The sequence below is a fragment of the Bidens hawaiensis genome, unplaced genomic scaffold (assembly GCF_021521415.1).
Source record: "Bidens hawaiensis isolate Kalapana, Puna unplaced genomic scaffold, B.hawaiensis_p1.1 tig00001842_1, whole genome shotgun sequence".
NCBI lineage: Eukaryota > Viridiplantae > Streptophyta > Magnoliopsida > Asterales > Asteraceae > Bidens > Bidens hawaiensis.
In genome coordinates, this window is record NW_027491102.1 from 2044168 (window position 1) to 2188346 (window position 144179).

Genomic DNA, 144179 nt, shown 5'->3' on the forward strand with positions numbered 1-144179 from the left:
AAAGATCATATGGACCACAGTCTGATGTGGATCTACCAAGAGAGCTTTACTACGACTCAGTTACTGATTCTTTGAAAGTCATAATGGAAAGTAGGCAGTTACGGGAGATTGTTGTAAGAAGTGATTTCAGAGAATACAAAGAAGAACAACTAAGAAGAATGGAGTCACTTCACTTATATGATTTCAGGGACAGAGACAGATCAGCAGGAAGACAAATGAATGACTTATCTAAGTATCTGCAAGAACAGGCGGCTGATGGCTTCAAATTTTTAAAAGAAAAGAGAAGTTGGAGACTGATCCAACTTCACAAGTCAAAGAGGTCAGAAAAACTGAAGAAAATTGACAGGGCTGAGCTGAACTTCCAGATGAGAGTCCGAGATCAAAATCCTCTGTCCAACATGGAGACTTGTATAAGCTTGGGAAGAAGGATGAGAAGGCCGAATTACACAGTGCAGAAAAATGGTGTCATTACAGAAGTTGAATACAGAGAAGACACTGGCCACTATGTGCTGAGGAATTCAGATGGGAAGGCCTTGGCAACAATCAAGAAGGATGCAGATCTGACATGCCTACATAATGATGATCTTACTGATATAAGAGACTTGGTGATACAAGAAGGACACATTCACTACCAAGTTCTCAATATATTCAGAGAAAGGGCAGCATCTGTGATCCAGCTGAGAAGACAAGCAGCCTACAATGAGAGGAAAAGACAAATGAGATAGAATAGGCTTTGCTTTGTAATGTCTTCGGACAAACCATTGATTATGTAATTTTTTACTTATGTAATTCAATTACGAAATTTGATGTGTATTTTGCTAAGTGTAAGTAACCATAGAGTGTTTTGGGTCAGCTGAGGTGTTCCAATCTAGGGGGAGATTGTTGGGTCAAGAGTTTGACCCAAATGAGGAGATTTGACCTAAATGAAGAATATTGAAGATTGGAATCTTCTCAACCTCCTCAGAAACTGCTAAGTATTGAACCCGGGTACACCTTGGACCATCGAGTAAGCTTTTACTTAGCCGAGTACGAGATTTTGCCTTCCGGACACGGTTTACTTCAAATAATCTTCTTAAGTGGATATCCGAGCAAGGTATACTTTTTGGTGATTTCCGAGTAAGGTTCATCTATTTGGCATATCCGAGTAAGGTTCACTTTGTCAAGCAGGGTTGTTCTTCAAGACCAAGTATTTTACTCTTCCGAGTAAGGTATGGTCAACCAAGTCCAAGAAGCCAAGTAATTGGAAGACCGGGCAAGGTATTATTTAATAATTATGGTCCGAGTATACTTGATGAGTTGATGGAATATCTCTAAGTTATATAGAGTAAGGTTCTGCTCGAGTAAGGTATGTACTCCCGAGTACGCCTTATCAATAAGTTATTCAACTAACAAAGAGCCGAACAGGATCATAGAAGAACAAGGTTGCTCGTGAGGATTTGTCGAGCAAAGTTTGATAAGTCTAAGAAGATTGAAGTCTACTCGGTGAATATTTTACTTGGTAAAATATTCTCTAAGTAAAGTCTACCCGGAAACTGATTCCGAGTACACTTCTATGTTTACCAAGTCTGAAGGAAGGCCGAGTACACTGCGTACTCGGAGACTGAAGTTTAATGAAAAGCTTACCCGGAAGACTTGTTTTACACTTAGTATATTTTTGAATATGTAAATTGAGTATGTACTATCGGATAGGGTTTCTAGAAGGAATGATAGCCTGTCTTAGGTTGGCAGGCCTATAAATAGAATAATTAGGGCACGCCGCCAAAAAAGGGAACAGAGAAGATACGAGAGACAGAGTGGATAAGACCGACACATTAATAAGAGAATATTTTTGGGTGCGACGTCTGTCCGAGGATTCCTCCTAAACCCTAATCGATTATCCTTTTGTATGATTAACGTTATATAAATGGAAATCTTTTGAGTGAATCCTTCGTGTGTCTTCGTATATTGAATATTCATTGCAACCGTATGTTTGTTATTGATTCCGCCTTTAACAAACGGTCATCTTTCTAAATATAGTAACCCGTCATTAACTCTCTTGTCAACACGATTAATTTTGTGTGAGTTATGACATGATTGATTAAGATCCGATTCGAAACGACCATCATATCTTGGGACCTGACATTCCCAACAAAAGCCACATAACCCCCTTGAATATTTCTTACATTTGATAAGAGGTTGAGATTTCCAGTAATATGACAAGAACATCCACTATCCATAATCCAGATTTCACCAGAAATGGTCTTGGATGTATCCTACATACAAAAGAAAATGATTAGTTCAAAAAGGTAGCCCAGGCCTCAGTCTTAGGCACCTTTTGGTTTTCTTGAGAAATTTTAAACTTAGCAGAATTCAACTGTTGTTCAGCCACTTGTGAATAAGTTACCGGCTTCTTAGACTTTCGTCTTAAGTAAGCTGCTTGAACCAAATTTGAATTTTCATTCTTGCATAACAGTGCAGTTGGAATAAACTTTGGTTATACTTGACCATGTGTCTCATTTACATGAATAACCTTTCGAGGATTCACATTTGAGAACATTATGTGAGCTTCATCATCATACGATACCGGACGTTTCATAATCTCTTTTATCAAAGGAACTGATTTTGATTGTTCCTTCACAAAAGGATGAAGATTTTGAAATTTCTGTTGTCCATAATTCCTCACAACGTGACCTTGTTGACCGCAAAGAAAGCAACTTCGCATGTCCACACGATCGCTTTGAGGTTTAGCAGTAGCATATGATAAAGAGGGTTGATAACTCACATTTTTGGTAAAACTTTTAGCTAACTCATCAGATGACATTGATTTCTTCTTTAGATAAAAATTCAAATTACAACTATTAGAAATACTTTGCAAAGTATCCGTACCCATTGATTTTACAAATGAAGTGTAACGATTCCGGCAAATTCAGGTATACCCTAGCCGGAATATACTATTTACGTGTTATTCAATACTGAATATAGGAATTATAATGTGCTTATACGAGTATATAAGATTCACAGTACGAATTATACTCGAATATATAGCTAGTCATATCGAAATTACGATTAATCGATGAACGGTTATTGAAACCCGAACGAATCGGGGATTACATTATAGACGAAATATATAATGTTTAGTGATGTTACGAAGTATTAAAGCTTCGGGATAAGTGGATTAAGGCACAGAAAAAGGATTTCGATTTAAAAGTACGTCGGTACGTTAAACGAAACCTTTAATACCAAGCCGAGCAAGAGACGATCGATCAAGCCGAAAAAGATGCGTAATAACTAATAATATGACGTTTTAAGCAAATAAATGTCATGGTTTAAGTTTTTAAATCGGTTTTATATAAATTTTATTTTTAAGCCGAAAAACAACCGTTTTGGCCTCGTTTAAGCCGAATTAAACATTTAACCGAGAAACGAACTGAACCAGATTATCCAAAACATTATCCGGATATCCGATATCCAAATGAGTGGCCAAGAATGAAGAGGTGGGTCCCACCCCACCCCCTCACTACCTCCTGTCGCAACACACACCCCCCAAACACACTTCATTTTCTTTTTTTCACAACACAATCCCACAAACCATGAATTCTCTCAAGCTCTTGAACCAAAACCCGAGTTTTCAAGCAAGAACACAAGGTAAAAACCGAGTTGTAATCGTGTTTATCTTCCTTTCTTAGGTTTTCTTTCTAGAAAATGAGGTTTCAAATGAAAAATGGGTGAAAACCCAAGATGAAACCGATTCTTGCATGTTCAAGTGATGTATACGGGTTATACAAAGGATCTTGGTCCAAGAAATGAGTTAAACGATTCAAAAACGAATTTTTACGGTTAAATCTTTGTTTTCAGTATCATAACCGTAACCATGAAATAAATGGCTTGATCGTGAGTGTAACTTGCTTGGTATTGTGGTATGTTGTTTGTAGGCTCTGTATTTAGTGGTAGATAAGGCGGAAAGATGAGTTTATAGCTTGTAGTGGCGGAAAACGAAAGGTATATTCGGTTTTTGTCGGTGTATGTGTTTTTGGACAGATTGTTGGTCGTTTAGAGTTAGGTCACGAAATTTTACAGAGGTGTTAAAAACATGGAAATATGAGTTCTGTGAAGTTTTGGTAATTTTTGGATGAAGGATGAATATTTGGTGAATTTAATGCTCGGTTTTGGCCAAAAATGGTGAAAAATAGTTAAATATCATGAAAATTTCTGGAAAATTGTGGATGAAGTCACACACAAAATTTGAGGTCCGTTGGAGAAGTCTAAGTAGGCTTTTCTGTTAAACGAGTTCTAGGGATTTCTAGCTCGGTTTTAGTAAAAATGGCATTTAAAAGAAGATTTTGGTTTTGGAAAAATTACAGGGGACTATGTGGATGGCAGGGGACATCCAGGAGAAATTTGGGATTTTTCTAAGATCGTTTGGTATTTACGACATATTTAGTGTTTAAATGGGTTTAAAAATAGATAAGTAAATTTTAAATATAAGAATTAATTCTGGAAATATTTTTATAAAATTCCCCACTGTTAAGAAGTGATTTGTGCAAAATTTCAAGATCCGAGAGTAAACAGATAATTATTTGTGCTAATTATCAAACTTTTAAAGTAAAACGCGTAAACCGGTGAAGTTCGCTTAAGAGAGCTGACTGGTGTACAAAAACCCTAAAAATGAACTATTTTCATATAAATGAGCTAAACAAGTAAAAATAAATCATCCGAAAATAATTCGGATGATTTGAGTAATTTTAATTTATTTTAACAGTTTCCGGTACGCCAAAGACGGAAACGGGTCCCGCGGCCAATCGGGACGTCTAAACCGAGCTATAATTTCACATCTTTAATTAAATTATCCGTCAACCACTATTCTCGGGTCGTGTGTGACCAAACTCATTTTTGAAACATAAAAACGGATAACAGTGCTAGGCACGCAAAACGAGAAAAACGACTAATAGTAGTTGTGACCTTGGAACTCTAAACGACATCACAATCTGAGTCCGGAGAAGTGTTTCTGGGTTAACCTTGCCCCCAGAACGGGTACAGTGCTGGGTTGACAGTGTCACCAGGTGTACCGATTGATAAGATTAAAGATTATATAAACATTAATTGCATAATAATGATCGTAGGGATCATATTACAGATTGGACGAGTTAACTGATATTGATTTTTGTTACCTACTTGCATGTGCTAAGGTGAGTTTTCACGAGCCCCTTTTACTGAACTGTTTTAAATATTTTCCCGGGGCGGAAAGCATGTTTTTATCAAAGTGTTTAAGTACATGCTGATCGCATGGAAATGAACGTATTTATATAATGTTTATTGTACGGGAATCGTACGGTAATGAATTAAGATGGTAATTGTCTGAGTTGCTAACAGTGTAAGGCCCGAAACAGTGTTCTGGGGTAACCGAGTTCCCAGAGGTTATTAAATGTGTTTCTGGGGTAACAGAGTTCCCAGAGGTTATTAAATGTGTTTCTGGGGTAACAGAGTTCCCAGAGGTTATTGGAAGTATTCTGGGGTAACAGAGTTCCCAGAGGTTATTAAATGTGTTTCTGGGGTAACAGAGTTCCCAGAGGTTATTGGAAGTATTCTGGGGTAACAGAGTTCCCGGAGGTTAATCGATATGTTTTGGGATTAACAGAGTTCTCACTTGTGGGCTCAGCATAATTACATCGATAATAATATTATTTTATGATAATGATTTATCATGGTTTACTCGAATTGTGAAACTCACCAACTATTCGTAGTTGACCCGTTTTCTCACATGCTTTTCAGGTACAACTAAGATAAAGCGATTGATTACGTGCTAAGTGCTTGATGTGTGTAAGATTTGCGTGCTGGACGTTAGGATACATTATAGCAGATAGAATTATGAACCGTATTGTATGATGTGTGTATCACCTGGATGGTAATGAAAGATGAGATAATGTAATTTTGAAGTATATTAATGCATTCGGTTTTCTTTATAAACAATGTGGTTGATATCAGAGGTGTCTGTCGCATCCCGTTTACGTTTCCGCTGCGGTTACGGGGTGTTACAGAACTTGGTATCAGAGCCATTGGTTATAAAGAATTAGGATGTCTTTTAAAGATACCTAAAATATAAACAGTAGCTCAAGTATTATAGGATCTGAATATCAACTAATAATTTATTGTGACGAGGTCTGGATGAACTTGGATGGACAAGTTAGTTATTATGGTCCGGAACATAATAACAGACTTGTCCGCACGAGGGAATTCAGGGGAAGTCACGGGGTACATTAATAGGTAAAAATGGCAACATATGTGTACAGTATATAATATTATTTATATGTGCTAATGGGTATATATATATATATATATATATATATATATACGTGTGCATATCTTGTGGGTTCAAGTATTGGGAAATAAGACCCGGATAAGGAACCGGGGGATGTGATAATAAAAAGTACCGAGGATGCTGAAATTTCTAGAGCATCGGTTGGTGATAAGTCGGACTTATCGGGTTATAGTTATGATGGTACCAAGTCAAATCTCCCGTTTGACATTAACCAGAAATGTCTAGTAACCGTCACTCCCAACCAAAGATTGATAAATCCCATACCCTACCAACACCGGTACCGCCTATCTTAATAACTTCCTATGTTATCCTTACATCCGTTAGATGTTTACACCCATGTATGCTCGAATAGGATGATTACCTATACACAAAGAAGTGTTGGAATCATTATAGCATAGTTGGTTGTTCGTTCGTAGGTGGTATACTGTGTATGCCGGATATACGAATAAACACGGATATTATAACTCCGTGGTATGTAATCGTTTGGTGCTCACGGTGAGCATGTATCGGTTATGCTGACATGCAGAAGGATATTGAAATCAAGCATGTTAAACATTGATCTTTGTTGAGAAAGACCTATATGTCAGAGGGTGACAAGAGTTATGAACCATAAGTAGACGTTAACCGACGTCAGGTTAAGTTCATATGTTTTTATATTTGTGGGACATATATATTAGATACTGATATGTGTAATATATATGATAATATTTGGTGTGTATGTGTACCTGCTGTTATGATTGAACTGGTAACGAGTTATATGGTGAGATTAGTATTGATTACTGCGTACGGGATGAGTACGGCAGAATGACATAAAAAGAGTAACTCCAATGATGGAGATTGATATGATTCAATTGATTGCTCAAGGATAGCAGATGATGATACCGAATGTAGTATCACAGATCACTGCTAGTGTTGATGCAAATGTGAATGCAGAATTATAGATCGAGCAATCACATGATTATGAATATTTCAATTCTTAGTGGTATTACTAAGAGTGATAATGTCCCACCGAATGCTATTGTGACTACAAGTATTAGTTATAACCTAAACATGAATAATAGTCGTAATGAATTAGATCCGGTATGAAGGATATGTTGTTGTTTGTGGTAAGGAAATCATTAATAGTTACTGATGGTAAAGGGAGGAATAGATTAGCGAGTGGATAGAAAAGATCGAAATGATTAAGGATATTGGTAAGAGTCTAAAACAATGTGTAGTGAAATATGCTACAGATATGTTGGTAGATTATGTTGTGTCGTGATGGAACACGATGGTACAAAATTATAGTTAGAAAATTTTTACTCAGATGATATGGTCAGAATTTAAAATTCCCTTGCTAGAGCACTTTTATTCGAGTAATTGAGTTCAGAGTTGGAAACTGAGCTATGGAAGATAGAAATGTTGTGTACTGATCACTTAGAACACGCTAATCGTTTGAAGGAATTGTCATGTCTGTAACATGGCTAATTACTCCTGAAACAAAGCAAAGTGAGTGCTAGATTGGGGACTAACTCCATCGATAAGGAGTATAGTCAACCCTGTAAAATATATACAACCTTTGGAAGGGTTGTGGCACAAGCCAGCATTGATATATTTGACTTTATGGGAAGCGGAATGGAAGGACGTTAGGTGAGACGTCGAGTGTTAAAGAAGGAAAATGATAAAGGTATAGTGCAAGATAGACTTGTGAATAAGTAGGTATGTCCTACAACCCAGAATTATACTAAGACTAGTTCTGGTGTGAAACCATGAACCGCATAAAGGGTCCTTCCCTGAATGTGGAAAATATATGGTTATCGGCAGGAAGAAGAATGTCGAGTGATAGTGGGCCACAGGTGTAGCAAGGATGGACGTAATGCCCCAATTGTAGAACCAATTGAAGCCATGTGAACCGGCAACCCCCAACCCATTCCTGTACGACCACTCCGAACCCAACAACTTCAATAACAATCCACCCAAAGAAATCAAATTATACCAAACAGTTGTATTTGCTATGAATGTGGCAGTACAGAACGTTTCAAGAGAAATTGCCCAAAGTTGAACCAAGGTGTAGTTGGAAGACGAACCTCATGACAAGCATCAACCTCTGATCAAGCAAGGAGCCATGCTTTTGTGAGTAATACGAATAAAGCACGTCATGATCCAAAGGTGGTATTAAGTATGTTGTAGTTTCAAATCAATAGGCACCAGTGATATTTTTACGGTCATCGATAGTAGTTAATTCCCGTTAATCTCCTACCCTTTGGAAAGATACCGATTAGTGAAACTATAGAACCCTATACTGTAGAATCGCTAACGGTAAATCCCTAATGATTAACTAAATTGTTCGGAATGGTCCTATTATTCTGAACGATTAACCCTTCCTTATTGACCTACGACCAGTGAAGTAAAGAAGTGTTGACGTAATAGTTTGCATGGATTGACTAACTCAACATGAAGCTGAAATCAAATATGAAAAGAAGATGATTAGAAGATCTCCTTCGGACGATGAAGCGATTTGATACGGAGAAAAGTGTACGGTATTATGTTACCACTCTAATCTCATCTTGAGATGTTATAATATTTACGACAAGAAGACGTGGTGTATTTAACAAACGCGATTGCCAAAGTAATTAAAAGAAAACATATAAAAGATATCCCTATGGTACGCGAATTTCCACAAGTTTTTCCTAGAAGAACTTCCTGGATTACCGCCAACCCGACAGGTCGAATTCAGAATCGATTTAATGTCTCAAGCTGGCCCTGTTGCTAAAGCATCTTATCGACTTGCACCAACTGAAATGCAAGAATTATTGGATAAGGTTTTATATGACCTAGTTAGTCACCATGGGGTGCACCAGTTTTAATTGGGAAATGAAGGACGGAAGTGTTAGGATATGTGTGATTAGGGAGAATTGAATAAAGTGACGATCAAGAATAGGTATTCACTTCTTCGAAGTAGATGATCTGTTTAACCAACTGCAAAGGGCGATTTATCTTTAGAAAATTGATCTTAGATATAGTTATCACCAAATGAAAAATCCAAGTGGAAGACGTTGCAACGACAGCGTTCGGACTCGTTACGGCCATTATGAATTCTTAGTTATGCCTTTCATGCTAACAAATGCGCCGGCAACATTCATGGAACTCATGAACCGAGTCTGTAAACTTTATTTTGACAAATTTGTCATAAAAGTTCATTGATGATATCTTGATATATTCGCAACGTGAAGAAGAGCACGAACGACGGATAAGGAAAATTGTGGAAGTATTAAAGCAAGAGGAGTTGTACGCGAAATTTTTGAAATGTGATTTTGAATAAAGAATGCATAATCCCTTGGTCATGTTGTAAAGCAACAAGGATTTCACATAGAACCAAATAAGATAGAAACCATTAAAATTGTGCCAAGCGCCGATTTTAAGTCTCCCCGATGGAGACGATGGTTTTGTCGCGCATTGTGACGCATCGCGTAGAGAGTTAGGATGCGTGTTGATGCAGAATAATAAGGTTATAGCCTATGCTTCCCGCCAGTTAAAAGTACACGAGTAAGATTACACTACTCACGACGTAGAACTGGGAGCGGTTATCTTCGCACTTAAAATCTGGAGACATTATCTCTACGGTACGAAGTGCACCATCTTCACCGATCATAAAAGTTTGCAGCACATATTCGATCGGAAAGAACTGAATATGAGGCAACGAAGATGGGTCGAGTTGTTAAGCGTTTACGACTGTAACATCCGTTATCACCCCGGCAAGGCTAACGTCGTAGCCGATGCTTTGAGTAGGAAAGGTCGGGTTAAGCCACTGCGAGTGCGAGCGCTAGGGATGATAGTCCAGCCGAACCCTCGAACCTGATTCGAGTCGCTCAACGTGAGGCGTTGAAAGAGGAACAATTGGATAAGAAGGAATTTTACGGCAACGAGAAGAATTTCGAACAGCGCGTGGACGAAATTCTATATTTCAAAGATCGGGTTTGGATCCCGACCCTCCATGACCTTCGTGAATTAATCATGGACGAAGCGCATAAATCGAAATAATCCATACATCCGGGATCGGATTTGACTATTGATGATACGGATATATGGAAGGATTTTTATTAATGGCCGAGTTTGGAGAAAGATTTGGTTACGTGTGTTGGTGAATATTGAGTTATGCCAGAGATAAGGCTGCACACTGAAAACCCTAGGGAACGCCACAACGACAGAAAAATTCACCAATGATAGTGGGAATAAATTACAATGAATTCTTGCCCAAATTCCTGATGGTGAAATGGTATCTCGTCGTGGAGTACCATTTTCAACGATCTCAGATCAAAATAGTCATCCTACTTCCATTATTGGAAGGCGGGGAAGGAAGCATCGAGAGCTTGAAGCTATCTATGGGTGAAGTAATTATCACCAATTTGTAAATTGAAAATGGGCGTCAATCAAGCCATAAGATTTGAATTGATTCTGGAAACAACCAATCGGATTTATAATATTTAAGACAAGTTGAAAGCAGCGCGTGATTGGCAAAGGAGTTATGCCAACGTTCAAAGGAAACCATTGTCGCCGGAGAGAGGTGACAAGGTATTTTAAGGCGTCACCTTAGAGAGGTGATATGAGTTTGGCAAAACCGAAAATAGCTTCTTAATAATTTGGACCCCATGAGAACTATCTCCATGGTTGATCATTTAGTTTATCGATTAAAGTATTCTAGTGGCTAAGTACTATACATGATGTTTTGCCATGTATACGGATTGAAAAGTGCCGAAGCGATGAGGCAACGAAAGTACTAGTAATAGAAGTACTCATAGAAGACATGTTTGATAACATAACTAATTCCGTAAAGATAATAGACGGGAAAACAAAACAGTTTGGACACACCAAGCGTTATTAATTAAGATTAAGTGGAAATTCACAGCGAGGACCAGATTATACTTGGTAACGCGAGAGTGAATTCTTGAGGAAATACCCCCACCTATTTCCACAAAAGGAAGTAGTTGATGCGTAAAATTTCGAGGACGAAATTTTTGTAACGGGGGGAGAATGTAACGATTCCGGCAAATTCAGGTATACCCTAGCCGGAATATACTATTTACGTGTTATTCAATACTGAATATAGGAATTATAATGTGCTTATACGAGTATATAAGATTCACAGTACGAATTATACTCGAATATACAGCTAGTCATATCGAAATTACAATTAATCGATGAACGGTTATTGAAACCCGAACGAATCGGGGATTACATTATAGACGAAATATATAATGTTTAGTGATATTACGAGTATTAAAGCTTCGGGATAAGTGGATTAAGGCACAGAAAAAGGATTTCGATTTAAAAGTACGTCGGTACGTTAAACGAAACCTTTAATACCAAGCCGAGCAAGAGACGATCGATCAAGCCGAAAAAGATGCGTAATAACTAATAATATGACGTTTTAAGCAAATAAATGTCATGGTTTAAGTTTTTAAATCGGTTTTATATAAATTTTATTTTTAAGCCGAAAAACAACCGTTTTGGCCTCGTTTAAGCCGAATTAAACATTTAACCGAGAAACGAACTGAACCAGATTATCCAAAACATTATCCGGATATCCGATATCCAAATGAGTGGCCAAGAATGAAGAGGTGGGTCCCACCCCACCCCCTCACTACCTCCGGTCGCAACACACACCCCCCAAACACACTTCATTTTCTTTTTTTCACAACACAATCCCACAAACCATGAATTCTCTCAAGCTCTTGAACCAAAACCCGAGTTTTCAAGCAAGAACACAAGGTAAAAACAGAGTTGTAATCGTGTTTATCTTCCTTTCTTAGGTTTTCTTTCTAGAAAATGAGGTTTCAAATGAAAAATGGGTGAAAACCCGAGATGAAACCGATTCTTGCATGTTCAAGTGATGTATACGGGTTATACAAAGGATCTTGGTCCAAGAAATGAGTTAAACGATTCAAAAACGAATTTTTACGGTTAAATCTTTGTTTTCAGTATCATAACCGTAACCATGAAAGAAATGGCTTGATCGTGAGTGTAACTTGCTTGGTATTGTGGTATGTTGTTTGTAGGCTCTGTATTTAGTGGTAGATAAGGCGGAAAGATGAGTTTGTAGCTTGTAGTGGCGGAAAACGAAAGGTATATTCGGTTTTTGTCGGTGTATGTGTTTTTGGACAGATTGTTGGTCGTTTAGAGTTAGGAAACGAAATTTTACAGAGCTGTTAAACACATGGAAATATGAGTTCTGTGAAATTTTGGTAATTTTTGGATGAAGGATGAATATTTGGTGAATTTAATGCTCGGTTTTGGCCAAAAATGGTGAAAAATAGTTAAATATCATGAAAAATTCTGGAAAATTGTGAATAAGCTTTTCATATCATTTATAAGTCACACACAAAATTTGAGGTCCGTTGGAGAAGTCTAAGTAGGCTTTTCGGTTAAACGAGTTCTAGGGATTTCTAGCTCGGTTTTAGTAAAAATGGCATTTAAAAGAAGATTTTGGTTTTGGAAAAATTACAGGGGACTATGTGGATGGCAGGGGACATCCAGGAGAAATTTGGGATTTTTCTAAGATCGTTTGGTATTTACGACATATTTAGTGTTTAAATGGGTTTAAAAATAGATAAGTAAATTTTAAATATAAGAATTAATTCTGGAAATATTTTTATAAAATTCCCCACTGTTAAAAAGTGATTTGTGCAAAATTTCAAGATCCGAGAGTAAACGGATAATTATTTGTGCTAATTATCAAACTTTTAAAGTAAAACGCGTAAACCGGTGAAGTTCGCTTAAGCGAGCTGACTGGTGTACAAAAACCCTAAAAATGAACTATTTTCATATAAATGAGCTAAACAAGTAAAAATAAATCATCCGAAAATAATTCAGATGATTAGAGTAATTTTAATTTATTTTAACAGTTTCCGGTACGCCAAAGACGGAAACGGGTCCCGCGGCCAATCGGGACATCTAAACCGAGCTATAATTTCACATCTTTAATTAAATTATCCGTCAACCACTATTCTCGGGTCGTGTGCGACCAAACTCATTTTTGAAACATAAAAACGGATAACAGTGCTAGGCACGCAAAACGAGAAAAACGACTAATAGTAGTTGTGACCTTGGAACTCTAAACGACATCACAATCTGAGTCCGGAGAAGTGTTTCTGGGTTAACCTTGCCCCCAGAACGGGTACAGTGCTGGGTTGACAGTGTCCCCAGGTGTACCGATTGATAAGATTAAAGATTATATAAACATTAATTGTATAATAATGATCGTAGGGATCATATTACAGATTGGACGAGTTAACTGATATTGATTTTTGTTACCTACTTGCATGTGCTAAGGTGAGTTTTCACGAGCCCCTTTTACTGAACTGTTTTAAATATTTTCCCGGGGCGGAAAGCATGTTTTTATCAAAGTGTTTAAGTACATGCTGATCGCATGGAAATGAACGTATTTATATAATGTTTATTGTACGGGAATCGTACGGTAATGAATTAAGATGGTAATTGTCTGAGTTGCTAACAGTGTAAGGCCCGAAACAGTGTTCTGGGGTAACCGAGTTCCCAGAGGTTATTAAATGTGTTTCTGGGGTAACAGAGTTCCCAGAGGTTATTAAATGTGTTTCTGGGGTAACAGAGTTCCCAGAGGTTATTGGAAGTATTCTGGGGTAACAGAGTTCCCAGAGGTTATTAAATGTGTTTCTGGGGTAACAGAGTTCCCAGAGGTTATTGGAAGTATTCTGGGGTAACAGAGTTCCCGGAGGTTAATCGATATGTTTTGGGATTAACAGAGTTCTCACTTGTGGGCTCAGCATAATTACATCGATAATAATATTATTTTATGATAATGATTTATCATGGTTTACTCGAATTGTGAAACTCACCAACTATTCGTAGTTGACCCGTTTTCTCACATGTTTTTCAGGTACAACTAAGATAAAGTGATTGATTACGTGCTAAGTGCTTGATGTGTGTAAGGTTTGCGTGCTGGACGTTAGGATACATTATAGCAGATAGAATTATGAACCGTATTGTATGATGTGTGTAACACCTAGACGGTAATGAAAGCTGAGATAATGTAATTTTGAAGTATATTAATGCATTCGGTTTTCTTTATAAACAATGTGGTTGATATCAGAGGTGTCTGTCGCATCCCGTTTACGTTTCCGCTGCGGTTACGGGGTGTTACATGAAGTTTCTTAGCTTGTTTTAAAACTTGTTTTGCTGTAATCAACGAATCAGATGTCATTGATGTTTTAGCTTGAGCATACCGACTTTCAAGTTCTTGAATCTTAGAAGTTTCATTGTGAAAAACACTTTCAATCAGTTCCGGTTTAATGATACTAATTGGAATGTCTTTCTCAGTAAACATCGTGTCAATTCCTTTAAACTTGAACACACGACCTGTTGTCGGTTTTGAAACAGTAGGATTGATAAAGCGCATCAAATCCTCATTTAAAAACATTAGGTTTTTCTGGTTTCTTCACCTTAACCGGTTTAACCTTAACATGAGAATTTTGTTTCACCTGAGGTGTGTGCGAACCATACACAGCCTCCTCAAATTCATGAGGTTCGCACAGTATGTGATTAGAACTTGGGATGTTCTTGTTTTTGTGTATAGTTTCAGGTTCGAACACATCTTCAATGATGACTTTGTCTAAATTTTCAACAAAGATGTTGTTGCTTTGAACATGAGGTTTTTGAATTGTAGATTGGGCTTTAATAGTATCAGGTTTTACTAGGCTTGCCTTTTCAGAAATCACAGATTCTTTAACAATCACATCCTCTTCCTTTTTAGCAAAAGGATTTGGTTTGTAATCATTGTGAAAAGTTGGAGGAATTTCAACAAAACCTATTCCTTTCTTTGATTCTTTTTGCTTACTTGAAACTTCAATTATCTCATTTAGTAAAAATGAAGAGTTTCTGAATTTTCCCAATTTGTTCTTTAACTCCAAAACCTCATTTTCAAGCTCGGTTATTTTGGTTCTATGTTTCAAGATTTCTTGAAACTTTTGATCATTGATCGTCATTTTAACCGATAACTCAACCTTAAGATCATGATTCCTTATAGTTAAAGCTTCAATTTTCTCTCTTGAATTCATTTGAGAAGTTAAGTATTGTCTATAAGTATCCTTTAATGAAACTGTCTTTTTTAACAAATTATCATTTTGAAGTTTTAAGGAATCTATCTTAGGCTTGTTGAGTTCACAATCAGCACATGAAACATTAACAGAGAGTTTAGAATTAAAAGCACTAACCTCATTTCGTTTTGCCATGCAAGCCAAAGAGGTTGAGTCACTGATTTTAGACATGCATGCAAAAGTGGTTGGAAGCTTTACACTTGAATCATCAGAATCAGACTCAGTATCAGCATCAGAAGATAGCTCGCTTCCACTAGCATCTTAAAAATTCTCGGTAAATCCAAACATTTCCAGATTTGCTTGCTTGTTGTTACACAACAATCTTTGAGACCAATTATCTCCATCCAGGTTAGATAACAATGCCTGACTTCTAGAAGACGGTGGTTTTGTACCAGAAGATTTTACCGCATCACTCCCACTTTTACCAGATGAATTCTGATCTTGCTTTCTAGGACCAGTGTACTCTTTCTTTGGCTTATCACATTCCTTTGCAAAATGCCCAAACTCTTGACAATTGTTTCACTTGACCTTTAACTTATCAAACCCCAATTTATTGCTCAATGAAGGAAGATCTTTACCCATTCTCTACATAAACTTCTTCACTTTCTTGACTATTATAGCCATGTTCCACTTTAAGTCCATAAGTTCTAGATCATCGGGATCAATTTGATCATAGTCTTCATAGGTTAAATCACTTGTTGCAATCTAGCTACTAACTAAATTCTCGTATGAAGACATAAAGGCAGACAATAATGCAAAATTTTGTTCAGCCTCCTTTATGTTTACATTTGTTTGAGACAAGAATTGATTTGTGGGTGATGAGTTTCCAGATCCTCCAGATGAACCAGAAACACCAGAAGATCCAATATTTCCAACTGTGTAGAAACATGCTCGTGGATCACTATACACTGTCGTTGCATTCTCACTTGCATTCTGTGTGAGAAATGTTGTGATAGGAGAAATGGTTGAACTCAATGGCATACTTCCACCATACAAAGAAGGATCTTGACTATCCTTTGAAGATTTTTGACATTTAAGATCGTATTCTCGTGCCTCGATCTTTTGCATAAATTTCGATGCTGTCAAATCTTCATTGTTGAAAATTATTTTCTTTCAGAACCATCAAGAAAGTAGAGTAGGAACTCGGTAGTGCACTTTTAATGGTATCAATTTTATCAATCTCTGAAGTTTCCAATCTCATCTTATCCATTTCAGCTATCAAATGATTAAACCTTGTTATCATTTCTTCAACAGTTTCACCCTTAAGCAGATAAAAGTTTCTGAATTGAAACTTGAGCATAACCTTTTTGCTTTCAGCGGTGTTTCCCATACTTCTCATACGAATATATTGAAATAAAGAAGCACAAATTTTTATACTCCCTACTTGGTGAAAGATGTTTTCAGGTAAAGCCATAGTAAGAGTTGAATAAGCCTTTGTCTCGATTTCCAAAGCTTTCTTTTCTTCAACCGAGTATTGTGAGATAGCTTTAGCTGTAAAACCAATAGTCTCATCCCCAATCATTGGAACAGTATAAACCTCATCCAAACAGTACGAACAATCAGGGTGAACTGACCCTAGATGAACACGGAAACGAGGTTCCCATTTAGCAAAATCGCTAAATTTCATTAGCCTTGGACATTTCGAATGTGAACCGATCTCGGTGTCAAGTTGTAACATTTGTTGCATCAACATGTGTTGAGAAGCTAATGTATACATACTCGCCATGTTTGATAAATTTTAAACTCTAAGGACTAGAGTTGAAAATTAAGATTAACGAATGGGAAACAGTAATGGTAACGAACTATGAACAGTAATTAGCGAATCACAATTTAACGAAATAAAGTGTGATCAAGTAACGAATCAGAAATAGTTTAAACGAATCAGATGATTAACGAATTAGACGGTCAACAAATCAGTCAATCAACGAATAAGCTAAACGAATCAGATGGTCAACGAATCAGAAGGTCAACAAATCAGTCAAACTAACGAATTGGTTAAACAAATTGTTTAGCGAATTAGAAAGTTTTCTGTAACGAATCACTAAGAGAGACTTAGCGAATCATATAACGAACCAACTATAGTTGATTAACGAATCAACTAATAACGAATCAGGTTGTTACAACGGTTTGTAACAAACTTTGACACAGAATGCCACGTGGCACAGGTTGTTATAAAACAGTTTTCGAGGTATGACACATGTCACACGAATCAGTAGACACGAATCAGAACTTGTAACGAATTGATTAACGAATCAATCAATTTCCATAACGAATAAGCTTAAAAATTTACAAATCAACCAACGAATTGATGAACAGTGTATAACGAATTGGTCAGATATTGATGAATCTTCAAATTCGTTTGAAGATCTTCAAATCTTCAAACGTGATTTCCAGAAATTTGGAAATCGTATGAACACAAACCCAGAACCAAATCAGTAATACTTAACCACTACTCAACCAAATCGCACACTTAAACCATCAAATTACTCGTAATCATATCGCGAATCCATTCGCATCATCCAGTAAAGCAATTAACACTTAACTCGTAACCGATTTGACCAAAACCAAACCCCTGTTTATGGCCAAAACAGATCCAAACCAATTTCGATCCAAACTCAATCCAAACTTCAATTCCAATCAACCACAGCTCACAATTACCTTATTCAATCCAAATCTAATCCAATCCTTCCATAATCAAACCAAATCAACCTTAATTCGATTCAAAGTCAAACCGAACATAAAATTAACACAAAATAACAATTAAACGTTTATTATAACGAATTGACTATCAAATTGAAGAGCAAAAGAGCACCGAAAGCTCTGATACCACTTGTTTGAACCTCAGTTAACCTTTACTAGCACAGATCTCATATCTGAGTTGTATATAATTAACTTCTAATATGGATCTAGTTCGTAATTGCCATTGATATATAGTTAATACGTTATCTATCTATATGTATTAGTTGTATGTATGTGTATAATGTTAATATGAAGATTGAGAGAGAGTTGGACAGAGGTTCATTAATTAATTCTCAAAACTTATATTAATCTGTGAACAGTGTTTACTATAAATAGACGATGGACTTAGTTCGTTAATATCCCCTAACGAACTAACGTCCAATTCTTTACATACATTAAAAGGAAATAACTTAACGAATCACCCCTTGATTCGTTAAACATCCATAACAAATCAGGAGGGATATAACTTATATCTAGTTCGCTAAACTTCCTTAGCGAACTAGACATTACATTTAACGAATTACAAGATAAAATAATTGTTTATTGCATTAAACAAAACGACAAATACGGTTAACGATAAATACAAAGACTCGAGACGCAAAACCATGCACTAAAACTACCCAAATAAATTATTATTTCAAGGCTTAGTCCCTGGTCAGGGGTATAGCCTGACTTTGATCAAATTAAAAGGTAATAAGTAAACAAGATTTCATTATGATTAAGAAATACAAATTATATAAACAAAGGTTATAGCTAAAATATAGTTTCTTCACGGTAAAGAAACATAAGGATTCACATACATGAGGACATATTTAAAATATTATTTCTTCATGATTAAGAAAGATAAGTTTTTATCTACAAAGGGTATAGTCAAAATAGTGTTTCTTTATAATTAAGAAACATAATATTTTATATATCAAAGTTCTAGACAAATGACGTTTCTTCTTGAAGAAGAAACATATCACAGACATTTCTTCTTGAAGAAGAAACATAGCACATGATTGGCAAATAAAGAGAATGAATTCATATTAAAAAAAATTTATTTAAACAAAAGATCAATCAAGGTTTAAAGCTATCAAAAGCCAGACTAAAGGTCTGTAGCCAGATTAAGAGACGATTTGGATATTTATATAAACCTATTTAATTATAGGTTAATCAATCATTCATTCATATAGGTTTTCAAAAGAGATCACCACATCATTCAAAACAGAAAATTACAGGTGAATACGTTAAACCTTTTTTAGTCAACAAAAACTGGTTGTTTATGTTAAACAAAGATAGTCAAATTTTTTTGAGATTATGTGACCTCTAACAAAAAGATTTAAGGGATTACGTGATCCCTAATTTACAAGATATAAAATAAAAGCAACTCAGACCAAGTACACATGTGTCTGGATCCAAACATAATTTGTCTACTCTTTCAATCATAGCTACGTGGCCGCAGACTAGAGAACATAATAAAAGTTCTCCAATGGGCATCAGTTCCCGGAGAACCGTAATTGTGTATGTATGGCAGTGGCAAATCCTAGAAATAAGAGACGTTTTTGCTGAGATTTTTCAAGAAAACTATCTTGTCAGTCAAAGAAAGATTTATAAAATGTTTTTAGAGTCAACGATTCACCAGTATATCGCTGACATATTTTTCCCAATATTACAGAAAATAAAGTTAGCACAGGTAGCAAGCAATTATAGCCACTCATGGAGTTAGATGCTCACAAGGTAGAGATAACCCAGTTTTTAGTTATTAAAATATTGCAAATAATATTTAAACAAGGTTTATAAAGTAAACACTTGGATATTTATTATCCGAGAAGTTTTTCAAATAAATAGATTATTTTATTATTATAAATAAAGAGTTTACAAATAAATTAATGTTTCGAAATGTATATTAATATTTTATTATAAATAAAGACTTCCGCTAATTAATCACAACTCTGATGTATTTACAAAGCAGGTACCAACTATTGGTCATACACCTAGGCCCTAAGTCGGGGTGTGACAGGTTGGTATCAGAAGCATCGATCTTAGCGAATTAGGTATTTAATTATACCTAGGCTTTGATCGGAAATAAGTGTATGGTAATCATTAGTATCCATGTGAGGATATGAAAGATGATTATAATTATTACGGATAAGATGTAAAAAAGTACGAATAAGATAGAAAAATACCCTCCTATCCCTAAAATAACCTCGTACAGATGTTCGATCATCAATCTAGCCAAAGATCATTTCAGCTTCAACCTGGTAATGGAAAACGATACAATGAAACAAGTTTACTCCCAATTCCTATATCTAGCGATGAAAATTTATACCAAACAACAATGGAGGAAGATTCAGATTCGTTTGATTCTGACATCTCGCTAGCTCAGATTATTCCAATTCAGAACATGTATGGAGCTGAACCAAGTAGATCCAAGAAACCATTGATGTCAAAAGTAAAAGAAATAATGACTTATCTAGAAGAAAATCCTCATGGACATGAATATTATAATCATCCTACAATACAAGATCCTCACTTTGCTCACACTGAAGGTGAACGTCTGAACGTGGAATACAAAGAAATGTATGACATTGAAGATGATTCAACTTATTATGAAATCAATGTCACTAAAATAGCTGAAGAAATGCTCAAGGAAGAAATGGATACTGAGGAAAAGCAAAAAGAAAAGAAGAAAGGAGAAAGCATCAAGAAGGACAACAAGATTAATAAATTGATTGTACGATGGAAGATATAAGAATCTTAGTAGCTGTAAACAATGCAATTGTAATAAATGTCGTGCAAGTCTTATAACAACATAAATAAAAGATATATTTAAATTTCCTTGAAATTATTAATGTTTCTTTTAAAAGAATTATGTCAAGAAAAGATTGCACGAACTCTCAGAGTAATTCTTTCAGTACATTTGGAAGTGAGAGAATACTAACTAGGAAATTGAGGAAAGGTCCAAGTGGACAAAATTTAAAAAGATGATTAACTCCAAGTCAACGGCACATAGTGCATCTAGCAAGGACAAAATAAAATAGACCTAGAAAGAGAATTATAGAAATTATCGTGGTCCATGTTGTACACAAGGTATGTACTAACCATTTCAAGAATATACAACAAGGAAGTATTAATGTAGCTCAAGAACCTCATCAACTGTCATGAAGACATTTGGAAAATGATATCGTCGAATTATCATACGATTATTCCAAACATCAATTCTCAAAACAAAGAATAGAAGACTGAATTACGCCATGTACGAGACGAACAACCTTAAGAAAGATTATAAAGAAATCCCCTCGAAATGCGTCAAACTTAAATAAACATTTTATAAGACAAATAAAATCTTTTGTACTTATATCAATTGTTCAATGTCACACATCTATTGCAAACATTCAATCATTAGTAACTAAATAAGAAATTCTTTTCGTATTATAATCTATTCTGTTTACAGAATGTCGAACCCAAACAATCAAGAAAATAATAACAAAGCTTCAACTCAAAGCAGCAACAAGGATATGAAAAAACCTGCACAGGAGATTCCTGAGCATTATCTTATCCAAATTCAATAAATGATTCATAACGCAATAACTCCTCTCAACAATTCAATGAAGAGGGAAACACATAAAAGTAAATCTCAACATTCAAACAATACTGTTAGAACTCATCCATACCGAAATCCTTCTCATCATGAAGAAAGTGTTCATAGCTCCAACGCTGAGAGAAAATTCAATCGCAAATTCAAGAAACAATTAGTAATCCAAGGCTGTAGTTTCAAGAACTTCAAAGCCTATGTACCAAAAGAATTCTATGGCGATAAAGGTGTCGTGTCAACTTTATGATAGATTAAAGAAATCGAGTCTACTGTAATCATCAATCAATGTATTGAGATTAAAAAGATTCAGTACTCCTCTCAATTCTTTAAAGGCGAAGCTTTGAATGGTGGAATACCCTAATCATGTCAAAGGGTAGAGAAATTAAGTACTAATTGAAGAGGGAAGCATTCAAAAAACTTGTGCTATAAAAGTTCTGTCCCATGCATGAAACCAATCTCATTCAAACTAAGTTTTTGAACCACAAGGTGGAAGGCAGTAATCTCAAGGAATACAATACTAAGTTTCATGATTAGTGTAGATTGGTACCACACGTGGTAACTCTCCAATCCAATAAAGTAACCCGATATATCTGGTGTTTACCTCGGGAAATTAGAGACATGGTAAGATCTCATTTGCCTCAAACCAATATTTCAGCCATGGAACTGGCCGGTTATCTTATGAATGGTCTTATCAGAAATCAAGAAGATGATAAGAATGGCAAAGGAAAGAAAGAAGAAAACGAAGAAAAACAAGGAAAATGAGAAAGGGTCATTTAAATTCACAAGACCAATCTATCAGAGCTGTGGCAGCAGACATCAAGGAAAGTGTTTAAGACCAACCAAAAATATTCTGTTAGTAACATGTACTTTCTGCAAGAAGCTCGGTCATTCGGAAGAAAATTGCAAGAGAAAAACAGTTATATGTTTCAGTTGTGGAGAAAACGGACACTTCAGCTCAGAATGTCCGCAAAGGAAAAGCAACGCAAGTAAAAGCGACGCTAAGAAAGGAAAATCAAAAATAAATATGTTAAACGCACAAGGAGCATCCGACAATCAAGAATAGAAGTAGACAAGAGTATGCCAAACGACTGTTCAAGATCCAAAGGCATTATAAATAACTAATAGTTTAGTTAGCTCTTGTAAACTGATTGTAATCTCATTTTAAACTTAAAATTTTGTAATCAAATCAAAGTATTTAAAATCCCCAATGTATATAAAGAAAGATATTAGCATACAGATTGTGTCTTACACAATAATGCTTATATGCAAACGAAAAGAGAGAGTTAAATTTCGAAAATTTACGAAATACAAGGAACTATGTTATTTAATCATCATCTATAGAAAGATGAAATAAAAAGAGTAAATTAAACTAAGACATAAGAATATGTCTACTCCAAGAAAATAAATTATACGAACTTTGAAAGTTCAAAGGTTTAATTGATGGAAATAAACAGAAAATGAATCCGTCGAGATCATAAAGTAAAGGATATCAAGTATGAATATCTTGAAAGGTATCAAGATAAGTAAGTTAAAAGGATTCAATAGACTGAATCCAAGAAGCAATCTAGTTAACATCATTAATGTTTAGAATACAAAAGTTAAGGTAAATAGTTAAACACAACTGGCCACTGTGCTTAACAATTTACGATTACTTATGATATTCTAAACTATTGACTGAATACATCATCCAAAGATGTTAGTTAACAAAAAAAAATCAGAAATTGCAAGTACTCAAACAGTTCGAGCTAAGGTTAAGAATTAGATTAAGTTAGAATCAAAAAGCAAGGAATAACTCACAACAAATCTCGAGGACGAGATTCATTCCAAGGTGGGGAGGATGTAACATCCCCAAATTTTCGATCCAAATTTGACAACTTAAGAAAGTTGAAGGATCAATAATAATCTTAAAACAAGTAATAGGGAAATTAAAATAAGAAATAAAATCATTCCATGTATGAAAAAATAAAAAAATTTCATAAGGAGGATGATTCCATAGAAAGAAAATGGATAAGGAAAACCCATCCCACATGGAAAGTGGGAAGAAAGTGGAAGCATTCCACTTGGATATAAATAAGGAATATAAAATCTATCCCACATGGAAAGTGAGAAACATTTGGAAGCTCTTTCTAAAAAGATAAATTTCCATTGTAATATTCTTTTATGCTTACCATACACCAAATGGTCCTAGCAGAGGGTGCGGAGCACCCGACACGCACGGACACGGGCTCGGGCTCGGACGAGAACGATGGTGAAAACGAAAGAGAAGGGCCTTGGGCGCAATGTGGCGCTTGAGAGCCGCCTTAGTATTTTTAGACAATGAGAGTTTAACCAAGACGTGACAAGTAACCAAAGGCAAGGGACCAAATGAAAAATCAAATCCAAGAACCCATCGTGATACGCGATGAGTCCACGAACAAGGCCATCGCAATATGCGATGGTCCGTTATGACTCAAAGAAACATGTCGCATCCGGGTGACACGTGGCAGACGCCAGGGCTGAGGCCACGTGTCTTTCTCCTGCCATCGCGATATGCAACGGCTTAAGGGAAGGGTCCATTGCGTATCCCGATGGGACCCAATTTCAGCAATAAATAGAAGGGGAGACGACTCATTCCCATTCACACAAAAAATTTCTCTCTCTAAGATATTTCTCTCTCTACCTCATTTTGTGTGCCAACCCTCGTAACCCGTACCAAGTACCCGACGTTTCCTCGAAGTGCATGCCACCTAAAAGTAACCCAACATTCTGCCTCGAAGTACGTGCATGACCCGGCGACCCCTGAACATCGTCTCGATTTGCGTGGTGCCAAGAAAAGTAGATCAAGAATACCCCGATATTCGTGCAAGTACTGATGTACTGCCGAAAGTCTAGGTAATTATTAAGTTAAGAAAGGTAGGGTTTCTGCCCAAATAAAATATTATTTCAAGGCTTAGACCCTAGTAGGGGGTATAGCCTAGACGTTGATCAAATTAAAAGGTAATAATTAAATAAGATTTCTTTATGATTAAGAAATACAAATTATATAAACAAATGTGATAGCTAAAATATAGTTTCTTCATGGTAAAGAAACATAAGGATTCACATACATGATGATATAGTTAAAATATTATTTTTTTATGATTAAGAAAGATAAGTTTTTATCTACAAAGGGTATAGTCAGAAATAGTGTTTCTTTATAATTAAGAAACATAAGATTTTATATATCAAAGTTCTAGAAAAATAACGTTTCTTCTTGAAGAAGAAACATATAACAGACATTTCTTTTTGAAAAATAAACATTTATTAATAAATTAATAAAGATAACATAATAAAATAACGTAGTTAAAAATATTACCAATAATATTAAAAATAATATAATAAAATAACATATATTAATAATAATAATAAAATAATGTATTATAAAATATTACCGATAATATTAAAAATAATATAATGAAATAATATATATTAAAAATAATATAAAATTTAATATATATTAATAATAATATAACAAAATAATATATATATATATATATATATATATATTATTATATATATATATATATATATAATATTCCAAAAAGTACTTGCATGGGGGTGTCACCAATTTTATCTTGGCCGTCAACGAGCTTCACGGCGTTATATATTTCCTAAATAATACATTTGTTACTGGGAAACCGTTCCTTTATGGCTGCCTTAATTTGAGTAGGCCTTATACCCTGCCTGTGTAATGTCGCAGCCATATCATCTTCGTCGTCGGTCAGTTTCCTTAGAGCCGAGTGCCCCTCCTCAATGACAATGGGACCGTGGTTGTGCGTCTCGTTGACAGCCTCTAGCTTCCAACAATCACATGCTGCGTTGTGCCTCCTGACGAGTTTAAATGAGCAACCCCTTTTAATACTCCCGGTATACCTCACTTTGGCCTAGAGGTTTGGTTCCCCTCCGAGATTGCATGCAAGATCAACACTTTTGTTCCTTGATCGTTGGATGACGATAACACAACCATGATCCCAATCCACCAGCTAATTACGAGAATTAAAATACTGAAATCAAGCAACGTAAAGTAAAATTTAGTATCATGTTCAAAAAGAATAATAATAAGTTTAAAAAAACTTATTGGGTCATACATTATCCGTTACATCGGAAAATGCCGTGTCGTGTATGTAAAGATCATCATCATCATTATCATCATCATCGCCTCCTTCGCCATCAGCCTCTTGAATAACATCCTCGACGTTATTCGTTACTAGCCGTGACAGGTACAGTTGCTCTTCAAAAGGCAACTGGTACGAATTTTGGGGTTCCGTAATACGGACCATCTACATGTAACGGGTACGAAGACTAACCATAAAGCTGTTGTTCCGGTCTGATTTCGTATGTACTCGGCGATGTCCTATTTTCCTCCTGCCACGAAGGGTGACTACCACCATATATGATATACCCCTGATAAATATAACGGCAACGCATTATATTTAAAAAATAACTAGCGACTATAATTGTATTTATAAATATACAAACAAACCTGGTCAGGATTTGGTAAGTTGGACTACTCGATATATGCATAGCCCGACTCATGGCTCAAGTCTAGAAGTTCATTGAAATTTGGTCTCCTCGACTGCTCCGGCTGATCGTTACATGCATAGCCCGATTGCTCATCGTTCAAGTCACCAAACAAATGATCATACCATGAAATTTTCTTTGTATGTTTTGTGAATGCTCTAGTGATAAAATATGTGATATATAGAGAGAAAAAAAGAAGAGACAGAAGCCTTAAAATTCACGTATTGAAACAATGCGCAGCGGATGTCCCTATCAATGGTGGATAGGGTACGAGGTTCGGCTGATTTGATAGTCCTAGGTTGTCGCGTACCTTATCTGCCACGGATAGCCCTATCCGTGACTGATAGGGTACAATACAGCATACGACAAAAGCACCCTATCCGAGGCATATAGCCCTCTCCGCCGCAGATAGGGTGGATGTTTCTATCCCTTGGGCATCTCTAGAAGGACCCTTAATTAACTGTTTAATGTGAGTGTTATTTCACCTATTTATTAACCTTTAATTGTGAAGAGATAGGGCCTCAAATGCATTCGCAAAACCATCAATTGGTCTTGGATTCCACCCACGGGTCTAAATCTACTTGCTTATAAAAAGTTGTAGATGTACTCACGGGACCAAACAAACCATCAATTAATCTTGATCCCTACCCATGGGTCAAATTCTACCAGTTTACCAAAGCTCCAGATCCACCCGTGAGTCCATGTAAACCACAAAAAAAGGTCCGCAGACGCTCCAACAAACATATCCTTGACATTTTATAAATAAGCCCACATGCACCACCTACGAGCAAAATATATGTCACCCGTCGAGGGGACAACCAACATATGACGGCCAGTCCTTAGACCAACCCCAGTTCAAGATTCCTTGGGAGACCACAATGATACGATGAGCCAATCGTAGGACGCCAACATCGTACCCTCATGTGATAGTCGTTACTATCTACCATTTATCCCGTCGAATCGAAAAACTTGTGCGTGCTTCCCCATAGGAATAAAAGGTTCCATTGATAGTGATAGCTTGGCAAATCCTTCTAACCCATTTCGGATATAAATACCTCACTTGGACCAACGGTTTAAGGATCCTCATTCTTTGAGTCTTACAATTTATCTTTAAGAGCTAGTATTAACTGAAAATTCCTAAAACATCGGTTTGAATCTCAGAAAAAACTTAACGAAGTTAAGTATTGTTTTTAACGAAGTTCCATTGAGACAAAAATAGTTGAAAAAATTGGACCGTTGATAATGATTTTTGAAGATCAAATTATTATCGGTAATACACAAAAGTTGGGATTATTTATTTCTAATTTGTCTTATATATGTTGATTGACAAAATATGAGGTTACAAACAGCATTAAGTTTTGCTTTGGTTTGTTTTTGAATTACTTTTGTCTTGTAAGTGGTCTCTCTTTTGATTTTAGTAAACTTGATCTTTCAAAAAAAATGAAAATAGTATTAGCTTTGGATTTTTCATGAATCAAATTATATATTCTATAGGAAGGATGGAACAAGAAAAGGACCACCCTAACATGGGACAAGAAACGGGTTTATTTGGTTATGTTTTATTTTAGTTATTTGAATTATGATAGATTTAGGAACGATTTGTCTTAAAGAGAAAATTTAGTACTTGTCTTGAAGAGCAAGTTTCGTAGATTTATAAATAGGGGTCTAGATTATTGTTTATTGTGTGTCAAGATATATATTTCTTTGTATGTTCGTGAAGTTCTTTTGATTATATGAAAAGAGTCGAGGGTTGTCACCCCAAATATCTCGTGTTCATTTGTTTGCACTACATGAAAAATGACCTTCGATCACATGAAAAAAGTGTGGCCGTAGGCCTTTAGCTACACACGTCTGGTTCAGGTCATGTATGACCAAAGGTCACGACATCGTAGGTATCATATGGCCACACACAGGTTTTAGTTGCCTTTTGTGGTTATAAGTGTGGCTAAAGGGTACCAGCATTTGTTGCTGGTCATCAAGAAGCCTCTCCAATAAGTGTGGCTAAACGATAAAAAATGGTCACATGACTATTTACTAGGTGTGACCATTGCACGTATAGAGCCACATGAATTCATGTTTCAGCCACATGAACTTTATAATAATGTGCCCCATAGGGTTGTGGTAAGCGAGCATTGTGACCTATACTGTGTGGCTATAGCAAATCAATGGCCACTTGCATTTATTAATAGTATGGCTAATTATATCAAATACACACTAGTTGTTACATTAAATATGGATAAAAATGTTTACTAGCAACTCAAACACTCTTTTGTAAATTATAGTGTGGCTATTGTCTTACCGTTTGTAACACATAATGCTTTTCGTATTTAAAGTGTGGCAATTGTCAAACTTTTCGTCACACATAGTGATGTATTGTGTGGCTAATCATATCATAAAGACACTGGAGGTTATTGTCAATGTGGCTAAAAATGTGAACTTGCTACTCAAACAGTCATTTGTAGTTTGTGGTGTGGCCATTGTCTTACCGTTTGTCACATATAATGCTTTTGAAATATAAAGTGTGGATATTATCAAACTTTTGGTCACACATAGTGATTTTTCCAATGACGTTTGATCTCATTCCGCCACACAAACAAAAACCAAGTGATGAAAGTGTGGCCAATGGCTAGTGATGGACATACGAAAATATGTAGAGTGTGGTTATTTTATGCCATTTGTTCACACTTAGTGATTTTTTATATGACGTTTTATATGATTCCATCACACACACAAAAAACGAAGCAAGCATGGTGTGGGTAATGGTTATTTATAGCCACGCGAATTTTTGTGTTTTCGGTGTGGCTATGTCACACTTTTAACCACACATAATTTGTTATCTCCATCAACTTTGCTATCGTTCCGTCACACAACAATGTTTGTGTTGTGGTTAATGGTCATTAATATACTCAAATTTTTGTATTTTGAAGTGTGGCTATTATTTACTTATGGCCACACCTATTTAATGTGTTTCTATGTGGCCAATACTGTGTAATTAGGAAATATATAATTAGCTTCATTTTTTGTGCAATAATATAAAACAACTGTAAACAAGCATGGCCAAACAAAATAAGAAACAAATTATGTTAACCATAATATTCACTTAAGCAAATCTATACATATTTTTTTAAGATATATGCAAAATAAGCTATACATATATATATACACACACACAAAATAACTACTACCTATATACTAGCTAAGGCGTCGGTTTTCTTGGCACTGCTCCTTGTATTATGTTTGTTCACCATGTCTATCGTTGTGTACTTTAACTTTGACTTCTTGCCAACTATGTCTGGTATTTTTGAGGATGGGAGTGGTGGTAGCTGGAACAACAGAATATGAAAAACAAATATGTATAATTAAATATATGCTCTATTGTGATATTTGTTAGGGGTGTTCACGGTTCGGTTTTCGCGGTTTTTGAGTCAAACCATGAACCAAACCGTTGGTAATGGTTTTTATTTTTGTTAACCAAAACCGAAATGTATGACTCTTAAACTGAAACAAACTAAACCGTTAGTAACGGTTTGGTTTCATGGTTTGGGTAAATATAAATAAATTAATATGCGGTTGATTTTTGTTGTAAACCGTATACCAAACCGTTCACTATGGTTTGAATCTTTTGAAACCGACCGACCGATAGTTATGAAAACAACCAACCATGAAACCAAACCAATGACCGGTTTGAACGGTTTCAAACCGAACCGTGAACACCCTTAATATTTGTACTTGAATATAAATAAAATGGAACAAACCTCCTGGTCACATGAGATTAGGTATTCTAGCCAAGCAACAAAAGTACCAATTGCGTCACCAACAGTCATAATTTCACCTGACTCACACGGAATAATAGCATGTTCCTTTATGGCTTCATCAATACTAAATTTATAGCAACCCTTCGGGATTGATTTTCCATGAAGCTGTTGTGGGACTGGTGACCAATGAATTCTACAATGTGCAACCTTGTTACACTTGTCATTCAGACACAAACCACACTCATACACCTATAAACAAGCATGGGAAATTAAGATGGCTTATTTGAATCAATATATAAGTACATACCCATGGATGGTGGGAAATTAACAATGTTTCGCGTAGTACATACCTTTATTTCAGAAGGTGGGGAAGCTTCATTCGTAAATACATCACCTTTTCATTTACGACTTTTCCGTTTTACCTAAAAACCATTCACTAAATCAGCTTATGGATAGAAATCAATAAACAATTAAATGGAAAACTCAAAACAAAAAATATGAAATTGTCAAATACTGTTGGTTTTTTGGAGCCGTTACTATCCGGAGTGTGGTGTAGTTGTGTTGCTTTTTGGTCAACGTTGTTCTCTACAGGCTTCATTGGTAATATAAAAGAAATTGGAATTGTTAGACTTATTAGGTTATAAAATATGAAAACTGAAATTGCTAAATACTTACTGATGTCGTGATCTAAGGATCGACTACCATTTGGACAACATTTTTGTCCACGGACTTGGCTTGCAATTCGGTAATTGAAAATGAGCACACTACCATTGGAAACGAATTATAAAAAGTATCGAAATTGTCAAATAGTTACTGATGTCGCGCTCTGGGGAGTGACTACCGTTTGGAAAACAATTTTATCCATAGACTTGGCCTACAATTAACTTACGCAAATTCAGCACACTCACATGGAAAGTTAATTATTAAAAAAATGAATCGAACTGTCAAATGCTTACCTAAGGAGAGGATTCTTGTTGCACAGCCTCACCTGAGGTAAGGATGTTTCCCATAGAACTGTCCTGCAAATCAATTTATTAGGTTATGAAAAATGAAAAGTCACATGGAAAGTTGTAATTAACAAAGAAAAACTGTCAGATACTTACTGGTGCTGGCATTTTATTTTGCCCCATAGCACTGGTACTTTGGTTAGACACAACCTGAATGTGAACAACATTTACCTACGAATTATGACAACGAACAGTGCCAATTATGTATGCTGAATGCATTAATTAATATTCTTATATGTAACATACGTCACTTACTTGACTTGCCGACAACATTCCTTCGAGATGTCTAAACCTGACCTCAAATGCTAACTGGTCCTTATCACGGCTTGCTAGCATAACATTCGTGGATTCAAGTAGAGCTGTCAACTTGTTCACCAGTTCATCTCTATGCGCCGCCTCATACTCAAGTTGGAAAACTGTTCCTTAAACAGTCCTTTTACCCAACTCACACCCCAATATTTACCTGCTGTCAGTCCGTACCCAATCCCTTTTAAAACCCCACCTTTCTTGGCCAGGTGCTAAGGTGACGGCATATGTGCACGGTTCAAGTGTGAGGGCTCCGGAGGCTATTTGTTGTTCATGCTGAACTTGCAAGAAAACAAATGCCAAACTGCCAATTCCTTACAAGCATAAACGTCAGTTTCATGAACTGCTGATGAAGCTGTTAACTAGCAGTTCTTAAAAAACAGCAGTTCTGTGCATTTCTTTGATGTTAGTGAAATGATATTAGTACTTTTTTAACTAAATAAACCAATCATACCCAGTAAAAAATATCTCGTCCAATAGCCCTAGTACTTGATAAATTACTGTAAGTAAATAAACATCTGCTGGTTTGGTAGTACTGTTGCTGACCATCCTAACCAGTAGTTGTATCCACATCAAGTGTTGAGACAAGTTAGACAGACTCTAGTTTGTTTGACGCCGCTTAAAGGGAGTGTGTGGGGCAATTAATTGACTTTAACTTGATTTAAAAATTTTAATACTAAAACATACTAATTTGGTTGCAACGTCTTCGACAACAGCATTCTTGTATGCACTATTTTTGTCCTCCTTTGCTTTCATCCATATTAATGCATGGTCGGGCGTCTCATCTGGTGCAAGTTCCTTGTTTATGACCTAGAGAATGAGGTGATTACCAGTTTCTCTCGAAGGTAGGAATAACCCCCTCGTCCCATGTGATGATCAAAAACATTGTTTGCTCGAGCTCCCTTTGTTGAAGTCGAGCGTTTCTTCAACCACACATTATAATTATTTCATTATACTAAAAAAAACATAAACCTTATATAGTCGATCAATCTACTCTTGCAGAGTAGAGGATTTATACCTGAAACTGCTCTGATTGTGTGTACTCAACAAGCGATCCCAGTCTTCTTGCTTGATCATCATCATGTGTCCCCTGGGTATCGCCTTCAGCTTCAGAGGTTTACCAATGTTCGGCATAATGTATTTGGCATACATTTTTCTTTGGAAATTCCTAAGAAGGCGTCCGAGCCGATTCATCACAGAAGGCCTTTGACACACCTCAATCTCAAAATATTTATGCATAATATAATACAGTATATGTAAATTAGTTCTACAGACAGTGGTCCAGCCCATGAAATATAAATTACTTCTCAAAATATTTCTGCATAGATGTTTGGAAAACCACTTTTACCAAACATAAATGACTTTTAGATGTCAAAAATCCTTTTAAAAACATAAAATGACCAGAAATGGATCATCAAACAACATAAAATGCACAAATAAAAATAAATAATAACCGTTATTTGTTCCCACAACTTATCTCTAAGATCCTTTGTGACCTTCCTTCAACTTAAATGTCTCAAGACAACCATTTCCCTTACAACATCTCCCAAAAAACTTGGAAACTTTGATCTATTTTGGTCAGTGAACCTACCCATATTATCAAACTCCACTACTAGTTTGACACCACTAGAGTTTTCATAATCAGTACGTAGCTTAGCTAACCTCGTCAACCCCCTTGTAGGGTTTTTCTTATTATCCAAACTGTTGATGGGTTCGATAGCCTCCAAACTGTTGATGGGTTCGATAGCTTCCGTCGCTATATCTTCGTCTCCTTGAGCAGCGTCGTCGTTGGGTTCCTCGCTGGAGTAGCCTCCAGTGTCGTCTGATTGAGCATCCTCATCAGAGTATAAATCATGTTCTTCATCGATAATTAGTTCATCAATAAGCTTCATCTTCGATTGTTTCTTCTGTGCAAGGATTTGATTTGTGGAGTGGAAAAATTTTTGATAATTTGATGTGTAATTTGATTTTGGTGTTAATCCGAAAATTAATTCTACCGCCAAATATTTTGGAGTTTTTGAATAATTTGGACTAATTTGAAGTAATTTGGAGCTTTTGCCTCCCTTTTTATATCCTCAAATATAAGTTATAAAAACACAATATAACCAATGGACTTGTTATAAAAACTTTATAGTAAATCTTAACTAGAAATAAATAAAAATATAACATGAACCACATTGTTAACCCTAGAAAAAACAATACCTAAATTTAACATATATATATAATGTTATACACAAAGTTACATAAAAACGTTACATAATATAGCTTGTAACACACGACCATGGATTAAAATGTCCTATAGCACCCATGGACCATAAGATCTGTAAGCTAGGTTTATAGATGACGAGATCGCACTATTTGTCAGTTTATTGGATGTGACCTATGGGTGACATGTTTTATATATGGTATATACTACACGACTAAGGCATTATCGTATTGGTCATCCCGATATCTATGGGCTATAATAATCCTCATCATCATCATCTTAATTATCGGAATCATCATCATCGTCGTTGTTATTATCATCTTTTAGGTTATCATCATCACCATACGTGTTATGTTGATGATGAACATTGTAAAGTTATCATCATTATCATGTGTTATAGTGGTTATCATCATCATCATAATAATCGATCACCGTCGCCACGAAATGGCATCATCATCAGTCGTCCGGGTAATCTGCGTGGTCATTGTATAGGCTATTGTAGTCGGCGTCGATCATACGGGTAACATATATCTCGTTATCAGTGTCATCATCATCGTCATCAGAATCATCAACACCAACATATATATGGCCTATTGCCATGTACGAGATCTAGTCAGCATTGTATGGGTTATCTCGTAAACAAAACACCCAATATTTGCTATCACTGTCGGCACCATCTTATGAATTGTTGTCGTCATCAAACGACATCATCAGTGGTACGGGTTACTATCAGTATAATCATCGTATACGTTATCGTGGTCGTCGTTGATCATACGAGTTTTCATATCCATATATTCATGTGGGTATCTTTATATTAGCATCGTCGTCATTAGAATTGGGCCAATAATCATGGTCATCATACAGGATAGCATCGTCATCGTCTCATGGTTTACATATACTCAATCATACTAAACACCACCCACTGCCCACATTCGCCACAACCACTGGCACCAAACACCACCACCTCCAGCACCAACCACAACGACCTCTAGCACCAACCCCTACCACACACCACCACCAACATAACCATTAACACCTACCACCCACACCCACCACCATCATGACCTGCAAAACCCATCACCATCACCAACATAAGCATTAACACCACCCACCACCACCACCACAACCGCCTCTGCAACCACCACCTACCACACCTCCGCCACAACCACCCACCACCACCCACTACCCGCTACCACCACCCACCACCACGAACCACCACACCTCCGCCACCGTACACCACCATCATGACCCCCTAAACCCACCACCACCCACTAATATATATATATACTCCCTCGGTTTAGTAAAAATTAAAAACTCTTTTTTCATCCCCATAAACACTAAAATAAAACACTTAAAAAATCACTTGTAGAAGCAATCGATCTCAACATCCAGTAACAGAAGCAATCAATATCAGGTTTATTGTTTTTGTGGTCAATAAGCCATTTTAAGAGCATAAAGGACCGTCAAAAATCCAGGTCGGAGGTTCTACAATTGTTCATCTCAGGTTAGTGAAATTGGAAATAAAGTTTGAATTATCCCGTCTTTATGTTGATTGTTGACCCTAAACTCTATATTTTTTAATTTGGGGCAAAATATGTGATTTATTTATATGGTCTGATTGTTGTTCGTCCACAAGATCTGACGTGTGCAAAATGCTTACAGACATAATTCCTATCTTGATAAGGGCAAATAACTCATTAGAGGATCAACTTGCAATGAGTGTAGCTTCACGGATTGAATAAGAAAAAAAAAGTGAAGAATTTGTATTTTTTTTGCTTCTTGTTGTTTTTAGGGCTTTTAGTTAGTTTTGTAATCTGAGTAAAAAGCTAAGAATCTGTATTTTTTTGTGCTTGTTGTTTTTGGGCCTTTTAATTAGTTTTGTAATCAGAGAAAAGTTAACAAACTGTATTTACATCGATTTTGTTACTTAATTTTAGGGCTTTGATGTAGCTGCAAAAAGGCTAATATAAAAATTTAATAAAAATATGTTCCTGAGTTTCGAACCCGCGACAATTGCAATCTATGTTTAATCACAAGCGCCTCAACCTTTTGAGCTACACCCTGAGAACATAATAGAACCTCTTCTAATAACTTTAGGGCTATGATGTAGCTGCAAAAAGGTTAATATAAAAATTTAATACAAATATGTTCCTGAGTTTCGAGCCTGCGACCATTGCAATCTATGTTTAATCACAAGCGCCTCAACCATTTAAGCTACACCTTGAGAACATAATAGAACCTCTTCTAATAATTTTAGGGCTTTGATGTGGCTGCAAAAAGGTTAATATAAAAATTTAATAAAAATATGCTCCTGAGTTTCGAACCCGCGACCATTGTAGTCTATGTTTAATCACAAGCGCCTCAACCATTTGAGCTATACCCTGAGAACATAATAGAACCACTTCTAATATTTTTATAATCAACCGTTATGAGAACATAATTAAACCTCTTCTAATATTTTTTTAAATGTCACAATCTCACAAAACCCTAGATAATCTCCTGTCGGCTACTTAATCCTACCAAAAAGCTTCATTAATCTCAGGTTGGAAGATGGATAAGTCTTGGATGTTAGTAGGCGACAGGTGCAGTAAAGCATATAAAGATGGTGTTAAGGCATTTCTAGATTATGCATTTCGTAATTGCAAGGAAACATCACCACCAATTTCTATTTCATGCCCATGTGTTCGGTGTGTGAACCACGTATCTCTTAGTGTAGACGATGTAGAACATGACTTGTACAGGTTTGGAATTGATAAGAATTACACTACTTGGATAAAAAATGGAGAACACGGCACCAACATTCCAACTAGTGTTAATAATACTGGGTTTGCTTGCACCAACATTCCAACTAATGATAGTAATACTTGGTTTGTTGACACCAACAATCCAACTAATGTGACTGATAATAATATTGGGTTTGTTGACAACAACATTCCAACAGATACCTGTGAAACTGTAGAAATGGTAAATGCTACAAAAGACAACTTCAAAGACGACAAGAAGCATCAACAGTTGCTACAACTACTTGTTAACGCTGAGAAGCCCCTGTATAAAGGATATCCTGACTTCACCAAGTTGTCTGCATTAGTACAACTACTCAACTTGAAGAGCAAGCATGAGGTATCTCATAAGTTCTTTGATGAAATTCTTAAATTGTTGAAACATATGCTACCTGCAGACAACCAAATGATAAATAATATGTATGAGGGCAAAAGGATGATGAAGGCAATGGGCTCAGGATACGAAAAGATACATGTGTCTATCAATGATTACATTGTTTACTATAAGGATTACAAGGATTTGGAAGCATGTCCAGTTTGTAACAAGTCAAGGGGGAAGGTGGATGAGAACACCAACAAAACCTACATAAACACGCCCGCTAAGAAATTGTGGTACTTTCCCATTATTCCACGATTCAAACGCATCTTTCTATCAAAGACCACGACAGAGAATTTAGCATGGCACGCCACGAGTACCAATAAACCCGGTGTTTTACACCACCCATCAGATTCACCAGCATGGAAAGCCATAGATGACAGGTACTCCGACACCATCGGAAGCGATCCAAGAAATCTTCGTCTAGGGATTTGCACTGTTGGAGTTAACGTACATAGAGGCAACAGAAACCACCGTGTGTGGCCTGTTTTAGTAGTTATTTATAGCCTTCCACCTTCGATGTGTATGAAAAAAAGTTCACCATGCTTTCCTTATTAATATCCAAAGTGCCAGGAAACAATGTTGATATGTTTTTACAGCCTTTAATTGACGATCTAGCATCTTTATTTTATATCGATGAGCCAACATATGATGCATATAAACAATAAATGTTTACAGTATGTGCAGTTATGTTATGGATGATTAATGATTACCTTGCTCTTGGTACACTATGTGGTTGCCCTTACAGTGGATTTAGAGGTTGTTTAGTGTGTCGGGGTGACACTTAAGTGTTTTTGACTTTATCACGCAAAGAAGCAGAGTTATGCTGCCCACATAAGGTATCTATCACATGACCATCCTTTCAGAAAACAAACAAAGGCGTTCAACGGAAAAGAAGAGATGAGAACCGCTAAAGAGCCTATGACAGGGGAAAAGATATACGACGAGGTCAAAAACATTAAGAATGAATGGGGAAGGGATCAGAATCTCTAAATGGGAGTAAAAGAAAAAGGGATAACACAACGCCGCAACCATATTGGAAGAAGTTCAACATATGCTACCAACGACTCAGCTATTGGATGCATTTACATGTCCAACATTGTATAGACTTGATGCATGTTGAAAAGAATGTGGCAGAGAGTATTTTCGGGACGTTGCTGAACATTCCCGATAGGAAAAAAGACGGGTTGGCAGCAAGAAAATGATTTGGAGTTCTTAGGGATTAAAAAGGAGTTGCAACCGAAAGCAAAATGCAACAATATAGAACTGCCTGCAAAATGCTTCACATTATCAGCAAAAGAAAAAGACTTGTTTCTTGAAACATTGTATAAACTGAAGGCTCCACTAGGGTATTGTTCTAACTTCTCTAGTTTGGTAAATCTTAAAGAAAGGAATCTACAAGGCCTTAAATCACATTATTATCACATGCTTATGCAACAGTTTCTGCCCCTAGTAATACGGTCCATCATGCCAGATTCAATGACAAATGCTATCATCAGGCTTTTTTTTTCAAGAATTTGTAGCAAAAAAATCATTGTAGAAGAGCTTGATAAGATGCAGGAAGAGCAAATAGTTGCACTGTGCCTGCTGGAGAAGTACTTTCCTCCGTCATTTTTTGATTTCATGGTTAACTTAACCGTGCACCTTGTCAGAGAGATAAAATTTTGTGGGCCATCATGCTTTCGTTGGATGTATCCCTTTGAAAGGTGTATGAAGGTTATCAAAGGGCATGTGCGAAACAAAACTTATCTAGAAGGGTGTATTGCTGAGGAGAACATTACGGAAGAAACAATCGAGTTTCACAGAGAATACCAAAAAAGCATCAAGAGTACTATTGGTATTTCACATGATAAGCATGATGACAATGGGGAGAAAATTCCTATCACAAGCGCTAAATTAGTTGAAGTTTCTCCTGATCTCTTCAAGAGCACATTTCTATGTGCTGCAGAATACGCCCGAAATAGCGCCGTATGTAGAGTAAGTATTACTAACATATATACTCTAAATTAAATATATATATATATATATACTAACAATATATTATACTCCTACTTGCAGACAGCACAAGACCTCTTTGAAAAACCAAATACCTGGTAAACGACAAGCATTGCTGGAGAAGGAGCATACCTAAAAGTTTGGTAACTGGTTATGCGACAAGGTAGATCAATTTATTAAGTCTTTTATAATTTTTAAAAATATTTTATAGTTTCTACAATGTAGGTGAATCTAATCCTTGTAATGAAATCAGGTTGAAAGAGAGCTAGCGGTCTCCCCATGTTCTATATCGGAAACCGTAAAGTAGATTGCACACGGAGCACACCACAACGTATACAAATACGACGTATACGACATCAACAATTTTGAATTTCATACAAAATCTCATGATGGTAGAGTTTACCAGAACAACGGGTTGGTGTAGAGGCGGATGTCATGCACATAAAAAAACACATAGTGACCTATGGACAAAACTTTTATTTTTGGGTTTTGCAAGAGATATGGTTCCTAGATTATCATACTAAAACAATTCCGGTCATCATGTGCCGATGGGTTGACCGTAAACATGTCAAACATGATATTCTTGGTTACACGTCGGTCGACCTAAACAAATTTGGCCACAAGGATGAACCGTTCATATTGGCCTCGCAAGCACGCCAGGTTTTTTATGTTCAAGATCAGCTAGATAGAAAAAAGCATGTTTTCCTTATGACTCGACCAAATAATTATAGACATTTGTATGACGAGGTCGATGAGGTATTTAGTACGGTTACTTTCCCTCATGAGGATAATATATTGCCACGTATACAACTAAATCAAATGCTTCGTAATGAGTCCCCGGATGATTACTGAAGGCCCGAGGAACAGCCTACAACTATTCGTAATAGCGATTGAACCCCACATATAGAACTGCTGATTCAAAACCAGTAGTTATGTCTATTGTTACAGAACTGCTGGTAAGGTCGTTGATCATCAGAGAGCACCTGCAAAGAACTGTTGGTTACAATAACTGAGGGTTCCAGAAGACAAATTATGGCGATGGACATCGATGTCGGGGTTGTCGACCAACATTTTAATCTCAAACCCAGCAGTTGTATACATTGATACAGTAGTTTCTTCGCCTAGTTAGATGACAATAATGTTTAAATTTAATTGTGATACTTGATATCACCAGTTTTTACTTTGTACTTATTAATTCAAAGTAAAGAAATATTGGTTGTTTTTAATACTATTACTACTTATACAGACCAGTTTGTTGAATTCATTTCATCTTTTGGCTATTTTGGTCAATTGATGTCAAGTTCAAAAAAAATGCAGGTCTATTTTAAGGGTGCAAACGAGCTGAGCCAAGCCCAAGCTGGACCATGCTCGAACTCGGCTCGTTTAACTAATACGGAGCTTGAGCTCGAGCTCGACTCGTTTTGTTCTTTATTAATAAAGCTCGAGCTCGGCTAGTATTTCAAGCTTGGCTCGGCTGGTTTGATATTTATTAATTAATTTCTTATATATTTATAATTATATTTGTATATTTATTTTCATAATAAATTTATATATAAAATAATATATGTTATTTAGTTATTGTTTCCATAAAATTATATATATATATACATATATATATATATATATATATATATATATATATTCATAAACGAGCTTTCATTTAGGCTCGAACTCAGCTTAAACTCGTTTAAATTCGGCTCGATCGAGCTTTTTCACGAGTCGATTTCGAGTAGCTCGCGAGCAGCTCAGCTCGTTTGCACCCCTAGTCTATTTCATTTGGTTAAGTTCAAACAAACATTAACTAGCTAAATACACACATTCAAACATCAAGTGTAATGCTGAAACCAAATAAGTAACAAATGTAAAATACAACATCATCAACACAGTTAATAGAATAACTAAAATATATTAATTATATTTATAGTTAATAAATATTTACATTAAATTATAAAAAAACTAATTACAAATTACTAGCTAAGTCCTACCATTAGATTTCACATCTGAATCTATCATCTGATCATTCTTTTCTGGAGTAAGAAAGGGCATGACCCTCTCCCACATGCCGTCTGAGGTGTAGCTGGAGTCCTTTAGCCTTTGTAGGTGAAGGTTCACCTCAGTACGAAATGTCCCATAAGCGGACACAGCCCTTGAAGTCCTCTATTTCGTTTAGCCCAATCCTTGCAACCTCGATGCCCCAGGCTTCCATCACAATGCTGAAATAGTCAGCAGTGGTGTACCCAAGAAAGCTAACCATTCGGTCAAGTTGTTGGTACCTAAAGGTTAGAGGGTTGACATAGTCCACATACCTCACCCTTTGATTCTTCCGGACGCCGGAATCAAAGTGGAAAATGATGGGGAAGAAGGTGGGGTCGTAGTAGATGGGTGCAGCCTCACCCTTTTTTCGTACAATCCAATTTGTAGGCGCCATTTTTAGAAATCGGAAACTGTGAGGAAGATGGTGAACAAGGCGATGGGGTCGACTGTGATTTGCTGTAATATTGGAGGCAATGTGGGGGAAATCGGAAACCGTGAGTGGTATTTAAACACTATCGGAAACCGGTACATCTCCCAGACAATTTGAAATTGGCAGCACAAAGAAACTGGAAAGACAATGATTACTTGGCCACTAGTCAATTCACCATGTGCCATTAATTACGTTTGGACACACTTAAAAATATTTAACTATAACCATTTATCACTTATAGCCACACATATAAGTGTATCCGTGACAATAAAAAACATAGGAAAAATAAAACTAAACTACTCTTTGGTCACACAACCTCGTATAAGTGGCCATATGTTTTAAGGTTTTAGCCACATTACTAATAAATACAATGGTTATTCATCATATTTCCCCACATTATTAAAAATGTGGCTAAAAATGTGACATTAGGTCACACAACGTAATATAAGTGGCCATATCTTTTACCTTTAAGACACATCTCTTATCAATAAAATAGTCGTTCGTCACATTTGGCCACACTATTAAAACATTTGGCTAGTTAAATGTCACAATTTTCCCTTAGAGTGTGGCTAATACATGTGTTTTTGGTCACATGTATCAAAGATCAAACAAACTATGACTTTAGGTCACATTTCGCCACACATTTTTATAATGTGGCTAGCTTATGTCACAGTTTTTTTTCAAAGTGTGGCGAAAAGTACCTGAGTCGGTATAAAATGGTCAAATGAAGAAAAACATGTGTGGTTAAAACTAGTCTTGAAGGTTTTCAAAAGCGGTCAAAGACCTTTTAGCCACACACTTAAGCCAAAGTGTGGCAAATCTCCCGAAGCACATGTGTGACTAAAAGTCGTTTTTCACGTATTCTTGATCTAATTGCTAGATCTGTCTAGGCTAACAATTGGTATCAAATCTTAAATTTGTTGATCGCACAGACTTGCACTAGGCAAAGGTTTGGTTATCCCATTCGAAGATTAAAGTCCGTTAAAAGTTTGGTTTGTTGGCGGTTGTACTCTGACGGGAAGCCGGAAAATGGTTTAAAGCCTAGTCCTATCTGATAACTCTTTTTTGGAAGAAAATAGTTCGAAAAGGTGTGTACATGGAATTTTGCAAACCTTGAAAAGTCAACAATTATTATTTTCTTGGTTTAGTGCTTTTAGAAACTTACGAAAAAGAACAATTATTATTTGTTTTGTTTCTTGGGCTAATAAGTTTGGTTGTGGAGGAAAAAGACAAACAAAGTAAATTTTGGAGAACGGTTTTAATTTTTCGAATTTGATCATTGGGTCATGGGAAGTGATAAAGAAGGGAACCCAGGAACAATGAAACAGTCAATAGGTGGTTTTGTTTTTCAAACACCGAAGTTAGCTTCAACCAATTACACGTCATGGTCGGGTATAGTGAAAATTATTGTGGGTGCGAACAGTTTGCATGATGCGATTGATAAGAAAAAAAGGAAGGACTTGAAGAAAGTAAGAAGTTTATGGCCTTATGTGTTATCTTCCAAACCCTACCTGAAGATGGGTTGCTTCAGATGGCCAAGTATCATAACCGAAAGGGTGTTTGGGAAGCGCTAAGAGTTCACTATCTTGGTGCAGAAAGAACTCAAAAATCTTGTGTTCAAATGTTAAGAGCCGAGTTAGATGGTTTGAAGACGGGGGAGAAAGAAAAATATTTATGTTCAAATGTTAAGAACCGAGTTAGATGGATTGAATATGGTGGAGATAAAAAGTCTTGAAGAATATGCAGCAAAGTTGAGTGGAGTACAGTTAAAGTACAAGAGCTTAGGAGCAGTACTTGAAGGAGAAGTTTTGGTAAGTAAATTTTGAACTCTATGCTGGATAAATATTTACCTATTGTTTCTTAGATGGAGTTACTCACAGACATCGAATCAATGGCACTTGAAGATGTAGTTGGACGTTTAAAGGCATATGAAGAAAGAAACAAGTTCAAGAATGTGAATGGAAGTTCATTCCAAAGTCAGCTGATGTTCACTCAAACTGAAAAAGAAACTTGAAACTACTGCGGACGTGGCAGAGACTGTGGAAGATACAACGGATGAGGAAGTGGGAATCCAAGATGGAATAGTGGACGCGAAAATGATGAACGGGGTAGATACCGGAAAAAGAACCAAGGAGAATGGCAAGATAGAAGGAAGTATGTAACGTGCTACAACTGTGATAAGCTTGGGCATTACTTGAACGAATGTAAAGAACCGAGCAAAGGGAATGAAGAAGTGAATTTGACGTAGAAATAAGATGATATATGTCCTTCTTTGTTCATAGCAGTTTGTTTAATAAAGAAAGTAAGTTTGAATGAAAAAAAGGTTAACCGTAGTGTGTTTGATAAGGATGAAAAGAATAAAGGAACGCGGTACTTAGACAATGGTGCAAGTTATCATATGTTTGGAACGAAAGAGTTTTTTAATACCTTGGATGAACGAGTTTCAGGTCAAGTGAATTTTGGTTATGGATCCGAGATCAAAATCAAAGGTAAATGTAATGTGACTGTGGAAATTAAGAATGGTGAAAAGAAAATGTTTGTAATGTTTTCTATATGCCTAAGTTGAAGACCAATATTATTAGCGTGGGCCAGTTGGATGAAGAAGGATGTAAGATTTAAATAGCGAATGGGATATTGAAGCTATATGATCAGAAAGAGAGATTGTTGATGAAGGTTCAGAGAAATATGAATAAGACGTACAACATCAAGCTTCAGGCATGTTGTAATCCTAACAACTTTGAATATGAAAAAAGTGAAAGTCATGATGTGAAACCGATTATCAAAGGGAACGAAATTCGGTTGGGAACGAGTCCAAATGATTTTTTTGGAGTTCAAGAAAGTATTGGTCAAGAAAGAATTGATGAGAAGAATCGAGCTGAGAAAGAAAATGGCAATATTGCTTCAAAGTTAAGTACTGAAGGAACGAATACCAAGTTTGAAGAATCGGTGAAGCAAGTATGATATAGTCAGTTGAAAAGAACAAACAAAAGCATGAAAAAGAACAATTAAAGATTAAGGGAGTGAATGAACGTTAATATTGAAATATTATTGAAGTTAAGGGTTTATTTTGTTATTTAATTATAATTGGTTTAGGAAAGGTTTTTCATGGAGAGAAAGTTTAGTACTTGTCTTTGAGAGCATGTTTAGTAAATCTATAAATAGGGGTCTAGATTATTGCTCATTGTGAGTCAAGAATTATCTTTCTTTGTATTTTCGTGAAGTTCGTTTGATTATACGAATGGATTTGATGGTTTTCACCCCAAATATCTCGTGTTCGTTTGTTTGATCTAATTGCTTGATCCGTCTGGGCCAACATTTAGTGTCTTGATCCTCGCTTGAAAACTCTCGTTTGAAGTTGGTTGGGTTTATAAACATCTAAGCTGAGCCAGAGCTAAGTTAAACTTTGCTTGTTGGCTCACATCTTTGACCCAAAACCCAAATTTCAATTTAAATAAATTCTAACCCAAAACTAATAGCATTTCACTACACCCCAATATTATTTTTCTTTTTGTACGATTATTATGCTTGAAAAAAGGTGCAAAATGAAAAAAAACTGTGAGAACCGAGCCCCGGTGCAGAAGCGTGAATAATATTGTCAATACCAATCAACGGTGTGGAGCTCGGGTCTAGGGTTAGGATCGAATCTAACTCGTATTCACTCATGAATGATGATATCAGTTGGACGGATGAGGTGTATTGGGAGAGAGCCTGATTTGATTAACAATCAACAATAAAGTAGGATGAACAACTGTAATCAAAACACAAACAAGATAGAAAAGGTAGTATGAAATATTAGCCGAATGATTCTCATTAAGATGAAACACTCATACATACATTCATACATACAATCAATTAAGAAATATCTCAGCCACCACCAGGAAAGCTCATCCTAGAGGCAGAGACTCTCTCAAAGGGATAAAACCCTAAATCTCACACATACACAATACAGTCACTCATACTAGACAAATGAATAAAAAACATCTATTTATACTAGCCTAGCATGACTTGGTCTTCAAGCCATCCACCCTTGGTTGAGACCAAATAATATATTTTTCACCCAAAGATTAATTCGATGCGTCGGTCTAAAATATAAGTCCCAACAATCTCCCCCTTAGACCGATGCCATCGAATTTCTTCCATGATCACCTCATAACTCGTTGTCTTTCATTGAAATTCTCCCCCTCGCGTTAAGCTTCTCCCATTGTTCATTTCGAATCATCACTCTTATACCACTTTTGGATATAGTTGTATGGGCATATGAACGAGGCTTTGAACTTCAAAAGATCAACTTCAAGTAACAAGGTTATCACAAAAAGAAATAAACTCATTGTGATCATCAAATAATCTTCCATTCTTCAAATCTGTTTCTTCCCCTGTAAATCATCTTCAAACCATTCCCTGAATTAAGATAGAATTCAAGTTAACCATAACCCGTTCTTGACTGTTCAAGTGACCATTTCATAGGAGGTTAAACTCTACTGATCATCCTTTCAACATTGTTGCTTGATATGACTCTATCTTCTCATCCGTACTAGGAAATCTATAAACTGACAAACGATGAAACGTTTTTGAAAAACCTTGGATTATTGATCTTGATAAACTTTTCCTTAACTTGAGTCATTTACTTGATTTGAAGCTAGCCATTTGCAATGAAATTCAAAGATTTTTACTCCCCAATTTCGTTGCAACTGTCTTTAATAAATGTGTCTTCAAATCAAGTGTGGGTGAAACAATCTTGATCATCCTCATTAAGATTGTAAAAATCTCAAATAAACATATTCAAAAGTTGGTTGACACTAAAAGTGATTAAATCCTTAAGCTTGGTCAACGCTTGTTCTTGTAAAGCTTTTGATGAAGTCGTGAAATTGGTGAGGTTTGAATTCCATAAGCTTGTTGATGATTGGAGAAAAATTACCAAAATACCCATGGTATATATCTTCCGTAGAGAACAGCTTGGTCAAACGGTCAACGGTACCAAAAATCTCAAAAATTTCTTCAAAACTTTGAAATATTTCACAAACTCTGTTTCCTAACACAAAATGTGCTTGGGAGCACTTTTCCTAGCACAAAGTATACTCCGAGTACATTCCTAACACAAAGCATACTCGGAAGAACTTTCCCAGTACAAAGTGTACCCGAAAAGCAAAAACACTTGTGATTTGATTTTTTTTTTTAGCACAAAGTGTACCCGGAAGCAAAGTGTACTCGGAAAGCAAAACACTTGTGATTTTTCAATTTTTCACCGAGCACAGAGTGTGCTCGGGAGCAAAAGTGTGCTCAGAGGTACAAGTGTGCTCGGGAATACTTAGTGCTTTTTCATTTTCCACCAAGCATGCTCGGGAGCAAAAGTGTGCTCGGGAGCTAGGGTGTGCTCGAGAGTACTTGTGATTTTTCATTTTCTCACTTAACACCAAGCATGCTCGGGAGCAAAAGTGTGCTCGGGAGCAAGGGTGTGCTCGACACAAACTTGAGTTTTCTCTTCACAAGCATAATTGTTCAAGAAAAAATAAAATATGCTCGAAAAAGAGTCTACTCGAATAAAATAACAAAGTGTGCTCGAGACTTAAAGAAGATAGTTTTCTTGAGAACAAAGGATATGCTCTGGGTTTCACAAAGTGTGCTAGAATTTGATGTGCTCGATATAAGATGTGCTCGAAATAACCTGTGCTCGAGCCAAACAAAGATGTGCTTGGGCAAAACACCTCCTGTGCTCGAAGCAACACTTAGTCATTTTTCCATACTCGAGTCCAATCTTAATTTTTTATTTTTTATTTTATTTTTCATAGTGTGCTCGAGACACCAAAACTTCATTTCTGCATCATCAGTCACTGATTTGCCCTTGCAGAACCTGCTCGAATATTCACTTTGCATCTGCTGCAGCAAACAATGATGAAATTGCCTTTAGTACATGTTCATTCTTGACTTGTACATTCTCCTTATCAGTTTGTACCATCAGCAATATTTTTCAACAAACATCTACTGTTTGTGCAACACGAGCACACAAAACCCTAATTTTTCAAATCCAAAAATCAAATTTCGTAATCTGAAATTAATCCCTATAGCCCTATCCAAGTCATCTCGAAATCAAAGAAACCTATCTTCATATCATAATCAACCTTTTCAGATCTAGAAATAATCAGATGAACAGTGTTGCCCCAAAACGAGCCAAATAACACTGTTACATCAGATCTGGACCGTTCTGACCAAATAACATGAAATTGATGTTGGATCTCCAAACGAGTCATCAACCCAAACATCAATTCATATACTTTTCTCCGAATCATCAAATAATTTCAAAACCCCCAAAAATAATTTCAACGAACTTCATCGTTTAACGTCCATGGTGGATTCAAGAGCGAAATGAATCTGTTCAGCGGTTAGTCTGAACGATTCGGTAACCCAGGCTCTGATACCAATTGTGAGAACCGAGCCCCGGTGCGGAAGAGTGAATAATATTGTCAATACCAATCAACGGTGTGGAGCTCGGGTCTAGGGTTAGGATCGAATCTAACTCGTATTCACTCTTGAATGATGATATCAGTTGGACGGATGGGGTGTACTGGGAGAGAGCCTGATTTGATTAACAATCAACAATAAAGTAGGATGAACAATTGTAATCAAAACACAAACAAGATAGAAAATGTAGTATGAAATATTAGCCGAATGATTCCCATTAAGATGAAACACTCATACATACATTCATACATACAATCAATTAAGAAATATTTCAGCCGCCACCCAGAGAGCTCATCCTAGAGGCAGAGACTCTCTCAAAGGGATAAAACCCTAAATCTCACACATACACAATACAGTCACTCATACTAGACAAATGAATAAAAAACATCTATTTATACTAGCCTAGCATGACTTGGTCTTCAAGCCATCCACCCTTGGTTGAGACCAAATAATATATTTTTCACCCAAAGATTAATTCGATGCGTCGGTCTAAAATATAAGTCCCAACAAAAACGAAAAGAGCTGGATCGATCATTTAACTCACTGTCAATTCACATTTCTAGTTTTCCATCGTTCCGAACCTATTAAGCACCTATTTCTTCGTTTTGTGGCTTCTTCTCTGTTGGCGTCGCTGCTTTGCTCTTTATTTTCAGCGAGCTTCATCGTTCGTGGTGTTTCCTTGAGGTATGTGTATTTATCTGTGTAATGCACATTGATCTTCATGGAATATGTGGTTGGCTGCAACTTAACATTTGGCTTACAATTGATTATGAATTTGCATAGAACTAATTTTGTGTTTTTCTTAAACTGAGTATTTGGATGTAGAGGCATTGAAGTTTATTCTTGCAAATCTTGAGGGTCTTCCTAACATCTATAATGTGAACATGGAGAGCAAGTGATCTTGTATTGGGATTTCTCTAATTTTTTTATATATTTCTATTTTATTTTGTGGCAATGAAAACAAACATGAGGTGGCAAGAATCCACCATTGTGGTGTATACACACATACTATATATACATATACATATATGTATATAAGGTTTGTTTTGTGAAAAAAGTAAGGGTTTTAAAGAAAAGTTTGGAATCTGATGTGACGATGATGTGTCACTTTGTATGAGTTTGTTGTTGTGGACTTGTGGATGATTTAAGGACTGAAAACTATGGAGCCCCTATACTGTAACTTTCTCGAATTCACAAGTAGGTACCAATTACAGTTTAATTACGATTAAGAGAGCTATATTACTACAAACGTAATCAGAATTTAGAAATAAGACTATTTTTGTGATATTTTATGTGCTTTGACATGTTCAACCTGTTACCATTAGAACCAAGAATGTATTTAGTCATTCGATCGTTGGCACCAAAGCTTGATGCAAGTTGAACCGTTTTACACACATATGCAGGCTGAGAGCATTCCCAATCAGTTCTCCAAATTTATGTGAGTGTATTCTCTACTTTTTAGAGTATGGTTTTGAGTGGCTGTGAGTAGAGAAGAGAGAAAAATTTACCGTTCATGGTTAAATTGGAGAAACATTGTTCACACTTCACACTCTAATGTTTCTTAATATTTTTTAAAAGTGGTTGTGACTGAGTGGAGGAAAAAGAAAATATAATGATAAATGTATAAAAAATATTATTTAATTGAAAATGAGATATAGCATGTAGTGATTCTTAGTGTAATTTTAGAGATGGAAAATAGATTGGGAATTCTCTAACCGAAGCGAAAAACCTGACAAAACAAGAAACATCACCACCAAATAACATTCTCTTTGTACAATGGCTGACACATGATACAACGGAGGATATTCTGGAGCTTTTATTCAAACAATTTTCAACTTTCAACGAAGTCAAAATGATCCATTGAAAATTGGCTATCGCTTTTGTCAAATTTGATGATGAAAAACAATTAATAGTGCAATGCAATCCCTTAAAGGGTTTAAGATCATCTGTCAAACTGTTATTCCAAAAGAGAAAATAGTCTCATGTTGACCTGCAAGTAACAATTAGTAGGTTCTTGGGGCCGTTTGTAAATTAGATGTTAATTCTTGGTTTTGGATTTGCAATGCAATAAAAAAACTAAGATGCATCTAATCACTAGATGAGAATGGTAAAGCATAATATTTTATTTTAAACACACGTTAACCTAAAAAAATAGATTACATGCAGCCAACTTCTATGACTAACACAATTTCTAAGCATCCCCTGCTAATTTCAGCATAACCAAAAGGGTGTTTTATTCCTTCAAAATGGAAATACATTTAGCCTTATAGGTTTTGATACTTCTCAAAATAAATAGTGCAACATCTTGTATAATAAAAATTTTAACATCGTTTCCATTACTTACCCTGGTAATTCAAAGCATCATGAATGACGACTCTGATCTCATCCATTTCGACGACAACTGATTCAGACTAGGACTCCATCTATGGTGGGATCTCTTCAAAATCTCCGTAATTAGTAGATCTATCACCTCTTTAACCTTCATTCTTGAACATGGATCCTTCTACTTCATACCTTCTCGATCCGTTAACGTTTTCACTACATATTCAAACTCCTGTTGGGAAAAGGATGGCCAGAGTGGATAAATAATCTCCACCGTCATATATGTCGTTCCCCACACGCAATCGGAGATAGTGCTAGCTTTTGAAACACTCGCCTCTTGACCTGGATCACCACCATGAATGACGACTCCGGCCTTATTGAGTTCAAGTGATGAAGGTGCTCGTATTCAACCCTGATAATCAAAATAAAAAGGAAATTCATGTTACTTGTAAGAGAAGAAAACAAAATACCTATTTAATTATGATATTATTTTACCTAAAAAATTCCAAACACCATGCCAAATATTTCAGCTAAAGCATTGGTGAAAGGAACAATGGTTGATATCATGAAATCCTGTGTGTATCAGAGTTTAGTTTATAACCTACATATCATAAATTAGTTAGCACGATCATATTGTGGTTAAAATATTTTTGTAATGATACGATCCAAAAAAATTGAGAGAGAAGCTAGAGAGAAAAAGGAAATCTTTCTATTCAAATTGAATAGCCAACAATATAGACATTAACGACCTAAAATCTCAATTTACAATTAAACCCCTGAATAATGAGCTAAAAATAAAGTAGCCCCTGTTGTCACAATAAGTGGGTGTTTGGGTGAGCTTTTAAAACAACTTATTTGCTTGTTGAAAAGAAAATTTTGTTTGGCAAAGCTTCTCCAAAAGCTTCAATTGAAACTTTTCAAAAGTTGTTTTTGCTTTTCAAAAAACAAATAAGCAAAATATAATAATTTTAAACGCTCATCTAAACACCCCCTAAATATCTAAATAAATGTCAACCATGTTATAATATAACTATGATTATAACAAAGTTATTGAAGTAACTTAAGAAGTTTAGAGGTAATTATAGCGATGATTAGTAAGAAATGCGTATAACTCTTGAGTTTATTCAAGATGATGCATTTTTCTCATTACCATGGAGGTAGTATTTGTACTACAATTACAATTCTATTTGGTAGACAAAGATAACTATTTAGGAGACAAATAGGTACAATTTTCATCCTTAGGTTTTGAATATACTGACCATCCAATGAATCTTGATATTTCATAACACTCCCCATTGGATGACATTTTTCAAAAACTTTGGGGCCTTGAAGTACGGCCTTTTTAATTACCTCACTAAACAAAACCCAATGGGAAAATCTTTAGCTAAGGGAAAAGGAGTGCATTATATAGCCCCCCTCAGGTTGCAGGTCACTACATTGTTCGTGCATGTCGCATGCCAATATCATGAACATGTTTCCTGAATGTCGTTGTATGGAGTGCCTTTGTGAAAAGATCAGCTTAATTGTTGCTAGATTGGATATATCTTATTTCAACTTTTTTATCACTAATATGGTAAGTTTTAATATACCCTTCTTTCATATGTGAGACACAACCTGCATTATCTTCGTAGATTGGAGTTGGACTTTCAAATTTCTCTATTCCACAAGAAGTTACTATGAGTTGTGTCATAGACCTTAACCAAACATATTCTCTAGAAGCTTCATTTAACGCAATGACCTCAGCATGATTTGAGAATGTTGCAACAAGTTTTTGTTTCTGAGAGCGCCATGAAATTGCAGTTCCTCCATTCTTAAACATGTACCCGGTTTGAGATCTTGCCTTATAAGGATTTGATAAATAACCTAAATCTGTATAACCCACTAACCCTTATTTTGAATCGTTAGGATAAAATAAACCTAAATCAACAGTTCCTTTTAGATTCCAAAAAATATGTTTAATGCCATTCCAATGTATTTTAGTAGGGGATGAACTAAATCTTGCCAATAAATTAAGTGCGAAAGAAATTTCAGGTATTGTACAATTAGTAAGATACATAAATGCTCCAATTGCACTGAGGTATGGTTTTTCTGGACTAAGAATCTCTTCATTATCTTCACAAGGGCGAAATGGATCATTGTCAACATTGAGTGATCTAATAACCATCGGGGTGCTTAAAGGATTTGTTTTGTCCATATTGAAACGCTTTAAGAGTTTCTTAGTATAAGTTGACTGATGCACAAGTATCCCTTTATGCATATGCTCAATCTGCAACCCAAGACATTTGGTATATTTCCAAGGTCTTTCATTTCAAATTCTTTCTTTAAAAGATAAATTGCTTTATTAATTTCTCTTTGCGTCCCAATTATATTTAGATCATCAACATACATAGCTCTGATCACTTATTCTGATGTTGTCTTCTTAATGAAGACACATGGACAATAAGATTATTTTTGTATCCTTTGCTTATTAAAATAATCACTCAAACAATTGTACCGCATCCTTCCAAATTGTTTCAGTCACACAAGGATCTTTGCAACTTGGTGAAATACATTTCCTTAGGCTTTGAGCTTCATTTAAATCCTTCAGGAATTTTCATATAGATGTCATTGTCTAGTGATCGATACAAGTAAGCTGTGACAGTCCATAAGACGCATCTCAAATTTTTAGAGACCGCTAAGCTGATTAAATATCTAAAGGTTAATGCATTAGTTACAGGGGAATATGATTCATCATAGTCAATCCCTAGCCTTTGTGAAAAACCTTGAGCTACAAGTCTAGCTTTGTATCTTGTAACTTCATTTCACTCATTTCATTTTCGTATAAAAACTCATTTATACCCTACGGGCTTTACAACCTTTGGTGTAATAACAATATGTCCAAAAAACCTTTTGATTGTTTTGTGATTTTAATTCAGCTTGCATGACATCTTTCCATTTGTTCCAATCTTGTCGATTTTGACATTCATTTACAAATTTTGGTTAAGGATCATCATTTTTTTCTAAAATATCACTTGCCACGGAATAAGAAAATATATCATCAATATTTTTCATTTCATCTCAATCCCACATTATATGTGTTTGAACATAGTTATTTGACAACTCTTTATTGGAATCATTTATTTCTTTCTAATGGAAGGTTATATCATTTACTCCTTCTTAAGGGAAGGTTTTTCCCTTCATTCATTCCTTTAGGATCAGTATCCTTTTAAGAGCCCTTTCTTTTTCGAAGCTTTTTATCCTTTGAACCGATTGGCCTCCCACGTTTTAAAAAGTTTTTGGGATTCATGAGGTGCATTATTATGATTTTTCTTATTTGGAATCTCAAATCGAGCAGCAGCATTAGCAGCTGTTATATGAGATTTAGCGACCCTGTTTATATCAGTAAATGCTTCAGGTAACTGATTTACAATTTCTTGTAGATGTATTATTTTTTGAACCTCTGTCTCACTTTATTTTGACCTTGGGTCTAGGTGTAACAATGATGGCACACACCATGATATATCACTTTCTTCCCTTTTCATTTCTCCCCTAATGCCGGGAATATTGTCTCGTTAAAATGGAAATCAGCAAAACGTGTTATAAATATGATATAATGATAAATATATAACCCTTGTATATTTTATATAATATTTTATCAGTTTTTTGTTCGTTTTTAGTTAAGATTTGTATACTACTAACATAATTGTGTTTTGTAGGTTCCGGAAGTTGAACATAGTTGAAAAGGGCCAAAAACAAATCAAAATAAGCCTAAACGAGAAGCCGGGACGCATCATGTAAGGAACCGGAAGGAGAACCGGTCGGACTGACCAAGCTGGCCCTCCCCCCATTGGACCACGCCGCGCCGCGCAGCTAGGTTGTCAAGCCCTGGTCGAGCGGCGTATACCCCATTTTTCCAGAATATTCCGTTTTTTTATCAGGTTTTGTCCCCAGTTCATTATATAAACACCATTAACCTTAACCTGAAAAATATCCTTCAGCAACCAGACGGTATTGGAGTTCCTTGGAGTAATTATTCAGGATTTTTGGTGGTTTTGAAGGCAAGGAATCACCCAATGAAGAGCTTTGCGTTCAAGATCGAAGAGTACATGTTTTATCGCCTTTAATATTTCGTTTCTATTATTTTCTCCATGATTTCTTATATTATTATTTTGTTTGAGTTTAAGATGCCATGCTAAACGTTATAGACTGTCTAGGCTGTCGATGAGCCTTTGTTAAAGTTTGATTTTATTTGGATTATGCTTTTTGTTATGGTTTTATGAATCAGTAAACAGTCTGATTTAATTTAATTGATGCATATATGTGCTTGGTTTTGTTTGATGAATTTATTATGCCACGTTATCCTTGGTGATTGTCTGTCATATAATAGGATTTTGTTAGGTCATTTACTGTGTGTTCTTGACTAGTTTGTGATTGATATGCAATAAGATCATACTAATAATATTATTACTCAAACAAATAAAAGTGTGCTGCTACCCCAAAAGTTGTAAGGTGATAGGTTATTGTTAGATCTTTGTTGATTAAAATTGCTAGATTTAGTTCTTTGTAAGGAGTCCGTCTATGTTTGATCATTTAACATTGTCTATCGAGTCAATTGAGTTTATTAAAATACCTTTGATTTTCGCGCTGTAAGGTAGGATTTCGCTATTAAGGTACTCGTTCATAATTAATTAAATAACCGTAAGAGAGTTTAATACTTTAATTTATAAAACTGGTGTGTCTTAAAAACTTATTAGAAATCCATAGGTGTCTTTTTGAGAAGTGTTAGGGGTCATGTTCGGATTTTCTTTTGGGTGTCAATTATACGATCCTAGTTTCATAACAAGTATTTTCCGATTAACTGATAACTACAACTTAGGGGATTCAAACCTAGGTTGTTTTCTTTATCATCTGAATCAGTCAAGTTAATTTGTCTTGTGTTTTATTATTTGTCTTTTCTTAATTACTTATCTTTATTAGTTTAATATTAATTAATTTAAAACCCCCCTTTTAATAATTATAAAATAAATAGTTATCAGTTTATCGACTCTAATTAGTTAATTTACGTAATTTAATAGTCTCATGCGTTCGATATCCAGACTTACTTAGCTTTACTAGAGTCGATTAGTTCACTTGCCGGTCAGTAGTTTAAAAGAGTCTATAGTATTACTTAGTGTCTAGATTATTGTAATTTAGCTAATAATAATTTGACTACTTTTAGCACATCATGTTTTTGATGGCATTGCCGGGGACTCTTGGCGATTGTGTTATTAGCTTCGATTAGACTTACTTGTTGCATATGTGCTATTTGCTTAATTTATATTGTCTTTGAGTCGTAAGAGTCTAATTTAAATTTTAGTTTATTTTTGTTTTATTTTAAGTTTTCGAGTCTACTCACTTGGTCTTTTGCGTTTTTTAGGTATATGTCACATCTTCGATCACAAGGACCACTACCAGATAATCATGGACCTTCTCTGTTGAAGTCTGAAGCTAGTTCATCATCAGAAAAACAACCTTCAAAGTTTAGTTCTACACCAAAATCATCACCGCAAAGTTCACCACCGTCAAGTCCGAGAAGTTTACCTGACATTCAAATGGCTAACAACAAAAGAACCGTTTCCGAGCAAGCTTTCGATGATTTCACCAGAAACCATTCATCCATCATTATTCCCGAGATCGATAACCCAAATTCATGGCGAATTCCATCATACGTCATGAATGCTCTCACCCAAGATAACCAATTTTATAGGCGTGAAGACGAAGATGCACCGGCACACATTAACCGCCTCAGCCGCGTTCTTAAGACTTTTAATTTACAAGGTGCTACTGAAGATTCTATATTCTTACATTTATTTCCATTTTCACTTGCAGTACGGGCAACTCTTTGGCTCGACACGCAACCACCCGGCACATTCACTACTTGGGAGGCACTTTGTTCAGCATTCATCAAGAAGTACTTCCCGCCTGCTAAAGCATCTCACGTTCGTGATCAAATCCACTTCTTTCACATGGAACTGGATGAACCTTATTATCAGGCTTGGGAGCGTTTTCAGAATCTATTATCTCATTGTTCACAGAATGGTCTCACACCATGGGCTCTTGTTGAGAAGTTTTACAATTGGAAGAATTATGAAACTCAAACTCGTTTCAGCACTGCTGCCAGGGGGGGGTAATCTGATGGATAGGAATAATGACACCTAATGAAATGAAATGTTTGAAAGTTTTGCCCAGTCAGAATACGCCAAAAGGCCTCATAACGGGAATTCCATCCCCGTCACTAGTACACCCTCATCTTCTCAATGGGTGTACCAGGTTAATCTGGGCATTAGTGTGGCTGCTGCTTTGGAAATTTTGACTATGGAGGTGAAGGAACCCAGGGCCAAAGTTGATAAGTGTGAGTTATGCAGGGGTGGGCGTGGTACTTTAAAGTGCCCGTTGATGAATCAAGAGGTGGATTTTGTTGCTGGTCAGTACAGGTTTTCTAACACCTATAACAGTAACAACAATCCAAATTTGAACACCTACAAGAACCCGAATCAAGGAAATTCTAATTGGCGTCTGTCTGGTGCATCGCCTGGTTTCCAAGCTACTTATAACCAGGGGCAAGATCAGTATAATGGGGGTCATAATGTTTAGAATTCGAGTAATGGGAAAGGTGTGAGTAATGAGCAGAATTTGAGTGGTGGATTGGGAAGACTATAGGAGATGATGAAACAGATACTTGTTAGAGATCAGGCCACATAGAAAACTTTAACCGATCATGACTTTCTTTTAAGAAATCATCAATATGCAATCCTTGATATTCAGAGGTTCGTTAAAGACATTGCTCGTCGTTTAGAGGAGAGACCTCCCGGTCATTTTTCACATATTCCTCAATGTAATCCGGCTGCTCAATTAAAAGCCATCTCCACTCATAGTGGTATGGTTTTTGGTCCGGAGAGAGTTAGTAGAGAGGTTGAGAAAGATGGGTAAAATGAGTTGGTATAGGAGAAGATAGAGATGGAGGCACCTGAGAGGGTGCAACTTAGATTGGGTCCAGCAAGTTTCGAACCAACCAGTGAGCCTATAGTGGAAGGGAGTTCAGAAAAGAAACCTATAGAGGTTAGGCCGTCCCTGCTTATTGATCAAGCTCATGCCTCAGTTCCCACTCTCCTTAAGCATCAAAAGTATACAAGGGAATACGGGAATTTTCTTGACATGTTTAGCCAGTTGAAAATTAATCTACCGTTCATTGAAGCCCTCCAGCATATGCCTAAATATGCCAAGTTCTTAAAAGATCTTCTTAAACGAAAGGATAAGTTGGAGGAGCTTTAGAGTGTTCCACTGAACGGAGAGTTTTCTGTGGGAGTTTTTAATAGGTTTTAGAAAAATTATCCGATCCCAACGTTTTCACCATTCCATGCCTTTTCGGAAGTGACACGACGTGTCAAGCATTGGCAGATTTATGAGCTAGCATAAACCTCATGCCACATTCTTTATATAAGAAGCTAGGACTAGGAGAGCTCACCCCTACACGTATGACGTTGACATTAGCCTATCGTTCCATTAAGTATCCTAAGGGGGGGGGGGGTCATGGAGAACTTGCTCGTAAAGGTCGATAATTTGGTTTTTCCCGCAGATTTTGTTGTTTTATATATGGAAGCAGATGAGAGAGTTCCTATAAATTTTTAGGTCATCCATTCTTAGGTACTGTTAGGGTACTCATTAACGTTTTTGAAGGAAAGATCACTCTTAGAGCCGGCGATTATAGTTTCACTTATATTGCTAAATTCATGAGACATCTGAGCGGTCAAGACGGTCTCATTGATCCATGTCATCCAGTTTACTCGATAGAATCATTTGTCTCGGGCATGGATCCATGTCTTGATGATTTCCATTCGGTCAAAGTTAGTGTGGAGAAGGAGCGAGAGGTTTTTCGTTCTCGTGTGATGGTGAAGTGTGAAATAGAAATTGGTGGTGGTAAGCAAAAGTTTGTGAAGGGTTGTGGAGATAGAAAGAAGAAGAGCAGGATTGATAAGTGGTCGGATCGTGATTCAATTTCTTTTGGGGCACTGGAGTTCTAAGGAGGTAGAGGAAACTCCATTCGGACAGCCACGTGATGCACAGAGCATGAGTTCTTGAGTGAAAACTCAAGTGTAGAGTTTTAATATTTTATCCTATTTTTCTTTCTATTTTTTGTTCTATTTTTTTTAGTCACTAACTATTGTTTTTGCGTAGTTTTGTTTTGTATCGTTGAGTCGTTTCAAGGAATGGAGAGAGGAATCTATGAGAATTCGGAGTTCCAGGTAAGTTTTGCACATAAAAATGACATTAAATGGGTTAAGGAAGGCTTGGTAAATTTTTGAAACCTTTTCTAAAGCATTAAGACTTTCAAAATTCAAAACTTTATTGAAATTATGCTTCGTCGCACCGCGCGACGAGGCAGGGGGACTTGGCCTGTGGCGAGGCCAAGATTTCATGCCACGTAGCGCGGTCAGGGCATCACTCTTGGTCGCGCGGTGCGGCCACTTTATTTATCCCAGATTTTTTTATTTTCTTTATTTTATTCCTTGTGTTATCATTCAGGTTTAATTTCTTGTACTTAGTTTGGTATTAAAAGACTTATTTTTTTGGTTTAGTTATTCGAGTATTGTCTAAGTCATCGAGTATCTAACGTAGCTTTTTTGTAGTTTTCTTTGTTTTTTTGTGTTTTAAAGTTTTGCTAGGTTGAAGAAACATTGAGTGGGCTAGAGAGACGATCCTTAGGAAGAGTTTCATCAAAAATACAAGTGTATGGATGGAGCAGCAACTGAGCTGTATACATTATGTTTATTATTTGCTGCTAATTATTCATGTTGTATTTTATATCTTTGTTGGGCCGGTGAAATACTTTGAATGTTTATTAATCAGCTTGATATGATAATATTTTTAGATATGTTTTGTTATATTTTTTGCCGCTTTCGTTCGTGTGTGAGAGAAGGAGGTACCATTTGCTGAGCACGTTCAGAGCTAGAAGGCATTCGTGAAAGAAGAGTTTTGGAAGCACGTTTCATGCGCATATTACCAGCTAAGTTTTTTCCTTTATCTAGCTTATTTACTTTTTATTTTTATTTTTATTTTTATTTTATTTTTAAATTTTAGGTTTCTAGTTATTTTTGTAGTCCGACTTTATTATATTTTTTATTCTTTCTAAGTCGTCCTTATCCTTGTATTGAGAACAATGCAAAATTAAGTGTGAGGATAGGATGTTTGAGTCGTAGTTTAAATATAATAAAAACTAAAAATTAAAAAATTAAAAATTTTGAAAAATGTCCCTTGAAAAAAGTTTTTTACGTTAAAATGAGAGATGATGATAATTATCAGAGATTGGTTTTTCAAACTACTAATAATATGAGATAATATAAAATAAAATGCACTTAACTTGGGATGTGTCAGTAGGCTCAGCCTTGAGAATGAAAGGGCAATTTGATAAATGGGTAACGAATAGATATAATCTCTAGTGGGTAAAGCGTTTTGTCCATGGAAAATAAGTAATGAAAGGTCCGGTCATACTCAAGCCTCAATTTTTGGTATGAACGTTAAAAATATTATGAATTATAAAAATTTGAGTACCTTATCATATGATGCTTTGGTAGGTTTAATGTTAGAGCATGCCAAGTAGCTGGTGATATAAATCGTAAACCGTTAAGTTTTAATGTTTTACACTTCATTGGCGTATGATTTTATAACCTTAAATCTTGTATTGATGGGATGCCTCAGGTCCGGAGAGTATGGTTTGTTTGTGGTTTATCGTCTGGGTATTCACAATTCCTAAGGGATTTGTGAATATTAAAAAGCTAAAAAAAAAGAGAAAACCCGCAGTATTCTGCCAAACATAAGTCATTAAACTTGATAATTACGTACTTAAAGTACAAATACACTATTGACTTGATCATCCACACTGTTAGCCATGTGGGGTCCCCTTGCTCGCGTCTCTTTACCATTAAGAAACGGACCACTAGTGACACGCCACATGTAAACCCTATAGATGAATTCGTGCATACTTACCTATGGTGAAGGGTTCGGGGTATTGCTTAATAACGGGGGTATGTCATGTTCTGGAGAACACTAGCTAATTAATTAATTATACCTTAATCGTATTTAATGGCTGCTTTGGTAAACTTTGATGCTTAAATTTATGTGGATAAACAATACCCTTGATTATGTTAACTATTCATGAAAAAAAAGAGAGAGCAAAACAAATTTTAAAATATGCTAATTTTGAGGTTTAAGTCAATTTGGGGTGGTCTCGTATGGTAAAAACTGAAAATAAACGGGTCTTAACTGTGTAAACCACTAATTATATAAATAAAGAAATTGTTGGATCTTACTTGTACCGGTAAAGATCAAGGCATGGGTTTAAGTGGACAATTATATTGGTGATCGCAATTTTTGCGTTTTTCTTAACTTTAAAATAATCTATATGTTTTTAAGACTATATTTACCGATTTTGATTCCATTACATTAGACTTTTTCAGGGACGAAAAAAGAGCAAGTGGTGGAGATATTTGATATAATGATAAATATATATATTTCCCTTATATATTTTATATAATATTTTATCAGTTTTTGTTCGTTTTTAGTTAAGATTTGTATACTACTAACATAATTGTGATTTGTAGGTTCCGGAAGTTGAACTAGTTGAAAAGGCGAAAAAAAAAAAGTCAAAATAAGCTTAAACGAGAAGCCGGAACACACCAGAAAAGGAACCAGAAGGAGAACCGCTCGGACCGGCAGAGTCAGCCTTCCCCTCATTGGACCATGCCACGCGGCACGGCTAGGTGGTCAGACCCTGGTCGCGCGGCACCTATACCCCATTTTTCCATAATATTCCATTTTTCAGTCAGGTTATGGGCCCATTTCATTATATAAACACCCTTAACTTTAACCTGAAAACTATCCTTCAGCCACCAGACGATATTGGAGTTTCTTGGAGCAATTATTCGAGATTTTTGACGGTTTGAAGGCAATGAATCACCCGGTGAAGAGCTTTACGTTCAAGATCGAAGACTACGGGTTTTATCTCCTTTAATCTTTCGTTTATATTATTTTCACCATGATTTCTTATACTATTATTTTGTTTGATTTTAAGATGTTACGCTAAACATTATAGACTGCCTAGGCTGTAGATGAACCTTTGTTAAAGTTTGGTTTTATTTGAATTTTGCTTTCCGTTATGGTTTTATGAACCAGTAAACAGTTTGATTTTATTTAATTGATGCATATGTGTGCTTGGTTTTGTTTGATGAATTTTATTATTCCACATTATCCTTGGTCATTGTCTGTCATATAATAGGATTTTGTTAGGTCATTTACTGTGTGTTCTTGACTAGTTTATGATTGATTTGTGATGTTGTGTGGATCGTGTCGTAAAATATGACGGATTTAGTTTTCGCACAAGATCGTGTTTTAACTTTATAAATGTGATTTCTACTAAGACTAACCACACAAAAAATAGGCAAGTGTACATGTTGCATATGTAAAATAGTATTGGTAAGAACCAAGTATCGATCTGTGGACACAAATATTTCTAATTATAAATCTCCATTTTAATTTAATCGAAGAAGATAATCATTTTAGGGTGATTTTTAAATTTTTTAGAATAATAATGTACTTATATAATATAGGTGAACAAGAAGAGAAATTCTAAACGAGCAAATCAATTATATGAAGGTCACCATCTAAAATCAAGAATTCACTTCATTCTTCCTTGATGATTACAAAGTAAATATGTGATAAAATTGCTTTAATAATACATGATATAATAACCTCTCATTTCTAAGTGAAATGATCCTATGACATAAAAGAAAATAGCATGCATATTTTCATGTCTACCACACGAATGTCAACTTAAGTAAGTAAGTAGTTTTAGTAAAGTATAAAGATTATGATTGACTTCGTTTTCTCAAATATCAATTCTAACAACTTCGGGTGGTTATAGTTTAGTCACACAACCTCCCCTTCGTTGATTTAAGTAGATTATAATAACACATTCCTTCACACGTGCTTTCTTTAACTGGTATGATGACCTAAGAATTCGTGTTAACAATGTTTTTCATAATTATCAAAACTAGAAAAATAGATCATAGCTTATATCTCATCATTTCTAAGTACAATATAAGGATCCATGTTTTATCTTAGATAAGTTATCAAAATATTCTTTTTACCATTTCTAGTCTCCAAGAACATGAGTGAATCATGAATGATTGTTAATCATCAATCTTGATTTGTTGAGTTAAAGTGACAAAACATTTTTCATCAAAAGATAATTGCAAAATAACCATGTACTTTACAAGAACTAAATCACATATTTAATATAATCATCAAGTAAAACAAAGCTTCTTTATAAAAATTAGATGATAAATGGAGTTTTAGCTCATAATGAGCCTAGTTATGAACATCAAAGAAGATGAAGATAACAAACACATGATTAAACTATAACAATCTAACAAAATATGAATGAATCTTTCCTCATTAATGGTGATGGATGATGATGATGATGATGGGTTATGATTATGATGACCTCCAAACCTTCAAACTCTCCACAAGATCTTCAATGTGAGTGTTAAGTGGGTGTTTTATAAGTGAAACCCGTATAGAATTCTCTCCAAGCACACCAATTGAATGCAACATGCACATCTATTTATAGGTTACGACCTCGTCTCCAATGAGGCACGCCCCCGCGTCCAGGTGTCCAGTCTTATTAAATGCTCTGTCAGCTCGTACATGCTGATTAACCACAGGGGCGTGCTTTGTGAGGCACGACCCCGTGTTTTTTGGTGTCAGTTATATTTTCTTTTGTCTTTTTTGAAAGGTGACCATGGCCCCATGTGTTCTGAAGCACGACCCCGTGTCCAGCTGTCCAGTATTTTGTCTTTTCTTGCACAAGAAAGCATGGGGGCATGTTCCATGAAGCGTGGGGATGTGTTTTGCTGTTTTCTTGGGTTTTCTTTGATTTTTCTTTGCATTTTCATTCGTTTCTTCATTTGAGGCTTGGATATACCTAAAAATATATTTTAACATGATAAGTAGTTATTTGAACTATATTATACGATAGAAGTTGCAGTTTTTAGATATTATATGATACTTAAAAGATGCATATGTTAATATACATCAAACATCCCCACACTTGAACCTTGTTTTTCCTCAAGCAAGCTATTTATAAAAATTCACTAAAAATAGCTAGTTATGACCACAGCTTAAACATCCCCAAAAGAGCTCTGAGAAAATGGAAACAAAATAACCAACTTTAAATCATAGGAATATATGTAGTGATATAAAATAAAGTGATTTTTTTATGAGCTTCTATTTATGCAAAATTTCACGTTCTCACAATGTTCTCACACACTCGGCTTTATATCTGATCATACATGTGATGTATGTATATGAACACTCTTAGCCAAAATGTGACGTGTGATAAATAAGCTTGTAACAAGTTCAAATCTCCCCCTTCGTGAAGGGTTGCATAAATCAGAAGATAATAGGGGTTGGTTTTCTGTGACTGGGGATATGATGTTTTGTGGTGGTTCAAGGGTTGAAGTTAATGATGGTGAGGATGGTAAATATAACTTCTACTGATTATCAGGAGTCTCAAAATGTCTTTAATGGTTTAGCTCCTAATCTCCCGATTGTTGAGGTAAATTTTTATTTTTTTATTTTTTACAAACCTATTGACTCTTTTAAGGTCATATCGTCAAGACCAGTTTTGTAGAGGATGTGGATCAGTTCTTCCTCAATCCTGTTCTGAACATAACTTCCAACTCTAATGGATCGTTCGACTTTAAGCCTAATAACACCCACCCTCAGTAGTTTGGTATATTCATATTGAGACTGAGTTTGACTTTTTCTACATCTTCCTTCGTGGGTTTCAGCATCCTAAGCATCGTTCGTATTTTTTTGCTCTTCTTTTCATTGCACTTTTGGAAACTCCACAAAATGGTGGCATTTGTTCATCTTGCCGCCCGTTTTTTCTCACCTCATTGCTAAAGAGAAAGATGCTCTCCCTAAACTCTGGAGGCAACCAAGGTTGTGCGAAATGTATGCAGCAAAGGACATTGAAATCGAAATAATGTATTTACAGTTCTTTAGGGTCTGCTGGTAAAAGACCAGTGTTGTATTTTACCGGTGAGAGGAATAAAATGGTATGATAAGGTTTTTGGTTTTGTGTTGTAATTTGGAGAATAGTTTGAGGAATTTGTGATAATATTACCTTCTTTCTTATACAAAGCTTCGTACGGTCTTGAAAAGAATACTTGATTCAAGTTCTAAATCACACGAAACATATGAATCACTCAATGCTTCCGAAAAAATATTTATATGGCATGAGGTTTATCTCACATTAACGGAGGGATTGGGTATAAACGACATATTTTGCATAAATTTCTTCTCATTATTACAACACATATTTTTACCTTTTCACTTTTTTTTTTGTTATAGTAGATTTTTAGTTAGTTATTTGCAAAAAAAAAATTGTTGGATTTACTTTTGGTTTTGTCAAAAATAGTCTTTGTTTGCTACAAAAATTTGTTTATTAGAGAATTTATAATTAGTTGAACATGCAATTGGTCAAGTAATTCCCCTCCCCATACTTGAATTTCACATTGTCCTCAATGTAAAAAGATTCATAAAAAGATTTATATGAAGTATGGAGGGTAAATGGAAAGGAACTTCCCTACGAGCAAACGAAATTTCGACAGAGCGTCCCCTGTTTTTGTCTGTTTTTCCTATAGTGTGCCTAAATTATAAGAACTGCACACAACCAACAAACATCTAAAACATAATAATACTGAAAATCGGGTGTGGAATCGTCCACATCATGCCCTACACTGGCCTAATAAGTACCAAGTCTTATAGCTCGGTATAACCAGCCATAACAAACAACAAACAAAATAAAAGTGTCTTAAACAACCATGGTGAAATAATAATAATAATAATAATAATAATAATAATAATAATAATAATGTCACGAAATACTACCACCCTCCCATGCCCATGCCTACCGTTACCGCTAACCGTTAGTTGCCCGGATGTACCGGGTCAAATGGTCCCCACTAACGGTCCATGCGCTCACCCAACTGATGTATCTCCCGCCTCATCTCCGCGTACTCTGTGGCACGATGTGCATCAGATGCTGCGATCTGTTCTGATAACCTGTCAATGGAAGCGGAAGTGTGAGTGTGATAGTAGTCAATAAGCACATATAGCCCCTCACACGAGTACTGGCTATGCTGTGACGAGCTGGGGCCGGCGACTGAAGATGATGGGCCACCCTGCTAGGAGTATGTGCGGTGGCGGGCCTATCGGGGTGGTGATCCTGCCCTTTTTTCAAGTATGTCTTGTATGGTCATCTCTAATGGGTCCTCTGGATCCCAAATCTGGTTATAGGCATCCTGGAACCGCCACTGTTGCCGGTTCGTGAGATTTGTTGGACCATTTTCATACTCATACAGAGGCCAAGATCGAGTGGTACTGGTTTTGGGCTCCTCGTTCCTTCTAGATCGGCACTTATGCTCGGTATAGCTTGTATATCCAAGCTCCATCAAAGATCGGGGTAGTGGCCTTTTTAGCGTTCTCGTTGGTCTTGAAAAATTGACAGATTAGGAATGTAATGTTGCTTGCTACCTCGTTTTTAATACAATATAAGGCCCGCAGATCCCTTAAGCCCACAACCCCTTCGCTTTGGCCACATTGTGTAACCGTGTGGCTTAGTAAGCGATGAATGTAACGAAACAACGGGTAGCAAAGAGCTGTACTCTTGGTGCTGCTTGGAATATACGGTTCATCCCCATTACCTAACTATTCCCATGCGTCGATCCTGGTGTTACCTGGTTCACCTGTTTCTTAATCATCTTCGTCTGAGAAGATCGTACATGCCTCAAACCAAAAGTCAATGTCGGTTTCCTCACCCATGTAGACTCCCATAACAATCCCTAACTGAGTCACTAAAGTATTTTACCACTCTCCCCCAATGCGGAACTGAAGAGCACTGTTGTCCCACATGTCCAAATTCTTTGTTTTAATCGAAAACAAAGCCAAGAACTCTTTGGTCAATTATGTCACCGATTTTCCTCTTTCGCCAAAAACACATGCCACGGCCCTTTCACAATATTTGATATCTCCCAAGTTGGTTTACTTCCCGCAGTGTTTTAGTACATGCTTAAAATTTTGGTTCTGGTTCTGAAACTGGTGCTCAGTTGGCTAGATATTCCTTCCTTTGACGGGTCACTGCATCCCGTCTAGTTTTTTCTGGAAAGTTGAGGAAAGCGTGAACATCATCTCCATATTCAGCCATCTGGAATTTCAACTAGATTAGGCATAATCACAAAATTTAAACAGAAAATATGGAATAGATCCAAAAACATGCCCCCGTGTGTCATGAAACACGACCCCATGTTTTAGAGATTTTTACATATTTGACTTATTTTAACAAGATTTGACCTAGGTTATTTGTAGTTGACCATGGGGGGCGTGTTTTGCAGAAATACAGCCCGTGTTTTCCATTTAAAATGTTACGATTAGAAATTTCATTCAACCTGGTTCTAACAACTCTCATCCGGGTTTGATTTATATGATATGGGTTGTTCAAAACACGAACCCAAATTATTTTTTTTTCAAGAGTTCCATCAATCCTATGTCCTATTCGGGGTAAACCATTTTTTTGACAAAGCAAATCCTAGATTATAACAAGTAAATGTCTTATTACTCTATTTTTTACCCTGTGAAGTCCTAATCAGATCTCAGATCTAGGATAAACTTAACCGATTATACGGATCTAGTTCATGATGCTCATAATCGATATATATGTTATCTGATACTATTAGTATTGGTTGTATATATATATATATAAGTGTGTGTGTGTGTGTGTATAATATTAAGATTGAATACGTTAAGGAAGCTTGAGAGTGGATCTAGACAGAGTTTCATTAATATTAAATCTCAAAACTTAAATTAACAGTGGAAGACACCACTATTTATAGAAGACGGGTCTAGTTTGTTAACATTCCATAACGAACTAGACACCCACTTCGTTAATATACATTAAACGAAATAACATAACGAACCACCCCCTGATTCGTTAAACATCCTTAACGAATCAGGAGGAAACATAACTTAAGTCTAGTCCGTTAAACATCCTTAACGAACTAGATGACTACTTTAACGAACTACATTAATATCTGAATAATTATTACATTAAAATAAAAGATAAATACATGAACGATAATTACAAATACTCGAGACGCAAAACCGTGTACTAATAGACACCACCTCGTCTTGAGCTCTTTGTCTTTAAATTACATGAAACGTCTTGTCTGCCAATATCTGCAGCTGTGAATACCATACTCATGACACACACGAACAACGCGTTGAAATTGCATTGCTCGGTCATAATCTTCACGACGCTCAATCAATATATTATTCTTAAATAGCACGTCATTCTCGGTCTCCGTTAAATTTACAAGCCACATCGGATCAATGATCTTTATCAGCTCGGTCTTTAATCCTTTACCCAACACAATAACGGCCTCGCCAGTTCGGTTATCGTAGTACCAACGGTTGAAAGATAAATACATGTGTTGGTTCAAAGTCTTCACCGGCACACGCCTCATGGTCTTTGGCGGCTTTACCTTAAGATTCAACTTTCTCCAACCTGTCCTTGGATCGATTTCATCGATACGCTTACGTTTAGGGACCTGTGGTTTAAAGAACTTAAACCCATGATTGACCTCAAACAGCAGATGTTTGTGAAACCAATCTGCATGTTTAACTCCCCCACAATTTATAAAAGGATGGTACGCCAAGGTCCGAACATCCCATCTTGGTAGCGAAAGAATGTCATGAATCTTCTCATAATACTGAATGCCGTTCTCCCATTTGATAATACATACATTTAAAACAGAATCAAACAACCATGAGATAATATCACCTTGGACTTTAGAGACAACCTTGAAAGAGGTCATTTGATTTGCTTGAGCTCGAGCAACAACTTCAACTTTCTGTTCTTGATCTACATCTCGGAACGCCTTAATAATCTTACGAGAATTCTTGTACCGATGAGCAAACCAACTCTGAATGTCAGCAACAGAAGGATCGGGATTCGAATCAAATCTCGTATCAACAACATTCTTTCCCTTGGAAGTCTTCTCCAAATGATCCTTTGACCGTTTCCTCAGTAAATATTGGAGCACCCTGATCAACATTGGTGTGTTGAAATAGATCAGGGTTTACTCAGCAGTCATGTCCTCGATATCTACTTCCTCATCCTCATCCTCATAAATAAACTCCGTATTCATCTCAACATCTGGATCATTTAAGATCTCTTCATCATTTTCCACCTCCACGTCCTCCTCAGTTTCTAACACGGTCAACTCGTCATAATTCAAACCAAGCAAGATCGAAATCTGCTTTCATGTTAGGGACCTTTCAACAAACTGTCCCACAACAATTTCATCTGCATTCACTATACTTCTAACCACCCCCTTATCATCAACAAAGATAACGGTATCAGCCTTGATCATCTCAATGGGCGTAGCAGCTATAGTATCATGATGAACGATGATCTGTTTTTCTGAATCACCAGCTGCACTCGTACCAGGACCAGAAGCCGAGCCGTGAGTTTTTTTAGGCTCACGTCCTCCAGTACCCGAAGAATCTGGATCTTCTTCATCATTCTTGAGCTTCTTAAGTTCATCATTTATGCACGTAAGCTGCAAGATAAGATCTTCCTGTTGTTTTATTTTCACCCTTGAGACTCAACCATCTCACGGAGTGCCTTTTTCTCCTTTTGGCAGAAGGATACATAACTTAACAGCGTTTTCTGGTTCTCCATGAGACGTTCTTGATTCAGGCAATCAGCAGACATTTGATTTTCATGAAGATGGAGTAAGCTCAAAAGCATATTCGTCTCCTGATCCTGAGACATTGCATTAAACGAAGGAGGAACAGGTTGAACTGGACCTTGAGGACGATTGAGCCTCATAAATGAAATATCCGGTGGAGGCATCATCATTGGTGTTGGAGAAACCACCGATGTAGCAGTCGTAGGCCTTGGTATAGTTGATAAGATCGATTGAGGAATCATACCAAGCCTAGGATCCGAAGTAAGCGTGGTCGTCAATGTAAGTTCCGGGGTGCTAGTAGTAAGCGGCACCGCCGGACTTTGAGGAATAGACGGCCTTGGAGGTTGTACTCCAAATGAAATGCCAGCACCAGCCGACACTCGACGCTTAGACGATCCTTCTTTCACCAATTCCTTCCCTTTCCTTTTGTGATGAGCAGCTATAGCACCAGCTAAAGCTGCTTCAACCTCAGCAGGTTGTAAAACAGGAACATTACCAGCACCAGCATTACCACCATCATGACCACCATCACCACCATTACCACCATCATCATCATCACCCTCGTTCCCACATTCTCCTTCCTCACGCTCGGAATCCGAATCATCATGGATCCAGCGATCATTGTCAGGACATACATAATCTGGGTTCACCAGATGACCAACCAATCTTTTGAGTCTAAGAGGAGAATCTTGACGGTACTGCTTCATTCTTCGTATAGTGTATGCCTTCATGTGATCCAATATAAGTTTATCATTAACAGCTGTTGGATCGATCACCAAATCTCTAATTTCATCTTGAACAAACAGTTAGATGAAACGAGGATACATCAAGAACTTTACTCGTCGTTTCCCTAGAACACAATTTTCTTTGAGATGATCAAAGATCACTTCCGAGAAATTGTAAGGCTTATTCAACACTAACGCAACGAATGTTGATTGGAGCCTGATACGGCATTCGTCAAACTCTACTTTGCATCCACCAAGGCAGTGTATAAGAACATGAAGTAAATACTTGTATTGGGGACACAAGTATGCCTTGTTTTACATGGAGTCATCAAGGTTACCCGAATAAAATAAACGTCTAAACAACCCTTTTATCAGCTCTTTGGTACTCACTCGGGTCATCAATCGTGTCATCAAACCTCAACACCCTTCGAACGGTCTCAATAGAAACAACAACAGCTCTACCATTAACTTCAGCAGCAATGTGGTCTTTTGTCTCCACATATCGAGCAGTATTCCAGAATTGTCGAACAATACTGAAACGAACATCAGGATTTGCGGTGACAGCATAGTGAATCCGAGAACGACGTGTGAATGCTATCATTTCTCCAAACACATCCTCATCAGGAAAATTTGTATCAACAAAAGCACTTACGTTATGCCTTTTATCATACGGGAGCAAGGGATTATCCTGAGCTGGTTGAACTTGTGGTGCATCAACATGAGGATCTTGATCCACGTTATCAGCCATTGAACTGGATAAACAAACTAGAGATTCAGTGATAATAAACAATAAAAAAATCATAAAATTAATATATAATTATAAGTTTAAAATTAATCATTTTAAAGTTTAAAATTAAATTTATTATTATGAAATTTAATTTTAAAGATAATTAAAAATGTCATTCGTTTAAAAATCTGATTCGTTATAACGAATGGCAATTCGTTATAACAAAACAGTTACTTCGCTATCAAGTAAATGGTTAACGAATTAGGACTAACGAATTACTATTAAAAGTTAACGAATTAAAGTCTAATTCGTTATAAATAACGAATGCAAATCTGATTCGTTATAAATACCGAGTCGTTATCCTAATTCGTGTGATTTGCGTAACGAATTGGACACTAACAAGTTCCAATTCGTTAAGCATAACTAATAGCCAAATTAGCTTAATCTTTGACTTATTTGGTCAATGTCAAAATTACCAAGAACAATGAAAGTCGAAAATACAATCGAAAATCGATACAAATATAATCAGTAATACAAAGCCAAACCAATGATCACTATGGATCTCGGAATCGTATTACGATTACACTGATATCAATATGATGTTCCAAAACATGTAGTAAACTGGTTAGATTAAGGTTTATGAAAACCTCTTAAACCAGGTAACTTAATCACATAATTAACCTATCAAACCCTGATAACATTTGACGTAAATCATGAAGGTATGATCGTCTATACCTTTGGATCACAAATATATAAACAAAACACCGAAAATCGAAGGTCAAAAATTCTGAGAAATTTGAGCAGAGTAACAGTGTAAGTGGGAAAATGAAAGATGAATAGTGTGACGAATCATCTTCACAAAACCCTATATAGTCTGACATGACGCGTTTTTCAATGTACCGAATCATCTGATTCGTTTGAATTTTGAAATAACGAATCAAGTGATTCGTTAATTTAACTTAACACGTGGCATAACGAATTACAAAGTGATTTGTTAAACTCTTAACGAATTAGAAGCCATTCATTACAGAGTGGCGGAAGCGAAATAAGGTTAACGAATTGGAGATCACTTCGCTATCAATGGCCTTAACTCGTTATAATTTAACGAATCACATGTAACGAATTACATTATGTAATTTTAATTAAATAAATTAATTAATTAAATTAACTAAACCAAATTAGTTAAATGAATCACCGAGAACCCACATCTCGATGATCAAATACCTTAACGTGTTTTACTCTTTAAAACATTTAACTTAAACAAAAAAAATAATATTTAAAGTTAAAAAGCAAAATCTTTTTGGTATTTTGAAAATTTTGTTAATGAAAAAATGTTTACTAAAAAAATATCCGAAAATTAACATGTAAAACAGGAAAATATTTTTGTGTTTTTGTATGAATTTTTCAAAAGCAGTACATTTTTTTTGGACTTTTGGCGAGTTTGAGCAGATAATCATATTGACTAGATTGTCCTTCCATCACAGTTTTATATTTTAGCGATATTGTGACTAGCGTTAAGTCGGTCATTGGTATTGTTGTCCACCTAAATCTAAAACAAACCTTCAAGTGTTTTTGTGATATGATTAACGGTTCAATTAAAGCATAGAATATCAGATACTACCAGCCTCTAATCTCGATTCAAACTTAATTTGATTTTTGCCATATCACACCAACTTGAGTTAAACCATTATATTGCTGACCAAAATTTGAATTTTATAAAGATTTATGAGCAATGCATTGAGTTTCCTTTACTGTGAGTGAGTATGCACGAGTCCATCTGTTGGCTTACATACATTGTATCCCTTGGGGTCCGTTTCCTTAATGGTATTGAGACGCGCGCAAGGGAGGAACAAATGTATGACTAACAGCGGATTTTGATCAAGTCAGTAATTCAGATTGTACGAGGTACAACAGTGATCAAGTTTAATGACTTTGGTTTGCTCTAAAAGCGAATGAAATATTCATGCATATGAATACTCAGATGATTAAGCCGCATAAAGACTCACAGTGTCCAGAACCTCAACGCTTGTTATTTGCTTTATTTTATTTTTGGGTGATCAAACAAATATAAGGCTTGAGTATGACAGGTTATTACATTTCTGTCATCCTCACCGAGATTTTTGCTAGAGACTAACACCTCTTTCAATTTGCCATTTCTTTATGTTTATATCACTTGCTTTACTCTAACAGTTTGTTTAAGACCTACCAATGCGCCAATGCAATTAAGCACTCAGTCTTTTAAGCTTATTTCTTGCTGGATTTGGGGTTAAAATAATCAATGTAATATCATTTTCTCTTTTTGCTTCAAAAACTCAAAAATTTGAGGAGCATAAAACAAAATAAATTTAATCGCCCCAGTTACATTAAGTCTATAAATAAATGGCTAACCTATCAATTCACAAGGGAATAATAGTACCAAAACATTCAAGCATGCTTCACCAACTTAAATAACCGATATAATTTTCAGCGAGAAAATAAACTAAAACGCATAACGAACGCCCCAACTACTTTCCATTATCAGGTGAATGGCTATCCCGAACATTTACAAGTAAATATCAGGACCAAACATATACAAGTACATCTCCTTCAAATATGAGTAATTGACATACTTTTCAGCGAACGTATGCAAAAATATTTTTGGTTTTTCTCTATACATACATAAACACAATTTTTTGTCTTTTTCAAATTTTCTCATAAACAAAGAAACTTCACAATATTTTTGGATTTTCAGATTTTTGTGTACAAACTGTAAATAAAATCTTTTTATCTTTTTCAAAGTTTTATAATTTTTTTGGATTTTTCAAAATATTTCAAATAATGACAAGAAAAACACAATATTTTTGATTTTTCTAATTTTTTTAATGTTTTTGACTTTTTTAAAATTTTTAAATGTTTTTGGATTTTATCTATACATACAAAAAGCACAATATTTTTGGATTTTTAAATTTTCACCCCCTAAAATCGAAAATCAAAATAAAATTTTAAAAGTAAAAATAAACGGAAAAGAAAGATAGTTATCCTTGTTTCAGGATATCTGCAAGGGTCTTCAATCCATTTAAACCAAACAAAAAATGAAATCGAATTTTGTCGAAGGCTTTGGTAAATAGATCGGCTTTCTGAAAATCAGTATGTACTTTCTCAAGGTCGATTAATTTTTTTTCAAAACAATCCCATATGAAATGATATCGAATTTCGATATGTTTCGTTTTAGAGTGTTGTACGGGATTTTTGGTTATACTTATTGCAACAGAGTTATCAATCAAAATAGGAGTAGTAAGAAACTTCAAACCGTAGTCGCGCAGATGTTGTTGAATCCACAAAACCTGGGAATAGCAACTCGAGGCTGCAACATATTCTGCCTCAGCGGTTGAAGTAGAGACCGTCGTCTGCTTCTTACACTGCCAGGAAACAAGCCGGTTTCCTAAAAATTGACACGCTGCCGTAGTTGATTTGAAGTTGATCTTACAACCTCCGTAGTCCGAGTCTGAAAAGGCAGTATGCTCAAAGTTATCGTCCTTGGGGTACCAAAACCCGATGTTTGGATTTCCCCTCAAATACTGAAGAATTCGCTTAACCGCAGCTAGGTGAGTCACTCGTGGACTTGCTTGAAACCTAGCACAAAGACAAACAGCAAACATAATGTCGGGGCGAGAAGCCGTTAGATACATTAAAGATCCGATCATAGAACGATAGAGGGTAGGATCAATGGTATCCTCCAATTCATCCGGTGATAAATTGTGACCCACAGGGAGAGGAGTTGAAGGGATTTTTCCGGCAGATATCTTGAATCGGCTCAAGACATCGTTAACATATTTGGTCCGGTGAATAAAGATTCCTTTCGCAGACTGGTGAACTTGCAACCCTAGAAAGAAATTTATCTCTCCCATCGAGCTCATATCGAACTTCGTTTGCATTGACTTCTCGAACTCCTTACATAATGTCATTTGTAGACCCAAAGATAATGTCGTCGACATAAATCTGAACTAGGAGAAGATCATCACCAACAGTCTTATGAAATAAGGTGTCGTCGACAGTCCCTCGCTTGAAGTCGTTATCAGTCAGATGGTCGGCGAGCGTGCCATACCAAGCTCTCGGGGCTTGATGTAGACCATACAGGGCCTTGTTTAATTGGTAAACTCGGTCCGGATAATTAGGATCTTCAAAACCAGGAGGGTGTAAAATGAACACTTCCTCGTACCATTGAGAAAAGCACTTTTAACATCCATTTGATAGACTTTGATATTCTTATAAGCAGCATACGCTAGAAAGATTCGAATAGACTCCAATCTTGCAACCGGATCATATACTTCAGTGTAGTCAATACCCTCTTGCTGATGAAAACCTTGCACCACTAATCGTGCCTTGTTCCTTACGATCACTCCACGATCGTCTTTCTTACATTTAAATACCAACTTAGTTAGAATAGCTTTCTTGACTCTAGCGGGTTTGACGATTAAATCCCAAACACCCAAACATGCAAATTGCTGTAATTATTCTTGCATAGCTTCTACCCAAGAAGGATCCTGAAGTGCCATACGAGGCGTCGTTGGCTCAACTTGGGATAGAAAGCAAGTGAATTTACCAACATTTACAATTCCAGAAGAATGTAAATCTGAATAAGCACATAATACGTTATTCTCACTTGACGAAGCAAGATGATGACTTGTTTGAATGCCCGCATTAAGTTCTCCAATGATGTTTTCCTGTGGGTGATAATTATGAATCCGAAGAGTGGGATTCTCAGGAACAACAACATTTTCAAATAAGTTAGTGTAATGTTCACCCAATGTTGCAAAAGTTGCTAGGCGGTCCCTAGGCGGCCAACCCCCTTGGCGGGAGTACTCAGACATGATAAATGTAAAGAAAAATAGATTTTGGGTAATATATATTTAAATATCATAAGTTTACTAATATTTATAACAAAATAAATGAGTATCAATATAAATAAGAGAAATACATTTTTAAAAACTAAATTATTCTAAAAAATGTTAATCATTAATTAAAAATAATGATATTCGTTCTTTAATATTATAGAAATACGAGTTATGTTGTATTTTTTATGTCAAAATAGACCCAAGTTAACTGACTAGATGTGATTCAGGCTAATGTTGACCACCTTTGACCAATTTTTAGTAACTAGGCGGAGTTAACGAAACTCCCCTCGGCAACATACCTTGTAGCGCTAGTACTCGGAGAGTACTCAGCCTTGTAGACCTACTTTTACAACATTGTGTTCACCAAGTTCAGGAGATGAAACATCAGTGTCAAGTTCAATAACCAGATCATCAGCTTGATTGTCATCAGAAGAAGTAGACACATTATCAAAAGCATCTGGAGAAGCATCACATGGATCTTCAGATGGAGCAGCAGGTGGAGCTTCAACATCATTAGAACTTGAAAATCTTGGAATTGCCAAATGATCTTCAAAGTATGCTAGAACCAGGTCTTCATATAAGTTCTCAGTTGATGGAGTAAATGAGTTAAATAAGCCATCATAATCAAACATCCAGTCGGGACCTTTCCCTTGAGGAGGTGTGGTGTACTTTTGACAGTCCACTTGATACCATTCCTCAACACAACCAGAAGTGAGATTAAATACCCGTTTCTTTGGAGAAGCATAACCCAAGAAATATCCCTCAATGGCCTTTTCTTCAAACTTACCCACATCCTTCTTCAACATCGTACAAGGGCACCCAAACGGTTCCAAGTACTTTAAGTTAGGCTTTCGATTGTTTAAAAGATCATAACTTGTTTTCTGGAGTCGTTTAACAATTAGAACCCGATTAGGCGTATAACAAGCTGTATTCACCGCCTCATTCCAGTATTGGACGGGAAGCTTAGAATCAGCAAGCATAGTTATTGCGGCTTCAATCAAAGTTCTATTCGTCCTTTCAACAACACCGTTCTGTTGTGGTACATAAGGTGCACTATATTCTCGGTGAATTTCCTTTTGAACGTAAAAGAAATCCAATACAGTGTTCTTAAATTCAGTACCAATGTCACTTCGAATTCTCCTCACCTTCTGTTTGTATAGTGATTTGATCTTAGTGATTAGGTTTTGTACCAGAACAGGTGTTTGATCTTTTGAACTCATAAATAGGACCCATGAGTATCTTGAATAATCATCGGTAACTACAAGACAATACCAATCTCCTTAGATACTCTCACGATTCACGGGACCAAAAAGATCCATATGAAGTCATTGAAGAGGAGTATCAATGGAATTCAATAATTTAGAAGAATGTGACTTTTTCTTCTGCTTTCCCTTCTTGCATGTAACACAGTGGTCAGATAATTTAAAGTTCTTCAAAGAAACACCCTCAACTAAGTCATTCGCCATTAAATAGTTTATCTTTCGAACATGAATGTGACCCATTCTACGATGCCATAGAATAGAATCCTTCTCGGTTGCTTTTGAGACAAAACATGTTTCGATAGATGTTGATACTTTAGAACTAATATTTAAGACATAAATATCATTTGATCGAGGTGATCTCATGACAACCATGTCCTCGGGAATCACATATCCCGGTTTCAAAATCAGACATTCTTTATCAGTAAATACCGTGGTGTACTTCTTGTCACAGATTTGCGACACACTCAATAAATTATGGTCCACCTTGTCACAGTAATTGACTTTTTCAAATTTAATGTGACCATTTGAAACTTCACCCTCTTGTGTGATCATGTCCCCAGAATTCCCAGCAAACGCCACATAACCCCCTTGAATATTTCTCACATTTTTTAAGAGGTCGAGATTTCCAGTGATATGACGAGAACATCCACTATCCATTATCCAGTTTTCACCAGACACAGTCTTGGATACACACAAACTAAAAGTGATTAGTTCAAAAAGGCAGCCCAGGCCTCAGTCTTGGGCACCTTTTGAGTTTCTCTTGGAACATTAACTTGAACAGAATTCAACTATTGTTCAGCAACTTGAGAATAAGTTACCGACTTCTTACACTTTCGTCTTAGATAAGCAGCTTGAACGACATTTGAGTTCACGTTCTTGCATATAGGCTCAGTTGGAACAAACTTTGATTTCACTTGACCATGTGTTTCGTTCGCATGAATTACCTTAAGTGGATTCACGTTTGTAAACATGATGTGAGTATCATCATCACACGACACAGGTCGTTTCAAAATCTCCTTTATCAAAGGAACCGATTTTGAATGATCCTTGACAAACGGATGAAGATTCTGAGATTTCTTCTGACCACAGTTTCTCACCACATGACCTTGTTGTCCACACAATAAGCAACTTCGCATGTCCACACGATCATGTTGAGATTTGGCAAAAACATATGCAACAAAAGGTTGATGACTCACATTTTTAGTGAAACTCTTGGCCAAATCATCAGACGATACAGATTTCTTTTTCATATAAATGTCAAGATTAGAGCAGTTTGAAAAACTTTGCAATGTGTCAGTTCCGGTGGATTTCACAAACTGAACTTTCTTAGCATTTTTTAATACTTGTTTAGCTCTAACCGATGGGTCTGATGAGTTTGATGTTTTGGCACATGCATATTGACGTTCAAGATCTTGTATCTTGTCAGTTTCATTGTAAAAGGCACTTTCGATCAGCTCAGGTTTGATAATACTAATCGGAATGTCTTTTTCAGTGAACATCGTGTTCATTCCCTTTAACTTAAAAACACGAGCAGACGATGGCTAAGAACTAGTAGGATTGATGAAACGCATCAAGTCCTCATCAGAAATTTTTGGTTTTTCTGATTTCTTAGCCTTCACTGGTTTAACTTTCACATGTTCTTCCTTTTTCACATGATGCTTGTATGAACTATACACAGCTTCCTCAAATTCATGAGGTTCACAAAGAATGTGATTTGAACTTGGGATGTTCTTGTTTTTGTGTATAACCTCATGTTCAAACGCATCCTCAATAATCACTTTATCAGTATTTTCAACAAAGACTTTGTTGCTCTCTACATGAGGTTTTTGAGTTGTAGGTTGGGCTTTAACAGTTTCAGGTTTAACTGGTTTAGAATTTTCTGAAATCACAGGTTCTTTCACAATCACATCTTCTTCTCTTTTAGCAAAAGGATTAACTTTATAATTATTGTGAAAAGGTGATGGAATTTCAACAAAGCCTATACCTTTCTGTGAATCTTTTTGCTTACGAGATACTTTGATTATTTCGTTTAGCAAAAAGGAAGAATTTCTGAATTTTCCCAACTTGTTCTTTAACTCAAGAACCTCATTCTCAAGCTTGGTTATCTTTGAACGATGTTTCAAAATTTCTTGAAACTTTTGATCATTAATTGTCATTTTCATAGATAACTCAGCCTTGAGATCATGGTTACTTGTTGACAAAGCTTCAATCTTCTCTCGAGATCTCATTTGAGATTCAAGAGATTGTCGATAAGTATCCTTTAATGAAGCAATTTCCCTCACTAAATTATCATTATGATTCTTTAAAGACTCTAACTTAGGTTTGTTAGTCTCACATTTAACACAAGTTACTTTAGCAGACAAATTAGCAAAGATAGAAGGACTAAACTCATTGATCTTAGCCATGAAAGCAAATGTGGTCGGAATATTAACACATGAATCATCAGAGTCCGATTCAGTGTCATTATCAGATGATAACTCACTTCCGCTTGCATCTTGAAATACATCATTTGTCTTCAACAAGACCAAATTGGCTTAATTATCATTATACAGTAATCGTTGTGACCAATCAGTCCCATCAGCTAACATTGCTTGTGACCTAGAAGTAGACGGTTTCTTTTCAGCATCATTACCTCGTGGTGTAGAAGAAATTTGGTTTTGACCACGAGGACCAGTATACTCCTTTTTCGGCTTATCACATTCTTTTGCAAAATGCCCAAATTCCTGGAAATTATAACATTTGACTTTCATTTTATCAAATCCCAACTTATTGGTTAAAGCGGGAAGATCTTTGTCGGTCCTTTGCATAAACCTTTTAACTTTACGAACAATCATTTCCATGTTCCATTTTAAGTCCATAATCTATAAATCATTCGGATCAATCTGATCATAGTCTTCATCAGTTAAATCACTCGTAGCTATCTTACTACTCACCAAATTCTCATAGGAAGACATGAAGGCTGATAAGAAAGCAAAGTTTTGTTCAGCTTCCTTCATGTTTACAGTCGGTGTGGTGAGAATTGATTTGTAGTGGATGAATTTCCAGATCCACCAGAAACACCAGGTGATCCAGAATTTCCAGCTGTGTAGAAACATGCTCTTGGATCACTATAAATAGTTGTCGCATTCTCACTTGAATTTTGTGTAAGGAATGCAGTGATCGGAGAAATGGTTGAACTCAAGGGCATACTTCCACCATAAAAGGCAGGATCTTGACTATCCTTTGAAGACTTTTGACATTTTAGATCATATTCTCTTGCTTCGATCTTTTTGCATGAATTCGGATGCTGTTAAGTCTGTTGAAGTAATTGTTCTCTTTCAAAACCATTAAAAACGTAGAATAAGAACTTGGTAAAGCACTTTTGATGGTATCAATCTTATCATCTTCAGAAGTTTCCAACTTCATTTTATCCATCTCGGCTATCAAATGATTAAACCTTGTTGTCATCTCCTCGACAGTCTCACCCTTTCGTAGGTTAAAGTTTCTATATTGAAACTTGAGCATAACCTTCTTGCTTTCAGCCGTGTTACCCATACTCTTCATACGAATATGTTGGAATAACGAAACACAAATCTTTATGCTACCAACTTGGTGAAAGATGTTTTCAGGTAAAGCCATCGTAAGAGTAGAGTAGGCTTTTGTTTCAATTTCCAACGCTTTCTTCTCTTCTTGAGAGTATTGAGAGATAGCTTTAGGTGTGAAGCTGATAGTCTCATCTCCAATCATAGGAACAGTTTATACCTCATCCAGACAATACGAACAATCAGGATGAACGGATCCTAGATGAGCACGGAAACGGGGTTCCCACTTAGAAAAATCGCTAAACTTCATTAAACGTTGACACTTTGAATGTGAACCAATCTCGGTGTCCAGTTGCAACATTTGTTGCATTAACATATTTTGGGACGCCAAAGCATACATACCAGCCATTTTAACAAATTACAAGACACTCAAAATTCAAGGGTCAAATTTGAAAAAAAAATTAACGAACTGTGAACAGTAATTTTAACGAACTGTAAACAGTAGTTAATGAATCACAATTCACAAATCGAAAGTTGTCCGGGTAACGAATTAGGAACAGTGTTAACGAATTTGAAATGTTAACGAATCTGGAAGGTTTTCATGAATTGGTCAACGAATTAAGTCAAAGTAAACGAATTAGATTGACAAAATATGTTAAAGAATTAGATGGTTTTCTTAACGAATCACTAAGTGAAAGCTTAGCGAATTAGAATAACGAACTGCTGAGTTTCCTTAACGAATCACTAAATCACTTCTAACGAATTAGGTGACGAATTAAATTAACGAATTAGCTACAGTTGATAATGAATCAACAATAGCGAATCAGGTTGTTACAACGGTTGTAACAAACTCTGACAACTATTGCCACGTGGCAAAAGTTGTTGGATCTTAAAGTTAACGAACTAAATACGTGTCACGCGAAGAGAATAACAAGAATTAGAACAGGTAACGAAACTGGTAACGAATTGATCATCAATAATAACGATCAGCTTGAAGTGTTAACGAATCAGTTTGAAGTTTTAACGAATCTTCAAAGATCAGATGAAGATCTTCAAATCTTCAAACATTCAATCATACATTTCCAGATTTCTGGAAAAGTATGAAAACCCAAACCAATCTCAAATTTGTAATACTCAATCAATACACCACCAAATCATTCAATTCACCTATCAATATACACGGAAACACAACACGAATCAAACTCAAACATCTTGTAACCCAATATACCTTAAACCATAACCGATTTGACCAAAACCAATCCTCTGTTTTCGGCCAAAACAGATCTGAACCAATTCAATCACAAACACAACCAATTACCAATCCTAATCCACAATACCTTCCTGTTACCTTAACAAAAACAAATCTAATCCATAATCAGTCCAATTCACACTCAATTGATCCAAATCAACCTAGAAACAAACTTATACCAAAATACCAATTAAACAGTCTTTAATTAACAATTAATTATACGAATCACGAGCATTCGAACACCGAAAGCTTTGATACCACTTGTGAAGTCCTAAATCAGATCTCAGATCTAGGATAAACTTAACCGATTATACGGATCTAGTTCATGATGCTCATAATCGATATATATGTTATCTATTACTATTAGTATTAGTTGTATATATATATATATATATATATATATATATGTATGTATAATATTAAGATTGAATACGTTAAGGAAGCTTGAGAGTGGATCTGGACAGAGTTTCATTAATATTAAATCTCAAAACTTAAATTAACAGTGGAAGACACCACTATTTATAGAAGACGGTCTAGTTCGTTAACATTCCATAACGAACTAGACACCGACTTCGTTACAATACATTAAACGAAATAGCTTAACGAACCACCCCCTGATTCGTTAAACATCCTTAACGAATCTGGAGGGAACATAACTTAAGTCTAGTTCGTTAAACATCCTTAACGAACTAGATGACTACTTTAACGAACTACATTAATATCTTAATAATTATTACATTAAAATAAAAGATAAATACATGAACGATAATTACGAAGACTTGAGACGCAAAACCGTGTACTAACATACCCGATTCAACAATGAAATAGGTATAACATTCGGGTTTTAGTTCACTTTCAACCCGATTTTGACTTAGAATGGTTAATTGGAACCATATAATCATTAAATTTACATACCTTTGTGTTGAGATTAAAAGATTCAAGCAAGGATTGAAAGAAATTGTGTTTGGTCACTGGTTCTTTGAGAGAGGCGGTTTTAGTTTTTAGGGTTGAGTTATGAGTAAATAGGTATTTTATTAAAACTCCCGTAATTCTACTGTTAACTAGGGCACGGCCCAATGTATCATGAAACACGGCCCCGTGCTGCATGGTGCAGACATGGGTTATTTATTTATTTATTTGACGAGTTGAGCCTTTTTTTAACTAGTTTAACTGAAGGTTAAGGTTTTAAAAACATCAATCCCCTATGAAATTTCATTAGATCTTAAAATATTACACCGAAATGAAAACAAACGAACCGAAAACATAAAACTAGCTTAACCAACAACAAAGCCTAAGGAAGCAAAACAAGGCTTCTCCTACTCGAACTACTAAAGACCACTCCCTAACAAGTCTTGAATATGTGGCGGGGCTCTCTTGGCTTCCAAGATCTCGGAAAGCTTTTTGTCGAGCTTTCTGATTTCTCGGTTAAGGAAATTGAGTTTGAAGTTGACTTCCTTATTGTGGTTTTCGATGATGTGAAAATTCTCGAACCTTAATAGTTTGATTTTTTTGGTTAGTTCGATTAAGCGAGCATCCGCTTGAATGTCACTTTCGGCTTGGTCTCAAACCACACTTTGAAGCCTTGCGATCTCTTGTTCAAGAGATTCAGAGTTCTCACCATTTTTGAGTTTTCTTACTAGCTTCCATTCCATTCTTCTGTTATCCATGTGAATTATTTTTTATGTTTGGTATGAATGAAATAGTGAAGTGTGTTTGCAATATATAGAGAGACTGGACGTTGGGCACGACCCCATGTATTGTGAAACACGGCCCCATCCCAGGAGGGAATAAATGTTTTTGATTCAGAGAATTGTACGGCTTCAGCGCTTGTCATGTTGAAGATTTCCAAGGTGACCACGGCCCCATGCCTTTGTCACTGGATTTTTATATTTTAATTTTTAGCAAAACGCGAGAGTAGAAATTTTTCGGAACGATGTTTAAGATTTAGTTGAACATACTTTACGTCCTAAAATTAGTTTCATTAATAAAAAGGTCTTAAACATAAAATCGGGATAAACCTTATTATCCTAGAACATAAAATAAAGTCGAGGTAAGCTTGATAATCCTGAACTTGTGCCTAGTGCACTTGATTACAACACGAAAAGATGAAAACTATTCTAGACTCCACCAAATGGATCTTCCCTATCGAACGGGCCGGGTAGAGGAAAGTAGGTGAAGCGGAGGACTTGGAATTATAGTTGCTCGTTGATGTCCCCGCAACTCCATCTTCAATCCCTATACAGACTCGATGAGTTGTAAGAAACGCATTCGAGGCGGTTCGTTTTGGTGAGTTCCTTAACGAGTTCTTGAAGTTTGAGCAATAGTTCGGTTTTGGAAGGATGTCGGGTTTCGTTTCTTGGCTGGCAAGACACGAAGATTTCATTGCTTATCTCAGATGGCATTGTGGTGACTCAGGAGTGAGGATTGGTGTTTGGTTTAGTGCAAGAAATGCATTGGCAAGAGATGCAATTTATAGCCAAACAGTTGCCAGACACGGCCCCGTGTCCAGTCTACACATTGCGGCCACGGCCCCGTGTATTTTGATCATCCTTTTTTTACATAACAAGAGACCGTATATAAAATGCCTATTTTCATGAGGGTCTTGGCCAGACCCTACTTCCATCTTGTTCATCGGTTCTGGTGGAGGTTTACTACCTCCGAGACGGTTTCGAATGGTAATTGATGTATGGTTTTAATTGATGTCCGTTAACTTTGAACTTGTGGTCGTCAGAATTTATAATCTCAACTGTCCCGTTGTCAAAAACTGTTTCAACTATGTATGGGCCTGTCCAACGAGATTTCAAATTTCCTAGAAAAAGACGTAAATGTGTGCTTTATAACTGTACACAATCACCAACTTGAAACTTTTTGTTTCCTTTTAAGTGAGCTTAGTGCAGACGTTTAGTCTTTTATTTGTAAGACCAGGAATTTTCGTATGCCAGTGCTCTCAGTTCTTCTAGCTCGTGAATCTGATCTTCCCAGTTTTTATCGTCGAACATTAGATCAAAGTTCACTGCTTTAAGAGCACAATAAGCTTTGTGTTTTAATTCTACGGGTAGATGACATGCTTTCCCATAAACAAGTTTTAACGGTGTTATTCCTATGGGGGTTTTGTATGCCGTCCTAAGGGCCCATAAAGCGTCATCTAACTTTTCTGTCCAATTTTTGTGATTCATTCCAATAGTTCTTTCGATGATCCTCTTTATCCCTTGATTCGATACTTCCACATGTCCACTGGTATGTGGGTGATATGGTGTTGCCAAACAGTGGTGAACTCCAAATCATGCCAAAATTTTATCCATTAGGGTATTATAGAAGTGGGTACCTCTATCGCTGACTAAGACCTTTGGGGTACCGAATTGTGAAAATAGATGTTTCAGAAATCTTACAACAACCCGAGAATCGTTAGTTGGAAAAGCTTGTGCTTCTACCCATTTAGACAAGCAGTCAACTACTACCAGGATGTATTTATTTCCGAATGAGTTAAGAAATGGCACCATGAAATCCATTCTCCATACATCAAAGACCTCCCAAAATTGAATGTCTTTCTAAGCCTTCTCATTCTTCACTGAGATATTTCTTGGTCTTTGACAAGCATCTCATGCTTGGATCAAAGCATGTGTGTCTTTATATATGGTGGGCCAGAAGAATCCTGCTTCAAACACTTTCCTGACCATGGTGGCGGTACTGGGATGTCCACAAGTTGGTACTTCATGGCAGTATTTGAGAATATCTAAGGTTTCCTTTCCTGACACACACCTACGAACAACCTGATCGGCTCCTACTCTAAACAAGTATATGTCTTCCTAGAAGTAGAATTAAGATCGGAGAAGAATTTTTTTCGTTGTTGATGAGTTAGCCCTTTTCATAGGATTCCACAGGCTAGATAGTTCGCGAAATCGGCAAATGAAGGACTTTCATCCTCCTCTTTCATGAATGATTGGATATGCATGAGAACTTCGTGTGAAAAATTATCATTGATAATTTCTGGTGAAGTTATTCTGAAGTTGGGCATTCTAAAAGTGAAAGATGGTCTATAGCTACATTCTCTGCTCCTCTTTTATCTTGGACTTCTATGTCGAATGCTTGGAGTAGTAGAATCCAACGGTGGAGTCGGGGTTTTACGTCTTGTTTGTTGAAGAGGTACTGTATGGCGGAATGGTCTGTAAACAATGTTTTGGAAAGAACAAGGTAGCATCTAAAATTTTCAAAGGCAAAAACTACGGCTAATAACTCTTTTTCTGTTGTTATGTAATTTTCTTGTGCATCACTAAGCATTTTACTAGCATAGTAAATTGGGTGAAAATATTTTTCTTTGCGTTGGCCGAGTACGGCTCCAACTGCAAAGTCACTTGCATCGTACATGATTTCGAATGGAAGGGTCTAATCGGGTGTAGTCATGATTGGTGCGTTTGCAAGTTTATTTTTCAATATGTTGAACGATTAAATTATTCAGAGAAGATGAATGGTGAATCTATCTCCATGAGTTTGGTCATGGGTCTAGCAATTTGGGAAAACTCTTTTATGAAGCGGCGATAGAATCCTGAGTGACCTAAAAAAATGCTAATTGCTTTGACCGAGGTTGGTGGTGGAAGTTTGTATATGGTTTCAATTTTCGCTCTATCAACTTCCAGTCCTGCTTGGGATATTATGACCGAGAACAATGCCCTCTTTGACCATAAAGTGTCATTTTTCCCAGTTGAGCACTAACGCCTTGTTCTTGAGTTTTTTAACCAAGGAAAGAAAAGGAAATGAGAGGGAAGGATAATAAAGGGAAAGGAAGGAAAATTTTTTTTAATTAGGTGTGTTTTTGAGTTGGAAGGAAATTAGGGAAAGGAAAGGATTAGTGGGTAATATTGTAATTTGGTTTTTTATCCTTAGTAATCAGCTCATTTTTAGAGGATAATTTATTGGGAAAAAACAGCAATTTAATCCCTCCTAACTCCTCCAACTCCTTTCCTTTCCATCCTAAAAAAAACTCAAGTAACACCCATTTTTTAACTATCCTTAGTTTTCCTTTCCTTTTCATCCTTTAAAAAAACTCAAGAACAGGGCGTAAGTTCAATTCCTCGCACCTAGTTAACATTCTGTCTTTGTTTCTTAGACAATGATCAAAGGAGTCTCCAAAGACTGAGAAGTCGTCCATGAAAATTTTCATAGAGTGTTCGATCATTTCATGAAAGATGGCCACCAAGCAACATTGGAAGGTTGCTAGTGCGTTACATAGTCCAAACGGCATTCTTTGGTAGGCAAAGGAGCCATACAGACATGTAAATGTGGTTTTCTCCTAATCTTCAGGAGCAATGGGAATCTGAAAGTATCTGGAGAATCCATCAAGAAAACAATAGAACATTTTTCCAGACAACTGTTCAAGCATTTGATTGATACAAGGAAGTGGAAAATGATCTTTTCTTGTGGCGTCATTAAGCTTCCGATAGTCAATGCAAACTCCCCAGCCTATGATGGTCCTCATTGGTATTAGTTCGTCTTTCTCGTTAATTATTACTATCATCCCTCCCTTCTTGGGTACTACTTGAACTGGACTAACCCAAGGTGAATCTGATATTGGGTTGATTAATCATGCGTTAAGGAGTTTGGTAACTTCTTTCTTCACCACATCTTGCATGTTGAGATTAAGACGTCTTAGATGTTGAACCGCGGGTTTGTATTCTTCCTTCATGAGGATTTTGTGAGTGCAAAAGGAAGGACCGATGCCCTTGATATCCATGAGCTTTACTAGAGTCGATCGGTTCGCCTGCCGGTCAGTAGTGTAGTCGAATTTAAAAGAGTCTAGAGTATTACTTAGTGTCTAGATTAACGTAATTTAGTTAATAATTATTTGAATACCTTTAGCACATCAAAATACATCACATGTTAAAGGCTCAAGGTATCTTATGATGGAAGACATTTCATATCCAACATATATTCCCAACCTTCTTTGATGACCCATTTTTGTGCGTTGTGGTGGTGCAATCGGAACATACACAGCACACCCAAAAATTCTAAGGTAGGAGATTGTAGGTTCCCTGGACGGATCACACGAGATATCCCGATATACACAGGTGCGGAATCCCTGTGTAGATCGTTACGGACGTAGAACACAAGCTCACAAACACACGAATACGATACGAACAAACACACGTTATATTAATAACTCAAATCGTGCTACTTACAGACTCTCGACCTCACGTCACTTGACTCACTGAATTACACGTAACTCGAACTCTTAACTAACCAAAACGATCAGCCGTACACTATATAAATACACGACAACTTCGCCTCAGGCGAAGTTGTCCATAACTTCGCTCGTTCAACAAGTTCGCCTAGGCGAACTTGTTAACAACTTCGCTTGGTTAACAAGTTCGCCTAAGCGAACTTGTCAACAACTTCGCTTCTAAACAAACAAATACATAAACAATATTACAGACTCGATTACAGACATTAGACATATGAACTACTGACATTTATGCATCAACAGACTCCCCCTTGGCAGTAGCTTCATATCTTGATCTTTCAGCTCTTGTCTCGTAATCATGTATCTTCACGCGTGCACTCCTTCTCTAACACATACCGTGACTACTCGCTGATATTTCCTTGCTTCATCCTTCCAAGCAGGAATATAGAATATCTTCTTTTCATTCAACACTTGCAGATCAGCTTTCGATAAGTTAACAAGATTCATCGGATCATACACCCTCAGCACTTCTTGTTCGTCTTCGTCTTCCATCACGGCTTCAGCAGTCTGGCAATCAACGTACCACCATTTTAGATTCTTCAACACATCTTGAGGCATAGTCTTCATTGGAACCTCCTTGATGCATCGGATCGGTTTGTACTTCATCACCATCCATGGCTTGCCATCTGCTCTCAATCCCCTTTCTGTATCCTCCACGAGCTTTCCCTTCTGTGGCTTTAATAATTCAAACTTCTTCTCTTTTACGCTTTCTTTCCACACGATCTTCCCAATCACTCTTGCCATGTTGTCGTCACTTCTATTTATCAGTCCCAACCTGGCCAAATCCTTCACCTCACATTCCGGCAACGTATTGAGAGATCTCAACATTCTTTTGAAGTATTGAATACCATCATAACGCTTCACCACAAACAACTTTATCTGTTCATCATATATCCAACAGATAATTCCCTTCTTCGACTCAGCATAGCCTTTGATGTTATAACTCTTCTTGAACATGGCTGGAACAGCAGGCTTCTTGGTCTTAATAAACCAATGAGCACAGCCTTCCTTCCACCTAGGCTGCTCCTCCCACTCAGTCTCATCCATCTCAGTACCCATGTCGGCTTTCTCAACATCAGGGATCTCGTGTTCAACATCTTCTACTACTATCTCTCCTTCCTCAATCTCACTCTCAATCTCAATCTGCTCACCGATCTTCTCAATCACATCACTCGGCAGCACATCTTCATCAAACAGCACATCATCGCTGAACATGTCATCGTCAAGTTCCCTCAACGCATCAATCACGTCATCCTCCACCAACACCACATCATCACCACCAGCCGCGCCGGTAGACTCCCCCTCAGCTGTGGAAGTACCAAGAGCTTGAGAAGTTCTTGGCAGCTCACCACCTGCATCTTTCGATGCATTGGGATCATCGTCTCGGTCATTTCTTCTTTTAGTCCTGAGCTCGTCGCCCTTACAGCTCATCTCCCCCTGAGATGCCAAGAACTCCTTCAAGGCATCTATAATTTTCCCATGCTCAACCAGGAGGGATGGCTGTAGTTGATTTGCTTCCACTAGGCGTTGAATAGTCTTCGATTGCTCCGCCACGATCCGCTCTAGTGAAGCTATTCTCTCTGAGTCTGTCATAGGCGTAGGCGAGACATCAGAAGCAGGCGTAACCGCAGGTGGTACCATACCTGATAACCCTGCAGTAGTGATGACCGTTGACTCTACAAATCGTGCAGCTACCACCGACTGAGTAAGCGTTGGAGGTGGTAGAGACACAATCTCCGGAGTCGATGTCTGGATAGCAGTGATGGATGGAATGCCAGCAGATGATGTAGCCACCACGGGAACATCCGCAGCGCTTGTACTTGTACCCTGTACAGAAGAAGGAACAATAGACATACCAGACAGTGCGGCCGGAGCAAAACGTACCATTCTTTAAGTCTCTCCAGCTCCCATTCCAGCACATGTCCTTTCCCGTCTTGATCTTCTTATCAGCTTATGTATATCTTCTTCCTCTTCTGACTCATCATCATCCTCCGTTCTCTTTCTCTTCCCAAAAGTTCTCTCTCGAGACACCATCAACCGTCTCCCTTCATCCATGATCTCATCCAAATCTGAGTCAGCTATCGAAGTTGCTGCTCTAGTAACACTTACACCCGAACCCTGTGCAGCCGAGACCTGCACCACTTCAACTTGATCCATATCAAAATAACCTTGACCTCCAAATACAGCGTCAAGATCTATATCCTCTGCAACCGACACAACAGGCACAGCAGGAGCAGGAATAGCTTGAGTTGCTCTTGCCTGTCGCGGTTGAGGATCTCTGAACTCGTCCCCACCAGCAGGAACATACTCTGGGTTAATTAAAAACCCAAACAGTGTAGTATGCCTGGGACGAAGTTCAGGGTTGCTCCTCGCACTTGAAGTGCGGCATTGAGCAAAGATACGTTTGCTCACAGATTCTACGTATCTGATCGGAGCGTCTCTGAGGTAGATTCGGAGCCACATGGTTCAATATCATCTGGATAAAACGTGGGTACATAATGAACCGCTCCCGAGACATCACCCTCCTCTGTCTGTCTATCTCGTAAAAGACCAACTGACTGAAACTGTAGCGTTTATTGTAAGTCAGTGCAGTCATTGCAGACTGCATGGTCGCACCCATACCGTCAGTGCCCGCCTTCCTCCCAGACATGCATACTATCATAACGTGCATGAGGAAGCGCCACTGATCTAGAAGGAAACCCTTCCTCCTCTGGGTATCACCTAATGGACCAGAGTAGCCCATTCGGAGAAACGCTCCATCACGAAACGGAGCTACGAACTCAGTTGGGTCGTCCCTCGTCTCTTCTCCAAATCGTAATGCCACCCGAATCTGTTCAGAATTGAACTGATCTTGTTGATTGTTCACAGTCGCTCTCATGACCGGGGGCTCAACACGACAGTCGTATTCGACCGTCTGCCAGAAGTCTTCGATATTTGGTAGAGATATCGGCAGAGTGTTTGTGATGGCATGAAAAATCCTCGAGCGTAGGAGGAAAGTTATGATATCGCGGTAATCGTCCACACCGCTCGCCTCCGGGTCAAGGGTGATGTACATATTGTGACCCGGGAAAAATTGACGTTGGTTATCACCATCGTCTACTCCTGTACCTCCAGCACCAGCTACCGCAGCCATATCTGCAACAAACTAACCAAGTTAGATAAACGTTAATGAATAACACAAGTTCGCTGGTTACCATGAGCGAAGTTGTGATAAACTCTGTATAGGCGAAGTTAAAGATGAGGCGAAGTTGGGAACAACTTCGCTTCAGCTTTAAGTTCGTCTAATTAATATTAAGTAAAAATGATCCAGGCGAAGTTAATGTTAACTTCGCCTCATCACAACATCGCCACAGGCGAATTTAAGTTTCAGGCGAAGTTACGGATAACTTCGCCTCAGGCGAACTTAAGCTTCAGGCGAAGTTACGGATAACTTCGCCGCAGGCGAACTTGAGCTTCAGGCGAAGTTACGGATAACTTCGCCTAAACCCTAACTTCGCCTGAATCTGAAACGGCGACAGTGAGGATTATGGAACAACGTGCAGTTGATGTTTTCGTGATTAAGGAATCCGGAAAACATGAATGAACATGGAATATATGATAAATCGACATCTCGAACCTTGAACTTAATGAAATCTGGGAAAAATAACACGTAATCGGTTTAAATAACAAGTTCGCCGGAGAATCGGTAAGTTCGCCGGATAAGTTCGCTGGATATTGAAAAGTGATGAACAGTTTACCTGTTGAACATCCTTATATAGGGTCTGGGTTATACAGGCGAAGTTACGGATAACTTCGCCTAGGCGAAGTTATTCACAACTTCGCCTGTTTAACAACATCGCCTATATTTACAAAATCAAACCTTATAATTTGAACATTTTTCAATTAACTCTTTAAAACTTCCCTTTAAGGAATAAATGACATGATCAATTCTAAGTAACCAGTTAAAAAATCATAAACCTATCTAAGTACAAAAACTTAAAAAATTTAAAGTATAAGGGATCAAATTTCAGTCTCGATAGGGACTGCTACGTTTTAGAAAAGATCCGAACAGGAATCATACTAAGTATGTGACTGTCACATAGATCCGTGTTTAGCTGTATTATGACATAAAGAGACAGGTTGTAAGCAGGTAATATACTTAAGATGGTTTTCATCATTTCTGTGATACGAGTTAGGTTCAATTATGCCTCAAAATTTAAGTGGGCAACAACTCAGAAATATTGATGCCTCCTATCTCTTCTCAAAGCGTATTTGGCTTTCCCCAAGTCACCCCGAATTGACTTCGACCCATAGTGTCTGATTAAGTTGTAAGTATTCTTGATCTACTTCCCGTTCTTCTCTCTTACTCAATGATTGTGAAGTCTTGATTTTGTCATCACTAATATGTTTCAATAACTCCAAATATAATTTTTTTTTTTAATTAATTTTTTTTTTTTTAATAAACATAGACTTCAAAGTAGAAATTAACTGCAAGTCCCGAATCTGGATCACTGTAGTATCTTGAGACACTATCTTCACGGGAATCAGAACACACATGGGCTCGTGTATGACTGGGTAATCGCTTTTCTGCCTATCATTCGGAAAGATATATATGAAGACATGCAAAACTCTTAAGGAGTTTCCACGTAAAATCAAGTAGATTTAGTTTGTATCACGTCTACTTTTACGCACCATAAAAGGTTACCATGTCATACAATGACTGTCCTAAAGCCTTTTAAGCCTAATAACTTCACTAGTTAAGCACACAGAATTAGTATATCTATCATTTTCCAAGGTTGGATCAATTTTCTGTTAAACATAGCTAACGAACTTCTTACGAAGTAACAGACCTGAAAAATAATTTCATTTCCCTCTTTCTTCCAAAATTTTAACATTAATCGCCCCGACCAAAACAAAGTCTTCAGGTACACGGCTATCCCGAAGATCCAATGGATCAGCTGGACCGACCACATACTAGTATGTGTCCTTCTAACTAAGTATGATCGACTAATTTTAAGCGAAAGAATGAAAAGCTCATCATAAACCGCCCCGGTCACTATCAGTAATCTGGTTAATGGCTATCCTCAAAATCTACAAGTAGAAAATGAGGACCAAAACATATCCGAAGACAAGTCCTTCAAACTGATGTAACCGACATATTTTTAAGCGACTAGTGATGTTTTTTTTTTTTTTTTTATTTTAAATACCACAAGAAAAGCATGGTTACTCGGGATTGATCATCCCATTCAGTTCAATAAGGTTTTGAAATCTGGATTTGTCAAACGCTTTAGTGTATAAATCAGCGAAATTATCAAGCGTATCCACCTTTTCAAGTATTATCAGTTTCTTCTCAGCACAATCCCGTATGAAATGATGACGTATGTCAATGTGTTTAGTTTTACTATGTTTCACGGGATTGTTAGTTACTGAGATAGCAGCTGTGTTATCAATGCAAATAGGAGTAAGTAAGAAATTCAGACCATAGTCGCGCAACTGTTGTTGAATCCAAAGAACCTGAGAGCAGCAGTTGGATGCTGCCATGTATTCTGCCTCACAGGTTGAAATTGCGACTGAAGTCTGCTTCTTGCACTGCCACGACACCAATCTGCCACCAAGAAACTGACATCCTCCAGTTGTTGACTTCCGACTCTGATTGCACCCTCCATAATCAGAATCTGTGTAAGCGACCAGCTCCAAGTCTCCTCCTCTCGGGTACCACAACCCCAGCTTCGGCTTGCCCTTGAGATACCGCAGTATCCTCTTTGCACCTTTCAAATGAGATTCTTTTGGATTTGCCTGAAAACGTGCACAAAGACAAACAGCAAACATTATATCAGGCCTAGATGCAGTTAAGTACATTAAAGAACCAATTATTGCCCGATATTGAGTTGGGTCCACATCTGCATCACCGTCTACTTCAGCACCCAATTTGTGATTGACGCAGATTGGAGTATCATATGGAGAACTGTCCTCCATCTTGAAGCGCTTGAGCACATCATGAACATACTTCGTCTGATGAATGAACATCCCGTCCTTCTTCTGATCAACCTGCAATCCTAGAAAGAAAGTTAGTTCACCCATAGCACTCATTTCAAACCTTTTCTTCATGACGGCTTCAAACTCCTGACACATGGAGACTTTTGACGCAGCAAATATAATGTCATCCACGTAGACTTGTACCAGCAGGAAGTCGCTTCCATCTCTTTTGAAGAACAACGTGCTATCAATTTTCCCTCTTTCAAAACCATTCTCGAGCAAGTAATCCGATAAAGTTGCATACCAGGCACGAGGTGCCTGATGTAACCCATACAACGCCTTGCTCAACCTGTACACATGATCTGGAAAGTCTGGGTCAGGAAAACCCGGAGGTTGCTCAACATACACAACCTCATCAACTTTCCCATTCAAAAACGCACTCTTCACATCTAGCTGAAACACCTTCATCTTTTCATAAGCAGCAAACGCTAAAAACAATCTTATGGCTTCCAACCTGGCGACAGGAGCGAACACTTCGTTATAATCAATCCCCTCTTGTTGATTAAAACCTTTAACGACTAGCCTCGCCTTGTTTCTTATAATAATCCCCTTATCATCTCTCTTGCACTTAAACACCCATTTTGTGCCTATCGCATGCACATTCTTTGGTTTTTCAACCAAAGTCCAAACTTCCATCTTCTCGAATTGAGCCATCTCTTCTTGCATGGCCTCGACCCACGAGCTGTCCTTTAAAGCCATTTGATAATTCTTCGGTTCAATCTGGCTTATAAAGCAGGTATACAAGCATTCATTGATTATTCATGTCTCCTTAATGCTTGTATAAACACAGGTGTGTTCATTCAAGCTACTTCTCGTTTGTACACCTGAGGACACATCACCAATCACATTATCCAAAGGGTGATCTTTATGAATTCTCGTGGTCGGAACAGAACCGACATGCAAATTATCTTCCAAATTAGAAGAGATCTCGTCAATGGTTGTTTCTGGCTGAGAGTGAAAAGGATTGATAAATTCTTCTTCAGCTGAGGCAACTGGGGTACCGATAGTGTTTGATGAGGAAGGTTGACATTTATCAATCAGCTGTCTTTGCAATAGATTTTCTTCCTCATCAAGTATCATCTTCGTCGCAGCTCTTTCTTCTTTTTCAGAAATTTCCAAATCCGGTATGTTAAACGACTTAAAAAGCTTAACATAGTCGAAAAGCTCAGCAGGTCCATTGCTTGGTTTTGGCGGTTGGTAACTTGTGATGTCGGTGTTACACACCACCTCCACCTTGCAAGTCGAAGTATTGAAGACACGTCTGTTGGAAGTACCAACAACATAACCGACTAATATTCCTTCATCGGCTACTTCTCCAAATTTAAAATTTGTCTTCAAGATCGAACAAGGGGACCCGAATGGTTCAAGACCACTCAAGTTGGGCTTCCTTCCATGCATAAGCTCGTAACACGTTTTACCAAGTCTCTTAACGGTTAACACTCTATTCAGAACATAGCAGGCTGTAGCAACTGCTTCAGCCCAGAACATCACAGGAAGCTTCGAATCTGCCAGCATAGTTCTGGCTCCTTCAATTAAAGTTCGGTTCTTCCTTTCAGCCACTCCATTCTGTTGTGGAGTATACGGAGCGCTGTATTGGTGTTCAATTCCTTTCTGAAGACAGAAGATCTCCATTTCAAAATTTTTGAACTCCGTTCCATTGTCACTTCTGATGAACTTAACTGTTTTACTCATGACGTTCTCAACTTTGGTAATCAAATTCTTCACCATTTGAGCTGTCTCATCTTTCGATTTCATAAAATATACCCACGAATATCGCGAGTAGTCATCAGTGATCACCAAGCAGTAAGAAGTACCTCCTAGACTTTTTACATTCACGGGACCGAAGAGATCCATGTGAAGCAGTTCTAGAGTACTGGCAATAGAGTTGACCTTCTTGGTGAGATGGGATTTCTTGTGTTGCTTTCCCTTCTTGCATGCAATACATTTGTCTTCAAAGTTAAAACTTTTCAAGGGAACGCCCATCACAAGTCCATTCCTGACAATGTGGTTCATCTTCCGAAGATGAATGTGCCCCATCCTCCTGTGCCATAGTTCGGATTCCGATTCGCTTGCTTTCGTCATTAAACATGATTCTTCCGTGGCCATTTCAGTAGATCTCATATCCATCACATAAGTATTTGTATCACGTGGAGCTTTCATCACTATCCACTCGTCTGGTATCTGAAAACCAGGCTTCAACACGATCGCCTCATTCTTCGTGAAATGAACAGTGTAATCCTTATCACAAATCTGCGACACACTCAGCAGATTGTGCTTCAACTCTTCTACAAAGTTTACATTCTCAAGAGTCATTTTCCCATTGGACACCGTTCCTCTTCCAGTAATTCTTCCTCCACTTTCACCAGCAAAGCTAACTCTCGCTCCTTGAACAGGTTTTAAGTCGTGCAACAAGTATTTGTTACCCGTCATGTGCCGGGAATAGCCGCTATCTACAATCCAAAGACTGTGGGCAGCCCTGTTCAACTGTTCCTGCACAATAAAGCAAAGGATTAGAATCTAGGGACCCAAGACCAATTGGTCTTGGATCTATACATCCCGTACTTCTGCTTTCCAAAGTTAGCATCTGGATAATTCCTGTTAGTCCTATTAGGAAATCTCCTTGGAAATTGAGTGTGAGGCCTTCCAAACCTATGTACATTGAAAGTATTATATCTTGTGGTTTGGTTATTAGCATTGTTAAACTGAGGTTTGTTTCTGTGAAAACCTGAATTAGTTACATTTCGGAACTTTGAAGGGTTTTCATTTTTAGCAGTATTAAAATTACCGTTCGGCTTATGCTCAGTTTTAATAGGCCTCACACCTCTGAAATTCGGCGTCAGAGGGCAATCTGCAACAAGATGTCCTAACTTATTACACCTAAAACAACACCTATACTCCATTTTCTTTTCAAAGGTTGTTTTGGATGTCGAGGCAGTGTTACCGGCCGTTCGTCTCACATAAGGTGGGACGTACGGGTTGAGTGGAGTATTCTTTTTATAGGTTTTATCTTTTTCTCCACCAGTGGGTAACACTACCTTCTCTTTTGTCTTACCCGATTCGGACAACTTATCCGAATCTGATAAGACTGGACTCGTAACAGAAATCTTCACACTTGAAACAGGCGAACTCGTTTCGCCACTACTAACACTTGGTTCTTTACTCGTAACCTTGATTGGAGCTGTCTGAGGAACTTCAAAATCAACAGATTTCTGAACACTAGGGTTAAAAGTGTAATTGTGGTTATAAGGTGGTGGAACCTCGTGATAACCAATTCCTCCCCTCTTCGCAGAGGTACCTTGATCACTAACAGGTGATCAAGAATAGCTGAGGAATTTCTGAACTGTTCAAGTTTTCGGTTCAGTTCCACCACTTTCACCTGGTGGTCAGCAATCTGCTTTTCTCGTTCAGCAATCAGTTTAGTCTTTTCTTCTAAAACCTCATAACTTAGATCAATTACTTCAATTTTTTCAGCAAGTTTTGTTTTTAAGCTTTTAACATCTTTTTCACACGCTTTTATTTTAACTTTGTAACTGTTTTCTCTTGCTTTCATAAAGTGATGATCTTCTTTAAGAGTTTTAAATTCAGCATCTAAACGAACATACTGATCAGTTATGGTAGCAAGTTGCTCAGACAAATTCTCACATTTAGTACAAATAGATTTAGAACTTACCTCGGAGAGTTGATCATTGTTATTTGCCATGAAAGCTTTTTCCTTACCAGTAGCTTTCTCTTCTCCGTTAATCTTCTCACATTCTTCATTCTCAACCTTAGCCATATTTGCCTGTTCACTAGTTTCATTCGAATGCAGGTTCCAGTTGTATTCACCTGCTTCTCTGGACATCATGGCATTGACTTCTTTACTATTCCCATTGTACTGTGCAGACCTGCCTTGACCACTTCAACTCTCTCGTTTCTGCACTCTTTGGCAAAGTGCCCGTTTTGTTGACAGTTATAGCACCTCACCTTAGACTTGTCGAACCCTGGCCTGCCACCAACAAACTTTCTCCCCGTCTTTCTCATAAACTTCTTCACTCTCCTCACTATCATGGCCATCTGCCATTGTAAATCCATTTCCTCCAGATCATCAGCATCGATCTGGTCATAGTCTTCATCCAGCATCGCTGGATCAACAACCTTTCCTTGAATATAGTTTTCATATGAAGCAATAAACGAAGCATAGAGGCCAAACTGCTCTTCAGCAGATTTGACGCTCATTGGCATCTTAGAGTAATTATTGCTTGAGGAACTTGAAGATCCACTACTCTTGCTTGCTGTCTGTTGAGTACCACTTGATCCACCCGCAACAAAGCAAACATCCCCATTTGAGTTTACTGACACATGCCCCTCCTGTGAAGACTTGGCACCCGACTCGCTCTTCGAGTAGTAGGCGGCAGAATCAGTCTTTGAACTTGAATTGGAGTTTACTTTAGCACCGTACATGCCTGGATCTTGAACCTGATCCATAGATGTTTCTTTTCTTACCATATTAAGCTCAAAAGTTCTGAGCTTGTTGACAGTGGTTTCAAGATCATAAGTAGGGAAGTCCTTGTCTTCCCTCATCAGTACAGTATACATCTCCCACTTTGGTGGGAGGGCATCGAGAAGCTTTTCCACAATCTCTTCTTCTCGGTAGGAAATAGAATAGTTACTCAATTCAGTCATTAGATGATAGTATCGAGTGATAATGTCATCCAGAGATTCGTTCTTTAAGTACTTAAAGACTGAAAATTGAGTCTTGAGCAACTTTATCTTTGAAGCCCGAATACCAACATTCCCCTCAAATCTGTTCTCAAGAGCTTCCCAAAGCTCTCTAGCTGACGTATACTTTCTGAACGTATGGAGGATCTCCTGTGGAAGAGCCATTGTGATTGCAGCATGAGCCTTGCTTTCGGCTTCATACATCTTTTTCTCCTCCTCTTCCATTTTACTGTATTTCTTGATTTGATCTCGACCCTCATACTCCATGACTGGTGGAATATATCCATCTTGGATGCATACCCACATTTTCGCATCCTGGTACTTAACGTATTGTATGAACCGATCCTTCCACGCGACAAAATCGGTTCCCTTCAGCAACCTTGGGGCCTTTGTAGCTGACCCCGCTTCAACTTCCATCTTTACAAGCTCCGAAATGTTGATCGACGACATACTTCTTGAAGACTAAGAAACCCGAAAAATTCTGAGTAGGCGAAGTTAAACAAAAATTCCTCTGAACAGTACTGTAGGCGAAGTTAAGGATAACTTCGCTTAAGTAATAACTTTGCTGGATCTTTCTTAAATTCGCGTGTCTGGGCGAAGTTGAGAATAACTTCGCTTAGGGTAAGCGAACTTAGAAAGTAAGCGAACTTGATGAGAACTTCGCTGAGCTAGGCGAACTTGATGAGAACTTCGCTGAGTTAGGCGAAGTTGAGGAGGTAGGCGAAGTTGTAAATAACTTCGCTTCTCCTTATATCTTCGCCGAAACCCTACGTATCCTGACGGCAACTTCGCCTGATGAACAGCAACTTCGCCTGACGAACTTAAACTTTCTGCAGATCTGAAACTCGGATTTAACGACGTTTTTGACGGTTTAAAGGCTTAAACACACTGGTAGGAGGCTAGAATGAGCAAAAACACCAAAAACTCGTCCCGTGAATAGTCGAAATGGAACGAATTCTACACCCGCGTGAATATCCCGAACCACACAATCGAGCAAAAGCTCTGATACCAATTGTAGGTTCCCTGGACGGATCACACGAGATATCCCGATATACACAGGTGCGGAATCCCTGTGTAGATCGTTACGGACGTAGAACACAAGCTCACAAACACACGAATACGATACGAACAAACACACGTTATATTAATAACTCAAATCGTGCTACTTACAGACTCTCGACCTCACGTCACTTGACTCACTGAATTACACGTAACTCGAACTCTTAACTAACCAAAACGATCAGCCGTACACTATATAAATACACGACAACTTCGCCTCAGGCGAAGTTGTCCATAACTTCGCTCGTTCAACAAGTTCGCCTAGGCGAACTTGTTAACAACTTCGCTTGGTTAACAAGTTCGCCTAAGCGAACTTGTCAACAACTTCGCTTCTAAACAAACAAATACATAAACAATATTACAGACTCGATTACAGACATTAGACATATGAACTACTGACATTTATGCATCAACAGAGATGTTTGGCTCATTTCTGGAAACAAGTTGTGTGGGAGAGTATTTATGATTTGCACTTGGTCTCACACGAATAGATCCAGCATGCATAATTGCATGACCCCAAATTGAACAATGAGTTTTGTCCTCATATTAATGGTCAGGCTATTAGCTGTAGGCGTATAATCAGCGACTCGGTTAAACCGTTTTGTGTGTGTACGTGAGCAACAGGGTGTTCAACGACAATCCCCACAGAAATGCAATAATCATCAAAAGCTTGCGATGTAAATTCTCCCGCATTATCAAGCCTTACTTTTTTAATGGTATAATCGGGAAAATGAGCAAGAATATTTGCAAAAGAGACATTACGAGATGATAATAAAGAGACATAAGACCATCTGCTGGATGCGTCTATTAAGACGGTGAAGTATCTAAATAGTCCACATGGTGGATGAATTGGTCCACATATGTCACCTTGAATTCTTTCAAGAAACATTAGTGATTCTTTATCAACTTTTAATGAAGAAGGCCTTGTAATTAATTTGTCAAGAGAACAAGATGTATATTGAGGCATTTTATCTATTTTGTGTATCTTTCAGTGGATTCCTATGTGTATTTTTAATGATCATTTTCATCATTGTGGATCATGGATGGCCTAATCTGTCATGCCATAAGTTTACGATACCAGAATCACAACTGTTTTCTTTGACTGCCATATGTGCTTGAGGCACATTTATATATTTATAATGTAAACCAGAATGGAGCATTGACAATTTTTCCAATATCTAATCTTTGCTCATGGTATGCAAATATTTTTCATTATCAATAGTCATTGACTGAGTATCATATCCATTATGATATATGTTTTTGAAACTCAACAAATTTCTTGTTGATTTTGGGGAAAAAAGCATTTACTATTTTGAGTTTTGTACCATTTGGTAATGCTAAATTAGTTTTTCACATTCCTTCTATTAAGTTTGTAGGACCTGATATTGTATTAATGATCCATTTTGTTGGTTTCAGTTCATAAAAATATTTTTTAAATCTAAGTATAGTATGTGTGAATCCACTATCCGCTATACATCTAACTTCTTCATTTGTTTGATCTTGTGCTCTAGTGATTTTCATTTTAAATCTTAAAAATATTAAGAAAAATAATAAGTGTATAACAAAGACATAATGATATTTTAATAAGAACTTTATTTAACTGAAAGACAAACAATACACGAAAGAAAACACATAATTAAATATAACAAGAAACACACTTAATTGTTACATATAATTATTGTCATCAAGCAACATTTGTTTCAGGGTTCCATATCAAAGTCTACAATGTTCATCTCAGTATTGAAATCATCAAAGTTATCCTTCTTTCTCTTTTCTTTTGAGAGAGGCTTGGTATAGTTCACATAGATGTGGAGCGGTGCGACAAGCCTTTGATCAGTGGTTTGTACTTACACATCTAAAATAGGAAGTGCCATTGTTTTTGGACATACCAGCTTCTTCCATTTATTGTGTTGGTTGGGATTAGGGCTGGCAATTGGGTACCTATAATTATTGTCGTCAAGCAATATTTGTTTCAGAGTTCCACATCAAAGTCTGCAATGTTCATCTCAGTATTGAAATCATCAAAGTTGTCCACATTGTTCACTTCTTTCTCTTTATTTTTAAGAGAGTCTTGGTATAGTTCACATAGATGTGGAGCTGTGCGACAAACCTTCGATCAGTGGTTTGTACTTCCACATCTAAAGTAGAGGTTTACTCATTACTTTTTTGAAATCTTGGAACCAGAGATTGTTCCATTCATCTCTAACAGTGGGAAGTAGAATTCCCTTTGATGATCAAATATGTTTTTAAAGTCTTTCCACAAAACGTATGCACCTTCACAATTTGAATACTCAAATTGTAACATCTCGTCAATGTGTTTGTGAAGGAAGATATCGGTTTTTGCCTTGTCTTGTTCTTCGCAATTATTACCCTCCATTATCGTTTTCAAAACACACATTGATTTGAGATGTCGTTTAACATGTGTCGTCCACGACATATAATTATCTCAGGTGATATTAAGATCTGGAAAATCAAGTTTTGCGATGTTTCCATTTTACTACTAAACACAAATAAGATAAATATTATGATTACATACTTATTAAAATTGAAAGAAAATACAGAGGTATAGCTATAAATAGATAAAGGATAAAAGAAAAGATTAAACTCCTTAGGTGGGATATTACAAATTAAGAACAATAAGATTATCAACATTGTGGTGATTAACATCAAAATTAAGTGAATCATCTTTCAAAATATTATCTTGAGTATTTATTGAGAAGAAAATTTTGTATTTGTGAAAGAATTGAAATTGATAATTGGTTATTTATAGTTGAAAATTTATAATCATTTTATAACGGCTATATGACTGTTTCATCAACGCTTATATACATGAATTATATGTATAGATATAAATATTATTTTGTAAGTAATAAAATAAGTGAGATATAAATGATAAGCTTGTTTATGATTGACATATTCTTACTTGGTTGATCTTCTTGATTAAGACACAAGCGAGTCGTGCTGATAACGTGTTATAATATAACTATAATTATAACAAGATTATTGAAGTTCCTTCAGAAGTTTAGAGGTAATTATAGAGAGGGGTACTAAGAAATGTGTATAACTCTTGAGTTTATTCAAGATGGTGCATTTTTCTCATTACCATGGAGGTAATATTTATACTACAATTACAATATTATTTGGTAGACAAAAATAACTATTTAGGAAATAAGAAGGTAACAATTTTCATTCTTAAGTTTTAAATAAAATAGTCTTCTGTTATGATATTAGCCCTAATTATAACAATATTTTCGAAGTAATAACTGAACTAAGAAATATGCTGAGTAAACAATATGATATCTTTTGTTACTTCTGGATATCAATCTTCGTTCAAATCATTCTATTTATAATGCAAAAACTACTGTGCAAAAGTACTATTTAAGGAGACAAACGAAATATAATTGGTGCATATAAAAATATAGTTGGTGAAGTCATGGTGTCATACAAATAATAGTGTCGGTGTCGGTAATTCATAACACTCCCCCTTGGATGACACCTTTTCAAAACTTCGGGGTCTTGAAGTACTGCCTCATTAAAAACCTTGCTAAAGAAAAACCCAATGGGAAAAAGCTTTAGCTGAGGGAAAAAGAGTGCAGTATATAGCTCCCCCTCAAATTGCAGGTCGTTACATTGTTCGTACATGGCGCATTCCAATATCATGAACATGTTTCCTGAATGTTGCTGTGGGAAGTGCTTTTGTGAAAAGATCAGCTGAGTTGTTGCTGGACTGGACATATCTCATTTCAACCTGATTGTCTTTAATAAGGTCTCGAGTATACTCAAAGTATCTTGGTGGTATATGCTTTGTTCTGTCACTTTTGATATATCCTTCCTTCATTTGCGGGACACAGGCTGCATTATCTTCATAGATAGGAGTTGGAATTCGATCTTTCTCTAGTCCACAAGAAATCAATATGTGTCGTGACATAGATCTTAACCATACACATTCTCTTGAAGCTTCATGCAATGCAATGACTTCAGCATGATTTGAAGATGTTGCAATGAGTGTTTGTTTCTGAGAACGCCATGAAATCGCAGTTCCTCCATTCTTAAATACATATCCAGTTTGAGATTTTGCTTTATGGGGATCAGATAAATAACCTGCATCTGCATAACCAACTAACCCTTCTTTTGAATCGTTAGGATAAAATAAACCTAAATCAACAGTTCCTTTTAAATACCGAAAAATATGTTTAATGCCATTCCAATGTCTTTTAGTAGGGGATGAACTGAATCTTGCCAATAAATTAACTGCAAAAGAAATGTCAGGTCTTGTACAGTTAGTAAGATACATAAGTGCTCCAATTGCACTGAGGTATGGTACTTCGGGACCAAGAATCTCTTCATTATCTTCGCAAGGACGAAATGGATCATTGTCAACATTGAGTGATCTAACAACCATCGGTGTGCTTAAAGGATTTGCTTTGTCCATATTGAAACATTTTAAGAGTTTCTCAGTATAAGTTGACTGATGCACAAGTATCCCATTATGCATATGCTCAATTTGTAAACCAAGACAATATTTGGTTTTTCCAAGATCTTTCATTTCGAATTCTTTCTTTAAAAGAGCAATTGCTTCATTAATTTCTTTTTGTGTCCCAATTAAATTTAGATCGTCAACATACACAGCTATGATCACATATCCTGATGTTGTCTTCTTGATGAAGACACATGGACAAATAAGATTATTTGTGTATCCTTTGCTTATCAAATAATCACTCAAACGATTGTACCACATCCTTCCAGATTGTTTCAGTCAATACAAGGATCTTTGTAATTTGATGGAATACATTTCCTTAGGCTTTAAGCTTATTGCATCGGGGAGTTTTAATCCTTCGGGAATTTTCATATAGATGTCACTATCTAGTGATCCATACAAGTAAGCTGTGACAACATCCATAAGGCGCATCTCTAAATTTTTAGAGACTGCTAAGCTGATTAAATATCTAAACGTAATAGCATCCATGACAGGAGAATACGTTTCTTCATAGTCAATTCCTGGCCTCTAAGAAAAACCTTGAGCTACAAGTCTTGCTTTATATCTTGTAACTTCATTTTTCTCATTTCGTTTTCTCACAAAAACCCATTTATATCCTACAGGTTTCATTGACTTTGGTGTAATGACAATAGGTCCAAAAACCTTTCGATTGTTTAGTGAGTTTAATTCAGCTTGCATAGCATCTTTCCATTTGTTCCAATCTTGTCGATTTTTACAATCATCTACAGATTTTGGTTCAGGGTCATCATTTTCTTCCATGATATCGCTTGCCACAGAATAAGAAAATATATCATCAATATTTTCCATTTCATCTCGATCCCACATTATATGTGATTTACCATAGTTTATTGACAATTCTTTATTGGAATCATTTATTTCTTCCTGAGGAAATGTTATATCATTTATTCTTTCCTGAGGGAAGGTTTTGTCAATCATTCCTTCCTTAGGGTCAGTATCCTTCTCAGAACCCTTTCTTTTTCGAGGATTTTTATCCTTTGAACCGATTGGCCTTCCACGTTTTAAACGTTTTTGAGATTCATGAGGTGCATTATTATGGTTTTGCTTGCTTGGAATCTCAACTCGAGCTGGAGCATTAGCAGCTGGTATATGAGATTTAGTGACCCTGTTTATATCAGTAAATGCATCAGGTAACTGATTTGCAATTTCTTGTAGATGTATTATTTTTTGAACCTCTGTCTCACTTTGTTTTGATCTTGGGTCTAGGTGTAACAATGATGGCACACACCATGATATATCTCTTTCTTGCTTTTTCATTTTTCCCCCTAATGTCGGGAACATTGTCTCGTTAAAATGACAATCAGCAAAACGTGTTGTAAATACATCACCTGTTAAAGGTTCAAGGTATCTTATGATGGAAGATGTTTCATATCCAACATATATTCCCAACCTTCTTTGGGGACCCATTTTTGTGCGTTGTGGTGGTGCAATAGGAACATACACAGCACAACCAAAAATTATAAGATGAGAGATATTTGGCTCATTTCCAGAAACAAGTTGTGTGGGAGAGTATTTATGATTTGCACTTGGTCTTACGCGGATTAATGATCCAGCATGCATAATTGCATGACCCCAAATAGAAACAGGGAGTTTTGTCCTCATTATTAATGGTCTAGCTATTAGTTGTAGGCGTTTGATCAACGACTCGGCTAAGCCATTTTGTGTGTGTACATGAGCAACAGGGTGTTCTACAACAATCCCCACAAACATGCAATAATCATCAAAAGCATGTGATGTAAATTCTCCCGCATTATCAAGCCTTACTCTTTTAATGGTATAATCCGGAAAATGTGCACGTAATTTGATAATTTGAGCAAGAAATTTTGCAAAAGCAACATTACGAGTCGATAATAAAGAGATATTAGACCATTTGCTGGATGCGTCTATTAAGACCATGAAGTATCTAAATGGTCCACATGGTGGATGAATTGGTCCACATATGTCACCTTGAATTCTTTCAAGAAACATTGGTGTTTCTTTATCGACTTTTAATGGCGAAGGCCTTGTAATTAATTTTCCAAGAGAACAAGATGTACATTGAGGCATTTTATCTATTTTGTGGATCTTTTGACCTTTCAGTGGATGCCCATGTGTATTTTCAATGATCCTTTTCATCATTGTGGATCCTGGATGGCCTAATCTGTCATGCCATAAGTTTATGATACCAGAATCGCAACAATTTTCTTTGACTGCCATATGTGCTTGAGGCACATTTATATATGTATAATGCAAACCAAAATGGAGCATTGGCAATTTTTCCAATATTTGATCTTTGCTTATGATATGCAAATATTTTTCATTACTAACAGTCCTTGACTGAGTATCATATCCATTATGATATATGTTTCTGAAACTCAACAAATTTCTTGTTGATTTTGGGGAAAATAAAGCATTTTCTATTTTGAGCTTTGTACCATTTGGTAATGCTAAATTAGCTTTTCCCACTCCTTCTATCAAGTTTGTAGGACCTGATATTGTATTGATGATCCCTTTTGTTGGTTTCAGTTTATAAAAATATTTTTTAGATCTAAGTATAGTATGCGTGGCTCCACTATCCGCTATACATATATCTTCTTCATTTGTTTGATCTTGTGCTCCGGTGATTTTCATTTTAAATCTTGAAAAATATTAAGAAAAAAAAATAAGTGTATAACGAAGACATATGATATTTTAATAAGAACTTTATTTAATTGAAACACAAGTAGTACATGAAAGAGGAACTACATAATTAAAGATAATGAGAACACACTTAATAACTGCATCTAATTATAGTAGTCAAGCAACTTTGTTTCAAAGTTCTACCCCAAAGTCTTCAACGATCAGCTTAGCATTGATATTATTAAAGTTATCAACATGGTTCACTTCTTTCTCTTTTCTTTTTAGAGAGGCTTGGTACAGTTCACACAGATGTGGAGCTGTGCGACAAGCCTTTGCCCAGTGGTTTGTACTTCCACATCTAAAACATGAAGTGCCATTGTTTTCGGACCTACCAGCTTCATTCCATTTATTTTGGTGGTTGGAATTGGTATTGTGTGGGACATGATAATTATTGGCTCTCTGCTTACGACCACGACCACGGCCACGACCACGACCGTAAGAGTTATTGTTCCATTTGAATGGATGCTTACGATCATTAAAATGCCTTTTGTCAAAATGACCACGTCCACGTCCACGGCCTCGTCCTCGACTTTGTTCCCATTTATGATCAGAATTTTTATGAGAACTTTTGTGAGCAACATGTGCTTCTGGTATTGCTAATGAACCCTTGGGACGAGATTGATGATTTTTCATCAATAATTCATTATTTTTCTCTGCTACAAGGAGTAATGCATTTAGATCAGAGTATCTCTTAAAATTCTGCAAACGATAATGTGTTTGCAAGTTTATATTTGATGCATGAAACGTGGAGAAAGTTTTCTCTAACTTTTCTTCCTCTGTTACGGGATACCCACAAAATTCTAGCTTTGAACAAATTCGGTATAAAGCAGAGGTGTAATCATTTACCCTCTTAAAATCTTGGAACCTAAGACTGTTCCATTCATCTCTAGAAGTAGGAAGTAAAACTTCCTTTAGATGACCGAATCTGCTTTTCAAATCTTCCCATATCATATATGGGTTATCATAATTAAAATACTCATGCTGTAGTAATTCATCAATATGTTTATGGATGAAAACATCAGCTCTTGCTTTATCCTGGTCAGAGCAATCATTGTATTCTTGGATTGCGTCTAACACATCCATAGATTTTAAATGTCTTTTGACATTTGCTGTCCAAGACATATAATTTTCTCCAGAAATGTTGAGTGCAGGGAATTCGAGTTTTGCTATATTTGACATTTTGTTGCTAAATATAATAAGATAAATATTAGAATCCATATATATCAATCAACAATGAGATACAATACATTGGTAGAGCTATAAATATATAAAAGAAAAAGAAAATGCCGAAATCTTCAGATGGGAGATTAAAAATTAGAATGAGAAGTAGTATAAGCATTATAGTGACCAACAGTAAAACCGGGTGAATCATTTTGAGAACTTTATCTTGGATAAATTTAATAAGAAGAATGTTTGTTGTGAATGAAATGGGGTTAATGATTGGTTATTTATAGTGAAAATTTATAACCTTTTACAACGGTTATATTACCGTTTATAACGGTAACATTACTGTTTGTGTGTATATATATAATATATAATATTAATTATTTTAAAGTAAGATAATAAATAAGATATTAAATACAGTTTATTTTATAAAATATATATAATTAGTATGCACAATAATAAGAATAGAATTGTTAGTGTAAATAAATCTAACTTCTAAATGAGATATTATTGTGCATATATAAATAAAAGTTAGAATAGTTATCAAATTTTAATAACAATGTTTATACACATTATTGCTATTACTCAGTATATTAGTTAGTATATGTATATGCATAGATATATATCTAATGTACATAATTAAAGAAGTGTTTATGATGCTTATGTAGATACCTTTGTGTCTATTACCTTTCTTGGTTAGGATATAAACGGCTCGTGCTGATAACGTGTTATGATATTAGCCCTAATTATAACAATATTTTCAAAGTAATAACTGAACTAAGAAATATGCTGAGTAAACAATATGATATCTTTTGTTACTTCTGGATATCAACCTTCGTTCAAATCATTCTATTTATAATGCAAAAACTACTGTGCAAAAGTACTATTTAAGGAGACAAACGAAATATAATTGGTGCATATAAAAATATAGTTGGTGAAGTCATGGTGTCATACAAATAATAGTGTCGGTGTCGGTAATTCATAACATCTTCCAATAAATCTTGATATTTCATAACAAACCCATGTTTTTAATAAATTACCACATGTTTTTATTGTCACGGTAAAGTTTTTCAACTTGTGTTGATATTAGTACTTCACGTGCAATCCCATCTCCAACTGAGACCACTCGACCAATCTCATCCACTTGAAAATTCGTGTAAAAGTTGCTAATTCTACTTTCTAATAGAGTCGTTAGTTCAGCAGCTCTCGGAGAGAATTCCATGATTCTATTTATTTTGGATATAAGGGGGAATACCGCTTTCAATTTCAAAGAGCTCTATTTTCGCTATTCTTATAGATCAGATTCGAGCTTGTACTACTAGAACTAGGAGTTGAGATAGTGTGCGGAACACCAACACAATCCTTTGTTAAATGTGACCAATTGTTTGTTATCCATGTAGTTGCACAAACCTTTTGGTTAAAATAAATTTTGTATATGAAAGCTTATTTTGTAAATTCTTGAATGACCCGTTACCCAACCTACCCGCTACCCAAGTCCACACCAGCCCCATGTAGTCACAAAATAACCGACAACCTAATATAAATATATAAACAAAAATGCCAACTTCAAACCTCAATTTGATAAGTATGAACTCACCTTTCTAAAGCTCAAGAACACGTAATATGCTGAAAACTCGTTGTCTTGAATGATGTTGAATAAGGCGCCATTGTAGGTTTGCTCGAGAGATCCTGATAAACCTCATTATTTGTTGTTGAATCCGTCTGCAGACAAAGAAAAGAAAAACAAAGCGTTTGATTAGATATATTTAGTAATAGTAGTTGAGAAATGTAATTATAAAGAGCAATGTAAGTACCAAACTAACAATTTGTTTTAAGACAGAAATAAAATATGGTTGAGATGGAAAACAAGGCATGGGTTTATATGGGGACATAACTTAACCATGGTTAGTTGGGATATAACCAGGGTCTAGTCTGGTCTTGTCTGATTGCTATTGGTCCCACCACATTTAAACAAAATGCCATGAATGGTTTTGAAGACTTTACATTATATTATAGGGTGTATCCTGAAAAAAGAAAATATATGTTTTAAAACTAAAGTTGCAACAACTCAAAACTGAAGTTGTGTATTAGATGTTTCTTGTGAAGTGTCATATGGCAAATCTAAGTAGTTTAAGTCACAAGATGTAACAAATAACATATATTTAAAAACAAAATCTGAATATCTTTGGAACAAATATAAATTAAGAACCAGATTGGACTACCACCACCGCTGGAATGTATGAGAGCTGGTCTTGAGTGGTCGCTGCTGTCGGAGTGTTGGACCACCACCGATGTGAACTGGAGCAAGGACGTTAAGAACAAGTGTGGCTGTTGTGAATAAGTGAATGAATTAGGGTTGAAGAAGTACTCATAATATATATATGAATATAAAAATTATTAATTACAAATATTAAACTTAATGTGACTTAAGTTAAAAAGAGTTGATAATTGAGACACGTAACTTAACTTTCCAATGTGGTCTTAGTACTTTAACTTTATGTTAAAAGATTTCAATTTATTATTCTATCAGTGTTTTAAGAATGTTTTATTAGGTTTATATTTTTTAATCAAAATAAATTTGTTATACCTTATTTTAGTTTATACCTTCATAAATGTTTAGCTTCTATATCATATAAAAATAAATGTGACCCGACCTGATTTGAAATGGAAAACCAACAGATTGTATTCACTTTTCATGGTTTACCTTTACAAACACTTAATTTTTCACATTGTGACTTACAAGACAGTTACATAAATATGTTACCTAATTATTTTTAAATTAAGTTTCTAGTTTTAAATTAAGTTTCTAGCTATCATAATTATAAAATTAAACATAAAATTATCACAAGTTGTGTCAATAATTCACAAGGGACCACTCTTTTGACCACAGCTAATAATATTATTATGTCCAATGAGCTAGGGGCCCGGCCTATTGATGTTTGTCCTCTTTCTGTACGTAACTTCAATGAAAGATCATTCATTTTATATATACTTTTTGAGTTAATAATTATATATATATATATATATATATATATTGGTTTAAGTTCAAGAAAGAAATTAAATTATTGCAAGAAATGAAAGAAATGAATATGAGTCATTAGTTTTATTTAGGTTTTAAATATTTAAAAATAAATAAAAAAGATGTAAATGCAATAATAAATGCACTCTCTCACTCCAATTAATACAACTAATACAACAATAATAAATTTCTCTCTAATTAATATATCTAACTAATTTAACTATAATAATTAAAAGATAAAAACACTACTTTAGTTTTATTTTTTATTTACACATTCTTCATTTTATTCAACATAAATACAATTTATTCATATAAAACTATTTTTTATATTAAAAAAATAATTTCCACTCGATATATTAGCATATATCAACGTATTTTTTAACATTAAATATCAAAATATAATATATATATATATATATATATATATTCAATTGGTATGTCTATAAAAATTATTGTCATAAATAATAATAAAAAAATATCATACAAATGTGTCCATTAAATGTAAACAATTAATATACAACCTACACAAAGTTATATAACCTACACTTGTTTTGAGCAATAAAAACGTACAACATACAAAAAGCATATAGCTTACATATGTAATTTGACATCAACAATTATATAAACTACACAAAGATACACATACCCTACACATGCGTAGGTCATATGTTTTTCGTATGTAAGCTAGTTTTCTTATTCTTAGAACAAGTGTAGGTTATATGTTTTTGTATAGGTTGTATATTTTTTTGACATTTAATGCAAACATGTGTAAGATAGTTTTTTGTATTATTTATCACAATGTAACTATGTGTTGATGGATATTGATATATTGAGTTTGAAGAAATTGGTTTTGAAAAGAAATTAATGCAGGAATAAATTGTATTTGTGTAAGATAAAATTTTCGTGTGTAGGTTATATGTTTTTTTTGTGTAGGTTAAATGTTTTCGTGTGCGTGTGTATTTTATTGATGATGAATTTTGTGTGTGGGTTAAATGTTTTTCGTATGTAGGTTATATGTTGTCTTATTTCTAGAATAAGTGTAGATTATACGTTTTTGTGTATGTTGTATGTTTTTTTGTTGATATCTTATGCAAACACATGTAAAATAGTTTTTTGGTATTATTCATCATAATGTAAGTATGTGTTGATGGATATTAATATATTGAGTTGGAAGAAATTAGTTTTGGATAGAAAGAAATTTTAATGTTTGAAAAAATTATACTTGTGTAGGATAAAAATTTAAAAAACAAAGAGTAAGTTATATAAATAAATGACTTCTCAATATTTTCTAATTATAATAATTTAATTAGTTATATTAATTAAATAGACAAGTATTATAGTTTATTAGTTATATTAATTGAAGAAAGAGAATAATTAATATTTTCTTTATTTAGATTTAATCATTTAAAACTTAAAACAAAACTAGTGGTACATATTCATTTCTTACATTTCTTACAATAATATCATTTCTTTCTTGAATCATCCCATATATATATATATATATATATATATATGTGTGTGTGTGTGTGTGTGGAAAGTAAATGCAAAAAACCCATTCCAGTTGAGAAAACTCTGAAAACTCAATTGTGTGGTTCCAGGTGTGTCACGTATGTCATTATTAATTTAATTGTTTTTAAATAAAAATGGTAGTTATCTAAATTCACATTTAATTTTCCTTTTCCATATCTTACACATTTTTTTGTCTGGTCATCCTAAAATTTATCTCTCTCTCTCTCTCTCTTATCTATCTCATTTTCTCTCATCTTTCTCTATTCTTTTCAAGTTCAAGAACACAAATAACTTATCCATCTTAAAGAGCAAAATAGAGTATCTATCTATCCGGGCAATGATGTTTGTGTTGGTTCCATTCTTGCATTGTAGGAGAAACGGTGGCATACCGGAGAAAGCAAGTCAGATCCGATCAACTCGAAATTTGGTATATTTTTATAGTTTTTGAAGATCTGAATGTTTGTTACTTTCTTTATGTTTTTTCATTTTTTATTTCTTTTCACCTCTTCATAATGATAGTTCTTTGATGTATATTTTGATAAATCTTTATTCTTTTTCCTCCTTTTCTTTTTCTTTTGAATGTATTCAGTAGATCTTTGTTTTTTTGTCCAAGATAATGTGTTTTTCTTTTTTTCCTTTCCAAGAATTAAAGCATTGTATTTTAGCCTTTTCATTAATGTTTTTTTCTTTTTATCAATAATAATACATATGAGTGTATTTTTTTTATTGATTTATGTATATATAAACTAATAATTGGACTTGTTAACTTGTAGCCATGGTGACAATAAGTTTATGGCGCCAGGATGATCCAAGAAACGAGTAAAGCGAGATTCAAGGGCACAGGTCGGGATCCATTTTTAGGGTTGTTTGTGATATAAATTTAGAATACAATTGGTTTTTAGTATTTTTTATTATCTAAGGATATCCTCTTTATTATCATTCTTATTATATTGCACATTTGTTTTACTTTAAAAAAATTGTATATAAAAAAAGAGAAAGAGAGAGAAAGTGATGGTGATACAAAATAATTGAAGTGATATGACATAAAGTAATGGAAATGATAACGACAAATTTTATTTTTTTTAATAAAATTACACCTAAAAGATGATGAAAATTACCTTGGGGTGTGCCCACCTACTGGCCTCGATGCGTATGTCTTGTTTAAAAGGGAAAATTCTCATAATAGCTCATTTAAAAAATGTGTTTCCAAAATTATCCTCAATAATTCAAGTTTCCAATTTTGCATAATATTTTAGAGTAGAAAATGAGCTTTATTTTTCATTGTAATAAATCTTCATCTTTATTTTTTACTGGAAAATAAAACATGGGAGTGGGTTGGTGTTCAGACTTCATAGTTTGTACTGGAAAATATTATTATCCAGTTTTTTAAAAATATATACGTATATTTTTAAACATATGTTATGCTTGTCTAAAAACGTATGTTTTAATATGCAAAACATATGTTACGCTTGTCTATAAACGTATGATTTAATATGAAAAAACATATGTTTTTTTAAAAGTGTTACGTTTGTCTATAAACGTATGTTTTAATATGCAAAACATATGTTACGCTTGTCTATAAACGTATGTTTTAATATGCAAAACATATGTTACCCTTGTCTATAAACATATGTTTTAATATGCAAAAATGTATGTTATGCTTCTCTTCATAGTTTTATTTTTTGGGATAAAACTTGACCGAAAGGTGATAAGTTATATTATTTTTTTTTTAATTTTTCATTAGATATATTTAATTCTTTATATTAAGGTTACTTAGTTAACACTATTTTTTTTCTTGCAAAATAAGTTTATGGTAATTCTGTGTTAGGTGATTTGGAACTTTAGGTTTTACATTGATTTGTTTTAGATGTATTAGTTAAACATATTCTTAAAGAAAATAATTCTTTTTCAAAACTATTACATTCTTTGAATGCAATTTGGATAATAATTACATGTCACATTGAATTAGAATTATATATATATATATATATATATTGAATAATTAAAATTAAGATTAAAAATAAAAACCAACTATTAAAACTAAAATAAAAATAAAAATTATGTTAACTTGATTATTGAGATTCATTTTAAACAGGGAAAATTTCCAAAATGACCCATTCATATAATGTGTTTCCAAGTTTATCCCCACTAATTCAAGTTTCCAATTCTGTCCCTTTGTTATCTCGTCGCCGACGACATGATAGCGAACACCGACGATGCGTTACTGAAACAAATAGGATAACGACACGTGGCCGGAATATGTGTTAACGATGCGTTATGTTGCTAGCGTAGGGTAGCGGCGATGCGTTATGTTGCTAACGTAGGGAAGCAGCGATGTGTTATCACTAACGCGTCGTGGAACCCTTGTGTTGCCATAACAAGGTAGCAGCAATATAACGCATCGCCGCTACCCTACGTTAGCAACATAACACATCGTTAACACATATTCCGGCCACGTGTCGTTATCCTATTTGTTTCAGTAACGCATCGTCGGTGTTCGCTATCATGTCGTCGGCGACGAGATAACAAAGGGACAGAGTTGGAAACTTGAATTAGTGGGGATAAACTTGGAAACACATTCTATGAATGGGTCATTTTGAGAATTTTCCCTGTTTAAAATGAATCTCAATAATCAAGTTAACATAATTTTTATTTTAGTTTTAATAGTTGGTTTTTATTTTTAATCTTAATTTCAATTATTCAATATATATATATATATATTGTAAGGCCCCGAACCCGGTAGCCCTACTTTAGGGTCGGATTTACTCATAAACACAGTCCTTCAAATCAGAGTTTATTAAAACTTTTCGCGGAATATAAAACATCATTCATTTGTTACAAAACATTAACTCTTTTCTTTGATACTATAACACAAAACTTTATATTTAAAACATCTTTACTTCTTTCTTCAGATGCCAGCCGTTCAATCCATGCCGTGTGTCATCCTCATGCTAACTCAATAATCAGCTCACCTGCGTGCATACTAAAAGTCAGCTACGCTGAGTGAGTTCTAGTTAATCAGGCAACATACAATCCATTCCCATATATTACTTCCCGTATCCGAAGACACATATTACTACCTTAACCTTGTATAAATATCCATAGGAGGATCGTCACGTAATATCTATTAAAAGAACCATTACCATTACCCTACCATATATAATTTCCATAGGAGGAACACTATACTATCCATAGAAGGAACACTTTACTATCCATAAAAGGAACACTATACCTTCCATAAAAGGAACACTATACCTTCCATAAAAGGAACTCTATACCTTATTATTTAATATCCATGTAAGGAGCTAGACACTTCCCTCGACGATACGTGTAATATCCGAAGATCCTTCACGTACCGGCAAGCAATCATACATATCACATCATTCACATAAGGCATACACATAAAATTTATATCCTTTCGTTCATACTTTCTTACTTTCTTTACTATTATCTTACTTTCATATCTTACGTTATAAAGAGCATTACGCCCTACATTCCTTGAGTATTATTAGGGCTCGGTACCCTCCTTCCTCGAGTATTATTAGGGCTCGGTACCCTCCTTCCTCGAGTATTATTAGGGCTCGGTACCCTCCTTCCTCGAGTATTATTAGGGCTCGGTACCCTCCTTCCTCGAGTATTATTAGGGCTCGGTACCCTCTTTCCTCGAGTATTATTAGGGCTCGGTCCCTCTTTCCTCGAATATTAGTAGGGTTCGGTTCCCTAGTTCTCGAATATTAGTAGGGTTCGATTCCCTCTTCGTTACCATTCAACCATTCTTTCCTTCTTTTATTAACTTTATCACATTCATACACATAAGCATACATATCATACTTACCTTATACTTAGCGTTTCAACCTGACAGTACGTGCAATATCCGAAGATCGTTCACGTACCATCAAGCAATCATTCATACATATCACATCATTCACATAAGGCATACACTTATCTCTCAGGATAAGCGTATTAACAAACATATCGAGTATGCACACAGCCCCGAAAACATAACACATAAATGGGGCTAGAAACTCACCTGAACTCTGCTTCTTTTTCTGATAGCTGTAAATCCCTTCCTTAACTGAGCTCGGCTGACTGTACAAGTTACACGTATCAATACTCGTCTGATCTAATCTGGTGGCCTAGTATTAGCTTACTTTAACTTATCGCTTTTAATTTATTTTCTAAACGAACTTCACTTCAGGCGAAGTTAAACCTTAGGCGAACTTGGCTTCAGGCGAAGTTAAACCTTAGGCGAACTTAGCTTCAGGCGAAGTTAAACCTTAGGCGAACTTGGCTTCAGGCGAAGTTATCCTTAGGCGAAGTTACGCTTGAAGGCGAAGTTACGCTTGAAGGCGAAGTTCATCAGGCGAACTTAATCTTGCAGGCGAAGTTATCGCGCTGCAGATCTGTTTGCCCATAAATCCTTCGTTTCTTAGCCAAATAACTCGATTTTGGTACCCACGGAATCGTATGATCGGCGCCTACAAATCCCAACCATCAAATCGGCCTAAAATCGACGTTTTAGGGGTCCGATTTTGGCAGTTTGGGTTTCGGGTCCGGTTAACCCATCCAATCCTAACCATTTTCAGTAATATTAGCTTTGTTGGATTTGTTCTTACCTTACCAACTCAGATCTATCAACAAAATCTCGGGTCTCGGCTTCGAATCTTGATCGGTTAGAATGTGTGTGTTTTGAGTGTGTGAAGAAATAGATGTAAATGAAGATATTTGGGATTTTGGGGGTATTTATATCCCTGAAATCCCATTCTTATTTAACCCATCTCAATTAATCCACGTCCACTACCCACATCCATTACCCAACACTAGCCCGACCCATACCAACTCATATTCTATTATTTATTTCCTAATAACCCGGGTAAACTTTCTCTCTAATATTAAGTAATATAATTAATATTATCTTGAAATTTCGGGATGTTACATATATATAATTCTAATTCAATGTGACATGTAATTATTATCCAATATGTAGTCAAATAATGTAATAGTTTTGAAAAAGAATTATTTTCTTTAAGAATATGATTAACTAATACATCTAAAACAAATTAATGTAAAACCTAAAGTTCCAAATCACCTAACACAGAATTACCATAAACTTATTTTGCAAGAAAAAAAATAGTGTTAACTGAGTAACCTTAATATAAAGAATTAAATATATCTAATGAAAAATTAAAAAAAAATTAATGTAACTTATCACCTTTCGGTCAAGTTTTATCCCAAAAAATAAAACTATGAAGAAAAGCATAACATACATTTTTGCATATTAAAACATACGTTAATAAACAAGTGTAACATATGTTTTGCATATTAAAACTTACGTTTCTAGACAAGCGTAACATATGTTTTGCATATTAAAACATACGTTTATAGACAAACGTAACACTTTTTAAAAAAACATATGTTTTTTTCATATTAAATAATACGTTTATAGACAAGCGTAACATATGTTTTGCATATTAAAACATACGTTTTTAGACAAGCATAACATATGTTTTAAAAATATACGTATATATTTTTAAAATAACTGGATAATAATATTCTCCAGTACAAACTATGAAGTCTGAACACCAACCCACTCCCATGTTTTATTTTCCAGTAAAAAATAAAGATGAAGATTTATTACAATGAAAAATAAAGCTCATTTTATACTCTAAAATATTATGCAAAACATATGTTACGCTTGTCTATAAACTTATGTTTTAAAAATATACGTATATATTTTTAAAAAAGTGGATAATAATATTTCCAGTACAAACTCTGAAGTCTGAACACCAACCCACTCCACTGTTTTATTTTCCAGTAAAAATAAAGATGAAGATTTATTACAAAGAAAAATGAAGCTCATTTTCTACTCTAAAATAACAAATTTCAAAAGATGTAAAATAATATCCAAATCTAAACAAAATTTTCCAAGAATATCTTAAAAAAAACTAAAATACTAAAACGACCAGATCTGAACTTTGTCAACATAGTACCTTAAAATAGAATAAAAAAGTAAAAACAACGGGATTCTAGAAGCTTTCATCCATAAATTCTTGTTAAGAACTTTGTCAATATAAAATGTCCAGATCTGAACCTTTTGTAGGAAAATCACCGGTTCAAGTGGTAAACGATTGGCTTGCGACTTCCGGCAACGACGGTGGCCGTGAATCCGTTTTGTGGATTTGGATATGGGTTTTGGATATTGGCTTCGATATGCTTTGGTTTGTGGTTTTGATTAACATCATCACAATATTTAAATTATTATTTGTTGTGTGAATAAAATATGAAGCAAGAGAGAGAGAGAGAGTTTTTGGTTTGAATAATGAAAAGAGAAAGAAAGAGAGTACATGGATTTGAGATGAATGAAAAGAGAAAGGAAAAGAGAGTACATGGATTTGACATAAAGCATAACATACAAAATTACAATGTTACCCTTTTGTTTATTTTTAATCTTTTATTTAATATGATAATATTATTTATTTTAATAATTCAATCTCAACCATTCATTGATCAAGATCAATGGCTAGTATAGAGTTTTCAGGGTTTTCTCAACTGGAGTGGTTTTTATTTTAACCATTCCCTATATATTCATATATATATATATATATATATATATAGATTGATTTCTTTTGAGAACCACTTTGAGTTTTAAGAACTCGAAAGAACTCAACGTAACAAATTTTTTTTTTCGAACTTTTTTTACACATGTATAATACGTAAGTGTAAGTGATGTACAAAAAATTACGGTATTTTTTTACACACCGAATCGACTTTTTACACATGTGTAACTAACGTTTAAATTTGTGTAATTATCAAAAATACTTATTCTCTCTCTCCTGCTTCATTTTTTAATTAAATTTAATCTCAGCCACATATTTCAAATCATTTAATTAAATGTGTGGTTCAAAATTGAGTCTTAAAGTTCTTAAAACTCACCATGGTTCTCAAAATAACCCTCCATATATATATATATATATATATAGAGAAATAAATGAGTAAAACTGTAGTAATTATATATCTCCCTTGAGTTATTGACTGATTTGTTGACTCCTCGTTTTACTCTAAAACTAAAGCTCAAGTTTTACATACTTGATATATAACTTGTGCCCACATTTTAGATCAGCCCAATATTAGACTTTCCGTAATGGGGAAGTTTTGGAAGCGTTTTGCATTATAATGCCGGGGGTACACCGCGCCCCCTTCCCCCGGTGTTTTGGCTTTTTTTAACGTTGTATATATAACGCGGAAAAGGCACACAAATAAAAAAAATGTTACCGTTGGGGATGGATCACCGTTGGGTTTTTTTTAAAAAAAATATTAATTAAATTTATACTATAAAAACAAACCAAACTCATTTTTTTAACACATTACTCCCACTTCTATACCAATTATCTTTTTTACACAAATATTTCTACCAAAATGTTTCCGAATAACAACCAAAATGTTCTCGGTTTCGGTCAATATGCCCGTCAAGGCAACCAAAATCCACAACCAAACCCATCTACCGCCCCGTTTCCAACCGTACCCGCTCCGAATCCGTTCGACCCGTAAATGGCCGCGTACATTGCATTTTTACAAAACTCTATGCCAAATGCGGTGCCCGGTTTCCAAAACCCAACGGCAAACATTTTTGCTGATTCGGGTTCCAACCCGTCCCGGAGACCTATCCTGACGTCGAGTTCGTGCCGGAGACACAACCCGTACCGGAGACCGTAGGCGGTTCGAGCCAACGCGGACGTCCGAGAAAACACGCAAAGAAGCCCGCGCGATGAACATCGGGTTAAAAAGACGGTGATACCGTGGAAGAACGACGAGTGCGTACTATGTGCCCGTGCATGGTGCGCGATATCGGAAGATGCCAAATGCGGTAGGTTTTTAAAATACATATATATTTTTTAATTTTCTTAGAACAAACATTGAACTTATAATGTTTTTATTTTTTTAGCGAATTATCAAAAAACGGGGGTATTTTCGCACAAAATTAAAGAGTTCTTCCACGAACTTGGCGAGGACTCGCGTCGAGAAAAAGATTCGTTACTGTCAAAATGGGGAGACATAAACACCAAATTTATGAGTTTCCATACGGTTTTCTCTCATATGAATAGAAATAGGAGTAGCGGTGTCTCGGACGCGGAAGTCATGGAAAACGCGTTGACAGAGTATCAACATAAGGTCTCGGGGTCCTTCAATTACCTTGGTATTTGGAAAGACTACTTGAGGTTTCACCCAAAATGGGGCCTGGTTTTGGATGCCGAAGCCGAAGGTGGTCCGCGTAATAAAAAGTCTAAAACATCGTCTTCGGTTGATCTAGACACGCCCCGTTCCGACACTTGAAACTTCAACCTAAGTGATAATGAAGGTGCGAATACTACCGAGATGCCTCAGTCGGGGGGGGGGGGGGGTAGAAGAAGCAAGGGCAAGGGAAGGGGAAAATGGGTCGCTTCATCGTCGGCAATGGGTTCGAATGCTGAAATGGAAACTCAATTCAAAGAAATGAACTCTCGACTCCAAGATTTACACGAACTTGGAACCCAACGACTTAACGTAAATTTGGACGCCGTCGAACTACTTAGAAGGAATGAAATGGACAAAGACATCGAGATTTTATCAAGCGAGCTAACCGAAGACGACCCGAGAGTCCGATCTCTAAAAGACGCTTGACAAGCGAAAATTTTAGAAAAATATCACATGTAGTTTTATTAGTATTATTTATGTATGTTTTTTTAATTTGATGTATTTTTTTTTATTTTAATTTAGTTTTTATTTGGAAGTTTAATGTATTTTTTAAATTTTAATGTTGTTTTTTAATTTTATGTTTAATTATTTAAATGAATTATTATTTAAAAAACAAATAAAATTAATAGTAACTGGGCGCCACTTGGCACATAACGCCTGGGGGTGGAGAGTTATGACTACACCCTGTGTTTGTAAAAAACCATAACTCTGATTGGACGCCACATGACACATAATTCCTGAGGGTTATAACTTCTCATGCTCTTATATAATATACATATCAAAAACCAAACATCTACTCTCATAAAACTAACCATTCATCAATTGTATAAGTACAACTGGTTTTTGCTTCTTCTATTATATATATATATATATATACTATTATATAATAGAGATAAGAGAGAGAAAATGAGAATATTGAATTTTGAGAGATTTTGTATAAGTGATGCACAATGTACAATTTGTAATGCACATGTTCTCAAAACCCACTTTTTATCCCGCCTAATCCCTGTCTGCATGTGGAATTCAAATTTCAGGATCCCGCCTATCCCTGACATCTTCGTCTCTCTCTCTCTCTACACACACCCCCCTCTGGTTTTGATTCATCTACTTTTGGAAGAAAAGAAAGAACATGAGAATTCTAAAAATGTTGAGAAATCAAACTAAATAGGCTTCAGAAACTCTTTGGTTCCTTTCATTGACCGCCTACGTGAATAACTCTCTTGTGCAGCAAGTGATATTTCAATCAAAGATACAATCTGATTTCCTATAATCTTTAACTAGGAGTATGTTTGTTCGGTTAACAGATTTGTTTAAAAAGGGGATTTTGTGTTTTTAGGGAATTAATTGATGTTCTGGATTATGTATTGCTTGTAAGAACCACAACAACTGCACCCTTCAAAATTCATGTACTTCAAACTAACACTTCATATGCAAGTAAGATGCAACATGCAGTATATAGGTAGTAGTGTTAATATGGAAAGAATCTGATTAAAAATTTTTTAACCTACGAGGCCATATTTTTCTGTTTGATTTGAATTGAATATGACTTTGGTTCAAACCAACTATAGCATATATTGAATCAAACCTGATTGAAATCGAACTGAATTACAAATTTTGGTTGGTTTTAGTTTTGAACAGAAACCGGATCTGCAATTTAGTTTTAGGTTTGGTTTTTGTATTAATTAAATATGAGTCGGTCCAAACTGAATAATCCATATACGCTGAATAAACCGAAAACAAATAATTTTTACTGACGTTTTATCACTTAGTTCAATCCAATATTAAATTAGTTTTTTATTGTAGTTGATAGCAAGCCTAATAATTAGTGAGCTAATGAAGTTTAAATGTGTGTTTTTACAAGTGAACTGTTAAAGTTTAGTTATTTTGGGTGCTGAAAGACGAAGTTAAGGTTCAAGTGAAGTAAGTATTGGAAATCTAATAATGTAAGTATATTAATTTATCTTAATTTAATTACTTGTTTGGTGTTACTATTATATTAACATGAATTTAAATTTTTTCAGGACACACAAAATAGTTGGGAAGATGATAGTTTGCAAGTAAAAGGGTGGTGTGCACCACTGTTGACTAAATGTTAGTTAAACTGCCAAATCACAACTTAAATATTTCCCGAAATGCCATTGTAGCTCAAATTGGTAAGAATATAGCTTTTATTCACCTAAAGTGTAAAGATCACAAACTGCCATGACATTACATTTACAATTTGCTTTGATGCTACACAGACATTAATTCCCAAAATGCTTGTGCAGTTGACAATCTGATGTGTTGACTATTTCGTAGTCAAACTGCACAAATTCTGTGCACAAAACTGAACCCTAATACAACACAGATTATACCCTTAGCTGCAAATTAAACTGAGGTCGCAAAATGAATACACAGAATACATCGTGCTCAATAAGACCTCTTAGGCAAACATAATGACTTTTCAGTCAAAAAACATCGTAATTCAAACTAGAATTAACTTAAGATGCTACACCAACAGACCTGATTTAGTCGACCCGTTAGCCTGATACAACTACAGTTATTTGTCAAGAATTATGAGTAACTTTTTAATTATATTTTTTTGTTAATCACTTAATCTTAATTTCATTCTATTTTCCTAGAGGATATGGTTGTTCAAGAAGCTTGCGGCTTGGAGCTCGCTCGGATTTAGCTAAAAAAAGCTTGCACAACATGGCTTGGGTAAAAAGCTTGCTTAGCTTGGCTCAGTTTGTAACGACTAACGAGTCGCACCGGTTCGATTGGCTCACTTGTTAGCTCAGCTTGTTTTGGATTGTTAAATCAACTTCTATTTTTGACAATATAATGACTGGAAGTGTAAACGAGCCTAGCCTGGCTCGTTTAACTGAAGAGAGCTCAAGCTCGGCTCGTTTATGGCTCTATTTATAAAGATTGAAATTGACTCGTGCGTAATTTTTCAATATTGAGCTCAACTTTTTTATTATTTACATTGTTTATATATTACACGACCGGTCGGTTATTTTTAGATTCGGTTATCTTTGGTCCAAGACCTCCGGCACGATCCCAAAAAACACGTAACATAAGAACGACTCCCACCTTTTCATTTATCTATGTGCACAATTTCAAGCATGAATTAGTACTCATATTATCGTTATCTTTTGTAGGGCAGATTTGTGACATCATAAATCTACCCAGGTTAGAGGTGCACAAATCGGGTTCAAATGGAAAACCCGAACCGGTTCCAAACCGGTTTTTTTACATCGGGTTGTAAAATGGCACCGGTTCCAATCAAGAACCGGTTCGGTTCCCGACCCGAACCGATGCCCAGATATGCAAACTTTTAGACCGGGTAGGGTATGAACCGGAACCGGTTTTTACGTAAAAACCGGTTCCACCGGTTTTTTTTGAAATTTAAAAATTAGAGCCGTTAGGAACCGGTTCCAACGGCTATATAGCCGTTTTTGACCGTTGGAACCGGTTTTTTAACTATAAATAGGTTATTTTCTTACTATGAATAGCAAGGTTTGTTTGTTTACTTGTTAAACCACTTCCAAAACTATAAAACACACTCCAAACCACAATTAACCTTAAACCGACAACAAATGGCAACCAATGATGACGTTGTTATGGTGATCGAAACAACAAGATGCCCCGATGTTTGGGTTCATTACGATTTGTGTCTCATGACCGACTCACATGAGTTGGCACGTTGCAAATATTGCTCGAAGTTTCTTAAAGCAGGGTCCAACTCGACATTACGAAAACATACGAATAAGTATTGTCGAGAGAAAAGAAGATTGGAAGCTAAAAAAACGGAAGTGGGAGAGTCGTCCGGCTCTACAACCCAAAAGCTAAGTATTGTAGAGTTTCGCGAATCAACGACGTCAACTCCGGGTCATCAAAGTGGTTAAACGGCAAACCTCGTTGAATAACGAACTTTGCCATTCTATCTTGAACTTGAGTCGTGTTGTAACGAAATAGTGTACCATCTTTACCCAAGTCAATTTGATCGGTCGCGCCAATCCCTTTCAACGCCTTGCAATATGGCTTCTCGATGTGCTTTCTCAAAGTAGAGTTGGAATTGTGCTTTAATACTGAACCACATAGTTTGCAACGAGCCTTTTGATAACCTTCGTCATTCACAATCAAATCCCAATTCTTCCATATGTCTTGGTTGCGGTTATGGTTGACTACCGTAACAACCCTTGGGTCCTCCGTAACAGGAACGGGGGCAACAAAAACACTCTTCTTAGCCTTGTTGTTAGTTTTTTTGATGGGTGCCATAATAATATTTAGTTGGATGGTCGGGTAAAGGAACGGGTTTGCTAAAGGAGTAGTATTTTAGTTTGTTTTTGAGTTTGGTGGTGAAACAAGTAATGGAAACAAGTTATATATAGGTTTGGGCATCAAAAACCGGTTCCAACGGCTATATTACCTTTGGAACCGGTTCCAACGGATCTATTGTCTCAAAAACCGGTTCCAACGGCTATATTACCGTTGGAACCGGTTCCAACGGCTAATTGGTGTCTAAAAAACCGGTTCCAACGGCTATATTACCGTTGGAACCGGTTCCAACGGCTAGTTTGACTTTTGTTTGACCCTTCAAAAAAAACCCGTCGGAACCGGTTTTTCCGGGTACGAACCGAACCGGTTCCAATTAAGAACCGGGTAGGAACCGGGTTGGAACTGGTACTGACATACAAATAGGAGAACCGGGTACGATTTTCGGGTACAAAAATACCCAAACCGGGTATTGTTCCAACCGGGTTGGAACTGGAACCGGTTCCGGTTCGGTTCCACCAGTTAGGTTCCGGAGCCGGTTTTTTTGTGCACGTCTACCCCAGGTCGATGTTCTTGCACTTAGATTTGGTTAGTAGATAAACTTTTTCAATGTTACTTATTTCAATTTCACAAGGTTATTATGTGAGGGTCTTTTGTGCAGTGCATTGGTTGCAAAATTTGTCACATAGAATAAGGTGAATATTAGTAATGATATAGTTATATGCCCATTTTAGTACCCCATCTTTTTTGAGGCATTTAATATTATCAAGGATTTTTTATGGTGTTATTTTTTGGTGTATTCGGTTTCATTGTGATGACATATTGAAAAGATTAGTTTTCCATCAGTATTGGTAAACATTTCCTTTGTTTGGCTTATAATTTTGTACATCAGTCAGTTATAACCAATATACTCCGTAAATCAAATATTTTTATTTTGGAAATCCAAACTTCAGACAACTAATGTGAAAACCCAAAATTAAAATGGGTCCATGGTTAAAGTTTGACTTTGATGTGTAATTGAAAAATCCAACACTAAAATTAGTCAATACTCATACTTTGACTTTTATAATGTGTTTTGGATTTTTGACTGTAGCCACTCTAGGTGATACATGAATTAGACCAAAGAAGGAAAGGGTATATATTGGATGCATGAAGTTTGGTTATGCACTGCCCAAAAGTAAGCTAAATACTAATTTTGGATGATCATGCTCTTCTTAACGATGTGAGTTTGTGATTGTTCGAATGTTGGAGATGGATGAACGATGCGGATGGTGGCATTTGTGTGATTTAGATTTACAAGAAGTGTTTTGTGGTGATATGCCATATGTATTTTACGGTAGAAATGAAACATGATACATTTAAATATGCAGATTTCATTTCGTGCATAACTGAGATTATCGTATTGTAAGTTGTATATGAATCCCGCCGCATCGCGCGGGTTACTTACTACTGTGTGTGTATATATATATTAAATTGGTACTATCTTAACACTCACAATTTTATTGTTTCTTTGGTTTTGTGCTTCAGTTTGTTGTATCTCCTACAGTAACTGTTGTATATTTTATTGTGATATCTGGCTTCTTCACGTGTTCATGGGACGTTACACGTGCCCCTAATTTGCTGCCTCGGATAGTCTGATGTTTTTGAAACACATTTATCAAGCCACCCAAGTCACAACATTTGATTCCACTTTTCCGGCGGCCGCTTGGCTCTCAACTCTCAATTGATTCAGGCTATAACCGATGGTGGCGATTTCTGGTGATTACTTACACATCGACTTCTACTGTTGCCGGGTTCCTTTGCGGATGGAAATTAGTTACAACCGATTTGCTGACATCAACCTCTAGTCATCTTTGCGCATAAAGGGAACACTTTGCGTATGATTTCTGAGGACGTTCTGATCAACCCGCGAATAGTCTCTGGAGTTTGTTCTTTGTTCTTCCTCTACTTGAGTTATGCGGGTGATAAGAATATTCCGCGGGTGACTTCTGCGGAAGTCTTGAATGACCTGCGCGCGGATAATCCTTCATGGGTATTTTGGTCTTTTCACTACCCTACCTCTATAAGTCCACCCTCGGTCCATTGTTTCTTCTGCGTGAAGTTTTATGCGGGTGAAATTTTGGACTTAAGATATTTTTTTGTGACTTTAATTTTCACGTGTGCTTTGTTGAGATATTTATTTTTGAAGATAAACATTGGAAAGGACGATGTGACAGCCTTGCAGGCACCGTATGGTTGATGTGATGTCTGTGCCGGCTATTAATTGTACCCATTGTACCACCTTTTTTGCTTTTTTGGTTATCCTGCGTGACTTGGCGTTTCCTTACTGGACCTTTCAATTTCTCTCTCCACTGTAACTCTCTCATCGCAATAACTGCAATGTGTATAAATAGGGCTTTTGGGATTACTGTAAAGCTTTATCGCTTCTGAATCTTCATCTTCTTCCTTTTTTTTCTCAAACCAGATCTGACTTCCATTATTCATCATTGCTCGTTGCTTTCCTTTACCATATGATATCGTGGCTAGTGATAAGTTGGAAGCAGTCGGAGTTTCAAAAACTCATTACGACATACAACATAGCGCCGGAGTGGGAACCAGAGTTCCCGATTGCCGGATCAACCGCAGATAAGCCTCCAGCCGGCAAGATGGCCTTTTACGTTGAATTCTTCACATCTAGGAATCTTAGGTTTCCGATAACCAAGTTCCTGGGTAACATCCTGACCGGCCATGGGATACACCATTCGTAGATCCACCCCTTCGGCCTAATGCAAGTTCTCCATTTCGAATTCGTTTGTAGGGTGAACAACATCGTGCCCAAGGTGGACAGGTTTTTTGTCTTTTACAAGATGCATGGCCGTGGTGGTGGTTCAAATGTTCCACTGTGGCTAAGAGGGTTATTGGCACTGACCCTCCGCGCGGTGTCTATGACTGGAGGACTAAGTTATTCTGGGTGTGGGAGGACGTGGTGCCAATAACTATGGTCCGCCGTCCGTCGTACGAGAAGCTTGATAAGATGAAGATTGCACTTGTCGAGGACCAGGCGTGGTTTAATACGCTGATCCAAATGCCAACGCCCATGCAGGAGATCGTTGAGGAAGCCCTTGTTTGGGCTGGTATGAGCCGCTTATGGCCATATCCTGAGCTGGAGCCTTTTTTCCAAAAAGCGGACAAAAGTAAGTTCTAAATATTTCTGCTTTTATTTTCACTTCATTATTGTCTTATCTTTGCATTTTTCTAGGTGAGGGATCAATACTGAAGGCTTTGCTTGATAAAACGTTGGGCTGCGTGCAGAGGAGTCCAAGCGATCCAAAAACCTTGCCAATCCTTGCTAGAACGCGGGAGCATTTTCTATTCCCCAAGACTGTGCGTTCTGAGCCTGTGGTGTCAGACGCAATCTTCCAGTTAGGTGTGTTTTATTTGAACCCTCGTCCTTTGAACGTGTTGACTTCAGACGGGGTGATCATGACACTATCTTCCAGTGACGAATCGCCACCCCGCGAAGAACGTTACTTTGATGATTCTCCCGAAACTCCGGCTGTTATGCGTGCTCTAGCAGATCTTGAACGCAAGAGGAAACAACGTTTCTCTAAAACCGGTGAGGCGGACGAGAGCCAAGACGATACGGAGGAGGAACTAGCCAAGAAGAAACGGGCAACAATCCCTAAAAAGCCTAAGAAAGTCCGTCTGGAGGACAGGGTCAAAGAGATCTCGATGCGGTCGCCGACGAGTAAGTTGTTAGTTTAATACCCTCAACATTTCTCTTTTTATATCTTTGTATTTTTACATATTATTTTTCATCCGCAGCAACTACAGCTGCACCTGATCGAGGTGTAACGATCCACGAACCACCATCACCTCCACCATCGATTATTATACCTGATGACATGTCTGGTTCAAAAGGGAAACAACAAGTTCAAGACGTTGAGGGTCCGGAGACAAAAGAATCTCCCCATGCCTCTCCGCATTCTCCCCTGCATTAACCTCCACATTTTTCTCATTCATCACCGCTGCATCAATCAGGTGGTGGTGGGACATCTTAGTATTCCGAGTCTAGAAGGTTTCAACGCCCCTCCGACGCTGACTATTATGGGATGGCTAATCATGAGGGGACGGCCACATTCATATACTGCGTTGGACCTTGGTCCAAGTGTCCCGTTTCACTGACGCGGAGGTATGTTCTGAGATTCTCAGTCGTGGAATCCCGCCAGCGGAACGTGCCTTTCAACATGGTCGTTCACCTCATGATCTTGCTCGCATTTTTAACTTCATACTGACCTACACTGTGGCTAGCAGGTAGGAAATCTTCCGGGAATGGCTCTCCATGGGGGAGAAGTGGGGGGAAATGTCCAGACAGACCGAGGACGCCAAGAAGGGTGCTGATGACCAGCATTTGGAAGCTAACACTGAAAAGTGGAAGCTAAAGCACGTTGAGATCGCCCTTCAGGTTGAAAATGATCGTCAAGCTGCCGCAGATCGCTCATGGGAGGAAGCGTGCAAAAAGCAGAACACCATCCTCGCCGCTGCCCGTGAGAAGACCAAACGCTAGGAGGCAGACATGGCCAAAGCCTTGGAGGCTAACACTGCTTTAGAGAGTCAAGTTACCAACCAAGGTAAATTGATTCAAACATATGAGGAAGAGGCCATGTTGCGGAAGGATCAGGCGGAGGCGATGGAGAAGCGTATGAAGGAATTAAGAGCTGATATGTGAAGCTCGTGAGTGCGTATGACAAGCTTGAAAAGAGAGATGAACAATTTGAAAAAGATAAACAATGGTTGGTGTTGAGGGCCTTGCACAAGTATGTTTCCCCCTTTTTGATAAGTTTGTGACACGCATTTGCATTTATTAAGTATTTGACTGTTGTTGTTTGCCAACTTGGTAGGTGATTGACTACATCAAGGATGGGCAGGAGTTGGGCGATTGTCTTGCTGCTTTACTCAATGCCTCCACACAAACCGACCACAAGATTGGTTTTGAGGAAGGCATTGAGTACATGAAGGCCCAACTTCCTATTGAAGATCATCCTCTTCACAGCCTTAATGTGGCAGGGGACTACCACAAGATGATGAAAGCCTACGATGATCTATCTTTCCATCTTCAAGTTATGATTCCTGATTTTGCCATGGATAACAATGGATTTCAACGCCTAAAGGAATTTTTTAAGCGGGCCCTCAGATGACACTTATACTCCTCTTGTTTCTCCAAAATCAGACACTCCTCATGCTCAAGATCAAGAAGGTACATCTGCTCAGGATCCAGTAGCATAAGTTTTTGTAATTGTGATTGAGGAAATCATTTGTAATTACCATCTTTTGTAATCCCCTTATGATATATAAGAAGTATTTTTTTGTTCTTTACAGTTTGTCTTATTTGTTATAAATAATATAAGTGTTTGTTTTAGGAACTTCTTATATGCCAATAAAGGATTACTCAACCAATATTATGGCCTTAAGTTTCATGACACGCGGGTCACTTCTGGCACACAGGCCAAGAATAAAAGTTTAATGACACGCGGGTCACTTCTGGCACGCAGGCCAGTAATAAATATTTAATGGCACACGGGTCACTTCTGGCACGGAGGCCATGAATAATTTTAATGACACGCGGTTCACTTCTGGCACGTAGGCCAAGAATAATTTTATTGACACGCGGGTCACTTCTGACGCGCATGCCAGGTATAAGAATAGTTTCTACACAAGACATGTTGCAAGTAAATGATTACTTTAGAAAGAAAAGGCACGTAGGACAATTTACAATATCGTAATCTGCACATTACTTTTTAACTAGTTAATGGCACACAGACCGAAACATAAAAACACAAATAAAAAATGTGTCCGCTCACATGTAACATTTTTTTCAATTGGGCAACCCACGTTCTTGGGATCTCAGTCCCGTCTAATTTCTCTAGCCTGTATGCGCCCTTAGATAGGACTTCTTTAACTCGGTATGGCCCTTCCCAAGTTGGAGCAAGTTTACCCAAGGGTTCTTATCCTGATGCCTTGTTATCACGGAAGACAAAATATCCCGCATGGAATTAGCAAATATGGACCCTTGAATTGTAATACTTTTGAAGTTGGTGCTTGTAAATATGTTCTCAAATAAGTGCTAACTCATGTCGTTCTTCCAAAAGATTGAGATTCAAATGGAGTTCTTCTTCGTTATTAATGATAGACAACATTCTTGCGGATGATAATCCGATCTCTGCGGGGATCATGGCCTCGGTACCGTATGTTAAACTGAATGGTGTTTCTGAATTACTCGTCCTCTTTTGGGCGCGGAAGGCACATAGCATGTAAGGCAACTCATCGACCCATACTGTTCGCTTAGTTCCCAATCTCGACTGAATACCATCTTTAATGGTTCGGTTGACTCTCTCTACTTCGCCATTAGCCTTCGGGTGAGCCACAAATGTGAACACTTGGCCAATTTGAAGTTCTTTCAACCACGCCTGTAATCCACCATCCGCAAACTGAGTTCCATTTTCACTGACTAATGTCCGCGGAAGACCAAAGCGACAAATAATGAACTCCCACAAAAACTTCTTTATATTTGCAACAGTGATGGAAGCAACTGGCTTAGCTATAACCCATTTGGCGAAATAGTTTATTGCCACGATTATAAACTTGACGCGTCCCGGGGCTTTTGGGAATGGTTCCATGATGTCAATTGCCCATTTCTGAAACGGTCATGCGGATGTCACTGGCACCAATTCATTTTCGATCTTAGGGTATTAGGAACATGGCGCTGGTGTGAGTCACATTTCCTGATCTCTTTGACTGCGTCCATATGCATTCCTGGCCAGTAATAACCCGCATTCATCAACTTGTCTACTACCATTCTTGGACCTGCATGTAGACCGCAAATTCCATCATGGGTTTCTCTTATCAGGTAATTAGCATCTTCATCGTCCACACATCTAAGAAACGGGCCCAGTAATGATCGGCAATAAAGTACTCCATCATGTACTTGATAGTTCAAAGTATTGTGTCAGATCTTTTAGGCGCTGATTTTTCTTCTGGGAGCATCTCATATGAAAAATATGTAAGAATTGGTGTCATCCAAGACTCAAATCCCGTTTGTATGACCATCACCCGATGCTGCAGGACTGAAGGGTGATCTGGAACCTCAATGAGGATGTCTTTTGAAAAATGTTCGAAGTTGGTTGAAGCCAATTTGCTCAAGGCATCTGCAAACTTGTTTTCACTTCTTTTGATGTGGGTAACTTTGCAAGATGAAAACCGGAGGATGAGCTCCTTTGCTTGTGATAAATACGAAGCCATCACATCATTCTTTGCTTCATATGATCCACTGATCTGTCCCGCTATTAACATTGAGTCTTCGCGTGCTTCCAAATGCTTTACACCAAGTTTCTTGGCAATCCGTAATCCGGCTAAGAAAGCTTCACAGTCCACCTCATTGTTAGTACTTTTAAATTCCAACTTGATGGCGTAAGTAAACTCATGATCCTCAAGGTTGACCAATCTAAGAACTGCACCTAAACCTTCACCACTTGATGCCCCATCAGTAAACAATGTCCATACTTGATCTTGTAGGAGTCTGTTGTGAATCAAACACTCTTTTTCTTTGTTCTTCGGGACCTCTGTGACGAAGTCTGCCAACACTTGTCCTTTGATTGCAGGTCTTGGTTTATACTCAATTTTATGCTCACCCAGTTCGATGGCCCACTTTGCTAACCTCCGAGACAATTCTGGCTTGCTTAACACACTTTTCAGCTTATACCCCGTCAACACATTGATCGGGTGTCCTTGGAAGTATCTGCGGAGATGCCTGGCCGCATAAACCAAAGCCAATACTAATTTCTCGAGCATTGAGTAACTAGTCTCCGTATCGGTCAGTTTCCTGCTCACATTATAAATCAGTGTCTGGAGATTTTTTCTGTCAGTGTGTCTGCCAACAATACTGCCCCAATGGCTATGTCGAATGTTGACAGATACAAAGTCAATGGTTCCCCTGCCCGGGGTGAAGACAAAGTGGGTAACTCCATTAAGCATTTTTTGGCTTCCAGAAATGCATGTTCAGCTTTTGCGGTCCACTTGAAATGTGCTTTCTTGAAACAGTTTCTCAATGTTGACACGAATGGAAAAGATTTAGCCGCATGATTGGCTAGAAATCTGTCAAGGCTACCAATCTGCCATTCAATGTTTGTACCTCTTTGAGGGAAGAAGATGAAGGCATGTGGGCAATTTCCTGGACTTTATTTGGGTTAGACTTCAAACCCACACATGTAACGATTACTCCAAAAAATTTTCATCCTCTATTCCAAATGAACACTTGCTGGGATCAAGTTTCATGTTAATCCTTCTCAAGGTATTAAATGTCTCTTCAATATCCCGCAACATTTGGTCTTCATACACACTTTCTATCACCAAATCGTCCATGTAAGCCTCCAAGTTGTGTCTAATTTTTTCTTTAAAGGCTTCATCCATCAGTCGCTGGTACGTTGCTCCCGCATTTTTCAATCAAAAGGGCATCATTTTATAACAAAATGTGCCTTGGTCTGTACGGAAAGTGGTTTTATCTTCATCCCCAGCCGTCATGCGGATCTGATTATAACCTTTGTAAGCATCGAGGAAACATTTAAATATGAAAGGTGCCACCGTATCGACTTACAAGTTAATTTTTGGCAATGGGTAACAGTCTTTAGGGGCATGCCTTGTTCAAGTCTTTGAAATCGATTTCGTTGCTTTTGAGAACAATGACTGGATATGCAACCCATGTCTGATACTGGATTTCTCAAATGATATCCACTTTCAATAAATCTTGAGCCTACTCATTCATCGCCTTCATTTGCTCAGGACCCATCTTTCGTTTCTTTTGGACGATTGGAGTGAACGCTGGATTGACCCGCAGCTTGTGTTCTGCAATCTTTCTTGGAATACCCGTCATGTCTGCGGGTTGCCAAGCGAAAACGTCTAGATTTCTTGTTAATAGTTGCTTCAAAAATGTCCTCACTATCTCAGAGATAGTGGGACCAATTGTGATTGTCTACTCAGGAAACTTTGGGTTCATCACCCTTTTCTCTGGCTCGATTCTTTCCACTTGCTTTGGGACCTTACTCGGCTTTGAGCTTTCTGTCGTGAAGCAATGTTTGTTTACCCGGATGATTACTACTCTTGTGCGGGTTGGAACTCCTACCGCACCATGAGCTGTAGACGGATGAGCGCTGAACTCACAGATTGCCTCTCTCCCCAAGATTATATCATGTTTGGACTTAGCAGGCAAAACCAAGAACTCTATATCCTCCGTCCATGAATGAGTATCATCGCTGGGAAAAGAGATAACTCCCCAGGGGTGCATGACTTCAAATCCAAAGCTAGACACTCGCGTGTGAATGGGTTTCAACCTCTCCTTGTCTTCCTCATCCAGCTGTTCAAAGCATTGTTTGTACATTATATCCGATGTACTCCCCATTTCAAAGAAAACATACTGAGACCGGTAGTGCCCGATCAAAGCAGTGATTATTAGCAGGTTCTTCATACACGGACCTCGTTTGAACCACGGGAACACCACTGGTTCACTCTTCCATTCTTCACGGTCAATTCCTTGTCTTTTGTATCTGCTGACTCATCCTCCTTAGATCATATGGACGTTTAAATCTTTGACTTGTTTCTTATGCGGACCAGGATTGACCTGTCCGGGTGGTTTGCGGGTCTCTTGTCTTACATTTTTGGATAAATGTTCGAACTTTCTTGAATTAATTGCGATTTCAATTTCATTCCTTAAGCTAACGCAGTCATCTATGTGATGACCAATGTCGTCATGAAACATGCAATGCTTATTGGGATTCAAATTTGTTCTCTTCATGAATGGTTGTGGTTTTTTGAAATTCATATTTTCCGTAGTTAAAATCTCCGAAGGTTTGTCAATGGAGTCCAATTATTACTATCTTGCTTGAAATTACGATCCTTGTTTTTGTTACCAATTAGTGTTATCGCATCTGGTTGCTTTGAAGCCACCGCGGATGGCTGGAGTCTAGACCAGATTCAACCCCTCGCTAGTTTATCCATGCGTGTACTCTTGAAATCCACCTTAGTTGTTTGTTTAGAACTTTCAGACCCCAAAGTTTTTTCTGTTCTGGCAAAGAGTTTAGTTGCAGACATTATCTCATCCCACGCTTTGGGCATTCCATCCTTCCCAGTTAAACAACGGATCCGCACATTCTTGCGGAAGGCTTCGTGCAACATATCTTCGTTGATTCCTCCGATGTTCAGACTTTCCTCATTGAAGCGTGTAATAAGATCTTCCACAGATTCATTATCGCGTCTAATGACGTCTGAAATATCATACGGGTCTCGCGTGTGTTTCCTCTATTGACTAAAATGTTATGAGAACTTGGCTATCAAATCATCCCAACTTTTGATCCGACCATCCGGTAACTTCTCAAACCACACACGAGCAGCCTCGGTCAATGTTAATGCAAACATGTGATACCAGTAAGGAAGAGTCCAACCGCTAGCTCCTTCTACCGCAACAAAATTGAGTAAATGGTCGCTCGGATCAGCCATTCCGTTATGCTTTCCTAAGTTGGTAGGAATTTACACGTTGACCGGAAATGGAGCTGTAGCAATACGCGGGAAAAATTTTGACTTTTCAGTAAGCACCATGGGACGATACGGCTTTGTGTAATCTTCTTCCGCATCGCTACAGTACTCAATAATGCAAACCATCGCACGCGGGCGACTAGTTCCTTTTCTTCCATGGACCTGACTATCGCCACTAAAGAAATTGACATCATCATGACGATACGTAGGATCTCTGCTTCTGGAAGCATGACTCTAATCATACACAGTTCTGCGGGTAGGCCCCCGCACAACTGGATGGCCTCTATAACGACTTCCTTTGTCCAACTCTTCATTAGAAAATACTTTAGTTCTGACGCTTTCTCACATCTGACTCCGTCTGATTGTTAAAGGAGGAGATGGAGATCTAAATGGAACTTCATTATAGACCAAAGTTGTTGCACGAATTCGCTCTTCACGCAACATGCGTTCATACTCGGCTATGACTGTTTCTTATTTTAGTTGCAACCATTCCTTGGGAGATTGGATTCCCTCATATCAGAGATTCTGATGGTGAGATCTCGCCAGAGGAGAAATTCCAGATTTGTTCACCAGATCTGGTTCCCTACGATCCCGATGAGTCCCGCCGTCACATGTCCGCAGGACTCCTTGTTATCGTCGGAGTTTCTGTCGGCCCTTGAAGAGATTGACTCATACCGTCCAAAACAACAAAAACAATCCTTGTAATTTTAGCACAAGCACGGATGGCGCCAATGAAGAAACACATATCTAAACCTGGAAAGGCTAGACCGATGATTCCACTGAATACGGGTCGGGTAATTAATAACTTGATGGTATGAGTGCAACCTTGCAAGTCCGATGACGGAAACCAGCAAAATAACCACCGTGATCTCGTCACGGGAAGGACGAGAAGGGGTTCTTCCCGTAACCACCCTTCGGTGTGAGAATAAATACCGTTCTAAAGAGAGAAAAGTACTTTAAGTAATTGGAGAGATAAGTGAGGTGTGAATGAATACCTTGTGATGGCGAATGAGGTTTTTATAGTCGAAGGGTAAGGAAATATTATTGATACAGATGTCCCTTTCTAGAAGATGCTTATTGTAACAACCTGGACATGTGTCTGCCTCCGATAGGATGAGATAACTGGCTATGTGTACACAGTTATAACAACCCTGCCAGTTTTCCTTCTCTGATTGGTTGTTATATCACCTGCTTTTTGAGGAAAGATCTTCGCGTAAATCTTCTAGAAGGAAATTAATTACAACTGATTTGCTGACGTCACCCTTTAGTCATCTTTGCGCATAAAGGGAACACTTTGCGAATGACTTCTAAGGACGTCTTGATCAACCCGCGGATAGTCTCTAGAGTTTGTTCTTTGTTATTCCTCTGACTTGAGTTATGCGGGTAATGGGAATGTTCCGCGGGTGACTTCTAAGGAAGTCATGAATGACCCGCCGATGATCCTTCATGGGTATTTTCTTCTTTTCAGTACCATACCTCTATAACTAGACTCTCATATAGGATTTATTAAAGTGTAACTCTATCTGGAACACGAAATTCATGCATGTAATCCAGTAGTATATATTTTAAGAGCTTCCATGTTTATGCTAACCCCGTAGCAAGTTTAGGATCTTAACAACCCATTCGAAGTTAGAAACGCGAAACTATAGGTCTGTAGAAAAGTGAACTAAGTCTGAACGTTATAAATCGTACATGTATATCCTTTGGTTTAGTTCAATTCTTTGTGTATTTTTTTATAATAAGTGTAAAACTTAGTTGATTGAGAAGAGCTTCCGGTTGAGTGACACTTTAATAGGATGTGATTTTCATTGTGACTATCCACTTCAGTTTTTGTAACTAGCTTCTCACAAGCTTTGTTTTATAACAAAGCCAACTTTCTATTTAGCCTATAAAAAGTTTCTGGTGGTTATACATCCCTATAATTGATAATAAAATGGATAGCCTACATGGAAACCAAATGACAAGTGTTTTAAGTCTAACGACATAGAAAAGGTACTTTGTCAGTGAGGTTTCGTTTGGATCAGTTACATATGATAACACTCTTCTCTGATTATATAATATATAATTTTGAATTATTATATTATTTATATTGTAAAAAAGTTAGGATATGGCTTGGTATTTATAGAAACAAAAGGAATGGACCAATAGTGAAAACGCAAGTGTCAAAAAAAACATCTTGCTAAAATAATAAGTAGATTCCTCTACGTAAGGTATACCAGGCCATAAGAAATGGATGATCTTAAATACCTTCAATATGCTTTTCACGCGACATAAGGTTTTGTATAACATGTCATAAGAAATGGATGATCTTAAATACCTTCAATATGCTTTTCACACTTTGAGTGTATATGATGTGAGAATTACATAGTTAAACGTGTTTGGGTTGAAGAAAGTCATCTATTCCAGGTTAGTTCAATCATCTTGTAGTTCGGTCGCTTAGTATAGCATCCCAACCTTTTATCTATATCATGTGAGTTATTATATATATTTGATGCGCAAAAGCACTATCTAATAGATAAGATAAAAATTGATTTACGGATTGAAAGGTCATTAACTTTGAACTTATATTAAACCGGGGTTTGTTGATAAAATAGGTTCAATTTTGAGTCGGTTTATGGTACATGAAGCTGAATTGCCAATAACCCATTTGAATGGTGGAGTTAATAATGGTGAAAAGAGAATAAATAACCCATTTGAACGGTCGGTTTATTAAATCTATGGAGACTTCTAAATCAGGTAGGAACATGTTGAATTTTATGATCATACAATCTTATTTTGAACTTCAGATTCAGTATTCAAATTTTGACATTTAACGCGATAATTAGGTCTTACACTCTTACCATTTAACAAATAGATTCATTAAATACAAGCTTTTAGTAGTCAGCAGCTTAGGCCTTTAGATGTTATATTTATTTTCCTGCACTAAGTGTGTACATTTTTTTACTTTTGTTAGCATCACTTATGTGTACTTATAATTGAGTAGATTGTTCCATCTGATGAACTATTATATGTTGTGTTTGTGCTTGCATAATGCTCACCTGCTTTCATCATAAGGTTGTGTCACACTTAATTATGCTCTATAAGTGGAATTTTTAACAAAGGAAATCTAACATAACCCTTCTTGGACAGGTTAAAGCGACGGACCCGAGAATGAAACAACTGATGTCTTCCAACTACCGACTAACACGGGCTGAAAACTTTTTTGGTTTTTGAATAGGAGTCAATAGCAACTTACAGTTTATAAAATACAAAAATAGGCAGTACAAGACTAAACTTGTAGAATTTTTGACTAAATGCAGCTTACAACTGTATTATTGTGTACCTAGTTGTTAGCCAAATTTAACTCCTTTTGTAAGAACTAAATTATAGCTTATAGTGGAATATACATATGGCTAAAAATTACCTTCGTCAAAACCCAGTGCAACGCGCGGGTCTTAATTCTAGTTATAATATAATTTAGAACTTCTCATCAAGACACTAATCTATTGTTCCTTTCATTTTCTGCATTAAGCTGTTGTATATTGTGTTCTATTTAACGTACTTATCAAACTATTGGCATTTGAGCTCCATGTATTTATGCAGTCACACGTCTCTTCTTACGTTTTGACCATAATGTCTTTAAACACAAAAACTAGGAGATTTAAACTAAAATTAATTCTAGAGAGAGATATAGACAACAGCCACGGCGATGGTCATTTCAGGCTAGGGTTTTATCGATCGTTTGATTTGGTTGATTTTTCAGAGGTAAAAGCGCATGTATCCGGCCCTGCTTTATGTGTTTTAAAGTACACATCACTCGACCCTTCATCATCGAATGTAAGTTCCATCCCATCATTGATGTCATTTTTTCTGTCTTTGTAATTACAAGGCGTTCAACGAAATGCTTCTTAGCTTGTTTGGTATAAATTGATCACCTGTGGTTGTCCGTCCTGCTTTGTTGATTTGGGAGTTAAATGTGACATAATTTTGTAGTTTTTGTATACTTTGTGCAAACTTTAGTTTTGCTAACTAGGTGTTTGATGAAATGCTTCTTAACAAGTTTCGTATAAACTGATTATCGTTTTCTTTTCATTTGCAACAACATTGCTATTATGAAGTTGCGTTATCACTTGATAGTTTAATGTGACTTATTTTTATCGTTCTTTGTGCATGTACAGTAGTATGTTGTTGATTAAGCCGGATCATAAATAAATAATATATGTAGGGGCTATTTGTCAATTACTAAACTGATTATTCTTTTTCATTTATGCGATTATTTGTTCTAAACTGAAACCGAATTGAAACCACCGAGCCGATTCCAACTCTACTCGGTAAAACCAGAATAGAACTGGCTAAAATCCAATAACCAAACCAGTCAAAATCCTCACCAGTTCCTACCCAACCTGGTTCTTGACATTGTTGACTAAAACCGTAACCGATGCTTAATAAGAACCCGATTTATATACCTTTATCCTTATTTATGAATTGAGTTGTTTTTGTAACATTTGTTATTTTTCAAATTCGAAACCTCGCACATTTATTATTATTATTTTCTTTTATCTCTTATGCTCATTAATTATTCAAACGTTCAATGCTAAATATATTCTCGTGTCGTTTAAACATATGTATTTTTCTTTTATTGATTAATTTTTGTTATTTATTGATTTAACTGTGATTTATGTGCAAAATCCACCCTTAACTAAATTATACCCTCTTGTGCACCCAACCATAATTTCCAAGGACCTATATGCAAATTACCCAAACACTTTCCCCCCTTCCTGCTTCTCCCCGTCAGCTGTAACCCCCCTCCCCCCTTTCTTCTTGATCCGTAATTAACGGCCTAAATCACGAAATTGATTATGCAAAGTCGTTCTACAATCATAAACGCGTCTATCGACACTCTAATTTTAGTAAACATTAACGATTTGACAACTATTGACATCCAATTTTCCTTAAACGCGCTCGCGGCTAACCTAGGCCTCATAACACTATAAATACCAGATCAAAACACAATTAAACCACGCTACATCATCTCCTTAGCATTCCGAACCAAACTCCCTTATCAATCATAACCCATAAGATGTTTAAGGTTAGGCCCAAGTTCATATTCGAACCGAAACCCAAGCTAGTCGTTCTCTGTCAATTCATAACCAAACCAGGTAAATAAAATAGGGGTTCCAATCGGTTTTTATTGTGTAACAAAAGCCCTCTGTCAATTTGAAGTGACAGAGGGCAAAGAATCTTCGATTGGGATTAGATTAATCTAGGGTTTATAAGGAGTTTGTGGCTGTTTAAACAAGTGCTTAAGTATTTTTGCTTTCATATTACATTCGTGTTAGCCACCAGCCCAGTTGGCTGGTGCACATTTTGATAAGACCCGTAATACCCAGAGTCCCGGGTTCGAGTCCTTGGGTGACGGATTTTTGCTGTTTTTTTTCTTTATTTTGATTTTATCCTCTTGTGTTTTAATTAAACATTATTATTCAACTAAATTTATAACAAAAGCTAATATTATATTTTTTTTGTTTAACGAATCAAACCTCATTAAACCTTCAAAATAAATCTCGATTAATGTTTCCATTCTTGTAAATATAAACATATAAGTTTTACATATATTTATAAAATTTATATTTTCTAGATTTAAAACCTAATTTTAAAAGAGAATTAAACTAAGAATACTTTTATTCGTCTAAACGAGCCGATCACCAAGATAAGTTTTTTGTTTAAATACATAATTATATTGTAAATATTAGCAATTTATAGTTAAAAATCAATAAATAACTTGTGAGAATAATTAATCGTTACGCTTTTAATTCGACTTATATAAAATGTATATAAATAGTTTTCCGTTACGCTTTTAATATTAGCAACTTATAATAAAAATAATCAATACTTTATAAATCCTAAATCCGTTATAAACCCTTATTATAGAGTCTTGTTCATTTATAGCATCCGAGTATTCATTTTAGTTGTTCATTTAAAATTAGGGCATATCTTTGGGACTTCGTAGAAACTAACTAACTTGTTCAATTTATCCGTCTCCCCGTTATCATCTACCTTATCTCTAAGGTGAGTTTACAAACCCCTTTTTCCATCTTTTATATTTGGGGGTAGCATGTATACCTTATTCAATTATACTCATGTTTTATTTCTACATCTATTTCAAAACACAATGCAATATATGTTTATGTGTGATTATTGCATGCTCTATGAGTATGCTCTTTGTGCTTAAATGCTTGTTTTATGTTTGGTGGTTGGTATCTCATCCTCATCTATTCTCTTCTAGTATGATCATACATTTACCCAATTACATTGATTTCGTATCAATAGGAACGGTTCCACATCTATTTGGTTGTTTACATTTTCATAGGAATTGTAATGTTAACACATATGAATTGTGGTTTTTTTAACTATATATATCTCAACTAAAACTTATGTATTCTCACCAACATTCATGTTGACAAACTCTTTTCATAAACATACTACAGGTACAAGTAGTTATATTGTTCAAGATTGAAGATATTAGTAATACCTTAGGATATCTATTCAAAATACGAAAGCATGATGTAATTGTTTCTTATTATTGAATTTGTGTACTTGTTTGATGTTAATGAAATTATATAATTATTGTCACTTTAATTAGTGTCTTTTGAGTTACAGTCCAATCAATACGTTACGCCCCGGCATGTTCCGCCGCCTTGGTTTGGGCGTGACAGATTGGTATCAGAGCTGAAGGCTATAAAATAGGTGGTTAGATATAACGGCTTAGTAGCATGCTTAGGGTTCCTATACGTGATTTGCCTTTACGTGTTTGCACCCTGAATTATATTATTGATTGTGGTAGCTAAAATATTATTTAATGATTTAATATTATTTTTGTACACAAAAGCACACACTTATTCCGAGGCTATGCCTCACTATCAAAATTATTTTTAAAAACCTAGGATGATTTTCAATTGGGAAATTACTTAAGAAATCCCACATATTTACTCCCCTCTCCTAGAGGATGATTCGGGTGATGGATATGTAGTAAACTGTAAGACGGACACACTTGTTCACCGAACGCTTGACACCAAGGCTTGCGAGCCTAAGGAAGTGCAGCATAAATCCCAATCAACCGAGAGATTCGGGTGCCTTCCTAGAGTGTTCGGTGAGTGTGTGGAAATTATTAAGTCAAAGCATGTCACACCAAACGTACCCGAATCTAATACTCAGATTGTATCGAGCGTGGTCATGTGACGATCTCACCCATAAATCATAATCGAATTCACGGTGATACGTGGCTAAACTCGGTTTTTCCTTATGTTGTTCTAGTTGAAAGAATGAGTGGGAAAAGCCATGGTGATACATGGATACCCCAACCATTCATCTCAGCTCCCTCATCTAGATTTTAATAAATTTTAAATATGTTGTTGGAAAATTAATCCATGCTGATACTTGGATATTTCAACAATGAGATTTTTGTTTAAGTTTTTGATTTTGTTATGAATGATTATTTTATCAAATTATAAATCTTATCAATATTCTAAGTTAAGGTTAATAAAATTTTGTTTTGTATCCTCATGAATTTTACAAAACTCGAAATTTCACATTGTTATACAATTTTTCCAAAACATAATAAACTTTCACGTGTCGTTATTGTAGCAAGTCTTCTTACCGCCTTATCAACCGTAAACGTCACACCGGAAACTCGGGCCGTAGCATGCCATCCCGCATTGCTAAGGGAATCGTGGAAGCCCTCCTAATAATCATCTCTTAGCTCCAAATCGTGAATGTCGCTGCTACCCATGTGAATCAGAACCCAATTGCTTGCTCCTTCAAACAATTCACAAGTACAAACCCAACCGATTACGTTGGAGCCGAGGGTGCTACCACCCTCCTCCAATGTTTCGAACATATGGAAAGTGTGTTTCTCCATTGTGCTTGTCCGGAAGTCAAGAAAACCACCTACCCCTCAAGAGCCTTCAAATCGAGTGCCTTCACTTGGTGGAATGGTAAAAAGTACTCTCTTGGGGTTGAGGTTGTCATGGCCTTGCCGTGGGACGATCTCAAGAAAATCATGCTCGAAAGGTTCTGCCCAAAATATGAAATCCGGAAGTTGTAAGAGGAGTTTTGGAACTTGAAGCAAGAAGGTGGTGATAATACCTCTTACAATAATCTATTCCACGAATTAACCATTCTCATCCCGCATATGGTCACTCCCTTGGAGCGGGCCATTGAATAATAAATCTCGGGTTTGCCAATGCAAATCCAAGATTCCGTCCTGAGCCGTGACCTAAAAGTCCTTTATGATGCCATCACTCTAACCGGTACCCTCATCGAAAACTACGTTAAGGACGGGACCTTGATGCGGAAAAATTCCAAGAAGCCCAATGATAAGCCTGCACCCGAGCCCAATAAAGAATCCAAGACTCAATCCTCTAAGCTCTTATACTTTAAGCACAACAACAACAACAACTCTCCTCACTACCGCAACAATAAAAGAAAGTAATTCCCAAAACTATGTCTTGGCCCAATCACAAGCCCAACAAGCTTGTAACACCCCAGCTAAAGTGGAATACAGATTGCTCAAAACACATGTGACAGACTATTAAGTGACAATATTATCATTAATTAATTTAAACATCAAGTACATAAGGTTTGTAACAAGAAATACAAGGGAAATACAAAAACAATTAACAACTTGTCCATTTATTAATATAACCTAAGTTCTTGTGTCTTCGTCATGACAGCATACGCTACATAAGGTACATGTAGCATATATATAAAATAAAGGTCAACTATAAGAATAGTTGGTGAGCTTGCACAGTTTGATATAAGTACATAAAAATCATACAATTCCATGAACAAGTGTAAATGAGCAAGTAAGGTCATTTCCAACAAGGATTGTGCGCTAGCGTACTCGGATAAGCGCAAGTAAGGTCCTTTCTAGTTGGGATTGTGCACCAACGTACTCGGATAATGAGTCCCTTTTCCACTCACCGTCTTCAGCGCAAAGGGGGCGTATGATCATACTATCTTGAAGTAATCCATGCACGTAATCGTTGAGCAAGTAAGAAAATACACACACAAGTCCTTGTAACGAATTGAAATTTGTAAATAATGAATAAACGGAATTGTAATTTGGATAGGATATATATGCTACCCACAAAAGTAGTAAAAG

At 36.5% G+C, this 144179-nt stretch overlaps 1 protein-coding gene across 1 annotated transcript; it reads right to left on the reverse strand.

Annotated features, from left to right (window-relative positions):
• Positions 1 to 131449: 131449 nt before the first annotated feature.
• On the reverse strand, positions 131450 to 132487 carry LOC143598029 (uncharacterized). Its single transcript, XM_077076361.1, has one exon. The coding sequence runs from the start codon at positions 132485 to 132487 to the stop codon at positions 131450 to 131452; it is 1038 nt and encodes a 345-aa protein (XP_076932476.1).
• Positions 132488 to 144179: the final 11692 nt, after the last annotated feature.

What these genes read in the sequence shown, in the direction of transcription:
- LOC143598029 (XM_077076361.1), bottom strand. Translation starts at nt 132,487, where the DNA reads ATGCTTAATGGAGTTACCCACTTTGTCTTCACCCCGGGCAGGGGAACC.